This window comes from Mesoplodon bidens, assembly GCF_964165515.1.
Source record: "Mesoplodon bidens genome assembly, contig: HAP1_SCAFFOLD_105, whole genome shotgun sequence".
Taxonomy (NCBI): Eukaryota; Metazoa; Chordata; class Mammalia; order Artiodactyla; family Ziphiidae; genus Mesoplodon; species Mesoplodon bidens.
The window spans coordinates 449,932-594,110 of record NW_027671694.1 but is presented as its reverse complement, the minus strand read 5'-3'; the positions used below and the strand labels follow the sequence as shown (position 1 = coordinate 594,110).

The 144,179-nt window shown below is 41.4% G+C and overlaps 2 protein-coding genes and 2 pseudogenes across 4 annotated transcripts; 2 read left to right on the top strand and 2 right to left on the bottom strand.

The window, feature by feature from the left end:
* The first annotated feature begins 24,383 nt into the window (after positions 1 to 24,383).
* Positions 24,384 to 25,004, top strand: LOC308611156 (ras-related protein Rab-9A-like; annotated as a pseudogene). The gene has a single exon. The product of its transcript is annotated as a ras-related protein Rab-9A-like (transcript).
* Positions 25,005 to 30,431: 5,427 nt separating this feature from the next.
* On the bottom strand, positions 30,432 to 37,065 carry LOC308611160 (trafficking protein particle complex subunit 2-like; annotated as a pseudogene). Its single transcript has 5 exons — positions 37,019 to 37,065; positions 35,067 to 35,178; positions 32,313 to 32,500; positions 31,841 to 31,928; positions 30,432 to 30,631 (listed from the first exon to the last, which is right to left on the bottom strand). The product of its transcript is annotated as a trafficking protein particle complex subunit 2-like (transcript).
* A 4,856-nt stretch (positions 37,066 to 41,921) lies between these two features.
* LOC308611154 (centriole and centriolar satellite protein OFD1-like) lies at positions 41,922 to 96,396 on the top strand. Its single transcript, XM_081260043.1, has 22 exons — positions 41,922 to 42,335; positions 42,489 to 42,587; positions 46,832 to 47,032; positions 48,728 to 48,796; positions 48,884 to 48,914; positions 57,018 to 57,125; positions 58,980 to 59,116; positions 59,456 to 59,629; positions 62,083 to 62,189; positions 63,832 to 63,951; positions 65,606 to 65,679; positions 67,214 to 67,305; positions 68,346 to 68,535; positions 78,438 to 78,568; positions 79,107 to 79,218; positions 88,286 to 88,891; positions 89,377 to 89,497; positions 90,831 to 90,931; positions 94,229 to 94,386; positions 95,183 to 95,341; positions 95,872 to 95,939; positions 96,233 to 96,396. The coding sequence occupies exons 2-22, from the start codon at positions 42,495 to 42,497 to the stop codon at positions 96,276 to 96,278; spliced, it is 2,898 nt and encodes a 965-aa protein (XP_081116169.1). The 5' UTR covers positions 41,922 to 42,335; positions 42,489 to 42,494; the 3' UTR covers positions 96,279 to 96,396.
* Positions 96,397 to 104,112: 7,716 nt separating this feature from the next.
* Positions 104,113 to 112,701, bottom strand: LOC308611159 (neuronal membrane glycoprotein M6-b-like; the record flags this gene model as incomplete). The annotated part of the gene is made up of 7 exons (XM_081260045.1): positions 104,113 to 104,262; positions 107,019 to 107,084; positions 107,956 to 108,029; positions 109,940 to 110,111; positions 111,109 to 111,426; positions 111,825 to 111,907; positions 112,683 to 112,701. The coding sequence occupies 7 exons, from the start codon at positions 112,699 to 112,701 to the stop codon at positions 104,113 to 104,115; spliced, it is 882 nt and encodes a 293-aa protein (XP_081116171.1).
* Positions 112,702 to 144,179: the final 31,478 nt, after the last annotated feature.

Sequence of the window (144,179 nt, the reverse complement as noted above, 5' to 3'; positions counted from 1 at the left end):
AAAGAATGGAAGCAAAGATTGAGAAGATGTGAAAAATGTTTCATGAAGACCTAGAAGAATTAAAGAACAAACAAACAGAGATGAGCAATACAATAACTGAAATGAAAAATACACTAGAAAGAATCAGTAGCAGAATAACTGAGGCAGAAGAATGGATAAGTGACCTGGAAGACAGAATGGTAGAATTCACTGCTGAGGAACAGAATAAAGGAAAAAGAATGAAAAGAAATGAAGACAGCTTAAGAGACCTCTGGGACAACGTTAAATGCAACAACATTCGCATTATAGGGGTCCCAGAAGGAGAAGAGAGAGAGAAAAAGACCCGAGAAAATATTTGAAGAGATTATAGTCAAAAACTTCCCTAACATGGGAAAGGAAATAGCTACCCAAGTCCAGGAAGCACAGAGAGTCCCATACAGGGTAAATCCAAGGAGAAACATGCCAACACACATAGTAATCAAATTGGAAAAAATTAAAGACAAAGAAAAATTATTGAAAGCAGCAAGGGAAAAATGACAACATACAAGGGAACTCCCATAAGGTTAACAGCAATTTCTCAGCAGAAACTCTACAAGCCAGAAGGGAGTGGCATGATGTACTTATAGTGTTAAAGGTAAGAAACTTTCATCACTTTAAGATTACTTAAAGATTTTAAGTAATCTTAAAGATTATGGGAAGATTACTCTACCTGGCAAGGATCTCATTCAGATTTGATGGAGAAATCAAAAGCTTTATAGACAAGCAAAAGTGAAGAGAATTCAGCACCATCAAACCAGCTCTACAACAAATGCTAAAGGAACTTCTCTAAGTAGGAAACACAAGAGAAGAAAAGGACCTACAAAAAGAAACCGAAAACAATTAAGAAAATGGTAAGAGGAACATACATATTGATAATTACCTTAAATGTGAATGAATTAAATGCTCCAACCAAAAGATGCAGTCTCTCTGAATGTATACAAAATCAAGACCCATAGATATGCTGTCAACAAGAGACCCACTTCAGACCTAGGGACACATACAGACTGAAAGTGATGGGATGGAAAAAGATATTCCATGCAAATGGAAATCAAAAGAAAGCTGGAGGAGCAATACTCATATCAGACAAAATAGACTTTAAAATAAAGAATGTTACAAGAGACAAGGAAGGACACTGCATAATGATCAAGGGATCAATCCTAGAAGAAGACATAACAATTATAAATATATATGCACCCAACATAGGAGCACCTCAATACATAAGGCAACTGGTAACAGCTATAAAAGAGAAAATCGACAGTAACACAATAATAATGGGGGTATTTTAATACCTTACTTACATCAATGGACAGATCATCCAAACAGAAAATGATAAGGAAACACAAGCTTTAAATGACATAATAGACCAGATAGATTTAATTGATGTTTATAGGACATTCCATCCAAAAACAGCAGATTACACTTCCTTCTCAAGTGCGCATGGAACATTCTCCAGGATAGATCACATCTTGGGTCACAAATTAAGCCTCAGTAAATTTAGGAAAACTGAAATCATATCAAGCATCTTTTCTGACCACCACTGTATGAGATTAGAAATTAATTACACGGAAAAAACATAAACAACACAAACACATGGTGGCTAAACAATACGTTACTAAATAACCAAGAAATCACTGAAGAAATCAAAGAGGAAATCAAAAAATACTTAGATACAAATGACAATGAAAACACGATGATCCAAAACTTATGGGATGCAGCAAAAGCAGTTCTAAGAGGGAAGTTTATAGCTATACAAGCCTACCTCAAGAAACAAGAAAAGTCTCAAACAATCTAACCTTACACCCAAAGGAACTAGAGAAAGAAGAACAAACAAAACCCAAAGTTAGCAGAAGGAAAGAAATCATAAAGATAAGAGCAGAAATAAATGATATAGAAACAAAGAAAACAATTGCAAAGATCAATAAAACTAAAAGCAGGGTCTTTGAAAAGATAAACAATATTGATAAAACATTAGCCAGATTCATCAAGAAAAAGAGAGAGAGGACTCAAATCAATAAAATTAGAAATGAAAAAGGAGAAGTTACAACAGACACGGCAGAAATACAAAGTATCCTAAGAGACTACTACAAGCAACTCTATGCCAATAAAATGGACAACATGGAAGAAATGGACAAATTCTTAGAAAGGTATAACCTTCCAAGACTGAACCAGGAAGAAATAGAAAATATGAGCAGACCAGTCACAAGTAATGAAGTTGAAACTGTGATTAAAAATCTTCAAACAAACAAAAGTCCAGGACCAGTTGGCTTCACAGGTGAATTCTATCAAACATTTAGAGAAGAGCTAACACACATCCTTCTCAAACTCTTCCAAAAAATTGCAGAGGAAGGAACACTCCCAGACTCATTCTATGAGGCCAACATCACCCTGATACCAAAACCAGACAAAGATACTACAAAAAAAAGAAAATTACAGACCAATATCACTGATGAATATAGATGCAAAAATCCTCAACAAAATACTATCAAACAGAATCCAACAACACATTAAAAGGATCATATACCATGATGAAGTGGGATTTATAAACTATTTATAAAACTATAAGAGGGATGCAAGGATTCCTCAATATATGCAAATCAATCAATGTGATACTACACCATTAACAAACGGAAGAATAGAAACCGTATGATCATCTCAATAGATGCAGAAAAAGCTTTTGACAAAATTCAACACCTTATAATAAAAACTCTCCAGAAAGTGGGCATAGAGGGAACCTACCTCAACATAATAAAGGCCATATATGACAAACCCACAACAAACATCATTCTTAATGGTGAAAAACTGAAAGCATTTCCTCTAAGATCAGGAACAAACCAAGGATATCCACTCTCACCACTATTATTCAACATAGTTTTGGAAGTCTTAGCCACGACAATCACAGAAGAAAAAGAAATAAAAGGAATACAAATTGGAATAGAAGAAGTAAAACTGTCACTGGTTGCAGATGACATGATACTATATAGAGAGAATCCTAATGATGCCACCAGAAAACTACTAGAGCTAATCAATGAATCTGGTAATGTTGGATACAAAATTAATACAAATAAATCTCTTGCATTCCTATACACTAATGATGAAAAATCTGAAAGAGAAATTAAGGAAACACTTCCATTTACCATTCTAACAAAAGGAATAAAATATCTAGGAATAAACCTACCTAGGGAGACAAAAGGCCTGTATGCAGAAAACTATAATATGCTGATGAAAGAAATTAAAGATGATACCAACAGATGGAGAGATATACCATGTTCTTGGATAGGAAGAATCAATATTGTGAAAATGACTTTATTACCCAATGCAATCTACAGATTCAGTGCAATCCCTATCAAATTACCAATGACATTTTTTTACAGAAGTAGAACAAAAAATCTTACAATGTGTATGGAGACACAAAAGACCCTGAATAACCAAAGCAGTCTTGAGGGGGGAAAAATGGAGCTGGAGAAATCAGACTTCCTGACTTCAGACTATACTATAAAGCTACAGTAATCAAGACAATATGGTACTGGCACAAAAACAGAAATATAGATCAATGGAACAAGCTAGAAAGCCCAGAGATAAAACCACACACCTATGGTCAACGAATCTATGACAGAGGGGCCAAGGATATACAATGGAGAAAAGACAGTCTCTTCAATAAGTGGTGCTGGGAAAACTGGACAGCTACATATAAAAGACTGAAGTTAGAACACTCCCTAACAGCATACATAAAAATAAACTCAAAATGGATTAGAGACCCAAATGTAAGACAGGACACTATAAAAGTCTTAGAGGAAAGCATAGGAAGAACACTCTTTGACACAAATCACAGCAAGATCTTTTTTGATCCACCTCCTGGAGTAATGGAAATAAAAACAATAATAAACAAATGGGACCTAAGGAAACTTAAAAGCTTTTTCACAGCAAAGGAAATCATAAACAAGACAAAAAGACAAACCCTCAGAATGGGAGAATATATTTGCAAATGAATCAATGGACAAAGGATTAATCTCCAAAATATATAAACAGCTGATTCAGCTCAATATTGAAAAAACAACCCAATCCAAAAAATGGGCAGGAGACCTAAATAGACATTTCTGCAAAGAAGACATATGGATGGCCAAGAAGCACATGAAAAGCTGCTCAAGGTCACTAATTATTAGAGAAATGCAAATCAAAACTACAATGAGGTATCACCTCACACCAGTTAGAATGGGCATCATCAGAAAATCTGCAAACAACTAATGGTGGAGAAGGTGTGGAGAAAAGGGAACACTCTTGCACTGTTGGTGGAAATTTAAATTGATACAGCCACTATGGAGAACAGTATGGGGGTTCCTTAAAAAACTAAAAATAGAATTACCATATGATCCAGCCATCCCACTACTGAGCATATACCCACAGAAAACCATAATTCAAAAAGACAAATGCACGCCAGTGTTCATTGCAGCACTATTTACAATACCCAGGTCACGGAAACCACCTAAATGCCCATCAACAGATGAATGGATAAAGAAGATGTGGTACATATATACAATGGAATATTACTTAGTCATAAAAAGGAATGAAATTGAGCTATTTGTAATGAGGTGTATAGACCTAGAGTCTGTCATACAGAGTGAAGTAAGTCAGAAAGAGAAAGACAAATACCGTATACTAACACATATATATGGAATTTAAGAAAAAAAATGTCCTGAAGAACTTAGGGGTAAAACAGGAATAAAGACACAGACTTACTTGAGAATGGACTTGAGGATACGGGGAGGGGGAAGGGTAAACTGTGACAAAGCGAGAGAGAGGCATGGACATATATACAGTACCAAACGTAAGGTAGATAGCTAGTGGGAAGCAGCCGCATAGCACAGGGAGATCAGCTCGTGCGTTGTGACCGTCTGGAGGGGTGGGATATGGAGGGTGGGAGGGAGGGAGACGCAAGAGGGAAGGGATATGGGAGCAGATGTATATGTATAACTGATTCACTTTGTTATAAAGCAGAAACTAATAAAAAAAAAGAGATTTCAGAAAAAGTAGCTTTCTGCAGTTCTTTCTTCAGGTGCTGACTATGGCTACACTCAGATACGTTTATATGCCTTACTAACATTTTGGAACAGCCTGAGAATCACTCGTAGGACCTTCTTAGGGCCCTTTTTCGAAAACTCTTAGATTTCAGGGAAAACGAAGATTTTTTTTTTAAATTAATTTATTTGTCTTGGCTGCACCAGGTCTTAGTTGCAGCACGCAGGCTTCTTAGTTGCAGCATACAGACTTCTTAGTTGTGGCACGCATGTGGGATCTAGTTCCCTGACCAGGGATGGAACCTAGGCCCCCTGCATTGGGAGTGCGGAACCTTACCCACTGGACTGCCAGGGAAGTCCCTAAGACTTTTTTTTTCTATAAAAGAAAAATTCATTTAAGCTCAAACTAGAACTCAGTCTTTATTATGTCTCACTTTCACAAGTATTCTAAAATTGTCTTTTAGGGCTTCCCTGGTGGTTCAGTGGTTAAGAATCCGCCTGCCGATGCAGGGGACACGGGTTCGTGCCCTGGTCCGGGAAGATCCCACATGCCGCGGAGCGTCTGGGCCTGTGAGCCATGGCCGCTGGGCCTGCGCATCCGGAGCCTTGTGCTCCGGACGCGCAAAATAAAAAATTGTCTTTTATATTGGTATTTGTGACAAACTCTCTCATATAGAACCGTTCTAGTACTGAATGAAAAGAGTTAAATTAGATTCATTACCTGAAAATGACTCCCTAAAGAGCCAGAGGTTAATGATTGTGGGCCCAGGAAATAATTGAGATCCTTCTCTTGGAAAATGAACAAACTAAATCTGCCCTACAAAATATATTTAGAGGGACTAAAAACCCCTCTTTGGTCTCCAGGAGCCTGGATCGGAAGACCCGTGCGCGCAACTCCATATTTATTATTTTTTTTTGCGGTACGCGGGCCTCTCACTGTTGTGGCCTCTCCCGTTGCGGAGCACAGGCTCTGGACGCGCAGGCTCAGCGGCCATGGCTCACGGGCCCAGCCGCTCCGCGGCGTGTGGGACCTTCCCTGACCAGGGCACGAACCCGTATCCCATGTATCGACAGGCGGACTCTCAACCACTGCGCCACCAGGGAAGCCCTCAACTACATATTTAAAGTGAGGAATTAAGAAGAGTTTCCTCAGTACCGCCTTTTCCCACTACTGCTTTATATGTAGAGAAGACAGAGGCAGTAAAAATTTTTAACAAGAAGAAGGAAATTTAAAAATTTAATTTAAAATACTGTTATTTCACAATATCACAGCTGTCCTCATTTTTCATCTACTCGTTTGTCTATCTGCATATTCATTTCTCAACGTAATCACAGCATCCTGTGATTGTGCTTATGCGATCTGTTTAATTCCACTTTACGTCAACCTTTAAAGATAACTATTATTTCGTGCTCTCTCTTGCGGAAACGCAGCCGTAGGACCAGAGGAACAGCCGACCAGAAGAAAACCCGGGATTTATCTAGAACTGACAGGCACGGAGTTGGTGAGTGCTGGACGAAGGAGACCTCGAAGCCCCGCAGCCCCTGGGTACCCCCGACCAGGCCCCGCCCCGCCTTCCCAGGGTTCCCGCCGGTCAGGCCCCTCCCTCTTCCCCCCTGCCCCGCCCCTTCACCATGTTGTTCCCTCGGTGCTGGAAGGGAGTGGATGTATTTGGACTCTGGCAGGGCAGCGGAAGTCTGCTTCCTGCCGTGTCCTCGACCCTCTCTCTTTCCTCACTGCACCCGGACGGGCCGGCCCGGAGCTCCTGGGCTTCCTCCGTGTGGCCGCGAGGTGAGCGGGGCGACGACTCCCCTCGGGGCCGGGCGGGGGCCTAGGCGGGCTGCGCCGGCGTCAGGGTCTGAGCAGAGCCCGCGGGCCGCGTGTGCGGCCTGGGCCTCGGGCAGCTGGGGCGGGAGGCGCGCGTGGCCCATGCGGGTCACTCTCCCACCCCTGGGTAGGGGGGCGGCTTGTTGCCCCCTGCCTCCTACTGACTGATGCAGGTGGAAAGATGGGGTCGCGCACCCGGGGAGAGAGACACACGCCCGAAGGCAGAGACGCCCAGACGTCCTGGAGACACACACACGGGGAAGGAGATCCATCGACACCTGGTGACACATACCCAAACACCCAGGGAGAGGGACACATCCACACCAACCCCCGGGGAGACACACAGGGTCACACGGAGAAACCCACCCTGGCACGCCAGCCCAGCGCACTCCCGCATGACTCATGGAGAGAAAGCAGAGGCGCGCACGATTTGATATTGGCGACCTCTGACCTGCTTCCCAGGTGGATATTTGCTAAGGTGTTGGGGCCACTCGGAAGACCAGTTGGGACGTGTGGAGTGTTATCAGATTCAGACTCTCGCTAGGGTTTCGGAATCGTGTTCTTCTGTTTCTTCCAACTTAGTGTGTAGGGAGGCAAGATGAACATTTTAAGTGCCGTCCGAACAGTTGTGGAGGTATCAGTTGGTTTTTGGGTGGTGGTTTTTTCTTTTCAAATGATGACACATACTGTGACAGGGGTTCTTTTGAGGAATGACTTTTCTGCTAGTTTCCAAATTGTCACGTGACCACGCTCTTTTTGTAGGATTTCGGAGGCCTGATACAAATCAATAGATTTTGGTTCCTTTTAAAAAAATCAATTAAAAATTTTTTTCTTCCGGGTTTGTCTTTCTCTGGCATCACTGTAGTGGAAAATGCATAAATTGCCCGTGATCTCAAAAACCGTTGGGTGGAACAAAACTGAAGAGATGAAGGAAGCTCGGTATTCTTCAGCCAGGGACTTTTAAGAAGACTGTTCTTTGTTTCTCTTTTAGAAGCTTAGGTTGAAGTTATCTTCACTGCTTTGTCTCCTACTCTCTGCATCTGCTGTGGCCGTCTGGGGCTTTCACTATTTTTGTGTGGACATTGTAAACTCCTCTTGTTTGTACTAAAAAGTTTCTGGCTTGCTGACTTATTTACTTTGGAGAGTTTTGTGAGTTGGGGATATTTTTGGTTTATCATTTGCGAGGTTAGAATAGATGGAGGAAAACAAAGTAGAACATTGTTGGCCTTGACTCCAAGCCGGGTTCTTGGAGACTAAGGAAATACTTAAGTGCTCTTCCCTCTTGTCCAGCCTCTCCTATTTTCATTTCTTTCTTCCTCAGCCACTCTTCCATCTAGACTGTGGTACGCTGGAGGCCTGCAGATAAGTTCCTTTGGTTCTAGAGATGGACTTTTAGCCTACCCTCATTTCTTACCATTTCTTGGGCGGCCACTCCAGCACTGGGTGTTCTGTGCATGTGAATCCTGTAAGTACATCATTTCATTTACTTCTCACACCATTTCTGTGGTATTAGCTCCATTTTAAAGATGAAGAATTTGCTGGGGCGTAGGAGGGGTAGGTCTGTTTCCCATGGTCACGGGTGGTGGGTGGTGAGAGGGCAGAGCCGGGATTCAGAGCAGGGCTGTGTGAGTTTAGAGTGGTAATTCTCAGTGGGGGGCGGGGGCGTGTATTTGACAATGTCTGCAGGCATTTTTGGTTCACACCTGAGACGGTGTGCTGCAGTCACCTATTGGGTAGAGACCAGGGATGCTGCTCAACAGCCTACAATACATGGGACCACTCCCCACAACAAACAGTTGTCTGGCCCGGAATGTCACTCGCACCCAGGTTGAGAAGCCCTGCTTGACCTCAGTCTGTGTAACTCCAGAGCTCACAGTCAGCGCTTCTGTAGTTCTTCAAATGTGATGTTGGTTCCTATTTAGGGTACCTCCTCCTCATTTTAAGAAAGAGCAGGGATTGGGAAGGATTTGAGAACTTGAAGAGATTTACCTTGACTAAGGGACATACTCATTCATGTGAAAGATTGACCAAAAAATGTCTGATAACAGAATCTCCCCCTGCCATTTTTAAAAATATTTATTTATTTGACTTTGCCGGGTCTTAGTTGTGGCACTGGAGATCTAGTTCCCTGACCAGGGATTGAACCTGGACCCCCGTGCATTGGGAGCATGGAGTCTTAGCCACTGGACCACCGGGGAAATCCCACCCCCCCTTTTTTTTCCCGAAGGCAAAAGTATCAGAACTTGAGAGTCACTCAGAGCCCTTGAAGTAAACTTAGGGAATTTGGTTTCCATATTATTTCACTTGTCAACAAACATTTTCTGATTAGCCTGTAGGTTGCTGATACAAAGCTGCTGGTGATACGAAGGGCAATGGAGAGTCCCAGCTCCCCGAAGCTTACAGTCTAACCACTGTCATGAGATCATGTTCTAACTTTGTCCTAGAAAAAAATTTATTGCCCATCCAAGGTCATGGGCCAGGTATCTTTAAACAAAACACCTGGGACTTCCCTGGTGGCGCAGTGGTTAAGAATCTGCCTGCCAGTGCAGGGGACACGGGTTTGAGCCCTGGTCCGGGAAGGTCCTACATGCTGCGGAGCAACTAAGTCCGTGCACCACAACTACAGAGCCCACACACCACAACTACTGAAGTCCACGTGCCTAGAGCCCGTGCTCAGCAACAAGAGAAGCCACCGCAGTGAGAAGCCCGCACACCTCAACAAAGAGTATCCCCTGCTCACCGCAACTAGAGAAAGCCCGTGCACAGCAATGAAGACCCAGTGCAAGCAAAAATAAAAATAAAAAATAAATTATTAAGAAAAAAGAAGAAATAAGCAATGAAAAAAATTTTTAAATTGAATTTTGCATTTTTTCTCTGGCATTTTCCAGCCTTTTTTCACCATGCCTAAATCTAGCCCCTTCAGTCCATGTAGTGCTTCATACTGGTGGCAGATATAACTCTTAGGTGAACTTTGGGAGTGAGTGAGAGGAGTCCAAAAGGGTTGGTTCTGGGAGTTCCCTGGTGGCCTAGTGGTTAGGATTCTGGGCTTCCACTGCTGTGGCCCGGGTTCAGTCCGTGGTTGGGGAACTGAGATGCTGCACGCCGTGCAGCACGGCCAAAAAAAAGGTTGGCTCTGTTTAGGAATCACTGTGAGAGTGTTATTCTGTTATTCATGCGGTCAGCATGGCATCTTTTGTGAGGAGCTTTGCTTTTTGACTTGTGCTGTTGGACAGTGTGTTGTTCATTGCTAATGGATAGATTTCTCTGCCTCTTACCAGTTTTTGTCTGCTATGGGGATGCTAAATTATACACCTAAAAAATGGTTGCTATCATGTGGGGTCTAAAAAGGATGTGTGCTCTGTTATTACTGGAGGGGTTTTATTCTGGGAGGGATCAGGAGAATTGGTGCAGGAAGACCATCCACTGGCCTCAGAGGAGTCTTGCTGGATCTGCAGTTGGCTTGCTATTCTGGCCAGGTTAGGTCACCACATTTCTTTCTTCATAAAATGAGGTGCTTTTACTTTATAATGTGTGTCTATGAGAATACATGACACCAAGTAAACAGGTCACATAGCTGGCTTCCAAGTACAGGCATACCTTGGAGATATTTTGGATTTGGTTCCAGACCATCGCAATAAAGCGAGTCACACATTTTTTGGTTTCCTAGTGCTTATAAAAGTTACATTTATACTGTACCTGTCTATTAAGTGTTCAGTATGCCTAAAAAAAAGATGTTTGTACCTTAATTAAAAAATACTTTATTGCTAACAAATGTTAACCACCATCTTAGTTTTCAGTGAGTTGTAATCTTTTTGCAGTACTGACATCAGTGATCACAGATCACCATAGCAAACATAATAATAATGAAAAAGTTTAAAGTATAGCAACAATTATGAAAATGTGAAACAGAGACAAGAAATGAGCAAATGCTGTTGGAAAATGGCGCCGATACACTTGCTCCAGGCAGGGTTTCCCACAAGCCTTCAGTTTATAAAAGCCTACAGTATCTGTGAAGTGCAATAAAACAAGGTGTGCCTGTAGTTCTGCCTCAGGCAATTTGCTGGTCAAGCAGCAGGAGGAAATAAGCCAAATGGAAGTGTGTGTGTGTGTGTGTGTGTGTGTGTTCAGGAAACACGTGTCATTTGAAAGCTAGATGGGTAATAAATTTGTTAGTCAAAACCAAGGACAAGAAAACAGGGCCTGTGACTAAGTAGGTCATCAGCAGAATGTTTATTAAGGATTTTTTTTTTTTGAGGAGGTGAACTCACAAAACGCCTCAGCAAGTTTGGAAAGCTGTGATGCAGATGAAAGGTCAGGGTACCTGAGGGAAGGAGGGGCGGACCCAGGGGTGTAGATGGAGGGGGGCCGGCTATCCTCGGTTGGGAAGGTGAGGCCAGAGCTTGCCAGAAAGCCTGGGCGTGCCCGCTTGGGAGAGAACTCTCCATTTCCCAGCGTGAATCTTGGTATTGTACCTGTAGTGAAGTTGAGCTCTGGGTGTTTCCACGTTCTGGGTTCTTCCATTACTTTCTGTTTTTGACCGTGGCCGGTACAGGGTTAGGATGCTGTTGCTTATCATGAACACAGAGAAGATGATATCTAAGTGAATGTAGGCAAAGCCACAGCTAGATCAGCATGGGCTCTGGAGAGCCGGCCGTGCGTTTTGGAAGAAATATAGAAGAAGTGAAGCAGGCCATGGAGGCTTCACGCTGGCTTCACTGAGCCCAGCTCATTTCATCACGGGGAGTCTGAACACAGGCTCCACTTGTGTCCAAGGCCTGATGCCTTACAAATGTCTGCTTGTTGTTTGAAGGGGATGGAGAAACAGTATGGAACAACTTTCTCCATTCATCCCGTGGCCACATTCATTATCCAAGTGTGAAGGACGGCAGAGCAGTGTAGCCAGTGAACTGAGCTGGGTCAGCGTGAACTGTTTTCAGTCCAGGCTCTTGTGAACTGGATGAGGTTTTGGGGTACAGAGGCCAAGGTTGTTTTCAGAAGGTTTGTTCTCATGAGAGTGGTTGTGTTATCAGTGTTAGAGAAACCTGAAAGACGCCTTACAGATTCCTGTTTCTGGAATGTGCTCTAGAACTTTAACAGATAGGGAGTGTTTAAATGATTTAACAGGTTTGCAAATGCTGGAACTCCCTGAGGTGCGGTGTGTGGGTAGGCGACCTCTCCGGTCTGTGCAGTTTCACCCTTGCATGTGTAACCAGAGCAGTGATTAGGTGAACACACCTGAACATACAATGTGGTTTAGTTGGAAGTCAGAACAGAAGAGCTGCTTGAAGGCCACATGTTGGTGAATGCAGAGCATTTTCTAGAATGAGTTCCAGTACTCTTAGATAAAATTTCAGCAATGCTCTTTGGGAGCAAACAGCTCCTACCCTCATATCCTGTTCCACATTAATATTTGCACAGTACCTGAATTTTATCACACTAGCCCTGGGAAACCCCGCCTCACAAAGATATGGTGTCATCGAAAGGAATGGAGTGTGAGCTAACGTGGGGACTGAGCTCCCTTGAGCGCCAGTTGTGTGGCATCCCGTGGATGGCCAGGACCTCTGTGGTGCCCTCCAAAATGTCACATACCCTGCCCTGCCTGGTTTCCTGTGTGCACTGTCGCTTGATCTCCCCTCCCTCATCGTCCAGAGTGTTCCATCCCCAACCTCTGCTGCACACAGTTTATTAGGAAGTGGGTCTGCTGGTGGGGAAAGGGGCCCCTGGGTGCAGAGGAGGTGTCATGGGGTCTACCTTTGTGCTTTCCGCCCGGCCAGCCTGTCTCAGTCAGTGTTGAGAAGTGCCTCGTTGAGAAGTGCCTCGTGCCCTCTGGAGTCTGTGTGCTCTCTGGGGCTGGTTTCTCATTGTCAGCTGCTTCTCCCCAAGTTAGGATTTCTGTCTCTTCAGTTTGTCACTGCTGGACCATTTGCTTTCCATCTTCTCGGTTTTGTTGTTGTCTCTCATCTACAGTTGTTCTCTCTTATTGTCCTTTTCGGGTTTGTACATTTTTTAGACCTTTCCTGTCTTTTGATGGGAGTGAAGATCACACATGTTTGACCTGCCCTGTTTAATTAGACCAGGGGGAAGTTATTTAATCTTTATGAACTTGGTTTATTGATCTATAAAACATGGGTGGTAGTGTCCAACTTTCAGATGACTTCAAGGTGCTCTCTGCCAGGTACCTAGTAGACATTCAGTGAACAGTGGTGGCTGATGGTACTATGGTCATAGCATTTGTTATTTGAGCAAACAAGAGAATGGCAATAGGTAGGGAGGGAAGTGGACATGTTTCTTGTGTGGGAGAATGAAGTGGGTAAGACAAAAGAAGAAAGATTTTGAAAATGGGGAAAATAGTTAGCTTGGTTTTAGATACGTTGAATTTGAACTGCCATCAGGGTACCAGATGAATATATTATAAAGGGGGTTGGAATTCTTATCTGGTGCTTGAGGGGTGGGAGGGTGGAGGTGGGCTTTAGTTTAGGAATCACTGGGTTTTATATCCCAGGAAGACGTGGTTTGGGAAGAGGTAAGGTCATCAACCTTGTGATATATCTCCTTTAAGAGCCCATTAGAAAATGGAGCCATCTAGGTTGCAGAAAGCCAATGGGGTAAGGGGAAGAGAAAGCAGAAAGTATTATCAGAGTAGTATTATGAACGATGAAGTAGGAAACATTTTCAAGGTTGTTGCCAGGCTGTTTAGACCTAATAGAGGCAGTAATGGTGGCTGAGTCCTGGCTAAGACTTGAAGGTCCCACTAAGGCCTCCAGCTATGGGTGTGATACTTACAAGACCCTTTCCCACTTGGACTTCCATTACCTTATTTGTTTAAAAAAAAAAAAAACCTTGAATACACTTCTGAGATTTTATATGATGTACATTTAGATAAACCTCTGTATCTCAGAATTCACTGTCTACTAGGTGGGCCTCTGGTGAGGACATTGGTCAACAATGAGGGTGTGTCTCTAGAAGTGTACATAGGGAAGTCTTAAGAGAGGCACTTTTTTCTTCATTTAAGGCTGCATGTGCCTTAGGGCATTGAGATGAGGACAGAGGAGAAGCCAATGGATTGGCCCTTAGGAGGTCTCTGGTGACTTTTGCTGACATACAGGGGGATAGAGGGGTTGAGAACCTGCGTTTAGTGAGAGGGTGGAGGGTTGATCAGGCACAGAGCTGAAACGGGTAGTGATGGCAGAGTAAGTTGGGGCTTGGAAAGCTTTTTGTAAGCGAAGTCAGCTTCAGTACCTTGGTGGGGACAAACTGGAGCATCACTGATGGAGAAGTGGGATGAAGTGAACTTTCTGGAAAGCTACCTGCAGCGCTCTTAGGTTTCTTCTCATTTTGACTTGGTGACAACTTCCTTGCAGAATGGGAGCCTCTAATCTAGTTGAGTCCTGTATGCTAGACATATAACTGTTCTCTTGAAACAGACCTTGGGAAGTTCCACTCGTCTTATTTAATTTCTCCCACAGCCAGAGAGTTCTACCTGCTGTGGCCCTTGTGGGCACTGTTGCTATACTAACTCTTCCCTGAGCTTATATGGAAGTTTTCAAGCTCTTAACCTTTTCTGCTCCAAATTAAAGATACCAGTTTTCTTATCTAACTTGAAGAGACAAGTCAGAACCAAGGTTCCCGTAAGCTAGAGCAGATCATGTAGGAATCACATTTAGTTTGTGTTTTGCTGCTTTAGTGTATTTTTTGAACATGCATATTAAAATTCATTTCTTTTGGGACTTCCCTGGCAGTCCAGTGGTTAAGACTCCGTGCTTCCAATGTAGGGGGTGAGGGTTCAATCCCTGATCAGGGAACCAGATCCCACATGCTGCAGGAAAAAATTCATTTCTTTCATAATGCAATCTTCTTCCTGAAGTACCTAGCTGTACTTGTAGTATAGTTTTCCTATTTTGTGACTTTTATCAATTTCTTTGCATTTTAATTCTGTCCCCCCAAAGTGCAGCCTTTAACTATCCCCACTCATTTTTGTCAAGCATTTCAAGTGCCTTTTTCAGGTGTTTTATTATAAAGGTATAATAATCTATAAAGGGAGATTTATGCTTGTTCCTTTTAAGGACTTCATTAAATAAAGAACAAAATGTGATCCTCACTTATAGGATTAGCAGTTTCCTGTGAATAAGTCTCTTCATTGAACTGTCACAGTTCATGGTCAGAGTATAATACTAGGAAAGTCATATGGGTGAGGGTAATGGTAACGCCATGTAAAGGTGAAAGTCTTGAGGGTGTTATGAACTACACAAATTGATCACACGAAATATACAAATATTGCAGACATGTATTGATCATTTCTTGAGGTCCACATTCCTTTAAGAATCTGATGAAACCTTTTTATACTCTTTCCAGAGAAAGGCTCAAGTACATGCTTCCATCCATACCCTCATCCTTATTTCACATGTGATCCTAGGAGGTGCATTTTCCCCCTGCAGCTCCTTCATGGACTCCCAATTAAGCACACTCGATACCTGTACTATCAAATGCAGTACTCATGTAGCTATTTAAGTTTAAACAAATTGAGATGAAATAAAATTAACAGTTCACTTCCTTAGCTGGACCAGCCACATTTCAAGTGCTCAATAGCCACATGTGGTTAGTGTACTGTACTGGGCATAAGAACATTTCCATTATCACAGACAGTTCTGTTGGATTGCGCTGCTCTGTAGTTTCAGGATTTAAGAAAATTTCTTTTTTTTTGCGGTACGCGGGCCTCGCACTGTTGTGGCCTCTCCCGTTGCGGAGCACAGGCTCCGGACGCACTGGCTCAGCGGCCATGGCTCATGGGCCTAGCCGCTGCACGGTATGTGGGATCTTCCCAGACTGGGGCACGAACCTGTGTCCCCTGCATCGGCAGGCGGACTCTCAACCACTGCACCACCAGGGAAACCTGAAACAAGTTCTTTAAGTAGAGTGAGCTGCTCTGACATCGTGGTAGCTTGGTTTGATTTACACAGCGTTTTCTTTGTCTAGCTGTCGCTGAGGTAATGCTCAGTGGTCACCTAGATAATTTATTTCATCTGGCAAGTTGTGCCTCCAGTTTGGTCTGTTCTTGTAGTATTTTGCTTAATTTTTCTTTTTGTTTTGCTTCACTTCTTGCTGTAAGAGATCACGCCCATTATTACACTTAGTGACTTCCTTGACTTGCCTCTCGTTCATCTGTTTCAGCAAAGATGACCGGGAAGACTGGAAATAAAGAGTGGAGCTAATAGGCTGTTAAGCTTAACACACACCTGTATTAAGATATAAGGAAACAAATACAGCTCAGGTGAAAATAGAAATAATGTAGGGATTATCCGTGCTTTTGTTGCCTTGGTTAGCTTCTTCAAGCCTTGGTTTCTCAAGCTATGAAATGAAATGTAGTGGCATGCCTCGCACTAGGGTGTTCAGAGTGAGTGCAAAAGGAATGTGTGATTTTGGAGGGAAAAAAATGTTCCTAAATTTAAACCAGGAGTGATTAATTCACTTTAAGTTTTTGGAAGTGAGAGTTAGTCAAGGGGTTTCAGATTTCAAAATCTGAAATTTTGAGGAAGCAGTTTAACAAACCCAGCGTACTCTCCTTTTGGTTGCGTGTTATAGGAACGTCATTTTTCAGCGTTTCCTGTTGCATTCACTACTTATTTTAAAGTGGTTTCCTCATGTGACTATCTCACCACTATCTAATTCCAGAGTATTTTTGTCATACCCACCCCCACCCCCACCCCCAAAAAAGAAAGAAACCCCATAGGCATTAGCAGTTACTCCTGATTCCCTGGAACTACCAATCTACTTTCTGTCTCTATGGATTTGCCTGTTCTGAACATTTCATATAAATGGGGTAATATAATATGTGGCCTTTTGTGTGTGGCTTCTTTAGATTATAATGTTTCTGAGGTTCATCCACGTTGTTGTGTGCATCAGTACTTCATTCCTTTCTATGGCTGATTAATCTTCCATTTATGGATAGGCTACATTTTATTATCTATTCATCAGTTGATGGACATTGGATTGTTTCCATTTTTTTAGCTATGGTAAATAATGCTACTTTGAATATTCATGTACAAGTTTTTGTGTGGATGTGTTTTCATTTCTCTGAAGTATATGCCTAAGAGAGGAATTGCTGGGTCATACAGTAACTCTGTGTTTATACCTTTCCAGGGAACCGCAGATTGTTTTCCATTATCGTTGCACTATTTTACCTTCCTGCCAACAGTGTATGAGACTTGTAGTTTTCCCACATCCTCAACAACACTTGTTATTGTCTGCCTTTTTGATTTTAGTCATCCTAGTGGGTGTGAAGTGGTGTCTCATGTGGTGTTTTGATTTGCATTTCACTACTGGCTAATGATGTTGACCATTTTTGCCCATTTTTAAGTTGTTTTTTGAAAAATTATTATTGATTAATTTTAAGAGTTCTGGATACAGGTCCTTTACCAGATATGAGATTTGCAAACATTTTCCCTCATCCTGTGGGTTGTCTTTTCACTTTCTTGGCAGTGTCCTTTGAAGCACAAAAGTTTAAAATTTTGATGAAGTTCAGTTTACCTATTTTTTCTTCTGTTGCTTGTGGTTTTGGCTTCATCTTGAGTTATTTTTAATATAATCTGAGTTACAAAAAATTTAAGAAGCAGTTGTCCTTAAGGTCTGGTGGATATCAGTATTTGATGAAACTTAAAAAAAATCATTTCTATTTCATTTCAATTACGGCATTCAGTCAAACTAGGCTTTAAGTGAAAATGAAGCTTTAAAAAATACTTTTGAGTCTGCCAACCCCTGTCCAAATTGCAGATTCAAGAGCAAAATAAATTATTGTGGTTGCTTTAAAAAATACACATTTGATATTAAAAAAAGGAGTATGAATTTGCAACCAAATCAGGACTTTGAAGACTGAACTCGGTATTGATTATTCGAGGTTTTCTTGCAGACTTTCATGTTAACCTGTGAGCTTTTACGTGGTGTCATCATGACGTGCATGTTCTTCAGGTTTATCACTTAACAGTGTACTTCTGCAGACCCGTGTCTCCATGTATCCTCAGGGGCGGCAGACTATCCCCAATTATGCATTTAGGTCATTTTCATTTACCCACTAGGAAAGTCATTCCTTCCTTTCCCTCCCCCCTCCCTCCCTCCCTTCCTTCCTTCGTTTTAGAATGGTATGGGGATGTATTTTTTGGTAGAGTCTAGAAAATTGACAACTCAGGGAAAAGTCTGGGCATTTTTGTCATGGTATAATATATTTCTACTAACTGAATCTTTTTAGAGAGCTTGTTTCATTATAAAAATGAAATTGCCATGGGACTTCCCTGGTGGTGCAGTGGATAGGACTCCGTGGTCCCAATCCCTCGTCAGGGAACTAGATCCCACATGCGTGCCACAACTAAGAGTTCACATGCCACAACTAAGGAGCCTGCGTGCCGCAACCAAGACCCCATGCATCCAAATAAATAAATATTAAAAAAAATGAAATTGCCATGATAGGCATGCTGATTTCAGTATTGTCTCTGCACATAGAGGTGCTAGGAGCGCAGGGGAAGGGCTTCACGGGCAGACGAGGTCTAGCTGCGTCTCCAAGGGTGAGCAGGAGTTCGCTGACCACCAGAGAGCAGGAGGAAGGGTTTGTAGTGAATATCCTACTGCAGTCTCAAGTACGAGGCCCAACCACTGCAGTTTTCAACCCCAGAGCTCGCTGATACCATTGGTATTGACAGTTGAGAGGAATCATAAGGGATCCATTGCAGCTCTCTACCCAAGGCCTCCCTCCCGCCCTCACCACAGTCTGCTCTTGATCGCAGCCAGCTACCTTTCTGGACTCCGCATCTGTTCAGGTTGCGGGGCTGTGGAAGTCATTTCAGGGCTCCGTTCACTCCGAGGGTGTCAGCAGAAATTCTTCCGTGGCTGCTGAGGCCCTGCCCCTCCAGTCCCGTCGTCACAGCTCGCTCCGCTCTCTGCAGCTCCAGGTGCTCAGCCTACCCTGGGCTTTCCCAGGACGTGTCGGGTGCCTTGGCAGGGCCTTCGCACCACTGGTCCCGCTTCCTGGTTCTGGCCCCTCCCCCTTCTCACAGGTTCCTCCTCCTGCTGCTGAGCTTTGCCGGTGGTCAGACCAAATCCCTCAGCAGTGGACTCAGCCTTTGGGGAGGCTGGTCCTAAGGACAGCGTGCGCCTGACATGGTCATGGAGACACTGCTTTAGAACAGCCCACGCTGGAGACTGGTGCATAGTCTCGTGCTGACGCAGGTGAACACTGCCGGTGGTCCTCTGGCCCTGGAAGTTACCGCTGCTTCTTTCTTTAACTGAGCGGCAGGTGAAGTAGCTCTCTGTGTTACAGGATCGTGTTGGATGAAAATGTAATTCCCTTGATAGCTGGAATCCTGCAGCTCTGTGAGATGCTCACACCTGGGGCCTGGTCTGACCTAGGGAGCCACAGGGGCAGAATCCCTGCAGTGTTTAAGCTGTTCTTTGGGTTTTGGTTGGGTGTTGTACTCTATAGCACGTACCTCTCATCTGTAAGACTTGCATCAGTTGTAACGCAAGAGGGTTTGTGCCCGGATTGTCAGCTCCCCCAGGTATGAGCCCCACCTGCCAGGGCCTGGGTGTGGCCTGCATTCTGAGTGCCTGGCCTGGGGAGGCACACACTGAGGACTCCTGCAGAACTGCTTTCCTGCCTGCTCCACGCGCTTCTGGGAGGCGCCACAGGGTTATGTGAATGTGTGATTCCAGTTGCATTTAAAACATGTTCAAACTGTGGAAACTCTAATAGAACTCAGGTAGACTCAGATGTGCTTTATCTATGTGCCAGTGGATTGAATACTAGTAGTTCTGTCAGGTTAACTTTTTTTTTGCAGGTCTTGAAATAAAGCAAGCAGGTGGAAGACGCTTGCCATTGCTACCCCTTCTTTTCATTACACGTACGACAGTAACAGGAGAACCGTCTGAAATAAATGCAAAGGCAGCTGAGACTGCCGCGCCTGTGGGTTAACTACTGCGCTTTGGAGTCAGTCGCATTCTGATCTCACTCTCCCCTGACTAGCTGTGTGACCTCGAGCAAGGATCATAACGTCTGTGAGTCAGAGTCTTCATCTATAAGGTAGGAATAATGAGAGGCTTTTGAGGAGTGAACACAGTGAAGCAGAGTCAGTGGCTTGCAGGGCTCAGTCAGTGTTAGCGTGGTGATGGTGGTGGTGATTTTATCCTTAACCCCCAAATATCAAGATTCTGAAGGGTAGCATTTTTTTCATCGATTGAATTTATAAGTTGAAGGCTGCTTTACATAAGTCCCACAAAAATGCCCTTTGCTTTTAAAAAAGGGAGGGACAGGGGTTTGGAACTGGGTTTAGACCGAAAGAGGCTAGTACTTTAGCACAGCTCTACCTACTCGGCACAGGAAACCTTCACCCTGAATTTGGTCTGTAGGACTGGGATCCTTTGGCTTCCTGATGTCTGCCTGCATTGCCCTCTCGTTTGTTCTGCCCATGACTCTTCTGAAATTTGACTGAAGAAATGGCCATAAAAGAAATCTACCTAGTTTCTATAAAACTCCCAGTAAAGACTTCTTCATGTGTCCATTCCACAGAAACTCCCTGCACTCCTATAATGAGCCTGGCACAGTGGTGAACCGCTTTCCCTGTTGTCCGTGTCCAAGTGGATCTTCCCGACAGCCCTAGAGGTAGGTATTGCTGTCACCAGAGTCCCCAGAGCTGCAGGATGTCAAATAGCTTGTCCACGAGTCTGTGCTCTTGGCCTTTGGCACAGTGAACCAGTTCTCCTTTCTGACAGTGGGCCTCCATTCTCTCACAAAGTTTCCTGTCTGCCTTGGCTGCCCAGAAAGAAGCTTCACGAAATTCTGCACTGCCTTAGTCTTTGCCTGACTTTTTCTGTGTCACATTGGGTGCCTCTCCCTTGAGTGGTCCTTCTTTTTTCCTTCTTTGTGTTAGCTTTATTCTGTGGAATATGATTGTTCTAAACCACTCAAAATTTGGGCAGATTTTGAATAATTTATATTTTACATTTCATCTTAACCAAATTTTACAACTGTCTAAATGGGATACTTAGAAAGGTAGGGTGGGTGGGGGCAGGTGAAAAACTTGTTGGAAAAAAACAATGGTTAAAGTGTAGTGTTTGATTCTAGGGCTATTTTTAGGCTGAGAAAGGTCATGGGCAGCTTTCAGGTGCAGTTTTCCTTTTAAATTAAGAATCTAGCTACTAATGGAAGTCAGATGTTCTTTTACATTTTAATTGTGTTTACTCTTAAAGTTATGAAAACAGATTGAATGTACATTGCTAAGGTGTACTGATTTTTTCTTTGCAGATGATGGTGTTTGAGCTGAACAATTAAGCTAAGATTTATGGCTTATGTGACATGCTTTTCTTATTCAGCTTTCTTTATAGGGTTTAGCTGATTGCTAAAGTCATGTTTTAGCTTGGGTGAAGATAATTGCCTTTGGGCAGTCCTTCTAAACTGGAGTATAAAAGGCCTTCATACTACATTTTAAGGTAAGTTTTGAAAAGAGCGTATCAGGATACCTTTATTCATTCAACTTATACTAAAGAAATTTAAAAGCATCTTACTGTTTTTAGAGAAGAAAAACGGAACATTTTTATTGTTCATAAACTCATTGTCTTATGTTAATGTAGAGATTGCATGAAGCTAGCTTTTGTTAGATGTCAGTGGGAAATAAGATAGTTTGTATAATTATCTATATCACCATGCATGTTTATATTCAATGCTACAGTTACACTCGGAGAGCTGTTTGTGTCTGCATTAGTTGTTTGAGTAAATGCCAACATACCCCCAAATAGGATACCTGGGAAGCCCCAAATTATAGTTGAGAAATGTAAAAAATTGTACCCTATTTCTTGGTATGTGGGTGTAGCATATCCCAAATTTGATCAGAATAAGGGCACAAACTAGGAAATCCCACATTATTATGAAAAAAGAAAAGAACTATGAAAGTGTGCTGATAGAGTTATGAATTACAAATCTCAAGGAATTTCTAAGACTTAATTTGGTAGATGTATGTAACCATGCATCTGGGTGGAGGTTGTCAGATTGCACAGTCTGGTTTATAATTTGATGTACAGATCCTAACAAGTTGATGCTGTACAATGAAACTTTGTGTCCAGTTAGAGAGTTATTAAAATCCTCAGATATATGATAGACTAGAATTCAGCACATCTGTTATACCCTTGTAACACAACGTGGAACGTCTGTGTTTATGTATCTTCAAAATCACGAGAAGGGAACAATCTTGGGATTGGGGGCTGCTGGGGGAGGTTCCCAGTGTGGGGGATGACTGTGCTGAGCGGTTCTGAGGGCCCAGCAGTTAGTTCGTGAAGCGGGGCTGGGTTCGCCAGCAGAGGGAGCGGCACGAGCCGGGACGAAGGCAAGGGTGAGTGGGAGGACTGAGCCCGTGGATCTGAGTTTCACTTCCCTGTGACAGTGCGTTGCTGAATGGCTGATGCCAAGAATGGGGAGCAGGGCCAGGTGTCTTGCCTTAGAAGTTGGACTTAGAACTGGATCTCTGGAGAAGCACTGAAGAATGTTAAGGAGGGAGCATTAGATGCTTTCCTTATGTCAGAATAGTTGGTGTGCTTTTTTGGTTTTGCTACTATTTTTTTCTAAGTTGAAGTCGTGTAATCAAGATTCCAAAGAATTAAACAAAGGAACAGATTTAGTGCACTGTTACTATGTCAGGAAATTAAAGGGCTTGAGATAGTTTCAGTTTCCTCCCTAACATCAATTTAGCCTGGGCATTAGGCAGAGCCATCCACTGAAGTCGAAAAGTCTCCAAGTAATGTGCACTTTAATTGCCTCACACTTTCGTTGGCCAATTTAAATTGTATTAATTATAGTAGTAATTACTGTAGTAATTTAAAAGTGCCAATAAGAGTTAGGGACAAGTTGCCACATATTTATAAGAATAGTGTGTAGCATGTAGTAGGAAATGCAGAATTCTTGCATGTTATGGGAAGTGTTCAGTTACATTATACTGGGTCATACTTGCATTTAACTAGGCGATTGCCAGATAATGTTTGTTTACTCCAGTGATTTTGCAAATTCATCCTAGTCAATACAACAATTATTGTTCATGCCTTTATTACCTTCCCATTGAGGGATTCACAATATCTACTTTCATGTTAAAGTTAATTACCAATTTTGCTCTAGGGCTGTGCTGTCCAATACAGCTGTTGGCTCTTTAAACGTGACTATTCAAATTAGTGAAAATTATATAAAATATAAAATTCATTTCCTTGCTCCCACTAGCCACTTGGGGGTAGTGGCTGACATATCAGACAGTCCAGATGGAGGACATCTCCATCGTTGCAGAAAATTCTGTTAGTGCTACTCTAAAGGTTGTCTTCTTTTACAAATTTTAATGTCTTAAAAGCCATTTAATATTGAAACATTTACAGATTAAATGATATAATTTGATTCAAAATAATTGGGCAGAAGGGAGAATGGGACACTATGGAGGAAACAGGATTTGCTGTAAGTTGATAAATGGTGAAGCTAGGTTTAGGGTCTGTGAGGTATCATCATATTATTCTCATTATTCAGAAATTGTGTATGTTTGAAATTTTTCATAATAAAGAATTAAAACAGAAGCCTTAAATAGGAACAGTGCTCCCACCAACCTACAAAAGGGCATCTGAATCTCCGTACTAGCCCCCCCACCAACCCTGGGGGACTGGTGGCGGGGAGGGAGTTAGTCCTGCCCCAGGGCTTCTCCTAAAGGGTACGCATAGTACCACATTTTTGTTTAATATTCATTTCGTTCCCCCTCGAAACACATAGGTAACAGCCCAGGCTCGCATTTGTTCAGAAGAGTTGGAGCTGCCCAAATGAATCTTGTGGGTAGAATGTGCTAGGTTATGATACTATATCAAAAATTCGAGTGGTGCTGACATTAATGTTAGCCAACTCAAAATAGTGTTCCTAATGAAAAGAATAGAGTCCTTTACTCGGTGGTTGGCTTCAGTCTGTTCACAGCCAGATCAGTCAGTTCTGTCTCTGGTTTCCTGCTTACCAGCTCCGATGGTGATGGCGCTGGGAGAGAGAAAGAGGGGGTTGTCTAGAAACCCCCTGGCCTGAGAGGAAAGCCATCACTGTCACTGTCACCGTGCCACCAGAGGGCTGTTTGCAGTTGCTACAGAAACGTGCCCACTTCGGTCTCCTACTGCATCTCTAACAAATGGTGGCAGGGCTTATTGTGAGCCAAGAGGAACGGTTGAGAGGACAGTCTTTGGCGTCAGACTTGGCCTTGAGTGCTAGCCTCAGTCAGCTGTGACCCGAGGAAGGGGAAGAATGAGCCCTCAGCAGCTGTCAGAGAGAGTGACGGTCGGGTGGTGCCTGGCACGAGGTGAAGGGCTCAGTAGGTGACATCTCTTGCCACCTGGTATTCCCTGCGCAGAAAGGAATTGGGGCTCTGTGTTTTATTTCCCTTAGACACTGACATTCATAGAGGCATGTAGAACCATGTACAGGTCTAAAGGAATGTAATGGTACCGTTTTATTTTACAGGGTTCCGAAATCAGAGATCTTGAGATTAAAAATGGCAGGAAAATCATTGCTTTTTAAAGCAATTCTCCTTGGAGATGGTGGAGTTGGGAAGAGTTCTCTAATGAACAGATATGTGACTAGTAAGTTTGATGCCCAACTCTTCCATACAATAGGTGTGGAATTTTTAAGTAAATATTTGTAGGTGGATGGACATTTTGTTACCATGCAGATTTGGGACACGGCTGGTCAAGAGTGGTTCAGAAGCCTGAGGACGCCATTTTACAGAGGTTCTGACTGTTGCCTGCTTACTTTTAGCATCGATGATTCTCAAAGCTTCCAGAATTTGAGTAACTGGAAGAAAGAATTCATATATTATGCAGATGTGAAAGAGCCCGAAAGCTTTCCTTTTGTGATTTTGGGTAACAAGGTTGACATCAGCGAGCGGCAGGTGTCTGCAGAAGAAGCTCAAGCCTGGTTCAGGGAAAATGGCGACTATCCTTACTTTGAAGCAAGTGCAAAAGATGCCACGAATGTCGCAGCAGCCTTTGAGGAAGCAGTTCGAAGAGTGCTTGCTACCGAGGATAGGTCAGATCACTTGGTTCAGACAGACACAGTCAGTCTGCACCGAAAGCCCAAGCCCAGCTCATCTTGCTGTTGAAGTTCGAGAGGTTGCCCGTGCGATCTAATCAGCTCACACACATGCACAGGTAAGCATAGGGTGGAGACAAGAATTCGTGTTTGCAGCAATGGATCATGTACTCATAAAATTAAACTAACCATTGCTGCCTTGTTACTGGGTGAGAGAAGGGACACATCCACTCACAGGAGAATCTCTTTACTCAGTAATGGCACCTTACATTTATAAGTTGTAACGGTTGTCTAATAATGTTTAGTTTAAATATGTATGTCACAGAGCTAATAGATGACCAAGACTTTATAATTAAAACAAAACACTTGAGTATTCTAGAAGTAACTGTTTTCCCCCCGGGAAAATGGAGAACTACTTTTTATGTGTTTTTTATTATTATTATTTTTTTGCGGTATGCGGGTCTCACTGTTGTGGCCTCTCCCGTTGTGGAGCACAGGCTCCGGATGCGCAGGCTCAGCGGCCATGGCTCAAGGGCCCAGTTGCTCCGCGGCATGTGGGACCTTCCTGGACCGGGGCACGAACCCGTGTCCCCTGCATCGGCAGGCGGACTCTCAACCACTGCACCACCAGGGAAGCCCTATGTGTATATTTTTCTGTAATTAGCACTCTGTTCCTGGTTCAGGGAAAACATGTCCTAAAGCAATAATGTTAGATATTAAAGATTAAAATCCAGTGTATTTGCCATGTAGTCATGTGATTTGAGGACGTGTTCATTCGGTTTAGAAATTATGTGCATGTTTGCTTTTTCATTCTACGTATCAGGATTGATCTCACTCGTAATCACTTGTCGTTTGTGTGCCCTCCCCCACCTCCAACAGAAGCTGGCTTTATCACTCTTGGAGGAGGTACTGCTTCTGGATTGTACTGTGTGTGTGGGTAAATGAAGACATCTTTATTTGGTCATGTATTTATTCAGTGTCTTCTACATCACTGAGCTTTGTTTAGTGATTTCGTCTCGAGATTTTTCGTCATTCTGCTGCAATGAGCAGCCTTATTGATAGAGCAAGTTGTGGTCTTTCGTGGGTAAAGTTCACGCACTGCGCTATTCATGCCGATCCCATCCTGCAGAGGCACACCAATGCCAGGCTCACGTGTTAGAGAGGACAGGACCCTTGGCTGTGGAGCGGTGGGTTATCAAGCGACATGCTTTTGGGGGGCTGTCCTGTGCAGGGGAGTACATTTCGGAACAGCTAGGTTGAGAGATTTCTCTCCCTGGCCCCGCTCCTTGGAACCACTTGGCACAGAACCCCAATACAGTAAGCTCAGCTTTTGAAAATCTAATTTCCTAACACAACAGATTTGGCTTAAACAAGACAATTTCTCATTTTAAATTTGGGGAAATTAAATCTCTTTATAGTCTCAGGTTAGAGAGAGCTGTTGTTTTTATTATTTATAATCAGTTCCACCCCCGCCCCACCAAACTATAATCCTCCATTCAGAAAACAAAATAGGAATCCACCATTAACAAATGAGTGTATATTATATATTCCCTTTGTTTTATTCTCTAGGGGACTTGCTTTGTTATTTTAAATCAAGTGTACCCATTGTTTAGTGACTTGCCCTTTTCTCTTAATCTGTCTGGATATATTTCCATTATATAGTAGACCTACTTCATTTATTTGCTGCATGGATATCTAACAGTTTATTCAAACTGTTCTCTGCTGATAGATAGCTAGCAGTAGTATATTAAGTTTCCCACACCTTGCTCACCAGTGGATATTAGGAGTACATTTTTTGTTGTTTATTATTTGAATAGATGATAGAGTCACACGGTTGAACATTATAAGGCACAAGGGACAAATATCTACCCTTGTCACCGAGTTCCTGCGCATGGAAGCAGCCATGAGTCAGTTTCTTGGGCATCCATCTAGATTTTTAGTACGTAAAGAAAGCATATTGTCTTAGTTCTCTAGTGCTGCCATAATATGCAGGCTAAGCAGTTTAAACAATGGGGATTTCTTTTCTCACAGTTCAGGAGTCTAGAAGTCCAAGATCAAGGTGTTGATAGGTTTAGTTTTCCTCTGCATACAACACTCCCCCCCCAACCCCGGTGTCCAGATTTCCTCCTCTTGTAAGAACACCAGTGAGATTGGATTAAGGGACCACCCTAATGGGCTTAGTTCAACTCATATTAACTCCTTAGAGGGCCTTTCTCCAAATATAGTTACGTTCTGAGGGACTGGGGGCTAGGCCTGTTGATTATGAATTTTGGGTGGGGGGGACACAGTTCAGCCCATTTTACATCTGTGTGTGTGTGTGTAGGTATTTACAAAATGTATAATTTTGATACTTGTATAGATTTAACTAATACCTTAGTGGTTTTTCTAAACTTTTAAGCATCTTTTCAGTAACCTCTTTTTCAGCTAAATATTCAGGGATTAGATTAGTTGGCATTCCAGAGGTCTAGAGCTGGGCAGCAAAAAAGGATCAAAGGACCGAATCCTCGCGTGTGTAGACAGGCTGATGGAAGGGAGAGTAATGCAGCTTCACAGCGTGACTTAAAGGGACCCAGTGAACAGAGGCTGACCAAAGCCAGTACTGAAATGGGACGAGAGGAGGAGGAACAGGACCTGACTGACTAGCTTCCGCCTTCACAGCAAGGACAACTCGCTGACCTGACGGAGGAGCTCTTCAGACAGCAGCAGAAGGTAGCTGAAAATCTGAATCTTTTAAGAAAGTAACACGGGCTTTGCCTGGCTGGTGTTACTTACACAAAGATGAGAACTAGGGGAAAAAGTGAGAGCTGGGGAGCAAAGCAGGCGACCATGGTGGCGGCAAGAGGGGCGGAGCAGCTGTGGAGCCTGAGGGAGCAGGCGGGAGGGAAGGACTGGGGAGTGCGCTGTCCCGTTTGGGACCAGGCCCCAGTGTTAGGGGCCGGCGGCTGCCACTGTGATGACAGGTGCTTTCGTGCTGTCTGTGCGTGTAAAGCCTTGGAGACAGAGTTCAAGGTTAAGAAAAAGGCAAACTACTGAACTTGGGAGGATGGACAGCTATACACCTGCCAGTCGATGTAGCAATTACAATGTGCCGCGTGGAAGATGGAAAAGTGCACGTACCTCCATGAATTACTGCTTTTTGTCACCTTCCCCCTTGGGGAAAACTCCCTAGTTGAAGTTAAAACATCCTATATGGTCTTCATGTTAAAACCTGGCATTTTACATTTCTATAAAACCTTGTGTAAGCTTTCACTTTAATAGCATGACCTTATGACGCCAGTTCATCCACAGTGCCAGCGGCTTGTGGGGCAAGGAAGCGTTAGGTAGAAAAGAGGATCTGTGTAGTCAGTGGATTCTGAGAAGTTACCACTGTGGACTGTCAACCAGGAAGTGCTGTTGTGACCATAAAGTGAAAGGATATGGGTGTAGCAGGGTGGAGGAGAGACTGAAGGTCTCTATTTACATGGAGAATGTGAGCACCACCAAAGCACCACCAAAGCATCCTAGGCAATGAAAGAGGACCAAACCCGATTTGTGCATTCTATTTGGATCACTTCGGGAGTGCTAACGTAGATTACATGTTTAATGCTGACTTGCGTGTGCTCAGTGGAGCCCGATGCCCTGGGTGCTACTGATGTCCCCCAATTGGTCTTGTGTTCCAGAGCTTTAAGTGATGGTCACCTACTACCAGATCTGACAAGATCTGAGTTTTGCCGGCTCTTTTGCCGTGTTTTTTTTTTTTTTTTTGGTTTCTTTTGCTTTCTTAATGGTCAGCGCCTGGTTGTCCCCTTGTACTGGCCCTGGTTCCATCCTTTCAGCTGTCCTATCCGTGTGCCCACAGGCTTTCCCAGCACGGCCCACCTTTGAGGTCCTACCCACTCCTACGCTCATCACTGAATCTGCCTTCATGCTCCTTCGGAGGCAGTCATACATGAAGTCATCTAACTACAGTCACCTAACTACAGTCATCTACTCCCACGGGGCCTGTGTTATTCGTTCCCATCTCACTGGCACAAGCCTGGCGACAAGGCTGTTTGCAGGGCACCGCTGTTGTGTGGCTGAGCTGGGATCCAAACCATTCCACCCTACAGCCTCCTGCTGAAACACCACGCCGCTGCTCCTCACTGGAGCTTTGCCTCCCTCTGCGCTACACGCTCACTGAGGTCAGGCAAACTGTATACAATAAGTACACGTGTGGGTCTCTCCAATGAGCATGGCGGACATTACTTCTGGATTTCTAGCTGAGTATCTTTTTTCTGCTCCCAAAACTCTGGTACCTAAGTTTGAGGCAATTTGAATCCTGTAAAATGAGTTGCGATATATGTTAATATGCAGACTTTCATTAGGGGAAACAGGACTAAAATGGTAGTAGTAGTGGTGGGGTGAGCAGCACTTAAAAAATTCAATATTGGGAATCCCCTAGCCATCCAATGGTTAGGGCTCAGCTCACTGTCCAGGCCTGTGTTTGATCCCTGGTCAGGGAACTAAGATCCCGAAGCTGCGCATGGTGGCCCCCCCGCCCCAAAAAAAGAATAAAAAGAATCGATATTAAACTTCCACAATCTTGGATGAACATCTTTGTTTAGGAAATCAAATAAATATGGTAAAAAATTATGCTAGCAACTTCACACAAAGATACAAGACCAAAGATACAAGACCTTAGAATTTCTTGCTCAGGTTATTCAGAATGGAACAGAATTCTTCAAGTGCTCACAATTAGCACAGAAAATACGCGGTTATATTACTTGCTTTTCAATGGACATTTACTGGTTTACTGTAAGATCCCACGCTGTTACAGTACAAAAAAGAGGCCACTCCTGCCCCCTCTGGTTTACAGCCTAAGTGGCCAAGATGGCCAGGAGCGCAAGTGTTAATGTGATACAAGCTTTTCTTTGTTTACAATTCTAAAACTGCCTTACAACTTTTTACTAGTACAGCTATCAGCGGGTTCACTTAATCTTTAGTTTACTGTCTGAGGAAAAGGAAACATAAGAACATAACCTGTCACTTTGGTCCTAGCCTCCCACTTTACAAACATGGATCCAGGATTCTAGGATTACAGGAGGATCACTGTTCCTAGTCTCCGACAGGGGCAGGCCCGTGGCATTTGGCACTGCAAACCTGTCTGCTCTGGCTTCTTGGCTTCTTAGTGTACATATACTACTTCTATGTATACTACCTATACATTTTCATAACATTTCTAGATGTATAGATAAGCCCATGTATGTGCTATCAACTTCATTCCCTACTGCAGAAACTTTTGGTTTTAAATCTGCCTACCAAATCTTCACCATGACATTTGGTTCTGGATTGTTACAACAAGATCAAGCTATCTGAATGAGGAAAGTCAAAAGCTTATTCTCAATTTTTAAAATAAAAATATTTCAAGATTACTGATAAAGAGCTCTTCATAAATAACACAATTTACAAGCAAATATCTGTTGATAATCATAAGAAACTGAATATACTATTTTTAAATATAAAAGCAATTTCATTAGTTTTAGATAGATTGAGACTACAACTAAAACTTTTCCATGCCGTTTAATCAAGTTACTTACAACGTACACCTTCCTGAGTATACCCCATTGTAGTGACACTGTTTACGTCTGAATTTTTTGCATTCAGCTTAAAAGGTGTTTCTTCCCAAGAAACAACTTTTTTGTCAAATGTGCTTGATGGAATAGAATTGGGTTCATAAAATGTATTCATTACAAACTAGAAGGGAAGAAAGTATTAAGGTGAACTTGTCAAATAAAAAGGCTGACATCATAAGTCTAAAAGGAAAATCTTTTAAAGTTTTAAATTAAGTCATTAAAGACATTCAAAGCAAAAGTCTGAATACCACATTTTTAAGTTTCAATGAAGATGTTCCACTGTTAAATATTAATGGCCCCTTAAGGAAATTTCTATCTTGGTGTTTAAGGGAAGTACCTGTGGCAAAACCCATGGTGGCACCTATGGTAAGTGCTGCCTGCGTGAGCAAAACCAACTCCCGGGATCCATCATGTGTGTGAAATACAGCTACACTCAACGTTCATTATCAAGATGTGGATTCATCCGGTAGGCCCTTTGGCTATATAAAACACACTAAAAATTTGATACGCTCAGAGTGAAGGAAAAGTTATACCACACTGCTTTTAAAAGTTACTCTTGTGCAGTCGTTTTTAACAATCAGGTTTTTAATACTCTCCTTTAACACAAGGTGAGTGATCAGTTTCTCAGACAATGTAATGAGTACATCATAATATGTGTGAGGGAAAAGTAGTACTGGATGGAATGACAAATGAGGAAAGGAGTTACCAACTTTTATACCTTAATCACTTGATGTCCATCTTTATGAGGGCTAAATATGCTTATTTGCTAGTTCTGACTAGGAATATTGATTGTTAACTGTGCTGATATGCAAAAAATCTTGTTCAAATACAGAATGTTTAAATTATTAAGAATATACTGTTAGCACTGCAGTTTAACCACTCATAGCTTATTACTATTTCATTTTTTCCAAATGAGTATGAAGAAATGTGCATGGCCCCTTTCTCCTTGAGTGACTTTGATGATACATGAATCACTTCCTGTTTATGATCTACATTCATTGCTCTGTAACTTACTTGTTAAGTAGATGGAAAACATTTTACATTAAAATTGTGAAGCAACTTCCTTTATACAGACTGCTTCTGTCTCTTGCTTTAGGGGGTTCCCTCATAAAATCAACTGTATGTACTGAAAGGGGGCGAATGAAACCGATTTAAAAATAACTACAAGTTGTTGTCTTGCATATGTGTTAAGCTGGTAGAGACTTGCCTAGTCAGGGAGCTGCCAGGACTAGTCCTGCTGGGGGAGAGCTCTGCTGAGAGGAAAACTGCGGTCCAAGGTGGTCCAGTCTCTTTTATAATCAGATTTTACAAGGTACAGGACATTCCATATCTTTATATATAAATCATAGACATCAGTAAAGAAGTTCTTTATCCCATCTTCTTGCCTGATGTAATGCAGCATAATAAATCTCATGTGAAATAATTAAGGTATAATCTTTAGAAATGAAAACTGAAAAGCAATCGATAACAGTAATCTTCAGATGAGTCACATGCAGTGTATTTGGCAATGGAAAAGGTGAATCCGTAAACTGGGTTCAAAGTTAGGTTAGTTTTATCTTGAAGAGAATATAATCTTTTTAAGTTAGAAAATAACTACTAAATAAAATCACCATTGATATGGTTCAGATAAACCTTAACTATATATATGAGACTTGGTTTTAAAATTACCTGTTAAACAAAAGGTGAGTGTTTTTTCCCCCTAAAAAAATAAAAGCCCCGTAAGTGGCAATGTTTACCTAGTATTTTGCAGTCCACAGACTCAGAATCTGACATCTAGGTCCCACGTTGGTCTATTCTGTTACCCCAACCCTTTGTTAGAGCTCTTTATTAAACAGGTAGGGATGTGACCCGCAGTGACGAATGCTGAAACAAACCACTCATTGAATTTGTCCACCGTCTTCAAGTACATGTTGTTTGACAGCCACATGTTCTCATCTACGAGGTCGAGAGCCGCGTGAGCTATGAACTGGTTCAGATGGCGGTGGTCGTCCTAGGTGGCAGCGAGCAGCATCAGATTAACATTTCCTTACAGCCTCAAGACAGCCACACTTCACTCTGCAAACTCTAGACACAGCTTTCTGGGGTGCGGGGGGGAAGCTTTCCGCTTTTACTTCGATTATTGTCATGAGACTTACAGAGGCCTTCAGTGCTTTCACATTATTTTGTTTTCTAATCTGGTATCGAAAACTCAATAAATAGAAACAGCCAATTACTTAGTAAATGAAATGTGTCCAAGAAACTATATTTTTAAAATTTTGCAAGAAGGAAGTTACCAAGTTCTGTAACCATTTAAGCATGTGAAAAAAGGATACATTAAAAAAAAAAAGATCCTGCTTTTTTGTTTGTTTTTCTCCCCCTCCCCATTCCTCCCCTCCCCTCAGCTCAGATCCTGCTTTCAAGAAGCTCACATCGTTTTAGAGGAGGAAGACAGGAAAAAACAAGGTAGGCTGGGGCTAAACAGGTGGTGAGTACAGTCCTCGGGTGGGGCTGGGGGTAGGAGGCGGGGCTTCATGTGCGGTGACACCCGGTGAGCAGTGGAGACAGCCTGGCACAGGCCGTCTTGAGGTATAGGGAGCTCACATGGCAGGGGACCTGGGAGTGGCAGGCGCCAGGCTCAGCTCCAGCTGCGTACAGTCCCCTGTGCCGACAGCGCCAGGTGGTCCTGTCAAAGCCGGGGTTGTCCTTTTCATGGACTGTAAAGGCCTAACTGAAGAAGAAGGTGGGACTGTCCCAGCAGAATGTGCAGAAGGAATTCATAACCTGGAATGCAGTCTCCTGTGGAATTCTTACTTTCAAAATGCATTTTTCAAAGAACACCTCTGTTACAGGTTGAGTTTGTGCCCCCTCCCCCAATCCTTATGTTGCAGTCCTAACCCTCAGTACCTTAGAACGTGGCCGTATTTGGAAAGAGGGTCATTGCAGATGTAATTAGTTACCATGAGGTCATGCTACGGTTGAATGGGTCCTTAATCCAATGACTGATGTATTTAGAAAAGGGGGAAATCTGGAGACAGTCGCGCACCCAGGGAGATTGGCATGTGAGGACTGCAGTTCTGCTGCCACAAGCCGAGAACTGCCAGAAGCTGGGAGAAGGGTCTGGAACAGACCTTCCTAGCGCCTCTGGATGGGCACGGCCCTACTGACAGCTTGATCTCAGACTTCAGGCCTCCCCAACTGTGAGACAAGACATTTCTGTTCTAAGGCACGCCGTTTCTGGTACTCTGTGACACTGGTCCTAGGAAACGAACATAACTTCCTTATTGAGGAGGCTGTTCCCATGACTGGGCAGCCAAGTTGCCCTGGAATCCCTCGCGTAGGTAAAGCGTGTTTATACTTCACTCACGGCACCGTGACGAAGCTAATTTAATCCTCAGAGAAATGGATGTGTTTTGTCTGGCTCACAGTAGTGTTTTCCTTTACACTAATGATCAATCTTGAGACATTAGAAGAAAACTGTAGAAATGGTTTATGAAGGTGAGCGGTAGCAGGAGAAAGATCAAGTCATGCGACGCTATTTTTACATGCACTGCTTTGCCTACTGCGAGGCTGCTGGAGTGAGAGAAACTGTCAGTAGCCGTATACCACACAAAGCAACTACTGCTGCAGGGATGCCTCACATCCAAGTTTTAATGAGCAGTGTGCTCATGTGAATGTGGGAAAATAATGTAGCAACACCTGCTAGGATAAAACCTTGGATTTCTATCATATCTTAGTGGCAAGATCTGAATAGTTGAAAAGCGTCTTACACTGGACATTACACATCACAACTAATTTCAAACATCAGTTCCTGTCTTAAGGCACATTCAAGCCTATTTTTGGAGGTTGGGAGAAACATAGCATAACCTGTTATTAATTTATTTGGAATATGCACTTGTACCAGAGATGGAAGGGACCAGCTATGCTCATCCCAAGACTCTGTGGCTCTGTTTACTCTCAGTGGCAACATGTTCTTGAAGCTTGTTTTTCGGGAACCACTCTTGACAGCAAGAAGGTTGGGTGGCGCCACGGGAGAGGAGAGCACGAGGGCACCATGTGGCCAGTGGGTGCCATGTGGGGGTCGCCGAAAAAGGCCGCCGTCTCAGGGGCAGTAGGAAGACCTGTAAATCGGGGTCTCTTTTGACCCTCCCGGGTTAAGTGGATCTAGCACGTATGTCCTGCTGAAAAAGGTGATTCACAGGGACAGAAGGGACTTCCCTGGCATTTCAGGGCAGCACCACCTGCTCCTGCAGAGCTACTGCAGGTGAGCTATATTCTATCTGCTCAAGGAGCTGCTTCACAGCGGGTGACACAGGGAACTGATGAGCAGGGAGAGGAGACCCAGGACATCTGCCAGTGCGTGCTAAGTGTGTGCTGAATTAGAGCACGAACAAACAATTCAGAGGATGCTCCTGGCTGGCTTCTATCAACCTGTGGGACTGCAGAGCGAGCCTCATTTATTTGTGCTGGGCTCATAGTTACCTCATCTGGCCAGATCTCTTGCAGTTCTAAAATCACATCACACCATTATCGTTAAAACAACAGAACAGTTATGGAATTTTTTAAGGTCCCATATGCACTTTGGATTCAGCTTTTCCAGCTGGCAAAAACTCTATTTCAAAAACTGGATTATCCTGGTGATAAACCATGGCAAAGTAGAGGCTTCCAGACACTGTCTTCAATATATAGCTACTAATTAAATGAAAATAACACATTTTTAGTACTCAATAGTGAAAATCAAAAACCAGGAAGTGATGACCTCCATTTTTTAACTTAAACCTGAATTGTAGAATAGGTGACCCCTAAGCTCGGCATGCTTTCCAGTATGCCACCATAGATACATGGCTTTTGGATGATTCAAATTCTTTATCTGTGATATGTTCTGGAGAATCCACTACTACCTTTTTATACGGAAACTGGAAGACCTCTAATATGAAATCAGAAAAACAACATTCTCATGATCCGAAAGTGTGGAACATTTAGGGTAAGCTGGCTTAAACTTGGACTAGATCAATCAGCATTGGCACTAACACCTGGGTGCTGATAAGGAAATAACTGACTTGCCTTGGAAATTTTCAGGAAGGCTGCTTCCAAGGAAGCTAAGAACCACTCTAGCATGTGTCCTTTACAGAAAGGAGAGCTCCTAGAGCAGTCAGCTACGGACTGTGTGGTACTTGTATTCCCACCTGAAGGGTGTATACTATGAATGTAACTCTGCACATAAAAAAGCCTGTTATATTCGTCTTCAAATACCATTTATGAGAGATGAAGAAACAGTTTTGTACTCTAGAAGAGATGGAAGAAGTCATAATCCAAAAAGAAGACATTCTGAGTCATTAAGAGGTCTTGGAATGAGGGTTAATAAGTTTGCTACAGGAATAAAACAGAGAAAGTGGGGGGTAGGGGAGAAATCAGTGATTCTGGGGCATTTAGCACAATCGAAATCTGGATGAATGGACGGACAGACGGGCGGATGCATTTATGTATGCATTTTTCATATGAGGTGTTTAGAATTAGACAATGCTAGGTTCACGTCTAGCTCTAGCGACATGAGCACAGGCACGTGGAGACATGGGGCCTAGGAAGGCCCCGTCATGGGGTGGGGATCTGCTTCACTGGGAGCGTACAGTAAGGCGTGTCCGAACCCAGGGCCCATTGAGCTTCACTGGGACTTCCACGTGACGGCATCTGAAGACCTCGGAAATGTATTTCCTGATGAGTACAACATTTTGTAGAGGAAATCACGGCACAGCTGGCCCCTTTCACTGTGGAATTGGAAGGCTGTGACAGGAAGAAAGGGAAGATAGACCTGTGGCGTGATGAAGTGAGTCAGATTTAAAAGGTTATTTGGGGCAGCGGTTGGCACACTACAGCCTGCGGGCCCTATCTGGCCTGGTCGTCCTCTCATTACAGTCTAAGGCTGCTCTTGTCCTACGATGGCAGCGTGGGGTGGTTGCCACAGAGACCATCATGGCCCTTTACAGAAAAAGGGGAAAGATGAGAAAAAGATCTATACCTGCTCAATTTTTCCATCACCTAAAATAGGGGCCCTTCAGGTATCTCCAAGGGCTCGAGGTTATGGAGGTGGTCACACACAGCTTGGTAATGGATTAAACTGGGGAGCTGCGGGAAGAATCGAGCATGTTTCCAAAATGTCTGGCTGAGGTGATCAAGCAGAATATCAAGATGATGAACCTATTCACTGAGAACGGAAATAAGAAAGGGAAGGAAGAGGGATGAAAATGAACAGGTCAGTTTTGGACGTGTGGTGGTAGCCTGGACAGCTCCCCCAAGCCCCACCAAGATGTCCACATTCCTAATCTCGGGAACCTGTGAATGCTAATGTATTCAATACATGGCAACGGGCATTAAGGCTGCAGATGGAACTAAGGCTACTCATCAGCTGATCTTCAGATAGGGCGAGAATCCTAGGCTACTCAGGTGGGCCCAATGTAATTACAAGTGTCTTTAAAAGTGGAAGAGGGCAGCCCCACAGGAAAGTCAGAGGGAAGTGTGGCTGTGGAAGGATCACCACGGAGATACAACATTGCTGGCTTTGAAGATGGAGGAAGGCGTCATGCGCCAAGGAATGCGGGCGGCCTCTAGAAGCTGGAAAGGACAAAGAAACAGATTTTTTTTTTTTTTTTTTTTGCGGTATGCGGGCCTTTCACTGTTGTGGTCTCTCCCGTTGCAGAGCACAGGCTAAGGATGCGCAGGCTCAGCAGCCATGGCTCACGGGCCCAGCAGCTCTGCGGCATGTGAGATCTTCCTGGACCAGGGCACAAGCCCGTGTCCCCTGCATCGGCAGGCGGACTCTCAACCACTGCATCACCGAGGAAGCCCAAGAAACAGATTCTTCCCGAGAGCTTTCAGAGGGGATTTCAGCCCAGTGAGACCCGTGTTGGACGTGTATGCTACAGAACTGTAAGATGATAAATGTGTGTCGTTTTAAGCCAGTAAATTTGTGGTAATGTGTTATGGGCAAAGTAGGAAACTAACACATGTCAAAGCTGAAAAAAACTGGAGGTATAAGAAAAAAGGAAATACTCCAGGAAGTGTCAGCAATAAAGGTAGAAGGTGCATTCTATAGAGACTGGGCACAAAATGAGTTTATTTTCCATGGGACGCGGGTTTCAGAGCCCTGTGGCAAGCGTGGGGAGGGTGGGCCATGGTGCGTCGAGGTGAAGCCCCTGGGAGCAGTAGGGGGATAAGAGTATAGAAGAGAACAGTGGCTGGGGCTGCGTTTTTCCAGCAAGTATCCCCTACGGCTAACACAGGCCTTCCGCCTCCCTTGCCGAAAGGACCTGTGAGGAGGGGGCTGTCGTTTGGGCAGTGTGTGTGTGGGGCGCGGGGGACGGTGCTGGAATATAGGAGAGGGAATGAAGGAAAGAGAGGCGTTGTGGGGATTAACTCTCCTCAACAAGGACGAGAACCTTCTGAAAGTTCCAGTGCCGAGGCCCTCGGGGCCTCAGGGGCCTGATTGATGAATGCTGTGTCTGGGTGATGAACAGCACGTTTGTGAGAAGTTGCCATAGTTGTTAAAGTACCAATGAAGAAATCCTCCCTTATAAGGGCAGGACTTGTTGGCTGAAGGGAGGGGAGCCAAGACTCCCATCTGTGGTGAAAACAGCTGTCTGTGGTGGCTAGAGTGTCTTGAGCTGCTTTTGAGAGAGGTAACTAAAGAAATGAACAAGGAGCTCTGGATTTCCCTGAAAAGACCATGTACAGGATGTAAGAAGGAGGGCACAAACTAGTAATGAACGTAAAAATGGGACCAGAAACCTGTGAGGCTAGCATCAGAAGGGCAAAAGCCCAAAACAAACTGAAATGTGTGGAAGGCTTTCAGGCTACCACAGGGAAAAGCAAGGGAGAAAGGTCAATTAGTTGAGGCACCTGGTACATAAATAACACGGGACACAGGTGTGCTGAACTTGGGTTTTCTCAAAGAATGATTTTCACATGGCAAGTGTGGAAGCAGTTAGGTTAGGCAGGCTGTGAACCCCAAGACAGGTACGTTAAAGAAACAGTTGGGTTGACAACTGACGGTGTAACTACTGGTCAGTGACGTTTGAGAAATCACAGGAACAGAAAAGAGCCAGTAACCGTCATTCCAACTCTGAGAAACAAAGAGGCATGCCTTCCAGTCTGAGTACTTCCGAAGAGATTAAAACACCAACAGAAATAGGTATTAAATGTCTGTCTTCAGTCAGACACCATGCTGGGGGCTTTTATGACAAACTAAGTCATTTAATGTGAATCCCTAGACAAAAAGAGGGGGTTACGACTCACTTGTTCTAGGAGAACAAGTTATGTCAGACCTACACTCGCTGTTGAGGAAGGGAAATACGGAGACGGTGAGTCACTTTCTGAAGTCCTGTGGTTCTCTACCTAAGAACCCAGGGGAGACCTGTAGCCTGCATGACAGCCTGTGGTACCCCCAGAGCCACAGCAGTGCCGGGGTGCTCGTTCTCTGCAGAAGGAGGGACGGTACAGGGCTGACTGGAATGTTAAAGTGCTCCATGTCAGTCGACAGCATGGGGTCTCTAGGGAGCCTTTGAGGTTGACCTTAACCTAGTCCAGCCCAAGGTTTGCATCAGTAACTGAGATGAAGCCAATTTACCACACCCAAAGATAACATGCTAAGGGCACCTAATTTATTAGAAGGCTAAAGTTAGGATTCAAAAGATCTCCACGGCTAGGAGAAATAGGTGACATGAACAGGATAGAATGTTAAAGGGTTTGAAATAAAGTCCTGTACTTGGGCTTCAATCAACCACACAACAGGATGCGGGAAACCTAGTGTAAGAGCATCTCATCTATGAGAACCGGTTTTCATTTATTGCCAGCTAAATCGGAGGCGGCAATCTGATACAGTGGCCGAAAAAGCGAATGCAATTCTAGGCTGCATTAAGAGAAGATGATGTCCTCATCACTAATAATACCATCTCTGGGGGACATGCTCAGTTCTGGGAATCACATTTTAAAATCATTAACTCTGAACTGTGTGTGCTGGGAGGAGGGAGGCATCTAGGCTAGGGAATGCTCTGGAAACAAAAGACAAAAGCTACCGAAGGAACTGAGGATGTTTAAACCGGGGGCGGGGGGAGACTTTTTTTGCGGGGGCAGTGGGCTATGGTGCCGTCTTTAAATACGATGCTGTCTAAAGGGAAGGGATTTGACTAGGGATGGCAAATGGGTTTTTTCCCATGAGCCCATTCTAATCAACTAGCAGTGAAGGCCAGGAACAGGTGCTGAGAAAGCTTCTGAGACTAAGGGTGGACAGGGGGAAAGACTGCTGTGACCAGTTACCTGCATCTGCTATGGGTTTGGGAGAGGGCAGTGCCTATGGGAGCGCCAAGTATTTGCTAGCTCTGAGCTAGACAAACTTAATCCAAACTGTTCCAGAGGCCAAGCCTAGGGCTGCTCCTTTGAGATTACATGGAAAGACATTGGGTCAATATAATTAAGAACTTTGTAACAATTAAAGAACTATCAGGGTGCCTTGTGAAGTGACAACCCCCCGATCACTAGAAGTGTGATAAGGGGAGGCTGGAAGACCACTAGTAGTGCCAGAGTGGGAGGATGAACCCAATGAACTTAGAAGGCCCCTCCGAGACAACTCATGGATGCCAGTTCCAAAACCACCCATTTTTACAGCAGACCTCTTTACAGCCTCTATAGAGAAACTTCTGGAAAACTTCCCTGTGCTCCCCGCAGCAGTGGCTTCAGTTGTTCTCCAGACCTGGGGCTGGAAGACTAACCTAGTGTGGCACAAGACATGTCCACTGCAATAAGCAGGATGAATCCTGCTGATAGTTCTCTAATAGGATATTTTTCCTATTAATATTAAAAGCAATTCCTCTACCTCACCATAAGTGAGGTTATGCTGGCTTTTGGACATTTCATCTAAATCTTCAATTTGGGCACCAAAGATTGGGGGTAAGAGGGTCTTAAGGCACAGATGTGTTTTTATTTAACAGTACTTGCAACATATAAACATCGTCGTAGAACATTTTTCATCATCTCACTATTCTGCTCAAAAGCCTTAATGTTTCTCATCTACAGGGATCAAGTACCAGTATCAAAAATGTAGTCCCATGTTGCTCTGTACAGCTTTTCTCCACCTCATTGCTCTACCCTGGCTACAGTGGACTGGTATACTTTTCTTTTCCCCAACTGATTGGGTCCACTCCAGATTTATTTCTCTCTTCATGCCTGGAATACTCTCCCTGATGCCATGTGTAAACCTTACCCATCTTTCAAAGCCCACCCAAATTCCTCCTTCTCCAGGTATTTTCCAACACCAACCTACATGCTCTCTACCTCTTACGGAAGCCCTGTCACTCTTGATGCCTCTTAAATTCTCTAAGCCTTTCACCGCCAGGAGTGAAAATTCATTGTACTCATCAGTGCTGTTCACAAAACCATCACTGGCCCAATTTTGTCCTCATGGGGCTTAGATACCTTATACCCACAGCATGGGGCTCTGGAGCCAGGCCAGATGCCTCACTGCTCTTGAAAGGGTACTAATTTTTTTTTTTTTTTTTATTCCTTTCAGAATGTTCCCCCTTCCTCCCATGCTTTTTGCCCATCCTCCAAATTCAACCCACCAAGGCCCTGATGAAGTCACACTTTTCAGAGATGTGCCCACTCATGTCCATCTCCAACTACTTTTTCTAAAATCTTTACCCAGTCTACAGTGCATCTTAGTTCTTAGTCAATTCTCTGGCTGTAATGTTTTCATTATTGCTTCTCGAGAGACTGGTTCCTTTTCTTTCTAATTAGATTTAAGTATCTGGGGTACCCGGCTCACCTATCTTCACAGCACGTACGACGATGGGTACTCAAAGTTTAGCTCACTGGTTTTCAACCACGGGTAATTTTGCCTCCCAGAGGACACGTGGCAATGTCCGGAGACATTCACGGTTCTCAGAACCGGGGGCGGGGGAGAGCAGGTGCTACTGGCATCTATTGGGTAGAAACCAGGGATGCTTGCTCAACATCCTGCAGTACACAGGACAGCCCCACAATGCAGCATTTTCCGGCTCCAAACGGCAATAATGCCGCGGTTAAGAAACCGGGGGTGAGCTGAACGACCCAGTGAAAGGTACAAGAAGCAAAGCCCCCGAGCAGGTGGACGTTTGCAGGTTGAATCGCGGTGTGGACTGGCCCGGTGGGTTGTGAAGAGCTCAGCCGGCCCCGGGGCAGAGGGGAGAGACAGGGCCAACACTCGGGTCCCGTGGGGCCGGGGACATCCCCCGAGTCCCGGAGCGCCAGCCGCCCACTGGCTCCATTCCCTGTCTGCGGCGAGACGCCGGGAACGGAAACACCCAGTCACTTCCCGCGGCCGAGACCCGCGTTCCGCAGCTTCCGTAGGGACTCCTCAAGCAGCCCTCGCGAGACTGTGCCGTTGCGCTCTCGCGATAGTGGGCGGAGCTTCCAGCCGCAGTGCGGCAGCGGAGCTCCGGGCTTTTGCTGTAATACCCCAGACTAGGGCGGTTGGGCTCGGAGGATCTCGGGGAGGCGTGGAATCAGGTGTGAGCCGTTCGAACTCCGGCTTGCCGCGCCTTCTCTGGCCTTCTGTCTCCGGTCTCAGCCCTCCAGCCGCCAGTGAAAGTCCCGCGTGGGCCACAACCACGCCCACCTATCAGAACCGCGGAGAAAGGAAGTGCGTGTCTCTGCCTGAGTTCTTAGTTTGGAGTTCAGCTTGTTCCTCCCGTTGTTCTGGGACAGCGGCGGGGCTCTCTGGCCAGGAATTCCCTTAGGCTTGGGCTTGCACCCCGGTCTCGGGCTCCAACTCCGGGCACGGTGTGGAGGGCTCGGGAGGAAGCTGACACCTGATACCTCAGGTAGATAACATCTGCCCCCTCCTCGGGGCGGGCGGAAGTGGAGCCTTTGTTTCCGTTAAACCGCCTTTGGCTTCCTTGGAGGCCACCGATCCGTCTTCAGAGATTCACGTCCCTTGTGCCCGCCAGGTAACCCGTAACCGTTTTCTCTTCTAGTGCACCATGCTCCCCAAATCTGATGTGTTGAGTCAAGGTGAACTGCGCAAAAAGCTGTACCAGACGTTTAAGGATCGGGGTATACTGGATTCACTGAAGGTATCACTTTAAGGATCGGGGTATACTGGATTCACTGAAGGTATCACTTTTAGGCATATCTCTTACATAAATTTTACAAGTGTAACCTGTAACAGGTAGTCCACATGTAAAGACATCTATGTCTTGGGTTTTAAAAATAGCATGATACACAGATTGTATTGGTGAATTACACTGCTCTGTTCCTGTGTAACTCTTAAATCGTAAAACAAACACATTTTAGTAAGGTTAGGTTTGTTTTAAAGATTTGGCGTACAGGTTCCTGAGTTAATAAGTGGTTTTGTAACAGAGGATATTGTCACCATGTAGAAAACATTAAGGGACTGCTTACTGTAGAAAAGTTGGGGGAATGAGGAATTTCTTCTTTAAAATATATTGAAATGTATAAATACTTGAGCAGCAAATATTTCCTAGTACACTTTAAGGTATGAATAACAGCAAGGAGTAGGATTAGCTGAAATGTGTTTTCATTACTATATACATTTCAAAAGACCATTTTACACTTAAAATGGGAAATTAAGGACAGCTTTTTCTTGTCTCCTCCATTGTTTTTGTAACTTAAAAATACTTCACATTCATCTGAAACATACTTCAAACTCATCTGAAATATAGAAAAGCATACAAAAGAAGTCATCTCTAATACAAGTACTAATTGGCATAATGTTGCGTGTATTTGTGTATCCTCTTTACTGTTATATGGTGAGCATTTTCCTGTGTCCTTAAATGTGTCTTGAAATCCTCATTTTCATTGGCACCGGGCTCATCTTTTGGATCTTTGGACATATGGGTAATTTATGCAGCATTCTCCTGTTATTGAATATTTAGGTTATACCCAGGTTTACACTTTCCTTCAATTGCATCTCTCACTTTTTGCCTAGGATAGATGAAGTGGTGTTAATGAATCAAAGGGCGTGAACATTTGTAAGGTTCTTGGTGTACATGTCTTGTTTCAGAAAGGTAGTAATACAACTGACCCTTGAACAACACGGGTTTGAACTGCTCAGGTCCACTTATATGTGGACTTTTTTCAATAAATACCTACTACAATACTACACTGTCTGTGGTTGGTTGAATCTGCTGATGCAAAACTGGGGATATGGAGGGGACTCTTAACCCCCAGTGGTTCGAGGGTCAACTTCAGTTTATATTCCACCAGCAGTTTGAGAATGCACGTCTCTCTCCAATAGTATGATCATGACATGTTTTAAAGCAATCTAAGACTGAGAAACTCTATTTTAACATTCTTTTGTTTATCAGTGAGGTGGCATACATTTTCTGGCCATTTGTATGTTTTCCATGGATTGGTGCTTCATGTTCCCCTTGTTCGTTTTTTTTCCCTAGGGTGCTGGTGTTTTCTTATTGATACGAGTCTTTTTAATGGAAACTTAATCTTTTTTTCCTTTTTTGTGACAATACTATCTGTCTTCAATTTTAATTTGGCTCTAAATATACTGAAGTTACATTTTTATGTGGTCAAGTCTATTGTTTACTTTTTTTGTGCTGATTATTCTCAGTCATTTTCCACTGAGAATGAATATTCACTTCTTTTAAGTTTTTAAAAAGGCTGTTTTTTTTTTTTTACAGTTAATTCCTTAACCCAACTGAAATTAGTTGTAGTATATCACACATTAGTCCACTTTCTTAGGAGGAATGGTTTTTGCGTCTGGGCATGGTGTTTGTTCTCTTACTGTCCTTTGGGTTTGGTTTGGTAGGGTTTTACTTCATGTCTATAGTCTAGTTGATAATGACCTATCATTATCCATTTTGAGCTCTCCTTGTTAGGCTTTGGTATCAGGATTACGCTAGCCTTGTTCACTTTACAGCTGCAGCCTATCCTAAGGAGAAATACTGTTTCTTGTTTGCAGCTGGCCATTCAGTTTGTTATTCTAGCGTGATCAATGGCAGGGGGGAATTTGGCAAGGGAGATTTTTACTTTCTCAGTCTGAGCTAATTTACTTTCTCAGTTTAATGACCTGAGTGAGTTCTAATGTTTACAATTGAAGCTTTGAGTGGCTTAATTCACTTTCTCTTTGGGTATTTGGAAAGAATTTGTATTTATGATTAAGTACAGAGTCATATGGGTATCTGGTAAATGAAGTTTATGAAAAATCTTCTTTTTCCTTATTTTGAGTCTACTCTGTCAGTTGCTGAGAGATGTGCTGAGGGTTCCGGGTCACTAAGTCTTGTCTCTCCTACTTCCCCTCCCCCCACAATAATTGGCCTTCTTTCTTTCTTTTTCTTTTTTTTTTTGAGCAGAGAAAGGTTTATTGCAGGGCCAAGCAAGGAAAACAGGTGGTTCATGCTCAAACCCGAACTCCCCTATGGGTTTTTGGGGAGAAATTTTCATAGGCACAATTTGGGGTGAGGGCTCTGTCCTTACTTTTGTCTTAGGGACGTTGCAAGCTTTAATTCTGAATAGATTTCCCTCTTGGCACTGGCTGCTGGAAAGCACCCCTGGCCAGTTTTTGGATTCCTTCCAGCAAGTGCTGGATGTCATGCTTTTTGGGTGTGTCAAGATGGAAATTCATCTGTAATGTCATTCCACTGTTTGCTACTCTTCCTTTTACCCTGCTTAAATCCCTCATTTAATTCTTAGCCATTTCAGTACTTGTTTGCAGGACACCCTAAATCCTTTTGTTAATTAAGCTGAATCTCAGTATATTTCTTCATTACTATGTTACAAATTGAATTAAAGCACTAAATTTTACTGGTGGAGGAGGCTTTAATTTTCTCTTTTCAGTTACTTAACTGTATCAGATGAGGCAAAGCATATATATTTTGTTTAGTGTAAATGTGTTTTTTACTATAGGATTTTATTTTATTTTTGAATTTTTGAATCTTGGTTTTTTATACAGCAGGTTCTTATTAGTCACCTATTTTATACATATTAGTGTATCCATGTCAATCCCAATCTCCCAATTCATTCCACCACCACCCCACCCCCTGGCCACTTTCCCACCTTGGTGTCCATATGTTCTTTCTCTACACCTGTGTCTATTTCTGCCTTGCAAACCAGTTCATCTGTATCATTTTTCTAGGTTCCACATATATGCGTTAATATACTATATTTGTTTTTCTCTTTCTGACTTGCTTCACGCTGTATGACAGTCTCTGGATACATCCACGTCTCTACAAATGACCCAATTTCGTTCCTTTTTATGGCTGAGTAATATTCCATTGTATATGTGTGCCACATCTTCTTTATCCATTCATCTGTTGATGGGCATTTAGGTTGCTTCCATGACCTGGCTATTGTAAATAGTGCTGCAGTGAACATTGGGGTGCATGTGTCTTTTTTGAATCATGGTTTTCCGTGGTTATATGCCCAGTACTATAGGATTTTAGATACACATAAGTTTTGTTCTATACTACTAATATAGAACTATATATAGAACTAATATATTCTCTTTAGCTAAAGGATAGAAGAAAGAGATGTAACGAGAACTTCATTTGTTTCTTGTTTGTATTCTATTAATAACAATTCCTTAGTTGTTATTTACTGCTGAAGCCCATGAATCTAGGCAGTGTACTCTTAAGCTCCGCTCAATTGTATATTTCAGATTATGTGCAAAATAAATTAGAACAAATATCCAGCAGTCTGATTAGGGGATTTTTTTAAAACCAAAATGAATAATAACAGTGGTATTATAACTTTGAGAAAATTAGCCACCTTGAGCCTAAATTTCCTCATTTATAAAATAGGGGAAGATTATTATATTTCATAACGTCTAGAATTGTAAATAGTCCATGTGAAAGTGAATCTTAATAAGCCTTTTTTGGGTTTACTGATTTTTCTCTTGTGTATACTATTTCCCTTTTGGGAACCTAATTTTATTTTGATCAATATACTTGAATATATTGAACCCAGTCTTATTTTCGTATCCTCCAACAATTTGCAGAGAGGTGAGGAAGTAGCAGAGTTTTCTCCTGTATTTGGTACCCCAATGAAAAGTTGCTGAACTGGGCTTGTAGGGAAGCGAAGTTAGTCTCACCACGTTCTGGCTCACCACCAGCTCACTTGGAAGCTGGTGAAAGCAAGCTACTCTTTCTAGAACCCACTGGGCTGCTTGTCTCACAGGGTAAGACAGAGTGTCCAGGGGAAAGTTCCTAACTTGTGGCCATGGATTTAGAACCATTCTGGAAACAAAAGGAAGGATTCTAATTCATGTGACAAGTCTGTTCCGCCAGTGGAAAAAATCCTGCTGAAATTTTTTTTCCCGTCTTGTTTCATTTTGTATTTGATCTAGACGCAACTCCGAAACCAGCTTATTCACGAACTGATGCACCCTGTGCTGAGTGGCGAAGTGCATTCCCTGTCCATCTCCGTGGAAGGGAGCTCCCTGTTAATAGGAGCTTCCAACTGTCTAGTGGCAGATCACTTACAGAGATGTGGCTATGAATGTTCACTTTCTGTCTTCTTTCCCGAAAGTGGTTTGGCAAAAGAAAAGGTAACATCTTTGCTTTTCTGTCTCTGAGTTTTCTGTTAACAGCTTCTCCCTCAGATAATAGCTAAGTGCTCCTTGGCTAGCTGGGTCCCTTTCTTGTTTATCTTTGAAATTACATCATGTATTTGTTATAATGTGACAGAGGAGTATGAAATCTGACATTGTTACCAATTCCTTGGTATCTTAATTTGTCTTCATAAAATTGTGATGTTTTGGAGCTAGAAGTGATCTGACACTCCATGTAGTCTGAGGACACGAAACTGCCATTTATGTTGAATGTCTGTTATGAGGCTGGCACTGCTGGTCACTCTGCAGGTGGTACTTGGATTACAGATGGGGATCCAGAGTCTGGAGAGGTGGGGTGATTTGCTCACAGTCACATGATTTGTAAGTGGCAAATTAATCTAGATCTACAGTGTGCCGTCTTCCAGTATGCTAGTCTCTTCAGATATTTGTCGTCTTTGTGATGACATAAGAGAAGTGAGGGATAAGTAACTTTTGAAAACATGTGGAGTTCTTAAATATTAGAACACCTTTTACCACTTTCCTAATTATTGTAACTATCTTTCCACCAACCACTGAACATACTAGTCACACTTGGTTATTTTAAAGGCAAATATAGCAAACTTTCCCTATTTTTTTTTAATGGACATAATTTTTTAGAGCAGTTTAGGTTCACAGCGAAAATGCGCAGAAAGGGAGATTGCCCATCTGTTCCCTAACCCCACACGTTCAGGCCTCCCCTGCTATCAACATTTTTTACTCTGTACATTTTTACGTTCAGTGAACCTACATTGGCACATCATTATCACCTGAAGTCCATAGTTTACATTAGGGTTGAGTCTTGGTGTTATCTGTATGCTTTTACTCTTTATCTTGGCCATAATTGTCCAGAAATGTGGTATTCAGCGGTTTCAAGAGAACAACAGTGTTATTATTGGGAAAACTTAAAATTTAAATATGCTGTATTTATTCATTAACACTCAGATTTTACCAGCATTAGGGATTCTTTGTTGATCCTTCTATCTAACTTTCTAATTACATTTCACAGTTTTGCTTCTAGAATGAATAATGTGTCAATTATATGGTTATAGCAGTGATATCTAGTTCACATACTGAAAGGTTTCTACACTCTAAAATACTGTGCAGAATATTCTTTAATGGAAAACTAATTGTAGATGGTATCAATGTTCTCAGGGTAGACACAGTATGTATTTCTATAGTATGTATTGTTTACTAAGAATACTCAAACTCTGACCACATGTATATGTAAAATAGTTTTAAACATTTTGTAGTTGTAAAGGTAGTACAAACTTAGTTTATTTACATTTTGAAGCAATAGTAATTTAAAAATGTCATTGCAATTGAAAGACCCTGGAATGCACTCATATATTCATTGGTGCCTCAGATGTTTGAGTGTTTCTTATCTGTAAGACTTTAACCATTTCTGTTATTTCTGTTAGGCACATCATTGTTGATGTGAATTATTTGGAGGTTAATTATGTGATCAGGAGAAAAATTTTATCCTTTTGACTGCATTGTTTATTGTAACTTAATATAAGAAAGCTTACGTGTTACATTATTAGCATAGTTATAATCTTTAGTCTGAACCATGATTTTTAGTCTTAAATTGGGATGTTTCTGAATATGTCACTTACACATTGATGTTAAAATCTGTGTACTTTTTTTTTTTTTAAGGTATTTACTATGCAGGATCTATTACAACTCATTAAAATCAACCCTGAATCCAGTCTCTATAAATCACTGGTAGGATTGTTTTGTTTTTATAACTTGCTTTGGTTTGTTAATAATAACTGAATAGTTGAATAAAGGTAAAATATTTTCTTTTCACAGGTTTCGGGATTTGATAAAGAAAACCAAAAAGGTAGGAGCCTTCATCTTTGTAGAGAATAGGAACATTTTTGTTATGTATTGTTTTGTATAAAAGTATGAAACTAATAATTTTCAGGTGGAAGAATAGGGAATTTGAATGAATCATTTGACTTTTTTCCTTGCTGACAATACCTTTTTAGATAGAACGATTCATCTATTTTACAGATGTGGATCCTTTCGCCCAAATTTTAACCTTTTAAAATCGCTGTTACTCAAATGAGAACACTAGAGGCAGCATCAAGAGCCCTACAAACGGACTGAAAGCTGGTCTTTGTGGAGATACCCACCGTTTGGAACATTTCCAAACAAAAACAAATAACGTTTAGGCCACTACCTTTGTATCCTAGATAGGCCCCTAAGTACAGTATATAGAGTATTGTATTAATATTGGCTTAAAGAGTGAAATATCTGTTCAGTAATGTGCTTTTTTTTATTGTTTATATAGGCCTGATAAATTGCTTTAATTTTGGCCTTGATAATAACCTTCAAAGAGTCCATAACTACTCTGAGATAATAGAAAATGTATATATTGGTCTCTGCCCCCAGTTCCTGGCACACAGCTCCCAAAACCCTTGTAATTTCCTGGGTGATAGGAGTCTCTTGTGTTCGAATGAGCCAACACTATGTGGGTCCCTGGATGGCTCCTGGATGAGGGCTGATCACTGGAAAGACCAAGCCATGATTAGAAGCTTGAGGTTTTCAGCTTTGCTCCCCATTCTGTTGAAGGGAGGAGGACTGAAAATGAATAATCGATCATTTTTGTGAATAATCGATCATGAATGTGTAATGAAGCCTCCATAAATCCCAAAAGTATGGGGTACGGAGAGCTTCCAGGTTGGTGAACACATGGAGGTACTAGGAGATTGGCATACCTGGAGAGGGCATAGAAGCTCCGGGCTCCCTCCCACATGTACCTCGCCCTGTGTATCTCTTCTATTTAGCCGTTCAACTGTATCCTTTATCATATCCCTTTTTTTATATATAAGTTTATTTATTTTATTTATTTATTTTTGGCTGCGTTGGGTCTTCCCTGCTGCACGTGGGCTTTCTCTAGTTGCGGTGAGCGGGGGCTACTCTTTGTTGCAGTGTACGGGCTTCTCGTTGTGATGGCTTCTCATTGCGGATCACGGACTCTAGGCACATGGGCTTCAAGTTGTGGCACACGGACTCAGTAGTTGTGGCTCATAGGCTCTAGAGCACAGGCTCAGTAGTTGTGGCACACGGGCTTAGTTGCTCCACGGCATGTGGGGTCTTCCTGGACCAGGGCTTGAAACCATGTCCCCTGCATTGACAGGCGGATTCTCAACCACTGTGCCACCAGGGAAGCCCCCTATCCTATCCTTTAATAAACTAGTAAACATAAGAAAGTGTTTCCCTGAGTTTTGTGAGCTATTCTGATATGTTAATGAAGCCCAAGGAGGAGGTTGTGGGAACCTCCTATGTATAGCCAGTTGCTCAGAAGCACAGGTGACAACCTGGGCATGTGACGCACCTGAAGAATGTATAGGTATGGTGGCAGGGGGTGGTCAGTGTGGGACCGAGGCCCTTAACCCATGGGGTCGGATGCTGCCTTCAGGTGGACAGTGTCAGAATTGAGTTCAAGTGTAGGCCACCCATCTGGTGTCGCAGAGAATGGCTTGGTGTGAGGAAAAGCCCCACACACTGGGTGACCAGGAGAGTCGGAAGTAAGTGTTGTGAAGTGTTCTGTGTAAAAGTCAAGGGGCTTACAGGGAGGAGAGAGATGGGAGGGAAGAGGTGGGTTTCTCCCTGCACAGAAGGAGGGAAGCTGAGGGTTTTTTCCTTTACAGCTGCTGTGGGTGACAGGCCACAGGCTGGACTTGATGATGGCCTTGGTAGTATGAACATATGCATTACAGGCAAGTTACCAGCTTAGTTGTTACTTAAATCTTTTCCAAAAAATCCATAACACCATGTAATGGCCTTTTTGTGTTAGTGTGCTCCTTGATTTTGTCTGTTGCCAGCATTGCTACCATCCCTGCTTTGACATTAATTCAGGACTTGCCATTTGGCAGACACTTGAGTACCTACTTTCTGCCAGTCATTATTCTGTGACTTAACTGCCTGGTCTCCCGGGAGTAATGTTAGCAGAGGGTAAGTAAATTGGATCAAAAGTCATTCTGTTTTTATTTTACTGTATTATTGAAGTATAGTTGACCTACAATGTTGCTAATTTCTGCAGTACAGCTATGTGATTCCGTTATACATACATATACATTCTTTTTCATATTCTTTTCCGTTATGGTTTATCACAGGATATTGGATATAGTTCCCTGTGCTCTATAGTAGGACCTTGTTGTTTATCCATCCTATGTATAATATTTGGATCACAAGACATTCTAGATCACCTGCAAAGTAGGTCATCCTTACTGAAGTTGAGGATGGTAGGTGATCCTAGGTTGTAGATTCTATGGCCGTGCTGTTTAGTGTAACTCTGAGATGGGAATGTCTGTATGTGTGTTGCCTGATATGGTAGCCATTAGCCACATGGGGCTATTGAGCTTTTGAAATGTGGCTAGTGTGACTGAGGAACTGAGATTTTAATTTAAGTAGCTACACGTGACTAGTGGCTGTCACGTTGGACAGCACAGTTCTAAGTAAATAGCTGCTGTCTGTAGTGTAACTATTTCAGAAAGGAATTTAGGGCTTGAAGGTATATTAAGAAATAATCCATTTATTTATAGGTATTTATACTATTAAAAATAGCTTTTCACCTTTAAGCACTCTTTAAATCTTTCTAGTTCAGAAAGACATCTGGCTAACATTTCTTACCAGCTTTACCCAGCATCCTAGTAAAATTTCTGAAACTCAGAAAAACTGAGTTGCAGACATGTCATGCATCCTAATGACATAATTTGGATAGAATTCTTGGCTAACAGTGAAGCAGCTACTTTTAAAATGAAATGATTTAAAAATTGGTGGCTCCCCATTAAGAGACTGAGACCATCAGAAAACATGTAAGAAGATATTTTATACCTAACTGTTGTGTATTCCCTGACAGAGATCTTTGGTCTTACCTTACTGTGTCTGTACTTTGAGGGTGCTGATCTGTTACATGGTTACAGTACTTTTCCACTAGATTCCACTCAAACATCCTTCCCACCCCTAATTTTTCCTTTCAAAGATTATAATTCCCAGAAAATAGCTGGCCAGAGAATTTGGACACTGGCTCTTTTATTTCGGGAAGTTAAAATCCTTTCCTGTGATTTGCAAAAGAATAGATAGATAGATAGATAGATACGTAGATAGATACATAGATAGGTAGATATGGATAGATCAGTGGGACAGAATAGAGAGCCCAGAAATAGGTCTACACAAACATAGTCAACTAGCCTTTAACACAGGCAATTCAATGGAGGAAATACAGTCTTTTCAGCAAGTGGTGCTGGAACAGTTGGACATTCATATGCACAGATATGAACCTGGATGCAGACCTTACACAAAAATTAACTGAAAATGAATCATATATCTAAACGTAAAACACAAAACTATAAAACTTCTGGAAGAAAACATAGAAAATCTTTGTGACCTGCTGTTTGGCGATGAGATATAATACCAAAAGCATGATACATGAAAGAAAAAATAGACCAGTTAGACTTTATTAAAATTTAAAAATGTCTGCTCTATGAAAGAGTGAAAAGACAAATTACAGACTGGGAGAGGGTATTGGCAAAAGACATCCAATAAAGGACTTGCATCAAAAATACACAAAGAACTCTGAAAACCCAACACTAAAGAGACAAGTCAGTTAAAAAATGGGCAAAGGATCTGAACAGATAGCTCTCCAAAGAAGATACACAGGTGGCAAATAAGCATATGAAAAGATGCTGCACTTGATTTGTTAGAGGCATGCAAATTAAAACAAAAATGAGATAACATGGCCAAAATCCAGAACACCTTCAGCACTAAATGCTGGTAAGGATGTGAAGCAATAGGAACTGTCACTCATTGCTGGTGGGAATACAAAATGGTACAGCCACATGGGGAGATAGCTTGGTGGTTTCTTTTTTTTTAAATTTATTTATTTTTGGCTGCACTGGGTCTTCGTTGCTGCTCACGGGCTTTCTCTAGTTGTGGTGAGCGGGGGCCACTCTTCGTTGAGGTGCGCGGGCTTCTCACTTCAGTGGCTTCTCTTGTTGTGGAGCACGGGCTCTAGGCGCGCAGGCTTCAGCAGTTGCGACACGCAGGCTCAGTAGTTGTGGCTTGCGGGCTTAGTTGCTCCGCGGCATGTGGGATCCTCCCAGACCAGGGCTCGAACCCATGTCCCCTGCATTGGCGGGCGGATTCTTAACCACTACGCCACCAGGGACACCCAGTTTGGTGGTTTCTTACAAAACTAAACATAGTCTTATCCTACAATCCAGTAGTCATTGTCTTAGGTATTTACCCAAGTGACTTGACAACTTAAGTCCACACAGACACCTGCACGTGAATGTTTGTAGCAACTTAATTCATAATTGCCAGAAATTGGGAACAACCAAGATGTTATTTGGTAGCTGAATGGATAAACAAGCTGTGGTACTTCCAGACAGGGAAATACTATTCAGCTAAGAGGAATGAGCTACCAAGCCATGCAAAGAGATAAATGAATCACAAATGTGTATTGTTAATGTAAGAAGCCTGTCTGAAAAGGCTATGTGCTATATGATTCCATTTATGCGACATTCTGGAAGAGGCAAAGCTATAGTGATAGTAAACACATCAGTGGCTGCTAGGGATTTGGAGGGAAGCGGTAGGAGGTTGAAGAAGTGAAGCACAGGATTTTTTTTGGGGTGGTGAAAGTATTCTTACGATACCTGTAATGGTATGATACATGGCACTAGACATTTGCCTAAAACCTGTAGAACTTTACAAAGAACAAGCCTTCATGTATGCAAGTTTAGGAGGTCAGGTGATCTCAGGATGGAATGTGGACTGTGACAAAACAATCTAACTGTAGTAACCTCACTGAAGGGGGTGGAGAAAAATATGCTGAGCTATCTAACTTTGGAAAGGAATGAAGACTAAGACGAAAGACAGAAGCAACTGTACATAGGCTGTGTATTCAAGGTGAGAGTTATTTGTCATGGGAGTGCTGGTTAACAATTCTGAAACCATGATACACGTATGCTGGAATTGAACAAGTTAGTGGATAGAAGATGGCGGGAGCCAGGTGTTCACTGCTGGAGTGGGACTTTACAGATAAACAAGGGGAGGAGGCTAGGATGATCCATATGGTAATGACTTAGTTGGAGACATTAGCATGAACTCATGTTTAGCTTAATATAGATACAGATGATACATAGAGATATTTATAGGTATGTTTGTGTACACAGGTTAGTGTACGTTCGTATTTCCTTGCTGTCTAGGCTGAGGGGCTGGAAGCAGCGACACCCCAGTTGCAGTGAGCACACCTTGAGCCCAGTTTGCAGTACTAAGATTCGGTTTTTAATACCATTCCATAATAATAGGAACAAGGGTTCCTTGGAGCAGCAGTTGATTGCTGGAGTGGAGCAGAGACTATACAAGATGAGCCTGGAGCCCCTTACAGTGCTAGAACCTAAGGAAGTGCTTAAGACAAAAACCCATGATGAAAGTGCTCCCAGAGGCCAAAGCTGGAACAATTGGAGCAACAAAATAAAAGAGTGGGTTTTATCAGTGAGTAGTAGAATTACATGTGAATTATAATTACCAAGGTATAAAACAGGAGTCCGTACTGATATAAATAAATGACTGGATAAAGGAGGAGACTAGACGTATCCTTCTTGGGTGGGGGTGTGGAGGAGAGAGAGGGGAAGTGGAACTAATTAGGGGCCTGTGGAAAGCACTGCAGAACTGGGGAAAGGCACCAGCGTTAGAAATGCTTGAGGTGGAAGAGCTCACCGCCAAAGATGACCTCCTGCAGGATCTTGAAGATTTCTGCCAAACGTTGACCTTTGTCCTTAGAGGGAGCTGAGATCTGGCCTCAACATGACAGCAGGAAGGGGTGAGGTGAGAACAGGCTGATAGGAAATGGTCAGAAGAAGAGGGTGGATGAGACAGAAGAGTTGCAAGGCAATGAATATGAAAGAACAGAGTTCATATCTACAGTAGGGGAAGTAAAAGAGAGTATATTGTATGATATCACATACAGGTTCATTTGTGTCATATTTTAGATTCCACATATCTATGAAACAGACTCAGACATAGGGAACAGACTTGTGGTGGCCAAGGGGGGAGAGGGGATGGGAGAGGGATGGAGTGGGAGGCTGGGGTGAGCAGATGTGAGCTATTATATATGGAGTGGATAAATAACAAGGCCCTACTGTACAGCACAGGGAACTATATTCAGTATCCTATGATAAACCATAATGGAAAAGAATATGAAAAATGTGTATATATGTATAACTGAATCACTTTGTTATACAGCAGAAATTAACACAACATTATCAATCAACTATACTTCGATTTAAGAAAACAGTATATTGTAGTATCTTCAGTAGAAAAGAAAAATAAGCCCTTAACTTGGCTGATGCAGAAGTCCATTCATCTGTTCCAAGAAAGTGAAAACTTCTAAAATTTATACTCATGACTTAAAAAAGTTTCAGTGAATTCCCTGGCGGTCCAGTGGTTAGGACTCTGTGCTTCCACTCCCAGGGGCCTGGGTTTGATCCCTGGTCGGGGAACTGAGATCTCACAAGCTGCACGGCATGGCCAAAAAGAAAAAAAAAAATTTTGAACTATTCAGAAGGGTATGAAGTGAAAGAAGAGTAGGAATTTCTGTTCATATTCTCTAATTTCACTTTCTGCTGATAACTAGAACGAAGAGTGTCTTGTTTATCCTACCAGAACTTAGTTCACAGGTGTCAAAGTCTATATGTAATCAAAACATATACTCATACATGGGATCATATCATAGATACTGTTGTGCAATTTGCCTTCTTTATCCACCAGTATATCTTTCTCTAGCCAAGTACTTGGACTAATTATTTTTTAGAATGTATTTAATTAACCCTCTGTTGATAGAGATTTTATTGTTTCATTGCTTGGTTTTTGCCACTAGAACCATGCGGCGTGCGGTGCTACACCCTTTTGGGAAAGAATAGCTGTGTAAATTCAGAGAGGTGGAATAACTAGGTGAAAGGACACTTGCATTTTGAATATCCGGGCAAGTTTCCCTCCCAAGTGAAAAGAGCACGCCTGCTTCCCTGCTCCCTTGCTGACACTTAGAGTGCTAAGATTAAAATTTCGGTAGTATGCTTATCGGGAAAATACAGTCTTTCAGTTGTAGTGTTAATTTGCATTTATTTATAATTTTGTTCATGTTTATTCAACATTGAAAATTTTTTCTGTGAACTTTGTCCATGTCTTGCCCTATTTTTCTGTTTTCTTACTGATTTGTAAAAACTCTTTGATGTTTATGAAGATTAGATCTCCTTCTCTGTATTATGCCAAATAGTTGTTTCCAGTGTATCATTTGTCTTTTGACTTTGCTGTTTCACGCCACATATAAGTTCTTAATTTATACGTTTGATGAATATTTCTCCTTATTGCTTGTAGGTTTCTGTATCATGCTTGGAAACGCCTTTCCTCAGAAATTATTCTTAAAAGATACATGATGTAAAAAAGATAATGTGGGGCTTCCCTGGTGGCGCAGTGGTTGAGAGTCTGCCTGCCGATGCAGGGGACCGATGCAGGGGACACGGGTTTGTGCCCTGGTCCAGGAAGATCTCACATGCTGTGGCGCAGTGGTTGAGAGTCTGCCTGCCGATGCAGGGGACACGGGTTTGTGCCCTGGTCCAGGAAGATCTCACATGCTGTGGCGCAGTGGTTGAGAGTCTGCCTGCCGATGCAGGGGACACGGGTTTGTGCCCTGGTCCAGGAAGATCTCACATGCCGTGGAGCTGCTGGGCCCGTGAGCCATGGCCGCTGAGCCTGTGCGTCCGGAGCCTGTGCTCTGCAACGGGAGAGGCCACAACAGGGAGAGGCCCGTGTACCGCAAAAAAAAAAAAAAAAAAAAAAGATAATGTTATAAAACCAAGATTGCATAAACAGTGGTTGAGCAGCCGTTGAATGAAAGAAAGTTGTGAAATGAAACTATACACATTGTGTCTTTTAGGTTTTCTCATGCAGTTTCTGAAAGAATTGGCAGAATGTCATCAGGCTAAAGAGAGTTGCAGTATGGGAACTCAGACAAGTTCAACATTTCCCGTCAAAGACTCCCTTGGTAATTATGGTCTTCCATAATTTCACTTCTTCCGTTTTCTCTTTTGAATGAAGGAGATGACCTGATGTACCGTATTATGTATTTGTTGCTTGACTGGGAGGGATGCAGGCTGCTGGCGGTAGGGGCGCTCATTTTTTTCTGGGATTACTGCTGGGAGGGACCAGGAACTGCTCTCCAGGGCTGCTCCTCCCTTCATGGCCGCCAAGGCTATGCTTTCCAAATCTCGTGGGGATCCAGAGGCCCACTTCCTTGCCTGTTGGGTTGAACCTCTCTTGACTGGGAGGTTCTTCCCTGTGTCTCATCTAACTTTATAGCCACTAAAGTGAGAAGATCTTAGATTATTTGCATTGCAGAGAACTAGAGAAGTGAGTGGGCCATCCCTTCATTTTATAAGTTGAGGAAACTCAGGTCACCAGAGGAAGAGCAACTTGGCAATGCCGAGTCTGGATCAGAACTGATATGAGTCCAAGTTTTGTGGTCAGTAATCCAGAGCCTTTTCTGCTCTGCAGGCTTTCTGTAATACCATCCTGCCCTTGAGTTGTGTGCTCAGGAGAGAGGGGAAACAGCTGGCTGATAGGATGTGGTTAATCGGTTTCTTGGCCCTTCCTTACTCTTAAACTGCATTAGTGCCTTTAACTTGTAGAAAGATAAGTTCATAACTTGTAAAGACCGTATAGTATGACTGTGCCTTTCATTTATTTAGGTGTAGATTTTATTCCATTAGAAACATAGAACATGCTTATTCTACAGTGGTTCTGTTCAATAATATGAGCCACATGTGTAATAAAAATTTTCTAGTAACCAAAGTAGAAAAGGTAAGAAGAAACAGGTGAAGTTTGTTTTGGTAATATATTTTATATAACTTAGTATGTCTAAAATATTATTCCAACATGAAATCAATATGAAAAATATTAAGGAGGTATTTTATGTTTATTTTTTTGTACTCAGTCCTTGATATCTGGTGTGTCTTTTACACTTTGAGTACATCTCATTTTGAACTGGTCACGTTCCAAGTACTCAGTATGGCCAAATGTGGCTAGCGGCCTGCATTCGACAGTCCAGAGCATTTGGAAAATCCAGAAAAGTAGATGGAAAGTTTTGCCGACCAGAGACATACCTGCCAATATTTTAATCTGCTTTTGCCAGCCTTTTCTTCCTGTGCCTGCTTTTTGGTGGTATTGGTGTTACACATGATTGAGTTTGTAAGCGAGGGTCAGGTTTGCAGTGTGCTACGTGGTTGGTTTCAAATCCACAGTTGGTTTGAGGGCTGCAGGTCTACTGGAAAGAGTGCTGGAATGCGAGGCAATCATAGACCTGGCTTTAGCCCCACTGTTGCCGCTATAGAGTTGCTTAGCCCTCTGGACGTCACTTCAACTGTGTGGGCATCTGTTTCCTCTTCTGTGGAGAGGAGGAATTCCAACACATGATCTTTGATTCATCTTAAGGTCAGTGTTTTGAAAGTGAGTCAGCTTTAACCAAAGTCCAATGAAGAGCTCTCTCCCATGGCATTTAGACACTAGAAAGAGATGCCAGTGTTTTCTGACTTGAACTGTACTTTTTGTTTTCTTTTCCCCTGATATTTTATGATGAGGATTCTCAGACATTCAGAAAAGTTGACACAGTTTTACAGCACACAGTTGTATACCTCAAGTCTGCCATGAAATTTGCATTATACTTGCTTGATCACTTACCTGTCCATCCATTAAGCTCTCTCACTTTTCTGATGCATTACCAAGTAAATTGCAGACATCCTTACACTTTCACTTAAGTACACTCTTTGTGTTTGATCAGAGCTCTGGCCTCTTGCTCACCTGCCCATGTTTCTCTAACCTTTCCTGTGTTGTTTTTTGATAGCTGAGAAGCTTCAGCTTATTGACGATGAATTTGCAGGTGCTTACCCTCAGCATCCAAAGTTAGAATCTTTAGAAATCAAGTTAAATGAATATAAGAGAGAAATTGAACAGCAGTTACGGGCAGAAATGAGTCAAAAGGTAAGATTGATCTTGTTATTACCAAGAGTGATGTTTTTGCTTGTCTTTTAATGTCTTCATCTTAGGTATGTGGGGAAATAACTAGAATCTTTACTAATGAATGTGATACTGTACTGTTGTGTATGTTATTTCTCTTTCCAGATGATGTCATTTCTTTATGACTTTTGAACGCACCCTATAAGTACAGTGAATGAGATGAAACATAAACACGAATTAAAACTGAATATATTTAGACAGTATTTAGACAGCATTAACGTTAAACGTAACAGTGAAGAGAGAATGTTACTGTTTCTTTAGTATAGTTATTGGCATTTACAATTATTTGTCATCAATTGGCAGTTGAAGTATTTTAAAGTTACTGAAATAGCGAAAATTAAAATGGAAGAGAAAAGAAAGTGTGAGAAGGAATTAGCTGAGTTGCGGAATGAATTTGAGAGAGCTTGTCAAACAAAATCTGAAGCCCTGATTTCTCAGGAAAAGATGACCCTTAAGAGAATTCAAGAGCACCAGGAGGTAATATTCTAAAATCATTTACTGGGTGGCTATTTCCGGGCCGTTTCCCAAGTAGGGACTGGGGTCAAGAACGCAAGTAGAAGCATTGGGCTTAGAAAGGATGTGCAGGCACCCTTCCTCTGAGATGGCTGGAGGGAAAGGACCGGGGACGGGACCATCCATGCTGGGAGTGGGAGAAACTCGTACCAAAGAGGCAGCAGATTTGAGGCTTCGGTAGCAGCTTGGGGGAGAGGATCAGAGGTGTGGAATGGCTGCTTGCAGTAAAGGAAGAGCAGCCCTGGGAAGCAGATGGGGCTGCCTGAGCTATGTTGAGACCCCAGCCGAGGTGGGCAGCCTGGAATGGCAGTAGACCAAATCCAGTGCTTACAGGCGATGGCTCTGGTGCAGCTCTCGGGACGACGTGTAGTGTCGGTGAGGGCGGAAGGATAGAGGTGCTCGGGGAGAGGAGCTTGAGAGCACTGAATTTCTTTGGCTTTGGAAAGGCAGCCCATTTCGTGGAAGACATTGGGGTTGGGTGGGGTGAGGAAGGCAGCCCAAGAGGAGGCTAATATAGGGCAGCAGGGAGGGTGACGGGGCTGTCTGGAAGACATCGAGAAGCAGGTCTGGGGATTCTGACAGGTGGAAGAAGAAGGACGGGCCAAGAGGACAGAGTTGCAGGTGGATGTTTCAGGTCAAGACCGGAAACAAAGCGCAGCGTGCTGCCATGGGGGCAGAGGTGAGGTCCCTGGAGTGGAGGCATCCAGGACTGCCGGGGTCATCCATGTGGCCGTTTGATCTTGTCCTCCAGGAAGGTGGCTGGACGGGAGGTGGAGAGGTTGCCAAGTGGCGGGAGGGCGTGTTGGGAGGGATTGGATCCATTGCTTTGGGAAAAACAGGTTCCTTTGCAAAGGGCATGTCTTAGACCAGGCTGGATCTGAGGTCTTGTTTCCTATGGACAGTGGGAACTTCTATCAGGAAGTTCTGTTAAAAGTAGAAGGCTTCCTCCCAGCATCCACCCTTGCTTAGAGCTTCTCAGTAAGACCCAGTTATTTAATGGTAATTGTACGCCCTCTACAAGTTTTATATAGCAGTTCTGGGAATTGGGCTTGCTTAGCTATAAAATAAATGTTGGAGGCACAGGTGTTTGAGAAGCTTGGATTATGTTTATACTAACAGTGTCATCTTCAAGATAGATGATTGACTAAGTCAGAAAGAAAGACAAATAGCATATGATATCACTCATATGAGGAATCTAAAATATGACACACATGAACCTATCTATGAAACAGAAACAAAATCAGGGACATAGAGAATAGATTGGTGGTCCCCGAGGGGGATGGGGGAGGGGGGATGGATTGGGAGTTTGGGATTAGCAGATGCAAACTATTATATACAGAATGAATAAACAACAGGGTCCTGCTCTAGAGCACAGGGAGCTATAGTCATTATCCCTGTGATAAACCATAATGGAAAAGAATATGAAAAAGAATATGTGTTTGTATGACTGAGTCACTTTGCTGTACAGCAGAAATTACAGCATTGTAAATGGACTAACATCAATAAAATTAAAAGTTGACTGACTAGATCAGATCAACCAGTTAACAGTCTCGAACCTTCGTTTAGTCACCTGATTCTCTGAAGGCACTAGAGAGGGTTGCTATCCTTGTGAAGAGCACCGTGCCTTTATTCCACCACCTGGAATGCCCCTCCCCTTCTCTGCCTGATAAAACCATCCAGTCCTTCAAAATCCAGCCAGAATGTCACGTCCTCGTGACGCCTCTCCTGACCCCCACTGATGGAGTCCTTTGGGTTTGGTTCGTGCTGTCGAGGCTTGATGTACTTTGGTTGTGAAATCATCACACCGTAGTGTGACTGTTGGTTTGTCTCTCTCTCCCTGACTAAACTGTGAGTCTTTTAAAGGTGGGGACTGTCCTATATCTGTCAATCGTTGTGTATCCAGCTCCCAGTGTGCCCTTGGACATGTGACAGGTGTTCAGGAAACCCTTGCTCAGGGAACACTTACATGGAAGTGTGGCCATTCATTTGGGACATCAGGCGAGCTTGCTGACTGAGCCAGAATGACCTCTGAATTGAAACTTTCAGACAGCGATGGAACTATGGGGATTCTTTTAAGTTTTATTGCTGAATGCACATTTTGTTTCATTTTGTCTTGCTGAAGAACTTAGCGAAATTTTGTAAGTGTCTGAGAGATGTTAATTAAGTAATAAAATAACAAGACAAGGGATGTTAGGAATATAGGGTAACGTGGCTTAACAGTCATTGGGGGAGGAGGGAGTAAATTTTTGTGGAAGACAAGGCAAAACATATACCTCGCATTGGAACCTCTTGAAAGTGAAATTGTTCCCTCTAAGTGTCCGTACTTTGCTTTATGGAATTTAGGAAGCAGGGTATTAGTTCAAATCTCTTTTGTTTTCTTTAGCTTGCTTGCTAAAAATTAATACTTTCCTCTACAGAATGAAACAAAAGAAATGTATACTCAAAGGCAACTTCTCCTAAAAGATATAGATGTGCTGAGAGACAGAGAAGCTGAGCTGAAGCAAAGAATTGAAGCTTTTGAATTGTAAGTAATGTGTATTCATTTGGGACATTCAGAATGAATGAGATGCAAAAAAGAACTACTAGAAATGTCTACATAGTCTAATATTAGCTGCAAAATAGAGTTCTTGGTTGTAAAGGTGATAGCACCTAACTTTCAAAAGGCACAAGTTAAGAGAAACGGGGACGAGGGTTTCACTTTTGAAATATTAGACACTGGGATGAAAGCAGGAGGAGACACCATCGTAAGGCTTCAGTGAGACCAGACAAATGATTTGCAGAAGCGAATAAAGCTTTAACAGGTCATACGTTTCGCATTTATGTTCAGCCATTCAAATCTCAGTTTCGTGTGCATGTAGTAACTGAATTCCAGAGAGTCAGACCTGCTACACTGACCTGCTCTGCTGGCGAAAAAGGGAAACATGGTGGCTCTGAGTTGACTTTTATTGGGTGAAAGTATTTCTTGTGATATGTGTGTGTTGCTTTTTCCAAGTGCTCACCAACGTTTCATTCTTCACTTCTTACCTGGGATTCATAGCAAGCTCAGCAGTTTTATAGTTTATGGAATAAGCCTTCTTTCCCATTTGATATGTGCCATTAATTGGCACTCACAGATCCAGGAACCTTCTTTCATTAAAGGATTTGTCTTCATCTTCACTGATGTTGTTTTCTCATTCATATAGGCTCAGTTTGTTTGTTTTTTTCTCTCTGCCAACCTTACTCTCTTTCTGGCAATACCGAAGAGGTAAATTGATCATAAGAGGGAGAAGGAACACAATTTGGGTAGAGATAGTTAATGATTATGTAATCACTTATTTACCTCCTCTTCCCCTCCTCCCTCCCTCCTCCCTCCTCCCTTCTAAGCATAATATGTAAGCTAAATAAACGTACTAGTTTACCACACTTTGTGTACAGATTAACCAGCAGAGGGTGCTAACACACAGAGCTTTTATCCTTTGCTTGGAATAGTCTGGGTTCCCTAGCACTTCTCATTATGGCTTGATCTAAGTCCCTATGAACCCAGTTCCCTGGCTCTGGAATTGATCTTGTGCTTGATTTAAGGTCTCACCAGGAAGACCATTCCTTTCTTCGGTGTTGGGACTGTCTGATTGATCCATCGATCTTTTTGTCTCTTTTCAGTATTTACTTTTCCTTATTGAATTAGTAGACTATGAAATGCCAAAACGAATCTTCTGTCTTTAATAGCTATGGGCTAGTCAATTAAATCTTATAGTTAGAAACACTGTTATAGAAGAAACAAGCACTTAAGGGCACTAGCTGAAGTTTGGTTTGTAGCTTTGTAACAAAAAACATCATTCTTTCACCCCTGAATTGATAATGGCTACTTTCCACTTATGACCTTTTTTTTTTTTTTTAAGTGCGAACCATCTCCTGTGAGAAACCACTTTGGTTTTGGCACTTTCCCACTCCCGCCAACCAGATGCCACTGTAGAGCTCCATTTGCTAGTTCAGATCCATCGTCACTAGGTCAGCTCATAAAGAGGTGGGAGACTTCTGCCTCTTTGCATTTACTCGCCACAGCCGTGACAGGCACATAACAGTTTGAGTCTGTGGAGCTGAAAACACATGGTATCTTTTCCCCCTAAATTCTTTACTTCAAGTATTATAGTTTTCTAATTTGCCTTATCTCTTTTTGCTAATTTCAGGGCCCAGAGGCTACAAGAAGAAAAAAACAAAAGCATGACTGACAGGCTTAGGAGGTGGGAGCTGAATATAAAGCGTATTGAGGAGGCCTATGACCAAAAGCTCAAGAAGGAACTTCTAAAGTAATTGTTTGGCGTCTTTAAAAAAAGTATCATGTTTGAATTAAGTTGATGGAAACACAGCAACACTAATGAAGTAGATAAGACTAGTATTTTATGGCAAAATCCAGTATTTAAAAAAAATACGTGTTTTCATTGACAGTCAAGCCTTTCCCATGAGTATTTGAGTTAAGATGGTTTTAAAAAGATACAGTACAGAGAATAGCATCCTCTGTTCACTCTTGTCTCTCCTCTAGTATTTATTGAGGGCCTGTGATTTGCTTGAATTTCTTAGGGCACCTTGTAACTTGCTGAAAAGCTATAAAATGGGAATTATAGTCACTTTTATCTTTTCCTGTACCCCACTCATACTGCCATTAAGATGGGGATGTCTAATGATTTATGAATTATTCTGCTTATTGGTTAAAGTATTTGTTGGTCTGTATTCCTTCAAGAGATTCTGCAAAGCCGGAATCAAAAGAAGGAAACTACAATTAACTATATAAAGCAAAAAATGATATAGGAAAAGGAAAATATGGACAACTCTACTATGGCTTTGCTCTAGTCTGAGTTTTGCTGTGTTCTGGTGAATAGTATCTTAGTGCAGAGCCATTAAGCCCATATATGGTACCTTTTCTCTCCAGTGCTCAGTGTAACGTCTGGCACAAAATAAGTGTTCAGTTAATTGTTTATTGAGTCAGTGAATTCATAGCAGAGAGATGACTCAACTCAGCAGCTCTGGGTATTTCTTAATCATCGGCCTCTCTACTGCTTTGTCCATAATTTGGCATTGATAGTCCATTACGTAGTACCTTCAAAGGTTTTTTGAGGTTATTCTTTAAAATAATTCTAATAAAAATATAGCACTTTCCTGTGTATCAGGCTTGACATGATATAGATTTTATCCTCATATTTTATGTCCGCTCCTCTAATACAGCAGTAAGCTCTGAAGAATCTGTAGTTGTTAAACTTCTAGGAGTAAATGAATAAAAGTGTGTATGTTAGCTTGACACAGCCATGGAGTAGGGAACTGTTATGTATTGATGTCTTTGTTTGGCCGTGGGTGTCCTCAGTATGACTTTGGCAATTGTTGGGTTTCGGAGGATATTTACCACAGGAGTGCCGCTTTCCTTTTTCTCATCTCTGAACCAGAAAGTCAGCTGGTAATAGCTGGTGGAGATAGTAAAATTCCATGAAAACGTGCCTTTCAGTATCGCCAATACATGTATAATTCTGTTGCCAGTGGCTCTCAGTACTGTGCTCAGTTCTTGAGGGGGAAAGTTCTTATCCTGCTTGGGGGTGGAGAGGCAGGATAGATGGATTGGAAGCGACTGACTTGTTATACTTTGGGATTTAGAGTCTGTTGTGTACAGTGTAAAAGTTACTAAATTTACTTTCTTGCATCAGCGGACACCAACTGAGAACCAGTGCCCTCTGTAACCTCGATAACACGACCCTTCATTTTGTGCTTGAGTTTACAGGATTGCAGCAGGATCTTACTGGACCTTTTATAGCCAGGATTCAGATCCCTGGCCTTAGTACTGAGTGACCTTGAAGTTCATGCATTGTCCTGTTCAGTGCCCTTTGGTGCCCTGGTGCCATAGATAAGCTCAGGCACTGATAACAGTCTGTTTAGGAAGGTGACCAGGAACTAATTTTCCATCCTTCTGGTTCTCAGGTATCAACTTGAACTGGAGGAGGACTGTGTCGCTAGAACTAATAGATTGATTGAAGATAAGAGGAAGAATAAAGGTGACCCTTGGGGGGAAAAAAAGCTGTACTTCTCAGTTTCGATGCAGGTTATCAGCTTCCTAAGTTGGGTCTGTTCTGTAATCCAAAAAATATGTACTTTCCACTTCATTGTTACTATAAACTGACACATTTTTTGTCGTTTTAATTTTACAAAATGAAAAAAGTAATCACCGTCTTTCACTGTGTTTTTGCAAACCTTCACGTTTAACCTTTTGTATATTCTCAAAGATCAGTAATTTATCGGTAGAATTTTATTCAACTTCATTTCAGTATATTTTGATGAATAAGTCTGTGATGGCAGGAAGGCGGCAGCAACTTATTGCCATCGGTTGGTAATTACTCTAAGCCACGAGAGATTTCATTTTTTACTTAGGGGAAATTTTAACTTCTCTGTCCTCTGTGACCTGGTTTCTTATTTCTCTTACTTCTAATATATATTTATGCTTCATGATATTTAAACTTGAGATATAACCTCCTAAACTCTTACATGTATTACCCCAAGACTAGGAAAGTTGGGTAATTTTTCGGTCTTTCAGACATTTTACATTTCAGGATATTTCTAGGAACCAACCTGTGACAAGGACTTTTGGTGGGCATTTCAAATGGATTCTTGGGATTGAACCAGGGCTGGGTGCTTGATACCCATCAGAAGGTCACCCAGTGTGTATTGCTGCTCCTTTGCCACTATCTTGCTGAGACTAATACCTCTTGACGAATTAGTACCGTCCTGTAGTCAGCATGTGTTTTTTTTTTGTTTTTTGTTTTTTTTTGTGGAACGCGGGCCTCTCACTGTTGTGGCCTCTCCCATTGCAGAGCACAGGCTCCGGATGCGCAGGCTCAGCGGCCATGGCTCACAGGCCCAGCCGCTCCGCGGCATGTGGGATCTTCCCGGATCAGGGCATGAACCTGTGTCCCCTGCATCGGCAGGCGGACTCTCAACCACTGCGCCACCAGGGAAGCCCAGCATGTGATTTTTTTGATGATATATCTATAGAGACTTGTGTTAGATGAAGTGAAAATGACAAAATAATAACTACAAATAACTACAGTCTTACAGAGAAGTCTTTGTCTTTTAAGGAAGTTCAGAGTCGTTGGCACAAGGGCTCCACACTCTGCAGATGGTGTAACTCTGGTGACTTGTGTAGCAGGAAGTTCACCACACGTATGACCATTACAACCAACTTCCCATCACCTATTGAGTAATGGGGCTTATTTATTCGCTCACTGATTTTTTCTTTTTTTTTGACCCAAATACCTGCTATTTTACACACACACACACGTGTGTGTGTGTGTGTGTGTTTTACCATGCCACACAGCTTGCAGGATCTTAGTTCCCCAACCAAGGATCAAACCCGCACCCTCGGCAGTAAAAATGTGGAATCCTGACCTCTGGGCTGCCAAGGGATTCCCTCTGCTATTTTAGATGATGAAATAATGGTCCTTAGATCTGACATACTGGCTATAAATGATTAAATGATTTTTGTATTCACTGGGAAAACTTGATGATGTTTAGTTGGTTGGCTCTGTCTTTCAGAAAAAGCTATACATTTCCAAGAGAAATTTGCGACTCTTAAGTTTAAAAAGGAAGAACTGGATCGTTCTGTAAATCGTGTGAAAGAACTTGAGGTAATTGTTAAGCCTATTGGTTTTTTTGAAATAGTTGTTAGACAACACAGGAAATTTTAGCTTCAGTCATACATAATTTATCTCGAGTTATCCTCTTGGTATGTTTGGACTGTTTATTATATGACTCAGAGGGTGACGGCTGAACTTAATTCAGTAGTTCCTTATTTCAATCTTAGTCTCCTAGAGAAGCATAGAAAGAGCATGTCGTTTGGGGCCCAGAGTCGTCCTTGAATCCTTTGTGTCTCCCTTACTGCTTGTGTGCCTCTGGGCAAGATCTGTGACCTCAGATCCTTTCTCCGAAAACCCTGGGATATTGCCCACATCCCATGGTTGTTGAGGGACTTCAATGAGCTGGTTTACTGTGCCTGGCCCATAGCAGGTGGCTGGTGTATACTATTATCTACTCAGCCTCTTCTCCCTTCGCCTCAGCAGCAGGTAAAAATTCTTATCACTACATCAGGCTCTCACAGATTAAAGCAAAATTAGAGGCATTTTTCACATGATACTGTTACTTTTTTTCTGTCCATTTGTGTGCTTGCTATCCAAAAGACAGGACTGGAACTTTAGGAACTTAAAATATGTTCTGTATATAAAACTTGTTTTTGCAACTGTGATGACTTGTTTGAGAACTTTATGGGCTCCTTCCTGTCTCCAAACATGAGATATATTAGACTAAGAAAAGGAAAGCACCTCACAGCATGTTATTGGTATCTATCTTACCTTTTCATATTGAAAAATAGACATATTACTAACTCTGTGATGGCTTTTGGGTCCTTAGTTGCATCTGGAAAATCGGGTGATAATCTGAAGGACTTGCTTTGTAGGACAGGGTTCTGCATAAATCGAGTTGGATAAACTTGCCCCGTCCCCAGCTACAGGGCAGAAGTTGTAGTTAGGGTTGTCTTGTTGCAGAGAACCACACTTCAGTCAAGTGACCATAATTAAATTATGCTGCCCAGCTGAGAGCAGCCCACCAGCATTTACCTATGCAGTCCTGTAAAGTCACTGTTCAAGTACAAGTTATCCTTTTCCAATTCCAGCTTCAGTTGGAGTCTGTCAAAGCTCAGTGTTTGGCATTAACAAAGCAAAACCATGTGCTGAGCGAGAAGGTTAAAGAGATGAGCAACTATTCACTACTGAAAGAAGGGAAACTGGAGCTTGAGGCGCAAAATAAATTACTTAAACAACAACTGGAAGACATGAAAAGTGAAAACTTGAATCTCCTAAACCGTAAGTCTTTTTTTTTTTTTTTTCTGATTTGCCTGATTTTGTAATTCATGTTAGGTTCATATTAGGAAACTCCTCTAAGGGAGGCTTCAATTGGGAAGATTTTATAAAGTTAAGATTCTCAGATTGAAATTCCTTTCTTTTTGCTTGCTAGTCCATAATTCGTAGTGTAAGAAGAGACATTTTTTTAATTTAATTTTTATTTTATATTAGAATATAGTTGATTTACAGTGTTGTGTTAGTTTCACGTATACAGCAAAGGGATTCAGTTATATGTATACACATATCCATTCTTTTTCAGATTTTTTTTCCATATAGGTTATTACAGATCATTGAGTAGAGGTCCCTATGCTATACAGTGTGTCCTTGTTGATTATCTATTTTACATATGGTAGTGTGCGTATGTTAATCCCAAACTCCTAATTTTATCCCTTCCCCCGCCTTTCCCCTTTCATAAGTTTATTTTCGAACTCTGTGAGTCTGTTTCTGTTTTGTGAATAAGTTCATTTGTATCCTTTTTAGATTCCACATATAAGTGACATCATAAGATATTTGTCTTTTTCTGTCTGACTTATTTCACTTAGTTATGATATTCCCTAGTTGCATCCATGTTGTTGCAAATGACATTATTTTGTTCCTTTTTATGGCTGAGTAATATTCCATTGTATATATGTAACACATCTTCTTTATCCATTCCTCTGTTGATGGACATTTCAGTCACCTCCATGTCCTGGCTATTGTAAATAGTGCTGCAATGAACACTGAGGTGCATATATCTTTTCGAATTATGGTTTTCTCTGGATATATGCCCAGGAGTGTGGTTGCTGGATCATATGGTAGTTCTATTTTTGTTTTTTTAAGGAACATCCACACTGTTCTCCATAGTGGTTGAACCAATTTACATTCCCACCAACAGTGTAGGATGGTTCCCTTTTCTCCACACACTCTCTAGCATTTATTGTTTATAGACAGTTTTTTTTTAAAGGAATTTTTTTCTTTTTTTATTTTTAACTTATTATTTATTGTATTTTTGGCTGAGTTGGGTCTTTCTTGCTGCACGTGGGCTTTCTCTAGTTGCAGAGAGTGGGGGCTACTCTTCATTGTGGTGCACAGGCTTCTCATTGCAGTGGCTTCTCTTGTTGCGGATCATGGCCTCTAGGTGTGCGGGCTTCAGTAGTTGTGGCTTGTGGGTTCTAGAGCACAGGCTCAGCAGTTGTGGCGCACGGGCTTAGTTGCTCCGCAGCATGTGGGATCTTCCCAGACCAGGGCTCAAACCCGCAACCCCTGCATTGGCAGGTGGATTCTTAACCACTGCACCACCAGGGAAGCCCTGTATATAGACATTTTGATGATGGCCATTCTGACTGGTGTGAGGTGATATCTCATTGTAATTTTGATTTGCATTTCCCTAAAAACTAGCAAAGTTGAGCATCTTTTCATGTGCCTGTTGGCCATCTGTATGTCTTTGGAGAAGTGTCTATTTAAATATTTTTCCCATTTTTTGATTGGGTTGTTTGAGCGGCACGAGCTGTTTGTATATTTTGGAGATTAATCCCTTGTTGGTTGCTTCATTCGCAAACGTTTTCTCCCATTCTGTGGGTTGTCTTTTCATTTTGTTTATGGTTTCCTTTGCTGTGCAAAAGGTTTTAAGTTTAATTAGGTCCCATTTGTTTTTTTTTAATTTTTTAAATTTTCATTACTGTAGGAGGTGGATCCAAAAAAGATACTACTGCAATTTATGTCAGTGTTCTGCCTATGTTTTTCTCTAAGAGTTTTATAAGATCTGGCCTTACATTTAGGTCTTTAATCCATTTTGAGTTTATTTTTGTGTACGGTGTTAGAGAATGTTTTAATCTCATTCGTTTACATGTAACTGTCCACTTTTCCCAGCACCACTAGGTGAAGAGACTGTCTTTTCTCCATTGTATATTCTTGCTCCTTTGTTGTAGATTAATTGACCATAGGGTCATGGGTTTATTTCTGGGCTTTCATGTTCATTGAACTATATTTCTGTTTTTGTGCCAGTAACATACTGTTTTGATTATGGTAGCTTTGTAGTATAGTCTGAAGTCGGAGTCTGACGGCTCCAGTTACATTTTTCTTTTTCTTTCTTTTTAAAAAAATTTTTTTTTCTTTCTTTTTTTTTCTATTAGTTTCTGCTTTATAAAAAAGTGAATCAGTCATACATATACATCTGTTCCCACATCCGTTCCCTCATGCATCTCCCTCCCTCCCACCCTCCCCATCCCACCCCTCCAGGCGGTCACAAAGCACCGAGCTGATCTCCCTGTGCTCTGCGGCTGCTTCCCACTATCTATCTACCTTACGTTTGGTAGTGTATATATGTCCGTGCCTCTCTTTCGCTTTGTCACAGCTTACCCTTCCCCCTCCCCACATCCTCAAGTCCATTCTCAAGTAGGTCTATGTCTTTATTCACGTTTTACCCCTAGGTTCTTCATGACACTTTATTTTTTTTTAAATTCCGTATATATGTGTTAGCATACGGTATTTGTCTTTCTCTTTCTGACTTACTTCACTGTGTATGACAGACTCTAGGTCTATCCACCTCATTACAAATAGCTCAGTTTCGTTTCTTTTTATGGCTGAGTAATATTCCATTGTATATATGTGCCACATCTTCTTTATCCATTCATCCGATGATGGACACTTAGGTTGTTTCCAGCTCCGGGCTATTGTGAATAGAGCTGCAATGAACATTTTGGTACATGTCTCTTTTTGAATTATGGTTTTCTCAGGGGATAGGCCTAGTAGTGGGATTGCTGGGTCATATGGTAGTTCTATTTTTAGTTTTTTAAGGAACCTCCATACTGTTCTCCATAGCGGCTGTACCAATTCACATTCCCACCAGCAGTGCAAGAGTGTTCCCTTTCCTCCACACCCTCTCCAGCATTTATTGTTTCTAGATTTCTTGATGATGGCCATTCTGACTGGCGTGAGAGGATATCTCATTGTAGTTTTGATTTGCATTTCTCTAATGATTAATGATGTTGAGCATTCTTTCATGAGTTTGTTGGCCGTCTGTATATCTTCTTTGGAGAAATGCCTATTTAAGTCTTCTGCCCAATTTTGGATTGGGTTTCTTGTTTTTTTGCTATTGAGCTGCGTGAGCTGTTTATAAATTTTGGAGATTAATCCTTTGTCAGTTGCTTCATTTGCAAATATTTTCTCCCATTCTGAGGGTTGTCTTTTGGTCTTGTTTATGGTTTCCTTTGCTGTGCAAAAGCTTTGGAGTTTCACTAGGTCCCATTTGTTTGTCTTTGTTTTTATTTCCTTTTCTCTAGGAGGTGGGTCCAAAAGGATCTTGCTGTGATTTATGTCATAGAGTGTTCTACCTATGTTTTCCTCTAAGAGTTTGATAGTTTCTGGCCTTACATTTAAGTCTTTAATCCATTTTGAGCTTATTTTTGTGTATGGTGTTAGGGAATGATCTAATCTCAAACTTTTACATGTCCCTGTCCAGTTTTCCCAGCACCACTTATTGAAGTGGCTGTCCTTTCTCCACTGTACATTCCTGCCTCCTTTATCAAAGATAAGTTGGCCATATGTGCGTGGGTTTATCTCTGGGCTTTCTATCCTGATCCACTGATCTATCTTTCTGTTTTTGTGCCAGTACCACACTGTCTTAATTACTGTAGCTTTGTAGTATAGTCTGAAGTCTGTAGTATAGTCTGAGCCTGATTCCTCCAGCTCCGTTTTTCGTTCTCAAGATTGCTTTGGCTATTTGGGGTCTTTTGTTTTTCCAAACAAATTGTGAAATATTTTGTTCCAGTTCTGTGAAAAATGCCAGTGGTAGTTTGATAGGGATTGCATTGAATCTGTAGATTGCTTTGGGTAGTAGAGTCATTTTCACAATATTGATTCTTCCAATCCAGGAGCATGGTATATCTCTCCATCTATTTGTATCATCTTTAATTTCTTTCGTCAGTGTCTTATAATTTTCTGCATACAGGTCTTTTGTCTCCTTAGGTAGGTTTATTCCTAGATATTTTATTCTTTTTGTTGCAATGGTAAATGGGAGTGTTTTCTTGATTTCATTTTCAGATTTTTCATCATTAGTGTACAGGAATGCCAGAGATTTCTGTGCATTAATTTTGTATCCTGCTACTTTACCAAATTCATTGATTAGCTCTAGTAGTTTTTTGGTAGCATCCTTAGGATTCTCTATGTATAGTATCATGTCATCTGCAAACAGTGACAGCTTTACTTCTTCTTTTCCAATTTGGATTCCTTTAATTTCCTTTTCTTCTCTGATTGCTGTGGCTAAAACTTCCAAAACTATGTTGAATAAGAGTGGTGAGAGTGGGCAGCCTTGTCTTGTTCCTGATCTTAGTGGAAATGGTTTCAGTTTTTCACCATTGAGGACAATGTTGGCTGTGGGTTTGTCATATATGGCCTTTATTATGTTGAGGAAAGTTCTCTCTATGCCTACTTTCTGCAGGGTTTTTATCATAAATGGGTGTTGAATTTTGTCGGAAGCTTTCTCTGCATCTATTGAGATGATCATATGGTTTTTCTCCTTCAATTTGTTAATATGGTGTATCACATTGATGGATTTACATATATTGAAGAATCCTTGCATTCCTGGAATAAACCCCACTTGATCATGGTGTATGATCCCTTTGATGTGCTGTTGGATTCTGTTTGCTAGTATTTTGTTGAGGATTTTTGCATCTATGTTCATCAGTGATATTGGCCTGTAGTTTTCTTTCTTTGTGACATCCTTGCCTGGTTTTGGTATCAAGGTGATGGTGGCCTCGTAGAATGAGTTTGGGAGTGTTCCTTCCTCTGATATTGTTTGGAAGAGTTTGAGAAGGATGGGTGTTAGCTCTTCTCTAAATGTTTGATAGAATTCGCCTGTGAAGCCATCTGGTCCTGGGCTTTTGTTTGATGGAAGATTTTTAATCACAGTTTCAATTTCAGTGCTTGTGATTGGTCTATTCATATTTTCTATTTCTTCCTGATTCAGTCTTGGCAGGTTGTGCATCTAGGAATTTGTTCATTTCTTCCAGGTTGTCCATTTTATTGGCATAGAGTTGCTTATAGTAATCTCTCATGATCTTTTGTATTTCTGCAGTGTCAGTTGTTACTTCTCCTTTTTCATTTCTAATTCTATTGATTTGAGTCTTCTCCCTTCTTTTCTTGATGAGTCTGGCTAATGGTTTGTCAATTTTGTTTATCTTCTCAAAGAACCAGCTTTTAGTTTGGTTGATCTTTGCTATCGTTTCCTTCATTTCTTTTTCATTTATTTCTGATCTGATCTTTATGATTTCTTTCCTTCTACTAACTTTGGGTTTTGTTTATTCTTCTTTCTCTGTTGGCTTTAGGTGTAACCTTATGTTGTTTGAGATTTTTCTTGTTTCTTGAGGTAAGGTTGTAATGCTATAAACTTCCCTCTTAGAACTCCTTTTGTTGCATCTCATAGGTTTTGGATTGCTGTGTTTTCATTTTCATTTGTTTCTAGGTATTTTTAAATTTCCTCTTTGATTTCTTCAGTGATCCATTGGTTGTTTACTAACATATTGTTTAGTCTCCATATGTTTGTGTTTTTTCGTTGTTTTGTTGTAGTCGATTTTTAATCTCATAGCGTTGTGGTAGGAGAAGATGCTTGGTACGATTTCACTTTTCTTAAATTTACCAAGGCTTGCTTTGTGATGAAGCATGTGGTCTATCCTGGAGAATGTTCCATGTGCACTTGAGAAAAACGTGTACTCTGCTGCTTTCATATGGAACGTTCTATAAATATCAATTAAATCCATCTGGTCTAATGTGTCACATAAGGCCTGTGTTTCCTTATTGATCTTCTGCCTGTATGATCCATCCATTGATGAAAGTGAGGTGTTAAAGTCCCCCACTCTTATTGTGTTACTGTCGATTTCTCCTTTTATGGCTGTGAGCATTTGCCTTCTATATTGCTCATATGTTGGGTGCATAAGTACTTAAAATTGTTATATCTTCTTTTTGGATTGATCCCTTGATCGTTATGTACTGTCCCTTTTTGTCTCTTGTAATAGTCTTTATTTTAAAGTCTATATTGTCTGATATGATTATTGCTACTCCAGCTTTCTTTTGATTTCCATCTGCATGGAATACGTTTTGCCATCCTCTCACTTTCAGTCTGTATGTATCCCTAGATCTGAAGTGGGTTTCTTGTAGACAGCATATATACGGGTCTTGTGTTTGTATCCATTCAGCCAGTCTGTCTTTTGGTTGGAGCATTTAATCCGTTTACATTTAAGGTAATTACTGATATGTACTTACTGACGTTTTGTTAATTTACGTTTTGGCTTTGTTTTTGAAGGTCTTTTTTCTTCCCTTCCTCTTTTGTTCTCTTGTGACTTGATGTCTGTCTTTAGTGTTGTGTTTGGGTTGCTTTTTCTTTTTTGTGTGTGTATCTATTGCACATTTTTGATTTGTGGTTCCCATGAGGTTTTGATATAGCAGTCTGTATATGTACAAGATTGCTTTAAGTTGCTGCTCTCTTAATTTGAAGTGCATTTCCAATATCCTGCATTCGTACTCTCCTCTTCCCATGATTGCTGGTTTTGATATCATATTTGTGTGTGGGTGATTTCCTACCTTTGTTTTATGTTTGCCTTTACCGGTGAGCTTTCCCATTCATAATTTTCTTGATTCTATTTGTGGCCTTTTCTGCCTAGAGAAGTTCCTTTAGGATTTGTTGTAAAGCTGGTTTGGTGATGCTGAATTCTCTTAGCTTTTGCTTGTCTGTAAAGCTTTTGATTTCTCCACTGAGTCTGAATGAGAGCCTTGCTGGGTAGAGTATTCTTGGTTGTAGGTTTTTCTCTTTCATCACTTTAAATATATCTTGCCATTCCCTTCTGGTCTGCAGAGTTTCTGCTGAAAAATCAGCTGATAACCTTATGGGGATTCCCTTGTGTGTTATTTATTGCTTTTCTCTGTTGCTTTTAATATTTTCTCTTTGTCTTAATTTTTGGTCAGTTTGATTAATATGTGTCTCGGTGTGTTCCTTCTTAGGTTTATCCTGTATGGCACTCTCTGTGCCTCCTGGACTTGAGTGAGTGTTTCCTTTCCCATGTTAGGGAAGTTTTCGGCTGTTAGCTCTTCAAATATTTTCTCAGCCCCTTTCTCTCTCTCTTCTCCTTCTGGGACCCCTTTAATGCCAATGTTGTGGATTTAATGTTGTCCTAGAAGTCTCTTAGACTGGCTTCATTTCTTTTCATTGTTTGTCTTTATTCAGTTCCTCAGCAGTGATTTCCACCAGTTTGTTTTCCAGCTCACTTATTCGTTCTTCTGCCTCATTTATTCTGCTATTGATTCCTTCTAGTGTATTTTTCATTTCAGTTATTGTATTGTTCATCTCTGTTCATTAAAGCTTCTAACTGTTTATTAAATATTTCTTGTATCCTCTTGGTGTGTGTATCCATTGTTTTTCCTCTTGGTCTTGGATCATCTTTACTATCATTACTCTGAATTCTTTTTCAGGTAGGTTGCCTATCTTTGCTTCACTTAGTTGTTCTTCTGGGGTTTTATCTTGTTCCTTAGTCTGAAAGATATTTCTCCACTGTCTGGTATTGTCTCACTTGCTGTGTTTTTGTGGTCTCCATTCCTCAGGCTGTAGGATTGTAATTCTTCTTGGTTCTGATGTGTGTCCCCTGGTGGGTGAGGTTGGTCCAGAGGCTTGTGCAGGCTTTCTGGTGGGAGGAACTGGTGCCTGCACACCAGTGGAGCTGTGTCATGTCCCCCTGCTGGGCAGGGCCATGTCAAGGGGTGTGTTTATAGGTGGCTCTTGGCTCAGGACAACTTTAGACAGCCTGTCTCCTGATGGGTGGGGCTGTGTTCCCACCCTGTTCATTGTTTGGGCTGAGGTGTCCCAGGACTGGGCCTGCAGGCTGTTGGGTGGGGCTGATCATTGGTGCCAAAATGGAGACCTCCCCCCCCACCCCCACCCCCCACCGGGAGAGCTCACGCCCAAGAGTTTTCCTTTGGGCCCCATGGTGAGCCACAGCCGACCCCCCACTCTCCCAGAGACCCTACAGTACCCGCAGGTAGGTCTGGCCCAGGCTCTTATGGAGTCACTGCTTTGCCCTGGGTCCCAGTGCACATGAAACGTTGTGTGTGCCCTCCAAGAGGGCTGTCTGTTTCCCTCAGTCCTGAGGAGCTCCTTCACTCAAGCCCCACTGGCCTTCAAAGCCAAATGCTCTGGGGGCTCCTCCTCCTGATGCCAGGCCTCCAGGCTGGGGAGCCTGACGTGGGGCTCCAGACTCTCACTCATATGGGAGAACCTCTGTGATAGAATTATTTTCCAGTTTGTGGATCGCCCACCTGGAAGGTAGGGATTTGATTATAATGCAAAAGTGGACTTCCTACTGTCCCACTGTGGCTTCTTCTTTGTCTTTGGATGTAGAATATCTTTTTTGGAAGGTTCAAGTCTTTTTTGTCCGTGGTTGTTTAGCAGTTAGTTGTGATTTTGGTGTTTTCACGAGGGGAGGTGAGCTGCAGTCCTTTTACTCCACCATCTTGTCTCTCCTGCCAGTCCTGAAGAAATATTTTTAAACTGTCCAAATTTGCCCCTCCAGATGGTACCGGGCTTCCCTTGCCCTCTGACTGCTGGTCAGGTGTGCCGAGTGCATGCAAGCACTTGGAGGGAGGGAGGAGAGAGGTCAAGGTTGTTTGCCCTCCTGCCGCTTCCATGTACAGCGTCCCTGGGCTGGCCCTGCGCCTTTTAGCCATGCAAGATCTGAGTGCTTGTGGGATGGCCTGTCTAGCATTCTGCAGCAGCTCGCTCTCTCCACTTCTGGGAGTTCCTGCCTCCCCGGCCCTCTAGGCCCAAGGGCTACAAACAGCATGGCACCGCTAGTAGTGTAGGGAACTATGCCATCCTTTGTGGCTACGGACCCAGCCTAAGTCAGTCTTTATTGAAGGGTTCTCCGATGACCTGAATTAGGCATTCCGTCTGTTTTCTGCCTGGACCCTGAGAGCTGCTGACAGATGCACAGATTGAATTGGACCTCAGGGCAGTCATTGACAGATTTTGCTAGAGCACTCCTTATCTGCCTCTGTAGGGAGAAGAGGTGGGCTTTCAAGTTAATGTGAGGATTTGAAAGAATTGTATTACACGGAGAAGGACATGAGAAGAGTAAAATTTGCAGTTATGTGCATTAAATTATTTTGTTTTGAAATTTGTGAGTCAGAATTGCTTGTAGTCCATTTGATAGAATTAATACAATATTGTATGCATACAAAAACAGGAAGAACAATTTGAAACTTGTTTGGCTGCTTTTAAAAGTCAAGCAACAGAAATCAGAAAGAGAAAGACAAATATAATATGGCTGATGTGAAATCTAGAAAAATGGTACAGATGTGACCTTGTTTTCAAAGCAGAAATAGAGACACAGATGTAGAAAACAAACTTACGGTTACCAAGGGGGAATAGGGGTGTGGGATGAATTGGGAGATTGGGATTGACATATATACACTACTATGTATAAAATAGGTAACTAATGAGAACCTACTGTATAGCACAGGGAACTCAGTGCTCTGTGGTGACCTAAATGGGAAGGAAATCTAAAAGAGTGTATATATGTATAACTGACTCACTTTGCTGTACAGCAGAAGCTAACACAACATTGTAAAGCAGCTGTACCCCAATTTTAAAAAAAATAGGTAAACAATAAAGTCTACTGTATACCACAGGAAAGAATACTCAGTATCTTGTGATAACCTATAATGGAAAAGAATCTGAAAAAGAATATATATTATGTATATGTATAACTTAGGCACTTTGCTGTACACTTGGAACTAGCACAACATTGTAAATTAACTAAACTTCAATTAAAAAAAAAAAAAAGTCAAGTGAAATGAGAACACTTCCGGTTGGTAACGACCAGGCTCTTCTACCTTCTTAGGCATAGCTCAGTCATCTCCTAAACTGCTGATTTTTCAGAAAGAATTAAAGAAAGCAGAAAATGCTATCACCTTGGAGCATAAGGAGTTTGAAACCCAGAAACAAGCTCTGCAAAAACAGCTGCAAAGTGAAGTGAGTATTTCTCCTTGAGCACCCAGCGGTCAGGCCAGTCCACTGTGTAGACATGTGAACTTGGCACACGCCACACTGGTGTAAGTCGGATTTATTTTAACATCAGATATCCCCTAAGGTGCTAAAGGGTGTCCTTTCTCATCTGAGACAACTGTCCAGTGGTCATGTGACTTTATATTCATAATAGTCACAAAATCCAGAGGCAAGCAAACTCACTTAAACACAAAATTTTCCAAGTCCTGATGGTGCCCACAGTGAAAGTGTCTCGATTCTCACCCTGTGACTTGGAAATACTGCTGCCCTCTCTCTGGTGTCTTGCCATGCCCTGGAGTAGCTGCTCGGACGTGCGTGTAAGAAGAAATGGAAACTTGCGTTATCGGTCATCATTTTAAAGGGACCCTGTGGGTTATGGGTATAAAGCTGCTCAGAATTGGCAAAACAAGAAAAAGAGAATAAGCCCAATGAGCGAATTGTTCCCTTTGAAGTGAGCTGTGATTTGTTTTATGTTGATTTCTTTTTCTTCTCTAATTCTCTGCAGATTGAGCACTCCGCCCAGCTGAAGGCCCAGATATTAGAATACGATGCTTCTGTCAAGAGGTTAACTATGCAGGTTACCGATTTAAAACTGCAACTGAAACAAACTCAGATAGGTTAGAGACATTTTTAACTTCTCTGTGTGTGTGTGTGTGTATAAAACTTCTGACATTTGTGGAAATGTAATAATTGTTACTCATTGAATTTTTAGTAATTCTCATAGTAGGGGTAAAGCCATAGAGCCAGGGGCCATCTTAGAAGTCAAACTCCCTGTCCGTTTCACGGACACCAGCCAGGTCGTCAGCTGAAGTGACTTGCTTTCACAGGTGCCCCATGCTTGGGGAAGCCTCATACCCCAGATACGAAAGGTGTGGTAGTGATGCAGAGGCCCCCAAATTCATCCTGGACCTAGGCTTTCCTGTTTTATTTGCTACCCTGATAATAAGAGCGGTCTGCTCTTCAGTGGTTTTATATACTCCTTGACCAGGTGTATATACCTGTGGGAGAAGCAGAGTGCCCTGGCAAAAAACAGCACTGCTGCTAGAATCAGAAAATGGGTTTTGTACCCCAATTTTGAAGTTAGTTGTTTGGCCTTTGACATGTTGCTTTTAACTTCCTTGGGCCTCAGTTGCCCCCTTTGTAATGAGGATAATAATACCTTCTGTGCCATGGAGGATGAAGGGGAAAGGTGATTGGCTCCAGTACAGTGCCTGGGGCCTATGAAACACTGGGGAGATGGCCACTGCTGCCATCTTATTACTACGTCTTCCTGTGGCTGCGTGACATCTGCCCCTCCTCCTTCATAACAAGTGTTCCGAGGCTTAGACACTTCCTTCAGCTGCTTTCAAGCTCAGGGGAAGTTCCTGAGTGTTCGTGATTTTGAGCCTTCCTCAGTTCCTTCTTCCCATTCAGGCCCTTGGCCCCTTCTCCCCACGCCACTTTTATTGTGGTCTCTTTACTCATCTCCACTCTTTCCCGTTCCTCATTTTCTCTCCACAATTCTGCCTTTGCCAAACTGCCCACAGCTGAAACCTGTACCAGGCTCTTATCATTAGAAATAGTTTAATGAGGTTGGAAGGTTCTGGAACATGGGCATCACAAGCACCTGTCCCGTGGCATCATCAAGGTGGCCTTGCAGGAGAGGAGTGGTCACATTTGCTGGCTTTGCATTAGGCCAGCGCAGTGGCTCAATGCCTCGCTAACTGGGGGATTCAGCTGCAGTCCCCCATCCGTGACGTGGGAGCCGTGAGAGTTCTGGGCCCACAGTGGTGGCCTGACCGCATGTCTTCCTTATCTGAGACTCAGGCCATATGCGGTGGATTTTGCCGCAGCCCTGGGAGTTCAGGGGCAGCATCCTGTAGTGCGACGCGTTCATTATTTTGAAGTCAAATGTGTGAACATTCATGCTGGGTGAAATAATTAAAGATTATAAATGGGTTTATATCAGCTCAGGTCAGGTTTTTCAACCACATGAGTTCAAGCCTGGTTAGGCTTTGTCCCCTAATACATTGTAAATACTTTTTCAGTTCTCAAAGCTTTTAGATTTCCAGGTCATGCATAATGGATTGTGAAATAATAACATGCGTTACGAATGAAGGCATATGAAGCAGTAGCTGGTACACATGAGCTCTCAAGTAAATGTTAATATTATTACTGTATGACCGTGCTTTCACAGACTTTTATTTTTTTATTTTTATTTATTGAAGTATAGTTGATTAAGAATGTTAATTTCTGCTGTACAGCGGAGTGATTCAGTTACACGTATATATATATTCTTTTTGATATTATTTTCCATTATGGTTTATCATAGGATACTGAATATAGTCCCTGTGCTATACAGTAGGACCTTGTTGTTTGTTGTTTATCCATTCTATATATAATAGCTTACATCTGCTAACCCCAACCTTGCATTCCATCCCTCCCCCAAACCCCTCCCTCTTGGCAACCGCAAGTCTGTTCTCTTTGTCCATGAGTCTGTTTCTCTTTCATAAATATGACACAGTTGAACACATCTTAGATTCCATATGTGTTATCACATGATATTTGTTTTCTCTTTCTGACTTACTTCACTTGGTAATGTATGATATTCTCTAGTTGCATCCATGTTGCTGCAAGTGGCGTTATTTTGTTTTGTTTTTTACAGCTGAGTGATATTCCATTGTGACTGTGTGTGTATGTGTGTATATATACCACCTCTTCTTTATCCATCCGTTGATGGACATTTAGGTTTCCATGTCTTAGTTCTTGTAAATAGTGCTGCTATGAACATATGGGTGCATATATCTTTTTGGATTAGAGTTTTGTCTGTATACGTGCCCAGGAGTGGGATTGCTGGATCATATGATAATTCTATTTTTACTTTACTGAGGAACCTCCAGACTGTTTTCCATAATGGTTGTACCAACCTACATTCCCACCAACAGTGTAGGAGGGTTCCCTTTTCTCCACACCCTCTCCAGCTTTTTTTTGTTGTTGTTGTTTTTTGCAGTACGTGGGCCTCTCACTGTTGTGGCCTCTCCCGTTGCGGAGCACAGGCTCCAGACGCGCAGGCTCAGCAGCCATGGCTCATGGGCCCAGCCGCTCTGCGGCATGTGGGATTTTCCCGGACCGGGGCACGAACCCATGTCCCCTGCCTCGGCAGGTGGACTCTCAACCACTGCACCACCAGGGAAGCCCCCAGCATTTTTTATTTGTAGACTTTTTAATGATGGCTATTCTGACTGGTGTGTGGTGGTACCTCATCGTAGGGTTTTTTTGTTTTGTTTTGTTTTCTGCGGTACGCGGGCCTCTCACTGTTGTGGCCTCTCCCGTTGCGGAGCATAGGCTCCGGACGCGCAGGCCCAGTGGCCATGGCTCACGGGCCCAGCCGCTGTGCGGCATATTGGATCTTCCCTGACCGGGGCACGAACCCATGTCCCCTGCATTGGCAGGCAGATTCTTAACCATTGCGCCACCAGGGAAGCCCCTCTCATTGAGTTTTGATTTGCATTTCTCTAATGATTAGCGATGTTGAGTGTCTTTTCATGTGCCTATTGGCCATTTGTATTTCTTTTTTGGAGAAATGTCTACATAGGTCTTCTGCCAATTTTTCGATTGGGTTGTTTGTTTTTTTGTTGTTGAACTGTATGAGCTCTGTGTATATTTTGGAAATTAAGCCCTTGTTGGTTGCATGGTTATCAAATATTTTCTCCCATTCTGTGGGTTGGCTTTTGTTTTATGGTTTCCTTTGCTGTGCAGAAGCTTGTAAGTTTGATTAGGTCCTGTTTGTTTATTTTTGCTTTTATTTCTATTGCCTTGGGAGACTGACCTAAGAAAACATTGGTACGATTTATGTCAGAGAATGTTTTGCCTGTGTTCTCTGCTAGACATTTTATGGTGTCATGTCTTACGTTTAAGTCTTTAAGCCATTTTGAGTTTATTTTTGTGCATGGTGAGAGGGTGTGTTCTGACTTTATTGATTTATATGCAGCTGTCCAACCTTCCCAACACTACTTGCTGAAGTGTCTGTCCTTTTTCCGTTGTATAAGTATATTCTTGCCTCTTTTGTCGAAGATTATTTGACCATAGGTGTGTGAGTTTATTTCTGGGCTCTTTATTCTATTCCATTGATCCATATGTCTGTTTTTGTCCCAATACCATGCCGTCTTGATTACTGTAGCTTTGTAGTATTGTCTGAAGTCTGGGAGGGTAATGCCTCCTGCTTTGTGTTTTTGCCTTAGGATTGCTTTGGCAATTCTGGGTCTTTTATGGTTCTATATAAATTTTAGGATTATTTGTTCTAGTTCTGTGAAAAATGTCATGGGTCATTTGATAGGGATTGCATTAAATCTGTAGATTACTTTGGGTAGTACGGCCATTTTAACAACGTTCTTCGAATCCAAGAGCATGGGATATCTTTCCATTTCTTTGAGTCATCTTCAGTTTCCTTTATTAATGTTTTATAGTTCTCAGAGTATAAGTCTTTCACCTTCTTCGTCAGGTTCATTCCTAAGTATTTTATTTTTTGAGGTGTGATTTTGAAAGGTATTGTTTTTTTACATTCTCTTCTGATACTTCATTGTTAGTGTAAAGAAATGCAACAGATTTCTGTATGTGAATCTTGTATCCTGCTACCTTGCTGAATTCGTTTATCAGTTCTGGTAGTTTTTGTGTGACGTCTTTAGGGTTTTCTGTATATAGTATCATGTCACCTGCATATAGTGACAATTTTACCTCTTCCCTTTCAATTTGGATACCTTTTATTTCTTTGTCTTGTCTGATTGCTGTGCCTAGGACTTCCAGTCTTATGTTGAATAGAAGGGGTGAGAGTGGGCATCCTTGAGTTGTTCCAGATTTTAGCAGGAAGGCTTTCAGCTTTTCACTGTTGAGTATTACATTGGCTGTGGGTTTGTCATAGATAGCTTTTATTATGTTGAGGCATGCTCCCTCTATACCCACTTTGGTGAGAGTTTTTGTTTGTTTGTTTGTTTGTTTTTGCGGTATGTGGACCTCTGACTGCTGTGGCCTCTCCTGTTGTGGAGCACAGGCTCCGGACGCGCAGGCCCAGCAGCCATGGCCCACGGGCCCAGCTGCTCCGCAGCATGTGGGATCCTCCCGGACCGGGGCACGAACCCGTGTCCCCCGCATCGGCAGGCAGACCCCCAACCACTGCGCCACCAGGGAAGCCCTTGCTGAGAGTTTTTATCATGAATGGATGTTGAATTTTGTCAGTTGCTTTTTCTGCATCTGTTGAGATGACCATGTGGTTTTTGTCTTTTGTTGATGTGGTATATCATATTGATTGATTTGCGTATGTTGAACCATCCTTGTGAAGTTGGGATGAATCCCACTTGGTCGTGGTGTATGATCTTTTTTATGTGTTGTTGGATTTGGTTTGCTAATAGTTTGTTGAGGATTTTTGCATCTATATTCATCAGAGATATTGGCCTGAAGTTTTCTTTTTTGGTGGTGTCTTTGTCTGGTTTTGGTATCAGGGTGATGGTGGCTTCATAGAATGTCTCTGGGAGTATTCCCTCCTCCTCAGATTTTTGGAAGAGTCTGAGAAGAATCAGTATAAGTTCTTTGTATGTTTGGTAGAATTTGCCTGTGAAGCCATCTGGTCCTGGACTTTTATTTGTAGGGAGTTAGTTGACTACAGATTCTGTTTCACTTCTAGTATCCGTCTGTTGAAATTATTTATTTCTTGATTCCATTTTGGAAGGCTATATGTTTCTAGAAAGTTGTCCAGTTCTTCTAGGTTGTCAAATTTGTTAGCATATAATTGTTCATAGTATTCCCTTAGGGTTTTCTGTATTTCTGTGATATTGGTTGTTATATCTCCTTTTTCCTTTCTTTATTTTGTTTCTTTGGGTTCTCTGTCTTCTTAGTGAGCCTGGCCAGAGGTTTGTCAATCTTGTTTACCCTTTCATAGAACGAGTTCTTGGTTTTATTGGCTTTTTCTATTTTTTTAATCTCTATTTTATTTATTTTCTCTCTCATCTTTATTATTCCTTCCTTCTGGTGACTTCAGGTTTTGTTCTTCTTTTTCTGATTTTTTTAAGTGGTAAGGTTATTTGACACTTTTCTCATTTTTTCTCCTTTTTTTTTGTTTTTTATTGAGGAAGACTTGTATCACTATGAACTTCCCTCTAAGAACTGCTTTTGCTATGTCCCATAGATTTTTTATGGTTCTGTTTTCATTGTCATATGTCTTGAGGTATTTTTTAATTTCCTCTTTGATTTCATCATTGATCCATTGCTTTTTTAGTAGCATGTTGTTTAGTCTCCGTATAATCATTTTTTCTCATTTCTTTTTCTGTGGTTGATTTCTACTTTCATGCCATTGTAGTCAGAAAAGATGCTTGAGATAATCTCTGTACTCTTAAGTTCGTTGAGGCTTTTTTTGTGTGCCCTAGTATGTGGTCAATCCTAGAGAATGTTCCATGTGCCCTTGCGAAGAATGTGTATTCTGGTTTTCTTTCTGTTTTGTTTTGGATGTAGTGTTCTGAAACTATCAGTTAAATCTAACTGTTGTGTTGTTTAGTATCTCTGTTGCCTTACTGATTTTTTTTTTTTTTTTTTTGTCTACAAGATCCGTCCATTGATGTGAGTGGGATGTTAAAGTCTCCTACTATTATTCTTGTCAGTTTCTCCCTTTATGTCTGTTAGTATTTTTTTTATGTATTTGGGTCCTCCTGTATTAGGTGCATATATGTTGATGTCTGTAAAATCTTCTCCTTGTATTGATACTTTTTTCATTGTATAGTGTCCTCCTTTATCTTTCTTTATGGCCTTTGTTTTAAAGTTTATTTTGTCTGATGTGAGTATTGCAACCCCTGCTTTCTTGTCATTTCCATTTGCATGAAATACCTTTTTACATACCCTCACTTTCAATCTATGTGTGTCCTTTGCCCTAAAGTGGGTCTCTTGTAGTTAGCCTATTGTAGGCTCTTGTTTTCTTTTTAATCCAATCTGCCACTTTGTGTCTTTTGATTGGAGCAGTCTGCTTACACTTAAGATGATTATTGCTAGGTATGTATTTATTGCAGTTTTAAGCCTTGTTTTCCCATTGATTTTATATTTGTCCATTTGTTTTTGTTTTTCCTTGTGTGGTTTGATGATTTTCTTTTCTATTTTGCTTACGTTCTCTTGTTTTTGTTTTTTGTGAATCTCTTATATGTTTTTTATTTGTGGTTACCCTGTTTTCAAGTATGTTAACCCCATTCTGTATCTACTTGCCTTAGACTGGTAGCCATATAGGCTGAAATGCATTGTAGGAAATGAAAAAATAATCTACACTTTCTTAATCTCCTCCCCCACATTTTAAGATTTTGATGTGCTTTTTTACATCTTTATATTCATTCTTTTGCTGTTCATTGTGGTTATCGTCATTTCACAGAAATTTTTTGATGCTTTTTTAATCTGTGTACTGGCTTATTCAGTTGATTTGCTTTTTCCTCTTTTCTATTTAGAGAAGACCTTTCAATGTTTCCTTTAGGATAGGTTTAGTGTTGCTGTATGCTTTTAGTTTTCACTTGTCTGAGAAATTCTTAATCTCTCCTTGTATTCTAAATGATAATTTTGCTGGGTAGAGTATCCTAGGTTGCAGATTTTTCCCTTTCAGGACTTTGAATCACTCCCTCACCACTCCCTTCTGGCCTGCAGTGTTTGTGTAGAGAAGTCAGCTGATAGCTTTATGGGGGTTCCCTTGTAATTAACTCCTTGTTTTTCTCTTGCTGCTGTTAGCATCTTCTCTTTAACTTTTACCATTTTTATTATAATATGTCTTGCTGTAGGTCTCTTTGGGTTTATGTTGTTTGGGACCCTCTGTGCCTCCTGCACCTAGTTATCTGTTTACTTCTTGAGGTTTGAGAAGTTTTCAGCCATAGTTTCTTGAAATACATTTTCGATCCCATTTTCTTTCTTCCACTTCTGGAATCCCTATTATGCAAAGATTGGCACACTTTATATTGTCCCATAGTTCTCTTATATTGGTTTCATGTTTTTTTTTTTCATTTTGCTTTCTGTCTGCTGTCCTGATGGGGTGATTTCCATTAGTCTATCTTCCAGATCACTTATTCATTCTTCTGCATTATTTGTTCTGTTGTGGCTATGCTGCACAGCTTGCGGGATCTTAGTTTCCTGACCAGGGATTGAACCTGCACCCTTGGCAGTGAAAGCGCAGAGTCCTAACCACTGGACCACCAGGGAATTGCCTGTTCTTTTTCATTATTCATTCTACTATTCATTGCCTTTAGTTCAGTTTTCGTCTCGGCAAATGAGTTTTCTAATTTTTCTTGGTTCCTCTTTATAGTTTCTAGTTCCTTTTTACAGTACTCTGCATTTTTGTCGATATCCTGTCTTAATTCCTTCAGTATTTTCCTTATCTCCTTTTTGAAATTGGTGTCTATTAAACTGAAGAGATCTGTTTCACTGTTTGTTCTTTTAGGGGAATTTTCTTTTTCTTTTAACTGGGAGCGGTTCCTTTGCTTCTTCATTTTACTTATATTTCTCTTACTCTGTGAGTTTAGGAAAATCAGTTATCTACTGTGGTCTTAGAGGGCTATTTATATGTAGCATCATCCCTGTGTAGCGTCTGTGTATTTCATAGTTTTTTGGCATGAGAGCCATTTTTAGTATGGATGCCTGTCGCCTGTTTCCTCAATGTGTGCTGGTCATTATCCCCTTGATCGAGGGGGTGTGCAGATGCGGCAGCTGCTGCCCAGTCCTGGAGTTCTCGGCAGCAGTGGGGTTTCGTGCACCCCTGGAGCACACAGTGGGAGCAGGGGCAGCTTGCAACTGCTCCTGGGGCCTGGGAAGGCAGCTGTGGTGGCTTGCGACCACTCCTGGAGTCTGGGAGGGCAGCGGTGGTGGCAGCTGGAGACTGCTCCTGTAGCTCGTGTAGGTGGTGTCCTGCTGCCTTAGAGCATGCACAGCGAAAAAGGCTGCAGTGGTGGGTCCCACCCCTCCCCTCTCTCATGCCCCAAACAGTGGCACCTGGCTTCCTCTGCCTACACCCTCAGGGGTGGTTGCATCAGACTTCAGCTCTTTCAGGCTGTTTCCACGCAGCCCACCCCAGCCCTCTCCCTGGGTCTGATCTCTGAAGCGTGAGCTTCAGCACCCAGCCCCGGCCCACACTGGTGGACGCGCATCTCAGGCTGGGGAGTACAGGGCGGTGGCACAGACCTTTTGTGCAAGGTCTCTCTCCATCCTAGCTGCTGCAGACTGGTTGCTGCGTTCTTCTCCGAAGCTCTCTGTCTGTCCCGGCTGATCTCCACACCGGTGAAGGGACTTCCTGGGGTGCAGGAACCTGGCCTCTTTCACAGCTCCCTCCCAGGGTACAGGTCCTGTCCCGATTCCTTTCTCACTTTCTTTTTGTTTTTTTTTTCTTTTTTCTCTTGTCCTACCTGGTTGCATGGAGATCTTCTTGCTCTTTCAGATGTCTGAGGTCTTCTGCTAGCATTCCATAGATATTCTGTGAGAATCGTTACACATGTAGATATATTTTTTATGTATTTGTGGGAGGAAGTGAGCTCCATGTCCTGCTCTTCCACCATCTTGATTGCTCCCTCCACAAACTGTTTAATGTCCCAGTTTGCCCTTATTACTTTGATTTTTCAGAAAAGAAATTCTCAATATATTTTAATTTGATCCTCCACCTTTTCCCTTCCTGTCTCACACTGTCTGTCTGTTTGTAACCCGTAGCTCTGGAGAACGAAGTGTACCGCAACACGAAGCACTCTTTGTTAAATCACTCCATCAGTGGGTTAATGAGTGGCAAGGGGGGACCTCGTGATGACGACATAAGCGGGGATTTCTTGAAAAATCCTCTGAGACAAGAGGAACTGATGGCACGCCCAGTTATACCACAGATCCCCAGTTACCCAAATGCCAGCGCAGAGAGTAGTTCCCCCGATTCCGACCTTGAGTTTGTAGCCAATACCATGGCAAGGGTGAGAGAGCTGGAGCAAGAGGCCGAGCACTTGGAAAAAGCTTTCCAAAACTACCATCGAAGGGTCAGTCGCTGCCCCGCCAAGAGCCCATCGGCAACCAGGAGCCTGCCCGCCCTGAACCTGCTGAGAGCTCTCAAGAACATGCCTGCAGGTGCTCCTGAGAGGTGTGTTTTTGCAGAGGACAGAGTTGCCTCTCAGCAGCCTCTGTTGAATGCACATAGAGAGGACGAGAGTGAGGTATCTGAGGTGCCAGGCAGCACAGCCTCAAGGTCACACAAGGACATGGCCTCCAGACGCCTCTCCTCCACTTCCCTCCCCAAAGCAAGGAGAAGCCTTGATAGTGAGATGTACCTGGAAGGTAAGCTACTGCCACGTGGGTTGCAGGATGCTCTGGATGTGGGTGGGTTGGTCCTCATCGGCCCAGGATGAGGACCGCAGGAGCGCAGCCAGCACAGCAGCAGGTCGTGGGAGCCGGGCCCAGGAGAGCCCTGCCTTTGAACCGCGGGCTCCTGGGGAACCACGGCGTCTCCCCCGAGTCACAGTTGGTGTGGGAGGCCATGGGATAGAGCATCAAGTGCCAGTGTATTGCTTGGCACAGAAAGGTGTTCAGAGGATGACAGTGGCTTTTCCTTGGCTGCCGGTTAGTTTCATGTGTTTTCTTGTTACCGCTGCAGTTTCATTCAGGTGCCTGAATTGTCAGTTCTGTGGATCATTTACACATACTCCACTGTTTGCAAGGATGATAGAATTCATTTTCAAAGTAATAGAACTCTTTAGAAACCACACTGCTGTCTTCTCCACACAGTCTGTAACATGCTCACCCTGGTTCCTCCTGCCTTGTAGGTCTGGGCGAGTTCCCAGCCGCTGTCTCCTGTCCTGACAGAACGCTGCAGCCTTCACCTGCCGAGTCCAGGCACAGCCTTTCCGTGCACTCGCTCTCCAGCCCTGCGGAGCAGAAGGCCGGGTATGTACCACCTTTGCCCAGCCTCTGCCAAGGCTGGTTGCTGCCTACGATCTCGGTCATGGCATGTTTGGGTCTTTTAGGTGTTATTAAAGACTATGTGGCCGTATAGAACTTGCAGTCAGTTTGTGAGATGTGTGATCTTTGGGAATCATCTGAATTACCTGGGGGAAAAAGACTTCTTTTAGCAAATGAGTAATTTTTACTCGTTTGCTAAACTTGATGTATAGAATATGTACTATGGATGGGCTTCCCTGGTGGCGCAGTGGTTGAGTCTGCCTGCCGATGCAGGGGACGTGGGTTCGTGCCCTGGTCCGGGAAGATCCCACATGCCGCGGAGCAGCTGGGCCCGTGAGCCATGGCCGCTGAGCCTGCGCGTCCGGAGCCTGTGCTCCGCGACGGGAGGGGCCACAACAGTGAGAGGCCCGCGTACTGCAAAAAAAAAAGAATATGTACTATGGTATTAAGCATTTGCATAGTTCCATGAATAGACTTGGTTTATAAAGATAAAACAGATGTACAGACTCTGCAAAAGTAAATAAATTCAGTGTAAACTTAAAATAGTTTCATACATGATTAAAAAGTCACAAATATTTAGTTCTTTAAATATAAGCAAATAAGATTCCACTTTGTAAATCATTGAAATAAATTTGAAAGTGGTATTGGGTCCTAGGATATGATGGCTGAAGCAGGACACAGTGGGTGCGTTGAGATCTCAGCTCGGGAGGGAGGGGCAGGCTGGGATTTGAGTCACTTCGGGGCCTCTTGCCTGTCCCCAGTCCCCATGGCAGGAGATTCTGACTCCTTCATTCTGTGCTCAGGCCTAGGCATCTATGTGTTGATGCAGTTCTGTACAGAGTTGAAAACTGCCACATGTGCCTGTCCTGGTCCTAAAGTATGTAATATTTTTTATATCACTCCTTCTGTGCTAAAGCCAAGAGGAGAGGCAGGACACACATGGGCTGAGGTAGGGTACTGTGGTGTATTGCATCTTCAGGTGGCTCATGCTGAAGGTATGCAGAGCTTTTCAAAAACTTGTTTTCAAAAATTTTTTGTAGTTCTTTAAAAAAAAAAAATTCCTCCTAGGAACAGCCTTGTTATTCTCTGTTAACAATCGTAGTACTTACCTCACATAATGAGGTGGTCTGGAGGAGTGACTGAGTTAAAGTGTATTAACTGTTTGGAATGATGCCTAGCTCTTATTCTCTATGAGTCCATGAAAAATTAATTTTCTAAAGCATTTTCTTGAGTCACAAAAGGCTTTTTCATCACCCTGTGCTCTTGTGTCTTACATTATTAAAGTTTCACATTCTTGAATTTTTTTCTTCCCATCCAGTCTTTATCAAAGACAGACAGAACTTCAAGACACAAGTGAATATTCAAATCTGGACAAGCTAGCTTTTAAGGATCATGAGGAATTTGAACCATCTTTTGAATGTAAGTTTAAATATTAATACTTGTTTTTGTGAGTTCAAAATGTAGAAAGTTAGTTTTGGCAAAACATACCCATTGTTATAAAAAACAAAGAAGTTACGAATTAAGACATTTTTATTTTGCGATAAAACCACACATACAGATATAGTGCCTCATTTTTGTATCAGAAAGATTTTCAGGTTCTGAGTTCCATTTATTAAAAATTTCAGGATAACTAATTGCAAAGTTGGAGCTAAGCCCATAAATGAATCCTTAATTTATGAAGTTTAGGATTGCTTCAGATTTAAAATAAGTGACTTCTTAATTTTGCTTTTTTTTCCTCTTTTATGGAATGTGAAAAAGTTATTTTTTTTAAAATTATACTGATTCCATCAATTGCCTCAGATTTAGAAAACCCTTTCTTAGAGAGTGGAGGTAAAAGAGTATTAGCTTAAGAGTCTAGAAACTGGTATCCTGACTTTGTCCCTGCCTTATACTGAAGCAGGAGGCTCCGAGGTAAAAGAGTCTAAAATAAGGATGTAGAGTCATCCAGCTCTGAGGTTCTTTCTGGCTTCGCAAGTCTTTTTTTTTTTTTTGGTTATAGAAGCTTTATTCATGATAGCCAGAAACTTGAAACAACCCAGGTATCCTTCAATTAGTGAATGGTTAAACAGATGATGGCAAATCTATACCATGAACTACCACTCAGCAATTATGTGAAACAGAGTATTGATACATGCAACAGTTTGCGTGGATCTCCACGGAATTAGCTTAGTGAGAAAAATCAATCCCAAGATTACATACTGTAATAGTTTATATAACATTCTTTTTTTTATTGAAGTACAGTTGATGTACAATATTACATGTTACCACGTACAATATAGTGGTTCACAATATTTAGAGGTTATACTCCATTTACAGTTATTATGGAGTATTGGCTCTGTTCTCTCTGTTATGTTGGGAAGTCTTTTTTTTTTTTTCTTATTAGAGTATAGTTGATTTGCAGTGTGGTGCTAATTTCTGCTGTACAGCAAACTGACTCAAAAGTTATACGCCTATATACATTTTTTATATGCTTTTCCATTATGGTTTATCCCAGAAGATTGGATATAGTTCTCTGTGCGTATAGTAGGACCTTGTTGTTTATTCATTTTAAATGTAATAGTTTGCATCTACTAACCCCAAACTCCTAGTCCATCCCTCTCTCTCCTCCCCTCTCCCTTGGCAACCACAAGTCTGTTCTCTATGTCTGTGAGTCTGTTTCTGTTTCATAGATAGGTTCATTTGTGCCATATTTTAGACTACGTTCAAGTGATATCCTATGGAATTTGTCTTTCTCTTTCTGACGTACTTCACTTAGTTTGATAATCTCTAGGTCCATCTATGTTGCTGCAAATGGCATTATTTTGTTCTTTTTTATGGCTGAGTAGTATTCCATTGTATATGTGCACCACATCTTTATCCATTCATCTGGCAGTGGACATTTAGGTTGTTTCCTTGTCTTGGTTATTGTGAATAGTGCTGCTATGAACGTAGGGGTGCATGTATCTTTCTGGATTCAAGTTTTGTCTGGGTATATGCCCAGGAGTGGGATTGATGGACCATATGGTTATTCTAATTTTAGCTTTCTAAGGAACTGCCATACTGTTTTCCATAGTGGCTGCAACAACTTACATTCCCACCAACAGTGTAGGAGAGTTATTTGTTCTCCACACCCTCTCCAGCATTTATTATTTGGCCATCCTGAGTGGTGTGAGATGGTACCTCACTGTAGTTTTGATTTGCATTTCTCTGATAACTGTTAACTCTCTCCTATTAGGAAAGCTAGCTCAGTTCTGTTGGTGATGTAGAACAGGGCATGGCAAAGACGTTCAGAGTCCTCTGGTGAATCTACGAGTTTGTCTGTTTCTCAGCATTGTTTAGTGGGGAAGAAATGAGGTTGTAGGCTGGAGCTGGCAGAGGTCAGCATAATCATCGGCGGGACTGGAATTTAATTAAACCTGTGAGGTGCTGTGGGCTCTAGGGAGGCGACAGATAATTAAAGCATGCGCCTCTCCTGGAAGGAATAGAAGGAGTAAAAAGATACACAGGGTTTTGGACAAGGCAGGCACGAAATACCGTGTGAACATGGCGCTGGAGAGGCTCCCTGTCCCTGTGGGGACACGTAGGTGCACTTGGGTTGGGGCTCGCGGGGTGGGTAGGGTTTTGTGGGAGGGGTGGCGGGGGAGAGAGCGCGTCGGGTCGGGCAGCCCGCGGACGCGAGGGTGGCAGCAGGCAAGAGCAGCTGGAGCCGGGGATCAGTGAGTGTGCTGGCGCGGGTATAGGGTGTTTCAGGTGCAGGAGCGGTGGTGATGGGGAGGAAGTTAGTGAAGAAAGAAAAAGGCAGGGTGTCGGGGCCTAGGCTGCTGTGGGTATGGACCCTGCTGGAGCAGAGACGGCGCACAGCAAATACTGGCCTTCAGGGAGTGACTGGTGCTAACGAAGCGGGGGGGCTTGAAGGCCGAGCGACTGGTGTCGGGGAGAGCGTAGACTCTGGTATTGGAGCTGTGCAGGAGCTGGTGGTCAGGACCCTCATCGCAGCAGCGGGAGCCGGAGGCAGAAGCCTTAAGCCCTGGTGGCTTGGTGGGCAGAGCATAGAAAGAGCACAGTGAAAGGAACAGGAATGCAGCTGGCAGGGAACTGCCCCGCTGAGAGCACGGATGTGAGACTTGGGAAGGAGATCGGGACAAGAGAGAACGTGTGGGGATGACGAGGACAGAGGTGCTAACCAAAACCCCAGGGAAGGATCAGCCTGGAGGAAGTGGGGTGACAGCAAAGTGGCCCAAGTGGGGAAGCGGGGAGGGTGGTGGTGTTGTCGTGCTCCGGGCCCAGGAAGCTCGAGTGCCTCTGTGGGAGTGGGTGGCGGGTGGGGAGTGACAAAAGTGCTTTGGAAGTAAATGGGGACGAATGTATGTGCATCAGAATCCTAAGGATGGGGCGGGCCTGGAAACCAATGCAGAGGCAGAAATGCAGGGCTCGCCTGGTCAAGGATGGAGGAGGGAGGAGATGGGGGTGGAGGGGAGGACAGTGGATGTCGTGGTGCTAAGGATGACCTGGGCTCATCTCAGTGAGGTGAGAGGTGGGCGGGGCTTGCTGCCCGGAGTAGGTCTGGAGCCTTGAAGGCCGTGAGGGGGAACAGTTGCTCAAAGCAGATGCACAGAGGCGGCCGAGAATCACGCGGTCTCCCTGGGGCTTGGCAAGTCCCCTGCCAAAGCCGATCCCGCGTTTGTTTGAAAAATTTGCTGCTGGAAGCTGTTGATTCTTTATCTTCTGTCCCATTAGGTGTAGATCAGAAACCACTTGGAAAACAGGAGAAAGAAGAAACAATACAGGAACAACAAGCAAAGGAACGAAATCAGGGAGAAGAGCAGAGGCAGAGCAGGTGGCAAGAAGCTCTGGAAAGGGAACGGCAAGGAGTGGAAAAGCTGTATCAGGAAAGGGTGAGGATGCGCAGTGAGTTCTCTGTCCTAGCCGCCTCGTGGCCCCCTGCAGCAAGTGCCCTGCTCTTGGGAGGGTGAGTCCTTCGTGTGTCCTGAAGTCCTAGGAGTGGCAGATAAGTGAACAAGCCACTGGTGGCATCCGACCCTCTTCTTTGCTGGAGAGCACTGAGGATGGCTGTGGGACGTGCAGGCTTCGTGCCTTTCCTGGTTCAGGGCAGCGTGGCCAGCCCCATTCGTGCCTTTCCCTGTTCAGGGCGGCACGGCCAGCCCGATTCACATGCATCCTCATCTGGTCCTGAAAACTGGCTCGTAAACGAGGAGGACCTTGTTTTGCTGTTGATCTTCTCGTTGTAAATGAGGTTGAAAGAAGAGACTCCCAGGGTTGGCTAGCTGGGACTCAAGGAACCCCGGGGAGTTGGCTTCCGGGGCACCCCTGCCCTCAGCCTTTGGTGCTCTTCTGGCCCTGATTCTGGTCCCAGATGGGTGACTCGGGCCACTTTGCCTGCCTGCTGAGGCTTACGTGAACTAATCTTCCGTGTGGAGGGTCCTTGACCTCCTGGTTAATCTGGTCTACAGCACGGGATAGTTGAGGCAGATTAATCCCTCCCTTCATTGAGATGACAAGTTTTTGTCCCCCTTTGATAGTAGCAATGACTTCAGTTAAAAAAAGAAACAGTTCTCCGGCATGCAGGTTGTACTTAAAGGATCAGGATTATATTACTGTGCATTTTTCAACCCTTAGAAGTTTTAAAAGATGTCATTGAATATTTCTTATTTTGGTCCTCACCTATTTCAGAGGCCAACTGAAGAGTCGTTGAAGATGGAAATGGAAAAAGAATTAGAAATGAGCATTCAGGAAAAGAAAGACAAATCTAAATCTGTCTGTAGTGAAAATCCTTTAGAGAAGTACATGAAGATCCTCCAACAGAGTCAAGACCAAGACACCACAGATAAGGTGCCGATGCTGTGGACGGGCATCTGTGGGTGTGGGTGCCGAGGGCTTCTGTGATTTACTTGAAACCTGGGGGATAAGGATCTGCCCTCTCCACTGGGGACAAAGGTAAAAGCATAGAAAGTCCAGAGTTCACATGGAGCCTCAGTACACTCCTGACAAAATGTCATCCCTTTTGCTTGTGTAAAAGATTGAAGAGGTTTTGATTTGTCAAAGTTTGTGAAAGTTGGAATGTCTCATTATGTTAAGAAGAAGAAATAAATATAATGAAATCCCTATGAACGAATACTGAATGCATTAGTCCTAAGACAGTAATATTTTATGTAAGTCTAAAGTACTATGGGTGTTGAGAATGCCTTCCAGGTAGTTTATTCTGATGTGCTTGCTAAATGTCATGTTTAAAAGTCACTGCTTTTTTAGACTCTTAAATTACACATATATTTCAAAAACAGTTCTTAGAGAAATCATAAAGTGTTTAATAAAATGAATCCACATCTAATTGCAAAATTCTTCTCCCCACCCTTTTGTGTCAGAGTTCAGAAAAGGTGGTCATGGAGGGCTCACCAGTGGACACACTGCCATCTAGTGACAAAGACGAAAGGTATGGCGTCCCCTACGTTGTGTTCTTGTGCAAACCATTATCATATTGCTGCTTTTGTCAGCCAGGGAAAGGTTCAGATATTTGAGTCTGCCTTTAAGAAATGGAATCAATCAAAATGACTGACTTAAAAAAAAAATCGATTGCATTTTGTAACCTGTGAAATTGCTACTGATGCAGATCCTAAGCAAGGGCAAAAACCCCACGGGGAAGGAAAGAGAGCATGACAGAGATCCCTGAATAAACTTAACAAGAATTTAACAAATTTTTAAATTTTTTGTCTTTCCCTAATTTAGTTTGACAGGCTTTTCTCACGATGAACCAGATGATGACACTTGGTAACCGTGTTCTTGCTGTGCAGCTTCTTACTCAGATATTGTAACTAAAGGCCTATGATTTCTCTGTGATAAGACAAAATTCTCAATAAAAAATGTTGTGTGATCCAGTGTGATTTTTTTTTTCATAATTCTGTTTGGTACTGTAGTGTATAAATGAAAAATAAGCTAGTTAAGTGATATCTCTGTCGGGTGGGATGAATTGGGAGATTGGGATTGACATATATACACTAATATGTATAAAATAGATAACTAATAAGACCCTGCTGTATAAAAAATAAAATATAGTTCAAAAAAAAAAAAAGGGACACCTCTTCAGCATGTCTCATTCTTAGGCCCTTCATCACACTGAAATGAGCTGCTATTTTTTTTTTCCATTTTTGTCTTAGGTTATGTCTACTTGAAAACTTAACTTATTGGTCAAGTTCTAGGCCTGCATTTTGGAAGTTTCAGCTGTGTTCCTTCCTCTCCAGAGTCGGGCTGCCAGCTGTCAAACAAAAGACCGTCTTCCCTGACACTCTGTTTGTGATTTGTCCCTGAACATAGAGACACGGGTTTTTCTATTCTAGGCTCTAGAAATAGTATTATATCACCTCTGGTCTTTTACTTTTGACATCTTTTTCTTGAGAATCAACACAAACCCTTCTGAAATGGTGATAAAAGAGAAGGTGATATTTATCGAGCACTTGCTGTGTGCCAGGTATAGTTTTAAACCTTTATAGGTATTAACTCATTTAGTGCTCATGTCAACCATACAAACTGTAGGTACTGTGAGTGTCCACATTTTACAGATCAGGAAACACTAGGCACAGGTTAGTGACTTTGGCCAAGGTCTCATGGCCATCAGGTCACAGAGCCCGGATGTATACCCAGGTGTCGAGACCAGCACTACCTCTGACCTGGGCTGTTCTGGAGCTGGTCTGGTGGAAGACATCCTGGGACTTGCTGTGGGTCACCCATCAGATGTCCCTCTCCAGAATGACCTTTAGAAACTACACATCGCCCAAATCTAGGAAACTGCACTCAAATGCAGCACCAGCATAATTTCCACAAATGGAAGAGGGAACTCATTTGCTCGCTCTCCCTTTCATCTTTGTACCCGTGCAGCTCTCAGCCCAGCGTCTGCTTGCTTGGGAGCGTCTCGGAAAAGTTCTTTAATGGCACTGCTGGTATAGTCACCAAAAAGTGCACACAGATCTCCTCTGAGGGTGCCTGGCCTTAGGGGTTTTCCAGGACGTGAGACTTTCAGTGCTAACTGGTGATCACCCAGCATCTAGCACAGGCAGCGCTGGTCTGGTCTGCCCAGTAAAACCCTAGAGGATTCCTTTCCCTTTACTTATACAGACTAGGCTTAATTGTTGCTGGCGAAGCTTGTTTACAGGCCGTTAAGTTCCATAACAAAGCGGGACGGAGATTTGGGGGTGTTTATTATTCCTTGGGCTTCTAAGGAATTTTTTCATTTAAGTATACCTTTGAAAATAATGTGAAGAAATAAGTTGTCCAGGCATTGTTCATTATTACACTTAGCCCATCATACACTGAGCCTCATCGGCACCAAGAACTTGGCATCTTCTCTTTCAACAGCACCTCAGATAACTTTCTTATTTCCTTCCAGCTTTGAGATATAATGGACGTATAACATTGTGTGGGTTTAAGCTATAGAACATGTTGATTAGATATATTGCAAACTGATAAACACCATAGCATTAACACCTGCACCATGCCACATAATTACCACTTGGTGACAACATTTAAGATCTACTGTCAGCAACTTTTAAGTATATAGTACAGTATGAACTATAATCACCCTGCTGTACATTGGATCCCCTGAACTGACTCATCTTCCAACTGCAAGTTTGTGCTCTTCCCCACCCCCAGCCCTTGGCAACCACCAGTTTTGTCTTTCTACAGAGTTCAGCTTTTTTAGATTCCACGTATAAGTGAGATCATACAGAACTTGTCGTTGTCTACCTTGTGTCACTTAACATAATGCCCTCAAGGTCCAGCCATGTGGGTAAAAATGGCAGAATTTCCTTTTTTCTCATGGCTGAATAATATTCCATTTTGGATATGTATACCACATTTTCTTTACTCATTCATGCTTTGATGGATGCTTAGGTCGTTTCCTATCTTGGCTGTTGTGAATAATGCTGCACTGAACATAGCAATGCAGATATCTCTTCAAGATCGTGTTTTCATTTCCTTTACCCAGAAGTGGAATTGCTAGATCCTATGGTAGTTCCATTTTTAATTTTTTGAGGAAACTCCGTAGTGTTTTCGTAGTGGCTATACCAATTTACATTCCTACCAGCAGTGCACAAGGGTCCCCTTTTTTCCATCCTCAACACTTGTTACCGCTTTTCTTTTTGATGATAGCGATTTAAATGTATAAGGTGACATCTTATTGTGGTTTGGATTTGCATTGCCCTGAAGATTAGTTAAGCTGAGCACCTTTTCATGTACCTGTTAGCCACTCCTATGTTGTCTCTGGAGAAATTGTCCTTTTAGTTCCTCTGCCCATTTTTTAATTGAATGGCTTTTTTTTTGCTATTGAGTTGTATGAGTTCTTTATATATTTTGGATATTATCCCCTTATCAGAAACATGGTTTGCAAATACTTTCTCCCATTCTGTAAATTACCTTTTCATTTTGTTGATTATTTGCTGTGCAGAAGCTTTTACTTAATGTAGTCTCATTTGTTTGGATACAAAAAGCAAAAATAAAATCATCAAGATAAAGAAAATCATCAAGACCAATGTTTATTTACCCCGTATGTTTTCTTCTAGGAGTTTTATGGTTTCGGGTCTTATGTTAAAATCTTTAATCCATTTGGAGTTGATTTTTGTGGGTGGTGTAAGATAGGGGTCAAGTTTAATTCTTTTGCGCTCACCTATACAGTTTTCCCAACACCACTTATTGATGAGGCTATTTTTTCCCTCATATCGTCTTGGCTCCTTTGTTAGAAATCAGTTGACCATATATAAATGGGTTTATTTCTGAGCTCTGTATTCTGTTCCATTGATCTATATATGGCTGTTTTTATGCCAATACCACACTGTTTTGATTACTATAGCTTTGTTGTATAGCTTTAGGTCAGGAAGAATGATGCTTCCAACTGTGATTTTCCTTAAAATTGCTTTACCTATATGGGGTTTTATTTTATTTTGTGGTGTAATTTACAATTACTATAGCATTGTTTTTTCTATTTCTGTGAATAATGCCTTTCAAATTTTCATAGGGATTGCATTGAATATGTAGATGGACACTTTAACAATATTCTTCCAATCCATGAGCATGGAATATCTTTCCATTTATTTGTATTGTCTTCAGTTTCTTTCATCAAGGTCTTATAGTTTTCAGTGTACAGATCTTTGATCTCCTTGGTTAAATTTATTTCTACGTTTTTTACTCTGTTTTTAAAATTTATTTATTATACAGCAGGTTCTTCTTAGGTATCTATTTTATACATATTAGTGTATACATGTCAATCCCAATCTCCCAATTCATCCCACCACCACGAAACCCCCCACCCCCCAACACACACACACACACTATACTCCCTTGGGTCCATACGTTCTCTACATGTGTGTTTCTATTTCTGCCTTGCAGACTGGTACATCTGTACCATTTTTCTAGATTCCACGTATATGCGTTAATGAACGGAATTTGTTTTTCTTTTTCCGACTTACTTCACTGTGTATGACAGTCTCTAAGTCCATCCACGTCTCTACAAATGACCCAGTTTTGTTTCTTTTTATGGCTGAGTAATAGTCCATTGTATATATGTACCACATCTTCTTTATCCATTCGTCTTTCGATGGGCATTTGTTGCTTCCATGACCTGGGTATTTTAAATAGTGCTGCAGTGAACACTGGCGTGCATGTGTCTTTTTGAATTATGGTTTTCTCTGGGTATATGCCCAGTAGTGGGATTGCTGGGTCATATGGTAATTCTATTTTTAGTTTTTTAAGGAACCTCCATACTGTTCTCCATAGTGGTTCTATCAATTTACATTCCCATCAACAGTTCAAGAGGGTTCCCTTTTCTCCACACTTTCTCCAGCATTTGTTGTTTGTATATTTTCTGATGATACCCAATCTGACCAGTGTGAAGTGATCTCATTGTAGTTTTGATTTACATTTCTCTAATAATTAGTGATGTTGAGCATCTTTTCATGTGCCTCTTGGCCATGTGTTTGACTTCTTTGGAGAAATGTCTATTTAGATCTTCTGCCCATTTTATGATTGGGTTGTTTATTTTTTTAATATTGAGCTGCATGAACTTGTTTTACTCTTTTTGATGAAATTCTAAATGGTATGTTTGCTTAATTTCTCTTTCTGATAGGTCATTGTTAATATTCATTGCCTAATTGCTCTGGCAAGGTCTTCAAGTACTATATTGAATAAAGTGGCGAGAGTACACATCCCTATCTTGTTCCTGATCTTGGACGAACAGTTTTCAGCTTCTCACTGTTGAGAAGGCTGGTACCTGTGGGCTTGTCTGTCATATGTAGCTTTTATTTTGTTGTGGCACATTCCCTCTATACTCAGTTTGTCGAGAATTTTTATCATGAAAATATGTGGAATTGTGTCATCTAATGCAACAGTCATGTTATTTTTATCCTTCATTTTGTTAAGGTAGTGTTTTGCATTGATCTGCCCATGTTGAACTGTCCTTGCATCCCTAGACTAAATCTCATTTGATCATGATGTGTGATCTTTTTAAGGTCCTGTTGAATTGTTTGCTAATGTTTTGTTGAGGATTTTTGCATCTATGTTCATCAAGCATATTGACCTATAATTTTCCTATAGTGTCTTTGTCTGATTTGTGTATTGGGTTAATGCTAGACTTATAAATGGAGTTTTGAAGTGTTCCCTCTCATCTATTTTTTAGAAGAATTTGAGAAGAATTGGAGTTAACTCTTTAAATGTTTAGTAGAATTCACCAGTGAAATGGTCTGATCTTTTTTTGTTGGGAGATTTCTGATTACTGATTCAGTGTCCTTACTAGTAGCTGCTATCTCCAGGTTTTCTATTTCATCAGGATTCAGTCTTGGAAGATTGTATGTTTCTAGAAATTTATCCACTTTTGCTAGGTTGTCCAGTCTGTTGGCATGTAATTGTTCACTGCCATCTCTTATGGTCCTGTGAATTTCTGTGGTATCAGTTGTAATGTCTCCTCTTTTATTTATAATTGAGTCCTCTCTTTTTTTCTTGGCTAATCTAACTAAAACCTTGTCAGTTTTGTTTTTAAAAAATCTAGTTCTTAGTTTATTGGTCTTTTCTATTGTGGTTTTAGTCTCTATTTCATTTATTTGCACCCTGCTGTTGAGTAGACTTCTGTATCTTGGGTTTATAAAATGGCCAATGGTACATCGACCTTTATGGAGGTTCCCCATTGTTTCCACTTTCCCCAACTTAAAGTTTTATGTTAATCCCATAAATAAGTATGAAGCTAGTCAGAAAAATTATATACTAAAGTGTTAGTATATAAAGTGATGTAAAATACAGCCCAGTGGGTCACTGTGTTTTTTCAAGTTGCTCTTGCTTTAAAAGAGGTTTCCGTCAGAAACGAAACATGTAGCACTTAGAAACTTCATTTCCATACAAATGTGGAATCTTGATTATGCATAGTTTAAAAATGACACCATACCAAGGACAGAGAAGGACAGTGTTTATGTATGGTAAAAAGGCAAGTGAATGAAGCTATAATTTTTAATTTCATTTCTCTTAATACATCCACAGCTATTGTCACCTAAATAGATCTTTAAAATAAGCATACACAAGTACTGACTTTTATCTACAAATATTTATTGTAACACTTGTATTACAGGAAGCCCTTGGCACTGATAGAAAATATTGATTCACTGTTAGGTTACAAAAATTTATACATAAAATTTAATGCTCTTTACATAAATAATATTAAACTACTTAAACAAAACTTTCAAAAATTCCTGGTAATGGCCACCAGAATTAGAAAAGTAAAATTAGGCTTTAGACACTGCCTCTTCTAGAACACTGGACTCAAAACAGCACCTCCACTGCTAGAAAAAATACTTGTCATGCAACAGGAAAACAAAACAAGCTATTCTGGAACAACTTCTACACAGAACAGAATGTCTCCCAATTAAAAAAAAAAAAAAAGTCAAGATCCAAATAGGCATTTTTTAGGCATTAACACCACCAACAAAAAGAATCCAAATGAACTATTATACTTGCTGTTCAATTTTAATAGCATCTGATAAAGGTATGCTTCCTTTCATTTTAACACATTTCTGCACATGGATATGTTTTAAAATCCAGGAAACAGCCAAACCACAAGTTAATTCTTAACATGAATATACAAAGTTAACCCTATATTATGCAGCCCCGTTTAAAAAGCACTGATGCTCCCAACAGTTATATGTATCATTTCATAAAGAACAAGACAAAGTTTACCATCACTAATACTCGATACCTGTAGTCACTTAATGTTCTGAAACAATGATTTAGAAGGCAAGTTTCTTTCAAAGATGGCTTAAAACTCAAGCAGTTGGGTTTTTTTGTTGTTTTTGTGGGTTTTGTTTTGTTTTGCTGAACATTGAACTTTATTATTCCAGGAAACTAAGATTTAGATAAGAAAAAGTGAAATAACAACCCTAATTGAAATTACTTCAGTATTCAAGCCTGTAAAAATAGGAGGTCTGCGGTCTGTTGGTAATTAGGTTTTAGATAGTTGGTATGAAATGTAAACTCACTATTCAGACCACATAAAAATGGTTTTGAGTGGTGGTCATTTTAATAAGGTAACACTTCTTCATTAAGAAAAACATTTGTGGGGCTTCCCTGGTGGCGCAGTGGTTGAGAGTCCACCTGCCGATGCAGGGGACGTGGGTTCGTGCCCCGGTCAGGGAGGATCCCACATGCTGTGAAGCTGCTGGGCCTGTGGGCCATGGCTGCTGAGCCTGCACGTCCAGAACCTGTGCTTCACAATGGGGGAGGCCACAGCAGTGAGAGGCCCGCGTACCACAAAAAAAAAAAAAAAACATTTGTGGAACAAAATTCTATGAAGGATTTGGGGTTGCCTGTTGCAACTTAAGTTCTTAGAAATTTAAAGCAAATACTCATTAAGGCAGAGCTGACATTTCTCAAGAAGAATGTGACAACTGGGTCACTTTATTAAAATGAAATCTATTATAAAATTGATTCTGGAAAGTTTGTCAGTTGAAATCCAGCTTCTTCCATGGTAGGTGTAGCAGAATTATTATAATGGACTCATTTTAATATTCTTGGAAAAGGTTTCTGATTGGATCAGGAAATTGATATGTCCTGTGGGCGGGGAGGTCAGCTATTTTTTTTTAAAGTTCTATTGTAAGAATCACTTTATCTTTGAGCCCCAGCTTCATAAATGTCAGCTGTCAGAAGTGGAACTTCACATCAATTCCACTTTATTTCCTATTTAGATACATTTATTTGAGAACGGTTGGCCTAAGTGAATCTATGGTCACACCCTCTGATGCTGGTGTGGCATGGTTGCTATCAAGATAGGGGTGTGATGCATTCTTACAGCCTGTCTTGGTAGGATTGTGAACATGCCACAGATTTTCAAATGGATGAATACTCATTTTGTCAGTGTTGCCTTTTAAAATGGCTCCCATGAAACCTCCAATATCTGTTGTAAAGAAAAAGATTTACCTCCTGGAAGGTTTTCCTAGAAATAAATCCCAGCAGCTTGAGACAGTGAAGTGTTTGTTTTGACTTCTACATGAGTTCGTTTGGTGGGGTACACATCTGTACTGCAGAGCAGCTGTCTGATGATTTGTCAGCTGTAAATTCATCAGCTGAGACCCTCTGGCAAACATTTATGTGTAAGAATTGAGTTGTTCTTTTGACTGAGACTGGATATCTTGCACTTCCTGTTCTTCCTTTGCTTTGATATCCTGGTAAGCCTGCATTTTGCTTGCATCCTTTAAGTAAGCCCAGTTAGAAGACAGTATCATGAGGAAGTGGATCTGGAAAAGAAGGGTAAGCATGATGGCTAGTGAGCATGTGAGAAGGCAAAGGGAGCTGCGAGGTAGATTAGATGCTCTGTACTGGAAAAAGGGAGAGGTGGTTATTCCGTATTAATACTCATTCTGCTATCAGAGGCATCAGAGACTGAGCACATGCTCTGCTGAGATGCTTCATAGTAAGCGGCTGAGGAAAAGTTAGTACACACACAAACATAAGGAACTTGGAAAAAATGGCCAAAGAAGTTACTGTTAAGAAAAAGCAAATGTGAAATACGACAGGGCACTTTTTACCATTTTGAGGGTAACTTTAAGGCAGAAATTCAGAAGCATGCTGTGTGGTTATTTTAGAATCAGTGTTGTGCAAAGATCTTGCTTTCCTATCTATGGATAAAAATTCCCCCAAAGGCCTGAAAGTGTGAAAAATGTTTATTTTGAGTAAATAATATAAAACTACATATTTAACATGGAAAAATCAAGTGAATGTCAAAACCAAAATTAACTAAGCAAAGCATTCAGTCTATGTTAACACATTTTTGGTAGTGCAACTACAGTTTTCGCTTTGGAACTGCCATGATTTCATTTCACAAAACGTCAGAATCTTTATTATCATTCTTTATAGTTGACGTGGCAAACACTTCTTTCCCGCTTATTTTCCTCATCTTTCCTGCAACACGTACATCTCAAGTTCCTTATATTTCCTTCTCGACATATTTGAGACTTTCCAATACAAGCACAGGTACTCTCCCCATTAAAATCTTATGTGCAGTTTGAGAAGTGGCTATGAGGAATCAGTTACTACTCACCCAAACCCAACACTTTGAGGTTCTTAATTCTGTGGTCTCTGAAAGGACTGATGGATGGTGTTGTGTAAAAATAAAACTACATATAAATCCTCTTTTTAGAGATAACAAATGAGCTCTTTTTCTTCAAGTTTTCATCGGCTTATTTGAGGGGCATTTATTTTGTAGTGAGCCGTGTAATCATAAAAAAAATATATGTTGTAATCAAATTTAAAATAATGTTGTAATCAAATTTAGAATACATTTGTAGAATATTTTCCAGAGTCTGACAAGACCGAATCCAGATGAAAACAGTTCTCTTCCATTTCATCTTTAGCGCTTGTTTTCATCACTGAAATTAGTTATCAAACAAGGAAAAATAATGGAAAATGCAGGTATCCCAAAGTTTTCATACTTAGAGATACTACCACTCAAAGTTTAAGAAAATTTGTTTTTCAATGGATGCTCACCAATGTCAGTAAGTAACTGAATCCTTTCCAAAAGGTGGAAATAGCCAGATCTCATTATTTTGTAGTTCATGTACAGTAAGTCATTTCATTAATCTACTATGCACAATGAGTTGACTAAAGCGATTTACATATTACTATAACAAAACTGCAGAAACCTAGGCTCTGCTTTAGTCCGGGGGTCAGTGATACTTCATGCTACCGCGTATAGCTCTCTAAAGCTCCTTATTGGCCTTATGCAATTTAGAACTTAGTGCAGCAATCTCCCTGACTCTTAAGCTTCAAAACCACATAGTTACATGTAGTAGCCATCATGCAGATCAGCTGGTGGAAGAGAAAAGAACAGGAGAGTAAGATACAGGCAATGAGGGCTGGCACCCTGACACTTCGAAACTCAGGTGGGGATGAGTGCCAGCTCAGAGCCTACGGTGTTTCTTTTTTCCCATTTATAATCACAAGAGAAGATTTTCATATCTGGCATACACAAGTTCATATTTGGCATTTTACATATAAGTCCTCCGCTCTCCCATCAGTACGTTTATGAAAAAGACTGGATGTATTTAAAAAAATAACAGAGAGCTGGGTGAACAGCATGAGAAAGAAAGATGAGGGTAAGAACCCTGTTTCCCCTCATTCTTTCCCATGCTGCCCACTCAGCAGCTGTTAGTCTTCTGCCTGCCTGTTGCTCAAGGAAGAGAACAGGTTACTCTTGTGATGTAGCGGATAGTTCTTTCTCTGACTGGAATGGGAAGCGTTGATGTCAAGGTTGGAAAAACTGGGAAGGACTCATTTCGGAGCACATGAGATTTCCCCTTCTCTCTGAGTCTTAGATTTCTCAACACCACAAGCCAAGCCCTCCCAAATTATATATACACACACACAAACATTCACCTGTGTGCTTGCACCCTCCCTATGTGTGAATTTGCCTTCATGTTAAAATTTCTCTGCAACTCCCAGGTCAGGACTCATGGCACTGCCATGGCCATTCGGACGTGCAGAGTGGGGAAAAAGCTGAGGCAACCAAGGCAACACTGTGCCTTCTTGTGGCAACTCTTGGGTTGTAAACAAACATCCTCTTCATAATCTACTTAGTGCCATGTAGTTTGCATTTCTGTGATTTTGCTCTTTACACGTTCCCTCACCGGCGTGCTGAAGGGCTGTCTAGTGTCCCTAAGCACAGGAAGGTGGCGAGGGGCCTTACGGAGAAAACACGTGTGTTAAACTTCATTCAGGTTTGAGTTACAGTGCTGTTCATGAATCAGCAATATATACTGAATAAGATGTATTTAAACAGAGGCAAACTGATTCTTTCCACAGAATACAAATTTCTTCACCTACCATGGATGCCAAGACCACCACCTCATACTTCCTGCAATCTAGACATGGTGTAAGTTTACACAAGGGAAACTGAACTAAGGTCGAGTCCCAGGCTTGTTGGCTGGAAGCCTGGAAGGGAAATCTGTTATTACAGTGGGGATTTCACTAGGCTTATCCTGGGTCCTGTACTCACCAAGGCAATGACGGTGGCACCAGCTCCCACACAGGCCACGATGAACAGGTGATAGGACATGTAGAACTAGAAAAGAGTGGGGAACCAATGTTAGCATTTTATGTGGAAGGAAATGGCCTCCCCCAGTCTGGGCACAGCTCCCTCTTTCTCCTCTTGGGCTGTTTTCTGAAGGCTGGGCACATGCTGGAATCACCTGCGGGGCATTCCAAACTTCCTGCGGCCCAGGCTGTACCCCAGACCAGTTACATCGGAGTACCTGGGGGCTGGTCCCCAGCGTCAGGATATGATACTGCTCTGGCGTGCCGGTAGCCTGATCCTGGATATACATGCAGAGCAGCCAGGTAGGCGGGCCCTGCTGATCTCAGTCGCTCGCTGCTTCCAAAAGCACATCAGGATTCTCTTGAATATCTAAGCTTCCATGAGTGCATTTGAGAGTTTGCTTTTATAAACAGTTATAAACCACTACCTAAAGACTATTTTAGGGCAGAGACATTTTAAACCGTAGATTGTCAGGATTTATTGCCAGTTAAGGATTAACAAGAAATAGCAACAAATCAGTCTGGAAACGTGAGACTAAGTGCCAATGTATAAAAATTTGCTTGTATACAAGTTCAGGGCAATCTTCTCTATGAAAATTTACCTTGGTTCTGTGACAAATGTCCTACTTTGAAACACTATCTGAAGGTGAAAGAGAAGAATCTACATATATGTTCAGATTTACAGGACTGGGATCACTCTCAAATTATTGCCAAAAGAGAAAGCTCTCTGATGGCGCAGGCTCCTCACTCAATGGGCTGGGCCATGGACCAGGGCCATTTTCTAGGCCAAAAAGGGAGGCAGAGAGCCCTCTCTTGCTCTTTGTCCTTAGGAGAACCCTTTCGCTCAGCCTCTTTTGCCCAGTGTTCATCTAGGAGCCTGTTGAGGGGGCGGGGGTTACATCATTGGTGTTGCAGATGTTCTCCAGGGCCGAGCCACATATTCTTCCTGGGAAGGCATTCCAAGGAATGATACCTGAGAAGCGAATTCCAATAGAAGCTTAGTGATTAGTGGAAAGTCCTGAGCCCCTGTCCTCAGCGGGCCCCACCACTTTCACTGGCAGTTACAACACAATGACCAGCCAAGTTCTTCAACAACTGATGTAACTGCTCACTGTAGAACAAGCTTTGGGGAATAAAAAGTCCTATTTAGACAACAGGGCAAAAGCAAAGCCAACTAACTAGTCCATAAGAGAATTAGACAACTCAAGTTTTTTTCCCTACAAATTCTGCTTTGGTTAGTTGAGCTGATAGTCCTGAACTCTAGTTCAACAGCTGCAGGACAACCCCCCTCATAGGCATTTCCTCCTCCTGGAGCCAAACACATCTCCCCCTCAATTTCATGGTCTGTGGACTCACCCCTCAAGCTCTATGTTAGCGGTCTGCCCCAACATCCATTCTGAAACTGGGAGGCTGTGCTCAGAAAGGTTCACAGTAATTATGTTCTAGAATTTGGGTTTCCATTTTGTATGTCTTTGCTTTTCTATTCATTTTTGTGGTGTTTTACAGGTATCACGGAAATGCTTCTTGATTGAAGCTCCAATTGGAAACTTGGAAAACCACTGTCCTTCCCCACAGAGAGCACGGCCCTTGATGTCTCTCACTGTACCCAGCACACCTCTGCAGGCACCTTGTCCATTCAGCAGCTGCTGCTCTTTCTGTCGGTAATGCCTAGATATATGCTTAATATGACATGGGTCAAGTTCTCCTTCTCCTAGGCGGTAAGGAAGGAGGATTTTAAAAAAATACTCCTTATTCTTTCCATCTTTGCTATGGACCAACAGAAAGTCTTTTTGATTCAGAGGAATGGGAAACGAAACCACTGGTTTCAAATACAGAAAATAAATTTTAAAAAAAGATTACTGATGACCAAACATTTGTAGTGAATATTTAAGAAGAGGGAAATTATATATGCATCTAGATAGTCACTTAGAAATCAACTTTAGGATGGATTGAAAACAGAGACTAAAGAACAGTGTGTGTGAGCCTTTGGCTCTATGAGAAGAGATTAGTCTGATGGGAAATTTTAGGTAAGTTTCTTATTACGGTTCAAGGTAAGATGCTGAGGATAAGCCGGATAGGAAAAATAAGAAGCAAAAATACTCTTCCAGTAAAGCTCTGAAAGAACAATGATATTCTCTTCAATTCTAATGAAAAGCTCTTCTTTTCCTCCTAGTTGTTTCTGCCAAAAACAGGATTTCCTGCCATCCTGGCCAGAAGCACTACTGAAACTGCCTTCTCTCACTCAACAGGGAAGTCGGGTCTTCAGTGATGGACAGGAGGTGCCCCGGCCCTTTCTGTGCCCTGTCAAAATGAACCGACCTTAGCTGCTGAGGGTGAGGATCCCACTCATTAGAAAATATGTGTGAACAGGTTTTTTCCAATAGCTGGCTTTAATAGAGTACCTTCTGATGACTTCAAAATACACCTGGATTTTATGTTTTGCTTTTCAATATTAAAGCAGTTTTTCATTTAAAAAAGACCTGATTTAAGGAAGTGAATGTGCAGAGTAACTGGATTATACAGTGCATGCAATATTCCGGATGGAAAATTGGATGGCACAAAACTGAAATAAGTTGAAGGAAAAATATATACTTTTTAAAGAGTGGATATCCACAAGTCTTTTTTGATTGAACTGTAATATAAAAAGTTTCTTTTGCTATATACTGAACTTGCAAATATAACAATTTTGAATAACCCTTTTTAGGAACTAAGAGCCTAAATGTTGATTCCATCCAGAAAATAGAGCACATTGAGGGAAAGAATATAATAAACTCTTCCAGTAGAATGGATGAAACCCATCTGGATGCTTAGACGCCCATGTAATAATTAAGGCCCAGACATATGCACAAGAGGAGATGAATCGAGGAGACGAAAAAGAAGTACCATATTGCCGGATGTCCACACAGATCTGCTCCACCCCGGCTGTCCCATTGGTCTGTAGGGACTTGATGACTTCACAGGTTGATCGTATGTTGTAGAACATAAACATGGGCACCACAGAGAAACCAAACACGCCCAGCCAGGCCACTCCCAGCACATAGGTGAGGAAGACGAACTAGGCCGAAAAGGAGAAGGAGAAAGAATCAGCACCAACCAGGGCAAAGCACAACCCCCGGGAGGAATGATGAAGCATTTCCCGGCCGATACCGAACCTGTGGGATGCAGTCAGAGCACCACCTGGACCATGGCAGTGACAAGGGAAGTCTTGGAACTTTGTGGGTCCCTCTTTTAGCAAGGACGTAAGTGGCCAAGGGAGGATATCCCTTGTCCAAAGTCACAGAACTAGTTGGTGACAGGGTCTCCTCCAGGCACTCCTCCTAAACACCAGTGGCTGGAGGCTTTCACAGGCCACTGAATTATAACTCCATACCAGTTTCTCAAATTCCCTTTATTTTACATAATAAATGGGCCGTAGAACAGCCATTGCTATAGGAAGCCCTTTGTCAAAAGGAACTTGGCTAGTTTCATGATCCTGTGAAATTACTAAAAAGCACTAGATGCTTGCACCTTTACTACATTTACAATAGCCATGATCACAAGCTTAGTGCACAGTGGACCTGATAAAATGCTCATTTCCCTCTAGTTTTGTTCTGTTGGGTTTTTCAGCTTTAAGATCCACAGCAGTGACGGCCATGGGAAGAGGCTTCATCATGATGGCCCATGTGCTGCCATGGGTGATTTCACCAGGAACAGGCTCACACTGCTTTCCTTTCTTTCTGACCTGCTTGTATTACCACTTTTCAGAGAATTTTGAAAAGGCTGTTTCAAAAACTCTGTGGGTCTGATATTTTCAGAACACACACACACCCAGCTCCCCAACTCCATGCAGCATCCTCGGCTCACCCCCTCCTCACACGCTCAACTCCCGTGCAGCATATCCCAGAGCCCACCTCGCCCACGGGCTTCACCTCTGTCCCCTCTTCTCCACTCACCACGAGCCAGGAGTCTCGTGATCGATCCCCTCTTGCTCACCTCTCCTCCCTCCCTCCAGTCGCTCCCCCAGGACCCTGCAGACCTCACTCTGCCCTGTGCATGGCCCTGTCACAGCCTGCCTGTCTTTCAAGTTCATTCCAAGCCCAGCACCCAAGGCCTTTCCTGATCTGGCCCTGGTCTGCTCTCCATAGCAGCATCCTTTTGCTCCTCTGGGCTGCAGCCCTCCCTTCCATCCAGGCCACAGCGCCTTTCTCTGGGCTGCTCTGCTCAGGCTGGGTCCTCCTCCTCCACACCAGGTACTGCAGGACCCCAGTGATTTTGCCCTCCAACCCTGTGCACACAGCTCTACTGCCGCTTGTGGGAATGGAGGGCTGGACAGAGAAGCAGCAGGGGCGGCACAGAGCAGCAGCTGGCCTAGGGCCTCCCAGGATGAGCAGCTGCCAAGGACACATCCACCCGGGGAATGAGCGCACCTACCTTAACATCAAAGCACACAGTGTCCCAGCCCCTTCATACCACGGGCTCCCATCTGGTTACAAAGAGGTAACTACACTCTCTGTGCTTCCTTTAAGGAGGATTTTTATGAACACTGGGCTTTCTGTGTCTTTCAAGACAGGCTCTGAGTCCTTACCTCGTGACAGCAGAGAGCTCATTCTGTGCCCCCCAGGAGCCGCAGCCCCACAGTGAGGGTGCGTATCCTCCTCCTTCCTTCCTTCTTCCATCCTTCCATCCTCCCTTCCTTCCTTCCTTCCTTCCTTCCTTCCTTCCTTCCTTCCTTCCTTCCTTCCTTCCTTCCTTCCATGCCTTCCTCAGCCAGCCTGCACTGTCTGCCTACATGTGAGCACGTCTCTTGCAACTTCCCAACTGTTTTCATCATATCTGACCGCTTTCTCAAACGCCAGCCAGCTGCTTGCCTGGCTGAAGGAGAAGAAAAAGGATGCAATACAAGAAGAAAAAGGCTGCAATTCCATAGATGACACACTGCATCAGTTGTATTCTAGGAAAAGAAGAAGGTCCCAAGTGGTTAACAGATGTTTTTGGCCTCCAAGGGGGGCCATGAGGGTGACATCCCTTGACTGGCTGATGGCTTCTGTGGGCTCATGGAACATTGCAGGCAGACATCCCTGACCAGTCCACCACAGCCTGAGCCTTTCTTTCAAGATGAGCAAACTTTCCAGACAAGGGAGAAGTTTCCTTTGTACAGGGGTCCAGTTGGAATATTTTAATACTTATTAGATTACTTATAAATGCAGACGTTGATGAGTTAATGTCATCCAACGATACAAACACAGCCAGCATTTAAACGCTGGTCCAGTGGACGACATGTCCCTTCCACCATATCAAAATGCCTCCCAACCAGGCCTTGTGCTTAATGTTATTCTGAGTAACGTGGGCAAACGCTTTCTGCACAGACGTTCTCATTACATAAATGATAATATATCAAGTAGATACAAAAAGTTAATTCACATCTAATTTTGTCTTATGAAAGCCAACAGCAATGCAGATGACAACCTTTGGCTGCCCACTGGAACCACCTGGTGAGCTTTACAGACAACAGATAACTGCGCCCTGTCCCCAGAGATCATGACTTAATTAGTCTGGGGTGAAACATGGACGTGGGGATTTTTTTTAAAAGATTGCTGGAAGTTTGAGAGCCACTCATCAAGATCACAAGCTAATTAAACTAACACACCTTTCCCAGGTTCAGTCATTGTGACTATGTCTTGGTCTTTTTGTACATATTTGGCACTCAGTGAGTCCATTGTCCTGCTTGGTCCTCCTTATAGCCTCCCCCACTGCTGCTCATTTCTTTGGAATCATTTCCTGAACAGATAAAGAATAAACTTCCCTAAGGACTCTTCCAATAGGATCCCGTTATTGTTCCATAAAAATTCACTCGTGCCTTTTTCAAAAGTCTGGTAGAAAAGTTTTTTTCCAATCACAAGATACCTAAAGACTGTCAAACTCTGGTAGTCAGGAAGGAAAAAGAAAACACTGAAGGGCAAGGGGAAAATATACGAAGGAAATAAATTCATTGCTGCCAAGCATGCACGGTTAGAGAATCCATGCATGGGAGTCGTTGCGACTCCACTGAGAACGATTCCAGAACTGGAAGGCTGAGGCTGAACCCCTAAAACTTCCCGTTTTCTGAAGTGGAGGACACCTGGGGATTTTTCTGCTGCTTCAAGAATGAATGTCCAAGTCCTATTCCTGTAGACTTAGAGTTGGGCTAAGTCTTTGACAGGGTTCCTATCATTCCAAGAATGGCCATTTTCTGTGACAATACTGGAGGGCAACTGTTACTTAGGAACCATGGTAACTCTCCTGGTGGGAGGATTGGCAATATTGCCACTGTGCCCCTCGGCCACTGTGTGCAGTGTCCTATGTGTGCACCCTGGTGAGATCCCACCCCAGGTCCCAAACACCCACTGCACTGTTGGCCCTTTCTTTTTCCTTCTCTCCCGGACTTTTTCCTATCTTCCTCCAGGGAGCATGAATGAAAAGTATCTATTTTCTCCCAGGTGAGCACACTGCAGTCTTTCTGAAACCCTCCTGGGTTGGTGGCACTTCAAATACATCTTCAAAGGAAGCAGGTACTTACACCTTGCTCAGCAGGGCATGGCCACTGGTGTTGGTGGAGAAGTGTTGCTCAAGGATCGCCACGGTGCCCTCAAGAGCCACGTACCCACAGGCACAGAACAAGGAGACCCCAGATTAGCAAAGGAAGGTGGTCACCAGGAAGGCGTAGGGGACTCCTCCCAGACACTTGATGCAGCATTCGAAGCAGCCTGGACCCAGGAGAGAAAACGCACCTGTTAAGGGCAAAACGCCTTCCAACTTTGTGAAGGCCACACATTAAGAGAGAAGGCTCGACTCGTCCATCTTCCCACGCATGTGAGACCAGAGGGGGAGCTGTTGTCATCTCACTTTCTGTGGGTGAGGACTCGGGGTCTCCAAGAGGGAATGTGTAGCTTAATTTGCTCGGGGTGAGTGGCAGAGCAGCCAACTGACAAATAGTTATGGAGTAAGGCACAATTCTACAAGTTCTTGTTTGACCCGGGGTTGGGTGAGGGGCCCCCTGCTCAAGTGGCAGCGAGCAGCAGTCATCCCACTCACAATGTCAAAAGAACTGCAGTGAGTCTGCGGTTCTATGAAGAAAAGCGACCGTCAAGTTCCCCCCAACCTCAGCCTTCTGGTGTTTCGGGTACCTATTTCTCTCTTTCTGCAGCAGCCAATGGCTTTCCCCGAACTTTTGATCTCCTGGGCAACCAGAAGAGTCAAATACAGTAATTACACTATTGCTGTAGTCAGAAAAATATCAAGGGAATCATTTGGAAACGTGGTGGTCATGTTGGTCCCTAGAAGTACAAAGTCACCCAGATCCGTTCAAGCGAGTCCACTCAAGTTTCATGTCAACATCAGAAATTAGATCAACTTTTAAATAAAAATGTTCCCCTGGGCCAGGAAGCACAAACAGTTTAATCACAGTCCTCGCCCCAACCCCCTCCTCAGCTTCCACCTGTTTCCCTCTAACACAAATGTTCAGAGTAAGAAAGAACCCCAAACTGGCGGGTGACATTTAAATACTTGAAGAGGAAAAAGGAACAGAGGAGGAGTGGGGGGGTGGAGACAAAATGAGCATCCATGAAGTGAAATGAAGGAGGGAGCCACAGTTCACGCTTCATTCTTGAGAGGAATAAGACTTTCATTCATTTTTAAAAACAACTTTTGACTTGAGATGTCCTTAAAGACGTCCCCAGGGGCAGTCAGGTGACATTTCCAGTTCAGAGACATTTACGTCCCAGTAGAGCAATGCTGGCCTCGGGAAAATGTCAGTACCTCTCCTGACCTCCCATCTCTGTTTATATTATGCAGACCCTTAAGTAAAAGGCTTGTCAGTGCAATTGAACTCTGAATGCACTACGACGTTTAACAGCAATAAAGAGCATTTCATGACTTCAGGGCAAGCACGTTAAGGTGGCTAAATTTCTTTCCACCAAACGGTCTTTACAGTAGACAGGGAATGACTACACAGAGAGAAACACTGGAGTGAGGGCTTTCCATTTTGATGAGCAACCCATTCTAAACTGGCATTTGTTCAAACCTACCCCAAGAGGTGACTATAAACTCACTACCCAATCTCTCTTCAATTCACTGGAAAATAAAAATATCAGACCCTCATAAGAAAGTGCTTTCTTTCATTTCAAAAGATGACCAGCTGTTTTCATGATGACCAACCTCCCCGAAATGGACTGATGAATCTGCCTAAAATGGGACCCAGTACACAATACAGTTCAAGTTCGCTAGCAAGTTAGTATATTAAGAGCTTCAGACACTTGAGATTTGTGAATGAGGATGATAGAGGTCAAACTTACTTTGTCCTATGACCTTCTGGGGGCTGAGGTGAGGTGAGAGGAATGCAACTAAAAGTCTGAATTCTCTCCAGGCTCCCAAACCAAGAGAAATTAAAATCCCTGGCCTTGATGTATTCCATTACATAAGAGAGAAAATAGACCTCTTTTCTCTTGTGTTGTATCATTCCCCACCTCCCCCATTCTCAGACTCAGATGAAGTTAGACAGAAGACGAACACCTGCTTCCCTGGTTTAAATGTCACATCTGGTCCTTACTGGATAGAGATGTATGGCCTTGAGACAGTGCTGTCCAATATGGTGTCCACTAGGCACGTGTGGCTATTTAAATTTACATTATTTAAAATAAAATAAAATCTAAAATGCAGTTCCTTAGTCTCACCACGTTTCTCATCCTCAATAGCCAGATAATATTCTAGCTCTGAAGAACATTGCTTTGGAAGTCACATTTTGACTTACAATAAATTTGATTTTCTGTAAGGTATATTGAGTGCTAACTAGGTAAATCCTTTGAATTTTATTAATTCATTACTTTTTTGAAGATCTAATGGGGATATAGTATGAAATAAGGTGTCTTTGCCTTCAAGGAGATCAGTCACATTGAAGGCAGACAAGTAACATAATTATTATAGTACACTGTGATGAGACCCATAATACAGACCACAGGAGAGCCAATAGATACCAGGTGGAAGGAATGGGGAAAGGGAAGATAATTTACACTGGAGAGGAGTTAGAAAAGTCTTTCTACAGAAAGATGTAGGAGGCTATTAAGAGGTACAAATTTCCAGTTACAAAATGAATGAGTCACAGGTATGAAATGTACATGTCACAGGTATGAAAAGTAGTCAGTAATAATGTAGTATGTTTGTATGGTGACAGATGGTAATTGACTTATCATGGTGATCATTTTGTAATGTATAAAAATAAATAAATAAAGCTGCTCTTTATTAAAAAAAAAAGACATAGGATGCAGAATACATAAAGACCTGACATAGTGACGTTAATGCGTAACCTTAAAACTCTCATCAATTTTTGAATATTTTTTCATGTATTTTTTAGTAAACCCCACATCCTTTCTGATTATTGGAAGTTAGAGTTAGGTGTTATAATGTAGTACACTTGCCAGTTAACAATAGAACTCATCCTTCCAAATCCACAGTTACCACTTCAAGACTATTTCATCCAGACAGTTATAATATTCTGCTTCTTTCAAAGGGAATATCACAGCTTTTCCCTCGCTCAAAAAGATAAGTGACATTAGAAGAATGATGCTGTTCAGTTCCAAATTTACAACTAGATCAAGGCTAAAATTTCCCTCCAATTTATCTCTCAAGGACCCCATATCCATGCTGTGGGTCTAGTTTTAGAACAACAGGGAAAACAAGGGACTCAATAATTTTGGGAACCACTTCTAAGATTCATACTCTCTCAGCTGATGCAAAGTACTACCAATGTTCTTACATCTTCAGCAGATAATTTTATAGGAACTGTAGGAACTGTGACTTTTGTAGAACAAAAATCACCATATTGGTCATCTTATTCTTACAGATCCTGAGCCAGTGTGACTAAAACTTGTCATACAAGAACGGAAAAAATTATAGGAAATACTTCAGCTATGTGTAGAGCTTATTTTGATTTGGTTGATCAGCTATCTGCAGGTTTAAATTACATGTGTGGTGGATATACAAGCATTTATAACTCTGCCTTTAACTTGTTTGTGACTCTAGATTCTATCTCTATCTGTGATCTTTGAACACAGGGTGATCTTGTCATATGCTACACCCTCATGTCAAAGAAACCAGAACTGTTGAACAAGTTAACAAAAAGCTAAAGAATTGTCTAAAATCTTGTATCAATACTGTTATAGCATTTGTGACTAGAAATAGGTATTTATGTACATAGATTTGTACATGGCAGAGGTAGTGATGGAGGCCATGATGGTAGTGTGAGTTCATGCTGCTCTTATGGGCAAGTGACCTATGCAGTCACACAGTGCCATCTGCTTAGTTTAATGTTCTGCTGACAACATCTAAAATATTTAATAATTTAAAAAAAGTGTCTGAATTCTTATTTTGTATTAGGCTTGCAAATTATATACCACTTCCTAAGTGTATCTGTATGGGAGGGGGAAGCAGAACTTCTTACACTATATGTCCACAATAGCATTTTATTTTACTTTTAGAAATACAGCCTAGAAAGGCAAACATAGGCTTGTCTACCATGTCATCCTGAGTACAGTGACCATCAAATTCTATATCGAGGGATGAGCCATGTGCTAGAATTAATGACTTCTCCTTCACTCTGAAAGGCGTAGCAATTTCCCTCCATTATAGTGTCCCTCCATCACAGAGCCAATGCTCAAAGATCTCCTAAACCATGTGTCAGAAGACTATAGCCTATATTCCTGAAAATAAAGTTTTATTGGAACACACATATGCCCATTTACTTACAAATTGTCTGTGCCTGTTTTCATGCTACACTGGAGTAGTTTTGACAGAGAGTACATGACTTACAAAGCCTAAAATATTTACTATATAGCTCTTTACAAAAAAAGTTTGCAGATCCATATCTGGAAGTGGTAGTGGTCAGAGTGTGGACCCCAGATCAGCAGCAATGACATCACCTAAGAACACCTAACTTTGAGAACCACTGTCCTAAAGAATCATGCACTTCCTCCAGCTTCCTTTTATTGTCTTCCATTTACTCCACTATAATAAAAAGTGTAGTGAGGCAAAACATTTCCTGGTTTCTAGCCAAAATGAAGTAACAGGGACCAAATTTATCCTCCTGCTTATCACTGAATAAAATATATGAAATAATGCTCTTAAAGATATTACACATTAGGCTATGAAGAACCATCCATGGCTAACGAGTTAATAATTAAACAAGTATTCAACAGAGCCAAAGAAAGTTAGAAGACTGTAACTCATTCAGAAATAGCACAAGTTCATCTGAAGACACAGCTCAACCAACACTTGAACAAGAGAAACTCTTCCTTATAACCTTGCTGTTATCATCATCTCAGGTATTGAGGTCTCTTAAACACCTGACTAAATTGGAGCTGTCAGTTAAGCAGGGTAACAGATGTGGGTAAGGATGACTACACTGGGAGGGAGGGAATAGCTGTCCATTCATTTATACCATTTTGTTCAATTAGTGAACATTCAATGCTCAGTAAGCATCTTTGATGTCCCAAGGAATGGCTGGGCGCTGGGGAGTCAGTGGTGGTGTCCACTCTAATTGAGTTTATAGTCTATGGGGGAAACATATTAACCAAATGATTTTGAGTTCAGGAGTGCTAGGAAAGCAAAGAATGTATTTTAATTGGGTTTCTGTAGGATGGGCAGAGAAGGCTTAGATATGAAGGATGGATTGGAGTTGATTAGGTAAAAGGAGAGAGGGCTGGGTTACAGAGGGTGTTCTGGGAAACAGGAACAGTGTGAACAAAAGCTCTATGGTGTAAAAGAGCTGGGTGATTTCCCAGGCATGGAAGATGCCAGAACAGATGGAATACATGGTGAGGGTGGGGCAAGGAAGGCAGCAGAGGGTCTATTGGAGCTAGAAGCACTGAGGGTTTTCCAGGCCTCCTGAAGGATTCTGAACTTATCCACAGTATCATGTGAAGCCACTGAGCATTTTTAACCCCAGGGAACAGAATGGGGTTGTAGAAGATCCCCCTGGCAGATTTGATGGGAACAAAGTGGCTGTGGAGATGAATAGGAGCTTGCTGTGATGGTTCAGGCAAAAGAGGACAGGTACTTGGACCAGGGCAAAAGCAGCAGCCATAGAAGAAAAGGATGGGTCTGAGAGAGGTTTGAGATGTCATGTGGACAAAACTTGGTGTGCACTCAAAGGAGGGGTTGGAGATGGCTAGGGAGTACCAAGGATGACTCCTCCATTACTGCACATGGAACCCGATGGATGTTGTGTTGTATCCTGAGCTGGAGTTGCCCCAGGATGTCTAGGCTTTCAGGAAAAAGATGTTGAATTCAGTTTTAGACATGCTGTGTTTTAGGTGACCAGATGTCATCTTAAAGGGGGGCTTCTGGTAGGCGATCAGATACATGGGTCTGTAGATCAAAAGAGCTGATGCTGGATTTTCTCAGCTTCTGGACCACAGTGAACAGTTTCAAATGTCAAGGAAAAACATCAGGGGACCACTGAGCCGTTCAAAGTGCTTTAGACCATTTCCTTTGCAAAGTATGGTATTTGGACATGTAGCAAGAGCTTCAGAAGGGAGCTTGTAGGAATTGCAGAATCTTGGGCCCCACCCCAGACCAGCCCAATCATAATCTGCATCTGAACATCCCCCCCGCCAGGTGATACGTGTGCACATGAAAATTTGAGATAGTCCCATCTTCCCAGTCCCAGGTGTGGCGTCCTGAATCCCTTCGAAGTGCCTACTTTTGTGTTCAACTGTGTTTGGTGTTTTCTCCCAAAAAGGTGACCTGATAGGCTTGGCCCTAACACCAGCCACTTACAAATCAAATGGCAATTTCCAAGGGCTGCAGTGAAGAAAAACACAATGTTCCAAACTGTTCAGCCATCTTGAAGAGTGCAACTAGAGTGCTTTTTCTGAGCCAAGCAAGAACTATTAATCTTAGAATTTTTCACATCAAGGATGCTTTAGTGCCATACCATAGACAGGGTCTGAGAACACAGATGTTTCACACACCCCCACCCAACCCAGACTGTCAACTACAAATTGGCACTTGCCATCCTCTACAAGTTTTAAATCATGTGCTGTAGGAGCTACTGATTTTCAACACCCCCTGAAAGGAGTTCAGGGTGAAGATCAGGAATGAGGCACTCTGTGCTCTGGGAGAAATTGGCAGAACAAGTCTTCAGATAGTTAGATATTTTCAAGAGCCGATTTTATGAGCCCAATTCTTTTATCTCCTCATATCTAGAAAAGAACTGAATCCTTCCTAGTGACCTCTGCTCCTCATGACTAGCAGTAACCTTCATGAGACTAGCAGAAAACTTCTGCAGAAATATGTGTTTGATTGCATGTACTGCCCCTTCACCAAAATCACATGTATACTGAGCTTCCCCCTACCTCTTTGGAGCAGTTTCTCAGAGCTATCTGAAATGCTGTCTGCTGGGCTATAGTCCCCATTTTGTCCCAAATAAAACTTAACTCACAACTCTCACATGCATATATTTTAAGTCGACAAGACAAGGGACTGGGATCTGTGCTTTGGGATGTCCCCAGCATCAGAAGTCACAGGCCAGGCTGATGTTTTTAAAGAGGGAGGTGGTGTCAAGTATCAGCAGAGTGACACGACATGAAACGTTGATGCCAACTAAGGAAGATCAATGCTTTTTTTTTTTGATATTCCCATAAATCCAGAGGTTGAGTTTTACCAAGTTTCAAACCAGCAGTGAAGCTTTTCCCAAGCTTCTGGTTAATGTAAACTAGAAAAGGCAAGGAAAGCATTTTTTGATGACTATATTCTTCTCACAATAAAGAAAACATATGGCAGTCTTTTATTACATTATTCTAGTAATTCTCAGTACCTCTCACCAAACCTTAAAAACATCTGTTGGGCCAATAATATCTAAAGCCTTCATTTAGCTAGTTTCTGGCTAAAGAGAAGTTTTGGTTTTGATTCACACAAAAATTCCAATGTGCATTAGCCTAAGATAGTTTAAATGTAAAGCACATAGTAAAGGGAAAAAGTACACATCAATACCTCTCCTTCTCAATGGCCATTTTGTCTCTGGCATCACTAGAACCTTTTGTGTAAAAAAAGAGGACAGTTCTTCCTTGGTGGCACAGTGGTTGAGAGTCCACTTGCCGATACAGAGGACACAGGTTCATGCCCCAGTCCGGGAAGATCCCACATGCCGCAGAGAGGCTGGGCCCGTGAGCCATGGCCGCTGAGCCTGTGCGTCTGGAGCCTGTGCTCCACAATGGGAGAGGCCACAACAGTGAGAGGCTGGCGTACCACCCCCCTGCCCCCCCCCCAAAAAAAAACAGGACAAAACACATTTGTCCTCTGGCTTGCAGATGGCTGTTGCCAAGACTGTGAGGTCATAACGGCCCAGTGATTTGCCCCAAGTTGTCTGTCATCTCGCTGCAGCTTTAATGCTGGCTCAGAAGTAGGGCTGGCAGGAACAGCACTCAGATTATTCCCCAGGGAATGAATCACACACACACACACACACACACACACACACACATCCCTCTACACATGGCCTTCCTTGATATTTTAATGTTTCCTAATGAACCACAAAATTACAAAAAAAAGGAAGACTGAACTTTACAACTTTCAAACAAGCCACAACAGGAAAAAAGAGATGGACAAAATCCTACTTAAGTGAAATAAAAGTGGATGTCAGGCAACCGAGGTCAACCTGAATGTCAATAGTGCCCAGGGTAAGAATTGTTGCTCTAAGTTTATAATATATAATCCTTGTCTGAGACCCTTGACAATACTGCCAAATTCCAAATTAAAAAAAACAAACAAACTTACAACAAAATTAATTTCATTTTATCTAATATATATATATATATATATATATATATATTTATATATATATATATATATATATATATATACATATATGTAGAAGTTCTCAAACTTTACAGCATATTAGAATCATCTGGAGAGCATATGAAAATTGTAATGGCCAGACTTCATCCCAGACCAACTACAACAGAAGTTTTGGGAGTAGGACTCAGGAGTTAGTTTGTTTTTTAAAGCACCTCAGGTAATTTCAATGAACTGACTCATGGAAAACTGACTCATGGTGCAAATCCAGCTCTGCCAAGAATGGGTGTGGTATTTCCAAATTGTTGGGGGACAAAAAAGAAAGAAAACTTCAAAAGAATAACATTTCATGAAACATGAAATGTATACAAAATTCAAATTTCCTTGTCCAAAATAAAGTTTTATTGGCCATAGCACACTCGCACACTCACTTTCATATTGTCAGTGGTTTCTTACAAGACAAAAGGCTGAGCTGATAGTTACCACCAAAATTTACCATCTGGCCTTTGAAAGAAAACTTTGAAAACCTTTTCAAACAGCAGTGATTGGAAAACCCTAGTGTGCATATAAATCCCTTGAGAATCTCATTAAAAAGCGGTATCTGTTTTTGCAGGTATACATTGTTTACACTCTCCCAGGTGATCTATCTACCCATGCCACCAGCCACAGTCTGAGCCACAGAGAAAAAAGAGAGGTTACCAAAGTAGGGTCTGTACAGCTCTGGGAGACCCCAAGACCCTTTCTGAAAGTCTGTGAGGTCAAAACTCTTTTTATAGAGCACTATGTTGACTGAAACAAAAGGCATAATGTGAGAGCTGTGAGTTAAGTTTATCGGGGGCAAAATGAGGACTATAGCCTGGGATGCAGCATCTCAGAAAGCTCTGAGAAACCACTCTGGAGAGGTAAGGGAGGAACCAGCATACAGGTGATTTTGGGGAAGTGAGGTATGTGCAACCAAGCACACATATCAGTGGAAGATTGCTGCTAGTCACAAGGAGCGGTTGTCCCTGTTAATAATTTTAGTGCCTTTCTAGACATGAGGAGATGTAAGTTCTGGCCTTATAAAGTCTTCTCCTGAAAATATCTAACTATCTGAAGACCTGCTCTGCCAGTTTTTTTTCCCACAGCACAGAGGACCTCATTCCTGATCTACACGCTGAACTCCTTTCAAGGGTGTTGAAGGTCAGAGACTGAAGTGGACATTGACTTAATCCTTGCAGAAGCAGATGACTAAAATATTATTGATTTTTTTTCATTGTATGAACTTTTCATAGAAAAACTGGTTATACCTTATGAATCAGACAGTGGTACTAAAGTGTACTAATCAGCAGTACCTTTTTTTCCCACAAGGTACTCTTAGTTAAAATGAAATGAAAATCCTGCTTCAATTAAGAATGTCTTTGATAGTGCAATAAAAATCTTAACTTTATTAAATCTCAGTCACTGATTACATGTCTTTTTTGTGTTCTTTTCCCTCGACTTTATTAAGGTATAAGTGATAAGTAGAAATTGTATACCTTTAGGTGTATATCACAATGTTTTGAAATATACAAGTATGTGTATATATACATCCAATTTCATTCTTTTGCACAGAATTGTCCAGTTTTCCCCAACACCATTTACTGAAGAGATAACAATTTTCCATGAGTATTCTTGACACTGTGTTAGAAATTAATTAACCATATATACCTGGGTTTATTTCTGGGCTCCCTCTCTCATTCCATTAATGAATGTGTCTGTTTTTATGCCAACACCATACTGTTTTGATTACTTATATTTGCATACAGTATCAAATCAGGGAGTGTGATGCCTCTACCTTTGTTTTTCTTCCTCAAGATTGCTCTAGTTATTTGTGGTCTTTTGTGGTTTCATATAAATTTTGGATTATTTGTTCTATTTCTGTGGGAAAAGGTTCCTAGAATTTTGATAGGGATTACACTGAGTCTGTAGATTGTTTTGGGTAATAGGGACATTTTAACAATATTAATTCTTTGAACACATAAATATTTTTTCCTTTATTTATTTTCTTCAATTATTTCATCAATGTCTTATAGTTTTCAGGGTACAAATCTTTCATCTCCTTGGTTAAATTTATTCCAAAGTATATTATTCTTTTAGATGCTGTGGTAAAAATGAACAACCTTATACCTCAAGGGAACTAGGAAAAGAAAAACTAATCCCAAATTTAGCAGATGGAAAGATAAAAAATGATCTGAGCAGCAATAAATGAAGAAGAAACCAGAGAAACAATAGAAATATCAATAAACTGAGTGGATTAAAAAACAACAACAACACAAATTTGAGAAAACTTTAACAAAAAGAAAAGGAAAAACAATGCAAATAAAATCAAATGAAAGAAGAGACATTACAACTGATACAACAGAAATCATAAGAGACTACTTTGAACAATTATACAACAACAAATTGGATAATCTAGAAGAAACAGATAAATTCTTGGAACACATAACTTATCAAGACTGAATCATGAAGAAAGAAAACAAAACAAAACAAAAAGTATTTATCCAACTAATAGCCAGTAAATGATTGATTCAGTAATGAAAAATCTTGTAATAAACAAAAGCCCAGCACCAGATGATTTCACATGTGAATTCTACCAAACATTTAAAGAATTAACACTAATCTTTCTCAAACTCTTCTGAAGAATTAAAATACAGAACAATTCCAAATTCATATAACAATGCCAGCATTACCATGATGTCAAAGCCAGGGAAGAATACTATGAGGGTCAAAAATTATAGATTTCCTGAGCATAGATGCAAAAATATTTAACCAAATATTAGCAAACATAGTTCAATAGCACATGAAAAGAGTCATACCTCATGATCAACTGGGATTTATCACAGGAAGAGAAACATGGTTCAACATACATAAATCAATAAATATCACATTAACAAAATGAGGTATAAAACCCATAAAATCATCTCAGTAGATGCATAAAAAGCATCTGACAAAATTCGACATACTTTCATGATAAAAACTCTCAGCAAAGTGGATAAGAGAAAACATACCCCAACATGATAAAGTCAGTATATAACAAACCCACAGGAAATATTATACTCAAAAGTAAAAAGCTAAAAACATTTCCTCTAAGATCAGGAACAAGACAAGAATGAAAACTTTCCCCAGTTATTTCAACATGGTACTGGAAGATTTTGTCACAGAAATCAATCAATCAATCAATCAATCAATCAATCAATCAATAAAAGGCAGATAATTTGGAAAGGAAGAAGCCGCCCCTATTTGTAGACAACAACGAGTACCATACATAGAAAACCCTAAAGACTCCATCAAAATAAACTGTTAGAACTAATACATGAATTCAATAAAGTTGCAGGACACAAAAAATATATGCACAATCTGTTGCATTTCTATACACTATTAATACATTATAAGAAAGAAAACTCAAGAAAACGTTTACATTTACAATCACATAAAAACAATTAAAACACTTAGGAATAAATTTAATGAACAAGGTGAAAGACCTGTACACTGAAAACTACAAGACATTGATAAAAGTAATTGAAGAAGGCACAAGTAAATGGAAAGATATTTGGGATTCATGGAATGAAGGCATTATCATCGTTAATATGTCCATATGAACCAAAGTAATGTACAGATTCAATGCAATCCCTATCAAAATTCCAGTGGCATTTTCATAGAACTAAAACAAATAATTCTAAAACTTGTTTGGAACCACAATAGACAACAAATAGCAAAAAAATATTTGTTTTTGAAAAGGAAGAATGAAACCAGAGATATCATGCTTCCTGACTTTGAGCTATACTGCAAAGTTATACTGATCAAAACAGTATGGTATTGGCATAAAAACAGATATACAGACAAATGAAACAGAATAGAGAGCCCAGAAATAAACCCATGCATATATGGTCTATTAATCTACAACAAAGAAGGCAAGAATGTACAATGGGGGAAAAGTATCTTCAACTGAGTTGGGAAAGAAGGAAAGTTACATGCAAAAGAATAAAACTGGATCAGTATCTTACACCATACACAAAAATTAACTCAAAATGGATCAAAGTCTTGAAAGCAAAACTCAAAGCTGTAAAACTCCTAGAAGAAAACAGGTAGTAAACGCCTTGACATTGGTCTCAACAATATTGTTTGAATCTGACTCCAAAGGCAAGGGAAACAAACAAACAAACAAAAACTTATGAACAAATGGAACTACATTAAACTAAAAAGCTTCTGCCCAGCAAAGGAAACCATCAACAAAACAAAAAGGCAAGCTACTGAATGGAAAAAATACTTGCAAACCATCTACCTGACAAGGGGTTAATATCCAAAACAAATAATAAATACCTCAGACAACTCAATAACAAAAGCAATCTGGTTTAAAAAGGACAGAGAGTTTTCTGAAAAAAGACACAGATGGCCAACAGGTACATGAAAAGATGCTCAATATCACTAATCATCAGAGAAATGCAAATCAAAACCACAATGAGATATCACCTCACATCTGTTAGAATTATCAAAGCACAGGAAAAAACAGATGTTGGGATGATATGTAGAACGGGAACCCTTCTACACTGTTGGTGGGACTATAAACGTGTGCAGCCACTATGGAGAACAATATGGAGGTTTCTTAAAAAAAATAAAAACAGATCTACCCTCTGACCCAGCAACTGCATTACTGTGTATCTCTCTAAAGAAAATGAAGACAATAATTTGAAAATATATATGCATCCCTATATTAACTACAGCATCATTTACCATAGCCAAGATATGAAAACAATGTAAGTGTCCATCAATGGATGAACGGAAAAACAAATGTGGTAAGTATGTTCAATGGAATACTACTCGGCATAAAAAAAAGCATGAAATCTTGCTATTTGCAACAACATGGATGGACCTTGAGGGCATAATGCTAAGTGAAATAAATCAGAAAGACCAGTAGTGCACAATTTCATTTACATGTGGACTATAAAAAACAAACAAACAAACAAAATAAACCCAGACTCACAGAAGGAGAATAGATTGGTGACTGCTGAAGGGGAGGAGGGTTGGAGGGTGAAATGGGTGAAGGGAATTGAGAAATACTTACTTCCATTTATAAAATAGATAAGTCATGAGGATGCAAAATACAGCGAGGAGAATATAGTCAATAACATTGTATTCACTTTGTATAGTGACAGATGGTAACTAGACTTACTGTGGTGATCACCTTGCAATGTATTCAGATTCGAAACACTATGTTGTACACCTGAAACTAATATGGTACTGTATGTCAATTATACCTCAATTTAAAAAATAAGAATTTATGCTAAACTCTACCCACAATTATTAATTATTGGTTTATGACTTTGTAATTCAATTCATATCTTAAATTGTACCTCAAGATTGCTCTGTGTAGAATTTTATGTGCTATCCTGTAGTTTCTAATTTTTTTCTGAAAAAGTAAGCAACCGTCTCGGTGAAATGACACTATGAGTTAATACAAAATCAAAGCAATACTTTAAGGCTGCTGTGTTTATTTGACATGTCACCATCCTTTATATATACATTTTAAGTAACTTAAATTAGAGTTCTACATTGGCAAAACTCATTGAATTATAGCTAACTGAGTATTAAGATGGTGTAGTCTTTGGGTATGTGGGAAAGTGGATGTTCATATTGTTCAACATTCACCCTCTTCCACATCCCCAAATCAACTGTTATGTATTTCACCCAGATGAAGCACTAAGAAGTTCAGAGAGAGGAGTTTTCCTCTTAAGCAAGGAAACTATAAACTGGAATGGGCCTACCTGATGCAATCAAGTGTACAGTTTTCAATCCTAATTCAGATGGGCTTCAGTTATTCCTTTTCAAAAGCAAGTACCTAGTGATGTTAAAACACAGTAGTACAAAACAGCTAAACCTTGAAGATATTTGGGGATGATCATGGTACTCTCAAAGCTAAGGGTCCTCAGCCCAGTTCTTGGCCTTTATGTTGGACATTTGTGGATCCCCTTCCTCATTATGAGGAATCACACATATTGTAGTTAACCCAAAGGCATATCTTGTTGTATACTGCTCTCTTAAATAGATGAGGGTAAGAAGAGGGGAAGAAAGGAGAAGGAGACAATAGATGAGGTGGAATGGAAAAGGGAAGAGAAAAGATGATTAAAAAAATTTAAAGGGCCTATTCTACCCAAACACATGTGGATAAATTAATGCATCAAGCAAAATATGAAATATCACCAAACAGAATATGAGATCACAATATTAAAGATAACAGTCAACTTGTTATTAGAATTCACCTCAAGGCTGTATTTACCTGGCCTGCTGAAGGGACTAGTCCTGTCCCCCTGGGGTTGGCACAAGATGGTACTGCTAGTTCTTTCAGACCAAGTACACCCAGCAATACCTGCCAATTCCCATTTCAACTCTGCTGTCCACTGCCAGCTTCAGGTAGCAAAGTGTTAGTGTCTGTATCTCCAGGAAAGATTCTATATCCATATTTTTATATATTCTTTTGCCATATGCTTACAAATATATATGCAACTAGAATGCAACCCTTCATATCAGCTTATCAACTCATCATGATAATATGAAAATTGAGTCTCTTACTCCATTTTTAAATTTGTTTACTTAAATCACCAAAATTTTCCTCTCTTCCCTTATTCTATTTATTTAATTATTGAAGTACAGTTGATTTACAATATTATTAGCTGATTGGCTTCAGGTGTACAACATAGCAATTAATATTTATAGATTATAATCCATTTAAATTTATTGTAAAATATTGTATATATTCCCTGTGCTTTCATGCCCTTACCCCTTTCATGTCCCTCTCTCTTTCCCTGTCCCCACTGGGAACCACTAGTTTGTTCCCTATATCTGTGAGTCTGTGTCTGTTTTGCTGTATTCACTCATTTATTTTTCAGAATCCCCAGATAAGTGATATTACATAATAGTTGTCTTTCTCTTGTCTGACTTACTTCACTTAATATAATAATCTCTAGGTCCATCCATGCTGCTGCAAATGGTATTATTTCATTCTTTTTATGGATGAGTAATATTCCATTGTATATATGTACCACATGTTCTTTATCCATTCCTCTGTTGCTGGACATTTAAGTTGTTTCCATGTCTTGGCTATTGTAAATAGTGCTTCAGTGAATGTTGGGGGTGCATCTATCTTTTCAAATTATAGCTTTCCTTTTCTGTGGATATATACTTGGAAGTGAAATTCCTGGATCATATGGTAGTTTTATCTTTTTAAATAATTTTTTATTGGAGTACAGTTGTTTACATTGTTGTCTTAGTTTCTGCTGTACAGTGAAGTGAATCTGCTATATGTATACCAAGGTCCCTCCTTCTTGGACCTCCCTTCTCCTCTTCTCCCCCATCTAGGTAGTCACAGAGCACTGAGTTGAGATTCCTGGGCTTTATAGCATGTTCCCACTAGCTATCTGTTTTAAACATGGTGGTGTATATATATACCAATTCACCCCACCCTTCCCTTCCTCCTGTGTCCACAAGTCCGTTCTTTATGTCTACATCTCTATTCCTGCCCATCAAATAGGTTCATCTGTACCAAGTTTGTAGATTCCACATACATGTGTTAATATACAATATTTGCTTTTCTCTTTCTGGCTTACTTCACTCTGTATGACAGACTCTAAGTCCATCCACATCTCTACAAATGACCCAATTTCATTCCCTTTTATGGCTGAGTAATATTCTATTGTATATGTGTGCCACACCTTCTTTATCCTTTCACCTGTTGATGGACAGTTAGTTTTTTTTCCATGTCCTGTCCATTGTAAATAGTGCTGCAATAAATATTGTGGTACATGTGTCCTTTAGAATTACTGTTTTCTCAGGATATATGCTCAGGAATGGGATTGCTGGGCCATATGGTAGTTCTATTTTTATTTTTTTAAGGAACATCCATACTGTACTACATAGTGGCTATACGAATTTACACTCCCACCAACACTGCAGGAGAGTTCCCTTTTCTCCACCCCTCTCCAATATTTATTGTTTGTAGATCTATGATGATGGCCATTCTGACTGGTGACAGGGGATATCTCATTGTAGTTTTGATCTACATTTCTCTAATAATAAGTGATGATCAGTATCCTTTTATGTGCCCCTTGGCCATCTGTATGTCCTCCTGAGAGAGAGGTCTATTTAGGTCTTCTGCCCATTTTTTGATAGGCTTGATTGTTTCTGTGATATTGAGCTGCATGAGCTGCTTGCATATTTTGCAGATTAATCCTTCATCAGTTTCTTCATTGGCAAATATTTTCTCCCATTCTCAGGGTTGTCTTTTCATCTTGTTTATGGTTTCCTTTGCTGTGCAAAAGCTTTGAAGTTTCATTAGGTCCCATTTGTTTATTTTTGCTTTTATTTCCATTTCTCTAGGAGGTGGGTCAAAAAGGATCTTGCTGTGATTTATCATAGAGTGTTCTGCCTATGTTTTCCTCTAAGAATTTTATAGTGTCTGGTCTTACATTTAGGTCTTTAATCCATTTTGAGTTTATTTTTGTGTATGGTGTTAGGGAGTGTTCTAATTTCATTCTTTTACATGTAGCTGTCCAGTTTTCCCAGAACCACTTATTGAAGAGGCTGTCTTTTCTCCATGGTATGTTCTTGTCTCCTTTATCAAAAATAAGGTGACCATATGTTCATGAGTTTATCTCTGGGCTTTCTGTCCTGTACCACTGATCTACATTTCTGTTTTTGTGCCAGTACCATACTGTCTTGACTACTGTAGTTTTGTAGCATAGTTTGAAGTTGGGGAGCATGATTCCTCCAGATCCGTTTTTCATTCTCAAGACGGCTTTGACTATTCAGGGTCTTCTGTGTTTCCATACAAATTGTAAAATATTTTCTTCTAGTTCTTTGAAAAACGCCCTTGGTAAATTGATAGTGATTTCATTGAATCTGTAGATTGCTTTGGGTAGTATAGTCCTTTTCACAGTACTGATTCTTCCAGTCCAAGAACATGGTATATTTCTCCATCTATTTATGTCACCTTTGATTTCTTTCCTCAGTGTTTTATAGTTTTCTGAGTACAGGTCTTTTGCCTCCTTAGGTAGGTTTATTGCTAGGTATTTTATTCTTTTTGTTGCAGTGGTAACTGAGATTTTTTCCTTAATTTATCTTTCTGATATTTCATGGTTAGTGTATAGGAATTCAAGATATTTCTGTGCATTAATTTTGTATCCTGAAACTCTACCAAATTCATCGATTAGTTCTAGTAGTTTTCTGGTGTCATCTTTAGGATGTTCTATGTATAACATTATGTCATCTGCAAATAGTGGCAGTTTTACTTTTCTTTTACAATTTAGATTCCTTTTACTTATTTTTTCTTCTCTGATTGCCATGGCTAGGACTTCCAAAACTATGTTGAATAAGAGTGGGGAGAGTGGGCATCCTTGTCTTATTCCAGATCTTAGTGGAAATACTTTCAGTTTTCCACCATTGAGAATGACGTTTGCTATGGGTTTGTCATATATGACTATTATGATTTGGAGGGAGACACACTGTATGCCCATTTTCTGTAGAGTTTTTGTCATAAATGAGTGTTGAATTTTATCAAAAGCTTTTTCTGCATCTATTGAGATGTTCATATGTTTTTTTCTCCTTAATTTGTTAATACGCTGTATCACATTGATTGATTTGCATATACTAAAGAATCCTTGCATTCCTGGTACAAATCCCACTTGATCATGGTGTATGACACATTTTTTTTCTTGTGGTATGCGGGTCTCTCACTGTTGTGGCCTCTCCCGTTGTGGAGCACAGGCTCTGGACGTGCAGGCTCAGCGGCCATGGCTCACGGGCCCAGCCGCTCCGCGGCATGTGGGATCTTCCCGGACTGGGGCACAAACCCGTGTCCCCTGCATCAGCAGGCGGACTCTCAACCACTGCACCACCAGGGAAGCCCTGTATGATACTTTTAATGTGTTGTTGGATTCTGCTTGCTAGTATTTTGTTGAGGATTTTTGCATCTATATTCATCAGTGATATTGGTCTGTAATTTTCTTTTTTTGTGACGTCTTTGTCTGGTTTTGGTATCAGGAGAATGTGGACTCGTAAAACAATACTGGGAGTGTTCCTCCCTTTCAAGTTTTTGTAAGAGTTTGAGAAGTATAGGTGTTAACTCTTCTCTAAATGTTTGAATGAATTCGCCTGTGAAGCCATCTGGTTCTGGACTTTTATTTGTTGGAAGATTTTAAATTACAGTTTCAGTTTTGTTACTTGTGATTTGTGTGTTTATATTTTCCAATTCTTCCTGGTTTAATCATGGAAAACTGTACCTTTCCAAGAACTTGCCCATTTCTTTGATGCTGTCCAGTTTTTTGACATACAGTTGCTTGTAGTAGTCTCTTATGATCCTTTGTATTTCTGCAGTGTCAGTTGTAATTACTACTTTTTCATTTCTAACTTTATTGATTTGAATCTTCTCCATTTTTTTCTTGATGAGTCTGATAAATGTTTAACAACTTTATCTTCTCAAAGAACCAGCTTTTAGTTTTATTGATCTTTGCTCTTGTTTTCTTCATTTCTGTTTCATTTATTTCTGTCCTGATCTTTGATTTCTTTCCTTCTACTGACTTTGGTTTTTGTTTGTTCTTCTTTCTCTAGTTGCTTTAGATGTAAGGTTAGGTTGTTTATCTGAGATTTTTCTTGTTCTTTAAGGTAGGATTGTACTGCTACAAGCTTCCCTCTTAGAACTGCTTTTTCTGCATCTCATAGGTTTTGGGTCATCATGTTTTTACTGTCATTTGTTTCTAGGTATTTTTCATTTCCTTTTTTATTTCATCAGTGATCTCTTTGTTATTTCATATCATACTGTTTAACTTCCATGTATTTGTGTTTTTTACAGTTTTTTCCTGTAATTGATTCCTAATCTCAAGCATCTCAGAAAAGATGCTTGATAAAATTTCCATTTTCTTAAATTTTCTGAGGCTTGATTGCTGTCCCATGATGTGATCTATCCTGGAGAATGTTCTGTGTGCACTTGAGAAGAAAGTGTATCCTGTTGTTTTTGGAGGGAATGTCCTATAAATATCAATGAAGTCCATCTGGTCTATTGTTTCATTTAAAGTTTGTTTTTCCTTATTAATTTTCTGTCTGTATGATCTGTCCATTTAACAAGTGAGGTGTTAAAGTCCCCCACTATTATTGTGTTACTGTTGGTTTCCCCTTTTATGGCTGTTAGCATTTGCCTTATGTGTTGAGGTGCTCTTATGTTGGGTGCATATATATTTACTACTGTTATGTCTTCTTGGATTGATCTCTTCTTTGTTATGTAGTGTCCTTCCTTATCTCTTGTAACAATCTTTATTTTAAAGTCTATTTTAGCTGATATGAGTATTGCTACTCCAGCTTTCTTTTGATTTCCATTTCCATGGAATATCTTTTTCCATCCCTTCACTTTCGGTCTGTAAGTTTCCATAGGTCTCTAGTGAGTCTCTTATAGACAGCATATATATGGGTCTTGTTTTTTTTATCCATTCAGCCAGTGTGTGTCTTTTGTTTGGGGCATTTAATCTTTTTACATTTAAGACAATTATCAATATGTATGTTTCTATTACCATTTTCCTAATTATTTTATGTTTGCTTTTGTAGGTCTTTTCCTTCTCTTGTGTTTTCTGCCTAAAGAAGTTCCTTTACCATTTGTTGTAAAGCTGGTTTGGTGGTGCTGAATTCTATTACCTTTTGCTTGCCTGTAAAGTTCTTGATTTCCCTGTCAAATCTGAATGAGATCCTTGCTGGGTAGAGTACTCTTGGTTGTAAGTTTTTCTCTTTCATCAGTTTATGTATATCCTGCCACTCCCTTCTGGCCTGCAGAATTTCTGCTGAAAATCAGCTGATAAGCTTATTGGGATTCCCTTGTATGTTATTTGTTGCTTTTCCCTTGCTGCTTTTAATATTTTTCTTTGAATTTCATTTTTTTTAGTTTGATTAATATGTATCTCAGAATGTTTCTCCTAGGGTTTATCCTGAATGGGACTCTCAGTGTTTCCTGGACTTGGGTGACTATTTTCTGTCCCATGTTAGGGTAGTTTTCAACTATAACTGCTTCAAATATTTTGTCAGACTCCTTCTCTTCTTCTTCTGGGATCCCTATTATTAAAATTTTGGCGTGCTTAATGTTATCCCAGAGGTCTCTGAGACTGTCTTCAATTCTTTTCATTCTTTTTTCTTTATTCTGCTCCTTGGCAGTTATTTTTACCACTCTGTTTTCCAGTTCACTTATTAGTTCTTCTGCCTCAGTTATTCTGCTATTGATTCCACCTAGTGTATTTTTAATTTCAGTTATTGCATTGTTCATCTCTGTTTGTTTGTTCTTTAGTTCTTCTAAGTCCTTCTTAAATATTTCTTGTATCTTTTCTATCAGTGCCTCCATTTTATTTCCGAGATTTTGGATCATCTTTACTATCATTACTCTGAGTTGTTTTCAGGTAGGTTGCCTATTTCTTCTTCATTTATTTGGTCTTGTAGGTTTTTACCTTGTTCCTTCATCTGTAATATATCTTTTTGTCATCTATCTCTCTCTCTTGTGCTCTTTTTTTTTTTTTTTTGATGTGTGGGACTGTGTTCCTGTCTTACTGGTTGTTTGGCTTGAGGTTTCCAGCACTGGATTTTGTATGCTGGTCACTCAGGCGTTCCTCCCATCCTCTTGGGTGTCGAGTTCCACCACCAGCATCAAGTAGGTTCCCTAGCTGTGGGAAAATGCAACTCCACGTCCTCCTACTCCACCATATTTACTCTGCCAGATCTCTGGATGTATTTTTTTCAGCAGTTCTATTTTTTTCATCATCTTAAAATGGTAGTTTTGAACAGATACTCTTCTATGGTAAAAATTTGACTTCTCACAGCATTTTCTTTCTGCCTATCATTTTCAAACCAAAGGGGCATACTATGGCCACCTGCTTTTGTAAATAAAGTCGTATTGAAACACATCCACACCCATTTGTTTCTATACTATGTAACTTTGCTTTCACCTTTTAACAAAAATTTGGGTAGTTTTAACAGAAACCACATGGCCCACAAAGTTTAAAATATTTAATATTTGGCTCTTTACCTCCCTAAATGTACTGATTTCAGCTTAAAATTATAGTGTAGGAATGTTGGATTATATAAAGTGGTTGCTGCAATTACTAAAAGCAGCCTATCTAAAATGGGAAATTGTTTATTTTTTCTCACTACATATTATTTGAAGATAAATATCATTGAGTTAACTATGAATGAAAAATTTCCCTGGCGTTATAGTCTGATATTTAATCTGCCACCAACCAGCAAACTTATGGTTAAAACCAGGATTATCCTTTTCATAATGGTTTATAAGATAAGTTAGTACCATCTACTTCTATAATGGGAGCTGAGAAAACAAAGGAAGCATGTTTCAAATGAGAATATTACTTTTTAAAATTAATAAAAAAATAAGTAAAATCATTTCTTAAACTGGAATTATTACCTCAATTTCTTAAAACCCACTATTCTTCATCTTTGTCCTCTTTCTCATGCCATCCTTACTTCTGAAAAATAATATCACATAGATGCATTTGTTCAGATAAAAAGGAACGAAAGTCTTTGGAACAATCCATTCAGTCACCAGTATCAGTATGGGAAGTTTATGTCATAGTAATCCTGGCTGTATCACATGTTTACAGATACAGCAAGACTAGTAGGTCAGTGTACAAATTTACTATCCAAATACTACAGAAATTGGGTTTTTAAACTATTGTCAATTTAGTGTTTACATAAATTTCAATGAAAACAAATGTTAATTTTCAGGAACGACCCAAATTTCATTTTCTAATTGTAATCAATGAAGTAATAAGGTCAGCACAGAAAAGCATGTAATGGAAAAAATAATACTAATGTAGGGGTTGTATTATATAGCTCATTGAAGTATTTTCCACATTTAAATGTTCTCAAAAAACCCCAAATAACATTATAACTATTTTATACCTCTAGCACCACCTGACTGGCCACAGTTCTCCCTACAAGCCTATTCCCCAGATACCCTCTCTTCAGATGTTCTTCTTGGCATATTCTTACACAGTCAGTATCCATACCCAGCTGCCACACTGTGATTTAATTTAAAGCTTCCAATTAAAAAACTTTCATTTGTAATATTATGGGATCTATCTGAGAAAACTTGCATGCTTTCCTTAAAAATCTCTAATCATCTACTAAACACTACTTACAAATTTTGGTCACCTAGCAGTGTTCTGTGATAAATACAAACTGTTTCAAACACATTCTCTCATCTTAAGTACTTGAAATAAAGAGGATTCAAGATGGTGGAATAGGAGTATGTGGACTTCACCTCTCCTCACAAGTACATTAAGAATACTTCTACAAATTAAACAATTCTCATGGAACACCTGCTGGACACTGGCGGAAGACCTCAGACACCTAAAAGAACAAGAAAAATCCCCACTCAACCAGGTAGGAGGAAAGAAAGAAAAAGAGGAAATAGGAAGGGGCCAGCACCCCTAGCAGGGAACTGAGGGTGAGGAGAGGTTACCACACTCAGAAAAGTCTATTTATGGAAAGGAAATAGTTGGGGCAGAAAAGGACCTTCAGGTGATCAGAGAGGAATGCAGCAACTGGTCTGTGACAGGCAGGACAAAGTAATAACTGCATCAATGGTCCATGCTGAAGCTCTACACACCCTACCAAGTCATGTGTTGCGAGATGCAGAGGGGGGCTGGGGGCTGGAAAGTGGGGTTTGGAGGGTGGACCCAGGGAGGGGAAAGCTGCTGACTATGAAGAGACAGCCTGAAGGGACAGGAGTAAGGAGACCCACAACCAGGAAAGTTTTCAGAGGAAACCCAGACACTATAGAAGAAAGACACCATTGTTGAGTGGTGTGCAAATGGTGGGGCCGCCATTGCACCCCCCTTTCTCCACCTGCTGGCTTCTGCCTCCATGAGCACTGGGGGGTGCGCCCATCTGAGCAGGATTGTCTGCCTCTCAAGCCAAGGACTCCTCCACCTGCACAGGTTCCAGGGTCCTGAGCAACACAACTGCCAATGCCTCCTCAGGAATCAGCCCTAGTTGTTCCAGGCTGAGATGGAAGCTGCCAGTGTTGGTGAGGGTGAGTGCTAAAGTGTGGGGCTAGGAGAGAAAATCCAAGGAGAGGATTGGTGTTGGCTGTGTAGAGACAACTGGAGGGGATGGGAGTGAGGGTCTCTGTGGCTAGTAATGCTTCTAGAGGAAACATAGTTTGCCTTGGAAATGAGGTACCATTGTTGAGTGATACACAAGGGGAGGGGCTTCCATTTCAAGTACCCTCCCCAACTTCTGGCCCCTGCCTCCTTGGGCTCTGGAAGAGACTACCGCCAGATGAGTGCATCCCAGCCTGATGCAACCTCCTGCTGGTTTCTCCTGCTCCAGGCACTCCTTGCACACCCCATCTATGTCTGTTTTATCCCTCCTCAGCCTGAGGGAGTAAGTGTGCCCTATCAGCCTGAATGCCCCAATCAGCTTTTACTCCCTCTCTCCTGGGTGGGAAACACATGCCTGAGGCTGACCCACACAGAGACATGGGGCCAAAATTAAAGCAGAGCTCCAGGAGTAGTGTGACTATGGAAGAAGAAAGGGAATCTCTCTATGCAGCGCCACCATCTGCAGATTAAATCTCCATGATCTTCTGGGTAAACCCTGCATCTTTGGAATATCTGAATGGACAATAAGTGCTCCTATGACTAAGTCCAATCCAGGTCTAGCAGCTGTGGACTCTGGGGACAAGTACATGTGGGTGTTGGGCCAGATTGAAGCTTGACCTGCCCCCACAGTGCGCAGAACAAGTCCAGAGACCTACTTAGAAGTATTGGAGGGCCTCCTGGGGAGGCGGAGGTTTGCTGTGTCTCACTGAATGGGGAGGCACTAGGAAAATATTATTACTAGTATTATTTTTTTGTTTTCTTTTGTATTTTGTTCTGTTCTGTTATTTTTGTTGTTTTTTTATTTTTTCTTTTAAAACTTTTAAACATATTTTTTATTTTTCTATTTTTAATTTACTTTTTTGCTGTTTTGCATTTTTTCTTGATTTTTCACTTTCTTTTTTTAATTGTTTTGTGTGTTTGTATTGTTTTCTTTGTTTTTTAAAGAAATTTGTTTTCTACTATTGTTTGTTTTTTTGTTCTTATTAATTTTGTTTTTATTATTTCTTTTTGTTTTGGGGGTCTTCTCTTTGGTTAGTCTCCTTTTTTAAAAATACATTTATTTATGTATTCATTTTTGGCTGTGTTGGGTCTTTGTTGCTGTGTGCGGGCTTTCTCTAGTTGCTGTGAGTGGGTGCTACTCTTTGTTACGGTGCACAGACTTCTCATTGTGGTGGCTTCTCCTGTTGCAGAGCATGGGCTCTAGGTGTGCGGGCTTCAGTAGCTGTGACAAGCAGATCAGGAGTTGTGGCTCACGGCTCTAGAGCACAGGCTCAGTTGTTGTGGTGAACAGGATTGGTTGCTCCATGGCATGTGGGATCTTCACGGACCAGGCCTTGTACCCATGTCCCCCAAATTGACAGGCGGATTCTTAACTACCACACCACCAAAGAAGCCCTGTTCTCTTGTTTTTTTTGTTTTCTGTGTTTTTTTTTCTTTTTTGTTTATTGGCTTGGTTGGTTTTGCTTTTATCATTTGACTTGGGTTTTGTTCTTTTCTTTTCTTTTCTTCTTTCCTTCTTTTTCCTTTTGGCCATGCCATGCAGCTTGGGGGGTCTTGGTTCCCTGGCTAGTGGTCATACCTGAGCCCCTGAGGCTAAGAACATTGAGTCCAAGATGCCAGACCACCAGAAAATCCGAGCCCCAGGGAATATTAATCCCTGTGAGCTCTCCTGAAGATCTCCATTTCTACACTAAGACCCAACTCCAGCAAACCGCCTACAGGCTCCATGGCTGGAAGCCTCATGCCAAGCAACTAGCAAGACAGACTGCCTAAAGTCATTCTAAGCTCACAGATAACTCAAAACACACCACCTCATGCAGCCCTGCCCATCATAGGGAAATGACTCAGCTCCACTCACCAGAGTGCAGGCACCAGTCTCTCCCACAAGGAAGCCTACACAAGCACTTAGACCAAACTGACTGACCAGGTGTCAGACACCAGAAGCAAGAGGAACTACAACCCTGAATTCTGAAGAAAGAAGAACAGATACACAGTAAGTCACACAAAATGAGATGACAGAAAAATATGTTGCAGATGAAGGAGCAAGGTAAAAATTCCACAAGACTAAATAAATGAAGAGGAAATAGGCAGTCTACCTGAAAAAAAATTCAGAGTAATAACAGTAAAGATGATCCAAGATCTTAGAAAGAAAAAGGAGGCATGGTTAGAAAAGATAAGGGAAATGTTTAAAAAGGACCTAGAAAAAATAAGTAAATAAAATAAAAAGGACCTAGAAGAACAAGAGAACAAACATTGACGAACAACACAATAATTGATATTAAAAATTCTCTAGAAAGAACCAATAACCGAATAACTGAGGAAGAAGAATGGATAAGTGGGCTGGAAAACAGAATGTTGGAAATAACTGCTGCAGAGCAGAATGAAGAAAAGAATGAAAAGAAATAAGGATTCTCAGAGACCACTGGGACAACATTAAATGCACCAACATTCAAATTATAGGCGTTCCAGAAGAAGAAGAGAAAGAGAAAGGGTCTGAGAAAATATTTGAAGCAGTTATAGTTGAAAATTTCCCTCATATGGGAAAGGAAATTGTCACCCAAGTGCAGGGAGTGCAGAAAGTCCCATACAGGATAAACCCAAGTAGAAACACAGCAAGACACTTATTAATCAAACTAATAAAAGTTAAACACAAACTAAAAATATTAAAAGAAACAAAAAACCCCAACAACTAACATACAAGGGATCCCCGTAAGTTTATCAGCTGATTTTTCAGCAGAAACTGTGCAGCCAAGAAGAGACTGGCAAGATATATTTAAAGTGATGAAAGAGGAATATCTACAACCAAGAATATTCTACCCAGCAGGGTTCTCATTCAGACTTGATGGAGAAATCAAAAGCTTCACAAACAAGCAAAAGCTAAGATAATTCATCATAATCAAACTAGCTTTACAACAAATGCTAACGTAACTTCTCTAGGCAGGAAACACAAGAGAAGGAAAAGACCTACAAAAACAAACCCAAAACAACTAAGAAAGTGGTAATAGGAACATACATATCAATAATTACCTAAAATATAAATGGATGAAATGCTCCAACTGAAAGACACAGACTGACTGAATGGATTAAAAAAAAAAAAGACCCATATATAGGCTGTCTACAAGAACCCACTTCAGACCTAGGGAAACTTACAGACAGAAAGTGAGGGAATGGAGAAAGATATTTCATGCAAATAAAATCCAAAAGAAAGCCAAAGTAGCAATACTCATATCAGAAAAAAATAGACTTTAAAATAAAGACTGTTACAAGAGAAAAACAAGGACACTACCTAATGATTAAGGGATCAGTTCAAGAAGATATAACAGAGAATGAGAAAAGAGGGAAAAATATACATGAAAAATTGTGTGAAGTGATATACTATATAGGACTAAATTTAGTAAGTAAAATTTCTTGCTGAAAGGCTTTGAAAAGCGAAGAAAGATTTAACAGTTCAAGAATTACAGAGAAAAGACCCTCACCAGGGGCATAACTCTTATGCCCATGGCCGCTGGTTTCCCTGCACATTTGGTGCCACTGGGGCTCCCATGATCCAATCAGTCATACTGCCTCTGAGCCTTGTCCTCACTGGGGCAGAATCAAGAGCTCCAAATCAGCCTCAGGACCAGACTCCAGTGGGTGGACCACATGTGGAAGTGGGGATAAAAACCAAAGCTGAACCCCAGGGATGGGGTGACTAAGGAAGAAGATGGAATATCTTTCCATCAGCTGTACAAGCTACAGATTAAATCCCCACCATCATCTAGGTACCTGCATCTATGCAATACCTGAGTAGATAATGAGTGTTCCCGCAAATGAAAACCATTTAGTTCTGGCAGCTGCAGACTTTGGGGGCAGCACACACAGGAATGGGGCCAGATCAGAGTCTGAGTGGTCCTCACAGGGCCCACAGCAGGTCCAGAATCCAGCCCAGAGGCAGAGGAGAGCCGTGGAGGCAGAGATGGGCTGTGGTTCATGGTGTATGCAAGGACATTTACAGCAGAGACCCCAGGGAAACATAATTATTACTATTAATTTTATTATTTTTTAAATTTTATTTTATTTACAGTTTATACAGTAGGTTCTTATTAGTCACCAATTTTATTTTATTTTATTTATTTTATTTTTTTTTATGTTGGGGGTAGGAGTTTATTTATTTATTTATTTTTGCTGTCTTGGGTCTTCATTTCTGTGCAAGGGCTTTCTCTAGTTGTGGCAAGTGGGGGCCACTCTTCATCATGGTGTGCGGGCCTCTCACTATCGTGGCCTCTCTTGTTGCAGAGCACAGGCTCCAGACGTGCAGGCTCAGTAGTTGTGGCTCACGGGCCTAGTTGCTCCACGGCATGTGGGATCCTCCCAGACCAGGGCTTAAACCCGTGTCCCCTGCATTAGCAGGCAGATTCTCAACCACTGTGCCACCAGGGAAGCCCAGTCACCAATTTTAAACACACCAGTGTATACATGTCAATACCAATCACCCAATTCATCATACCACAATCCTCAACTCCAGTGGCTTTCTCCCCTTGGTGTCCATACGTGTGTTCTCTGCATCTGTGTCTCAACTTCTGCCCTGCAAACTGGTTCATCTATATCATATTTCTAGGTTCCACATACATGTGTTAATATACGATATTTGTTTTTCCCTTTCTGACATACTTCATTCTGTATGACAGTCTCTAGATCCCTCCACGTCTCAACAAATGACCCAGTTTTGCTCCCTTTTATGGCTGAGTAATAGCCCATTGTATATATGTACCACATCTTTTTTATCCATTTGTCTTTCGATGGGCATTTGTTGCTTCCATGACCTGGCTATTGTAAATAGTGCTGCAATGAACACTAGCGTACATGTGTCTTTTAGAATTATGCCTTTCTCTGGGTATATGTCCAGTAGTGGGATTGCTGGATGATATGGTAATTCTATTTTTAGTTCTTTAATGAACCTCCATACAGTTCTCAATTGTGGCTGTATCAATTTACATTTCCACCAACAGTGCAAGTGGGTTCTCTTTTCTCCACACCCTCTCCAGCATTTATTGTTTGTAGATTTTCTGATGATGCCTATTCTAACTGGTGTGAGCTGATACCTCATTGTGGATTTGATTTGCATTTTTCTAATAATTAGTCATGTTGAGCAGCTTTTCATGTGCTTTTTGGACAATTGTATGTCTTCTTTGGAGAAATATCTATTTAGGTCTTCTGCCCATTTTTGGATTGGGTTGTCTGTTTCTTTAATATTGAGCTGCAGGAGCTGTTTATATATTTTGAAGATTAATCCTTTGTCCATAGATTCATTTGCAAATATTTTCTCCCATTCTGAGGGTTGTATTTTTGTCTTCTTTATGGTTCTCTTTGCTGTGTAAAAGCTTTGAAGTTTCATTATGTCCCAATTGTTTATTTTTGTTTTTATTTCCATTACTCTAGGAGGTGGATCAAAAAAGATCTTGCTGTGATTTTTGTGAAAGTGTGTTCTTTTTTTTCTTCTTTTTTTCCCCTTACATCTTTATTGGAGTATAATTGATTTACAATGGTGTGTTGCTTTCTGCTTTGTAACAAAGTGAATCATTTATACATATACATATTTTCCCATATCTCTTCTAGTGTGTGGAAACCTTTCCTCCTTCACAGCTCCCGCCCACTGGTGCAGGTTCAGTCCCTATTCTTTGTTTCTGTTTTTTCTTTTTCCTTTGCCCCACCCAGGTAAGTGGGGTGTCTCTTGGCTTTTGGGAGGTCTGAGGTTTTCTGAGTGTTCAGTATGTGTTCTGTAAGAGTTGTTCCACGTGTAGATGTGTTTCTGGTGTATCTGTGGGGAGGAAGGTTGTCTCCACGTCTTACTCCTCTGCCATCTTCCCCCAAGGACACAGTTTTCTGCAAAGTAGAGAAAAGAGTGCTTCCCAAAGTGTGTTCTTCTTATGTTTTCCTCTAAGAGTTTTACAGTGTCTGGTCTTACATTTAGATCTCTAGTCCATTTTGAGTTTATTTTTGTGTTTGGTGTTAGGGAGTATTCTAGTTTCATTCTTTTACATGTAGCTGTCCAGATTTCCCAGCCAGTTATTGAAGAGACTGTCTTTTCTCCATTGGATATCCTTGCTCCTTTGTCATAGATTAGTTGACCAAAAGTGTGTGGGTTTATCTCCAGGCTTTCTATTTGTTCCATTGATCTATGTTTTTGTTTTTGTGCCAGTACCATATTGTCTTCATTACTGTAGCTTTATAGTATAGTCTGAAGTCTGGGAGCCTGATTCCTCCAGCTCCGTTTTTTTTCCCTCAATACTGCTTTGGCTATTAGGACTCTTTTGTGTCTCCATACAAATTTTAAGATTTTTTGTTTTAGTTCCATAAAGAATACCATTGGAAATTTGATAGAGATTGCATGGAATCTGTAGATTGCTTTGGGTAGTATAGTCATTTTCACAATATTGATTCTTCCAATTCAAGAAGGTGGTATATCTCTCCATCTGTTAGTATCATCTTTAATTTCTTTTGTCAGTGTCTTATAGTTGCCTGCATACAGGTCTTTTGTCTTCCTAGGAAGGTTTATTCCTAGGTATTATTGTTGCAATGGTAAATGGGAGTGTTTCCTCAATTTCTCTTTCAGATTTTTTATCATTAGTGTATAGGAATGCAAGAGACTCCTATGCATTAATTTTGTATCCTGCAACTTTACCAAATTCATTGCTTAGCTCTAGTAGTTTTCTGGTGGCATTTTTTAGGATTCTCTATGTATAGTATCATGTCATCTGCAAAGAGTGACAGTTTTACTTCTTCTCTTCCAATTTGTATTTATTTATTTATTTTTCTTCTCTGATGGCCGTGGCTAGGACTTCCAAAACTATGTTGAATAATACTGGTGAGAGTGGACATCCTTGTCTTATTCTTGATGTTAGAGGAAACACTTTCAGTTTTTCATCATTGAGAATGATGTTTGCCTTGATTTTGTCTTATATGGCCTTTATTATGTTGAGGTAGTTTCCCTTTATACCCACTTTCTGGAGAGTTTTTATCATAAATTGGTGTTGAAATTTGTCAAAAGTTTTTCTGCATCTATTGAGATGATCATATGGTTTTTATTCTTCAATTTGTTAACATGGTGTATCACATTGATTGATTTACATATATTGAAGAATCCTTGCATCCCTCGGATAAATCCCATTTGATCACGGAGT

Excerpts from the sequence above, each read along its gene's own strand:
- LOC308611154 (XM_081260043.1), top strand. The coding sequence starts at position 42,495 with ATGCTCCCCAAATCTGATGTGTTGAGTCAAGGTGAACTGCGCAAAAAG. Across the intron at positions 48,915-57,017 it reads TGATAAAGAAAACCAAAAAG|GTTTTCTCATGCAGTTTCTG; the intron begins GTAGGAGCCTTC and ends TGTGTCTTTTAG. Across the intron at positions 79,219-88,285 it reads ACTGAAACAAACTCAGATAG|CTCTGGAGAACGAAGTGTAC; the intron begins GTTAGAGACATT and ends TGTAACCCGTAG.